Here is a 144,179-nt window from a genome sequence, read left to right on the forward strand (position 1 = left end):
GTGCTCCCCATTGACGGAAGACATCCATAACAGACTCTACATTGTATCTTAAAGGGTAAACAACCCATTTACGCGCCATAAGGTCTAACATTTCTCTCTCTTGAGAATTAGGCAGTTGACTACGCGACTGTTTACGCTCCGAATCTGGGGTCACACCAGACGACCCAAAGAGAGGAAATAAAAGGCTGGCAACAGTATCTGTCATTCTCTGTCGGACAGAAGGAGAAGTTGATGAAAGAACAGGAGGAAAAACAGAGGGAGGCAAGGCAGACGCAGAAGCAGACGCAGAGGCAGTATCAGGAAGAACACCAGGAGAGGCAGTCGATGTAGTACATAAAGTCGCAGGAGGTACAGATGGAGCAGGTAGCGAAGTCGGCGGCCCTTGAAGGGGCTGCGCCATAGTAGTAGGAGCCAACTGAAAAGGAGCTGGCGGCTGTGGAAGAACCTGAGGCACAGTAACCTGAGGTTGCACAGCTAAAGGTTGCGGAGGTGCTGTAGCATTCTGCGCATAAGGGGGTGGCGAACTCAACAAGTGTGACATTAAAGGATCTTTCTCAAGTTCTTTTGCTGCATCTTGCTGAAGAAGCGGAAAAACTGGATAACATTTATCGGTCACCAATTTACGTTGCCTGTGCAACTGCTCATTCATCTGTTCTTCTTCATCATCTTTAAACTGCATGGCAGCTTGCATTATCGAGATACCCTCTTCCCTCTTATTTCTCTTTGCTAATTTAATTTCCTTCTGTTTGGCTTCCTTACGCCATAGGCGGAAAGAGTCAAACATCGCCGGCCGGGCTTTCTTCTTAAAAAGTTTAACCTCCAGATTATCCAGAATCTCTGTGTCAAAACTACCATATAGGGGCCATTTAAAAACACCATCTTTCCTGGTGTATCGGATCCATACTTCATTATATGTGAGGGGGCCTATGCCATGTTTCACATATAGTTCATAGGTTGGAGTTCCAATCGGAGGAACCGGACACGAGTCCTCCAATCGGGAATCCATATTATAACCAAGACAAAACAAATTTCCATATCTGCTAAGACCAGGCATCTTCGCTCTCTAGTCTAGCCTCAAACTTCAAAGGATTATCGAATACGATAGTCTCGTGAATACACGAATCCCTCGGCTTTGGTACTTGCAAGTTCCAAATCAAAGATCCCAAGGGGATACCAAACTAAGAACCAAACTAAGGACTGGGAGACGCTCCACTTATACTTAACTGAGGTATCGATGACGTCACCAGAAGACTTGTTTATCGTTTCGCTCTACCAAATCATCAAGGGTCCAAAACAGGGCGATAGTCAGGGCAGCAGTCCTTCGTAGCCGTCGGAAAGCGGGGAACCTCGCAGCAAAGACTTTCGTACCACGTCGACATACAGGGGTCGATGAAGTGGCAGCCTTCCTCCAGAATTTTCACACGAAGCTCCTCACGAACCTCTGGCTTGGACTGGTACCGCTGAAATCGCCCCACGTTGGGCGCCAACTGAAGTACTGGGTTTTTCAGAACCCAGTGGTGCCAGGGAACACACCCTAAGACTTCGAGTCCTTCCTGTTTCAGACTACAGAAACCCAGAGGGCCATATTTATACTTTTTTACGCAAAACTGCGCTAACGCAGTTTTGCGCCCAAAAAATTAGCGTCGGCTAACGCCATTCTGAAGCGCCATGCGGGCGCCGTATTTATTGAATGGCGTTAGCCGACCGGCGCTGCCAGGTGTGCGTGAAAAAAAACAACGTACACCAGGCAGCGCCGGCGTAGGAAAAAATGGCGTTTGGGCGTCCCAAAATGGGGCAAGTCAGGCTGAAGCAAAAAAATCAACTTAACTAGATTTGCGCCATTTTCTTTGGGCGCCCAGACGCCATTAACATGACTCCTGTCTTAGCAAAGACAGGAGTCATGCCCCCTTGCCCAATGGCCATACCTAGGTGACTTATGTCCCCTGGGCATGGTCATTGGGCATAGTGGCATGTAGGGGGGCACAAATCAAGCCCCCCTATGCCACAAAAAAATATTTAAAAAAATACTTACCACAACTTACCTTTTCTTCCCTGGGATGGGTCCCTCCATCCTTGGGTGTCCTCCTGGGGTGGGCAAGGGTGGCAGGGGGTGTCCCTGGGGGCAGGGGAGGGCACCTCTGGGCTCATTCTGAGCCCACAGGTCCCTTAACGCCTGCCCTGACCCAGGCGTTAAAAAGAGGCACAAATGCGGGGTTTTTTGCCCCGCCACATGCCTGGGAGTATAAATACCACGCACATGCCTGGGAGTCATTTTTTAAGACGGGAACACCTACCTTGCATCTCATTAACGCAAGGAATGTGTTCACGCAAAAAAATGACGCTAACTCCATGAACTTTGGCGCTAGACGCGTCTAACGCCAAAGTATAAATATGGAGTTAGTTTTGCGTCGAATTTGCGTCGAAAAAAACTACGCAAATTCGGCGCAAACGGAGTATAAATATGCCCCAGAGTCTTCTTGGTGAAGTCAAAGATCTTGTTTATTGGCTGCAGCCAGTAACAGGTATCCTAGAAGTACAACACGGTGTATATTCTCAGGAGACTGCTGCCTTTGCAAAGCTAACCTTCTCTTTTATACAAAATATTATGCTTTAGGCAAACATTCCTTATTTTACAGTTGACCATTCACATATTTTCACTACAAAGAAATAGCAGGTTTTTGATGACAAGCCCATATTTCAGTTTGTCCAGCCCTCAATCAATTACCCGGCAAGGCTTAGTACTTTCATCAGATATCGACGGACCCCCAATATAAACGGGCACCTCCTCCTTGTAAAGCAAGTCATAAAGAAAGAAACAGGGACAGGTGTGTGAAAGATTAGGCATGGTTTGTGTGTGATGAAAGGTTTATGATGTGTTGTGCCTTGATACTAATCTCATTCGGCCACTGGGAAAGAAACTGGCCGAACAGGTTTGGCTTCAGGCAGTGGAGTCAGCTTGCCCAGGTCACAGAGGAGTCAGCAAAGGTGTACGTGTCCTTCAGACTAATTTTCAGCATTAGACATTGGCCTATGTGAGGGCAATCACAAAATGGCTGTCGTTTAAATGGAACACGAGGGTTCAGGACGGAAACTCTGATATTCGGGTGATTTCGTCACCCGAATATGAATACAATGCTTGTGCATACTATTCTAATCATTCCCGGTCTGCTGATACCAAAATCGTTGTGATACGACGATGTTTATAACACGGGTCCAGAATTTTCAGTACCACATGCCCTAAGTACACCATAGGGCAGGGTACTCTGTAGGCAAAAGGTAGGACTTGTACCTACATAGTTTACATGTCCTGGTAGTGTAAAACTCCTAAATTTGTTTTTACACTGCTGTGAGGCCTGCTCCCTTCAAAGGCTAACATTGGGACTGAGCTCATACATTGTCTGAGTGGTACCTGCTGATCTGAAAGGAGTAGGAAGGTTACATTTAGTAAGGCCAGAACGGTGATCTAAAATCCTGATGACTGGTGAAGCTGGATTTAATATTACTATTTTAGAAATGGCACTTTTAGAAAGTGAGCATTTCTCTGCACTTAAATCTTTCTGTGCCTTACAATCCAAGTCTGGCTGGGTTTAGTTGACAGCTCCCTTTTGCATTCACTCAGACACACCCCATACACAGGATACTCAGCCTCACTTGCATGCATCTGCATTTTGAACGGGTCTTCCAGGGCTGGGTAGAAGGTAGAAAATTGCAGTGCCATGCAAGGTGGTCTTATGTAGCTTGGTAAATCACATTTTGGGTTTTGTGTCACCCTGTGTCCCCTTGTATGGTGCAGGGCGATGCAATCTCTTTCACAAATCTGGCCCTTAGTCTTACTTGATGTACAAGTCTCAAATAAGCTTCCTTGGTACACATGAACTTTCACCTGCCCAGAAGCTTTTCAAGGGAGCCCTCTCTTTTCCATGTTAGATGCAAAGGTTGACCTTGTTCATAGTTTACGTTCCATTTTTTAATGTCTTTTAAGCTAAGACAGGTGAATATATAATTTGTATTTGATTAATACCTCACACAACCATTTTTCTGCCTTTCCACTGTCCCTCAAGACCATCAGGATTACTACTATTGCTTTGTTCAATATTCAATCCTTCCACTCTTCAAAACTCATTTTCCTCTGCAGCTGTTGCATTATTGATTACCACACAGTTAGTCAAATCTGTTACTGGAGGTGAGTGTTTGAAAAGTTTCGGCACTCCGTCCATCATCATTTTGTATTGTAAAATTTGCCCTAAGTGGGAAGTGAATGCCCAGATATGGGTCCCGTGCTCACTGTGCCACTGGATTTAAGCTAGTCTAGCTGATGAAGGGTGATACACAGTAACCAGTCCCAGGATGCTTGTTTCTGGTCTCCATCAATCATTCTTTTGTGTTGCTAAATGTTGGACCAAGACCACTGGGCTGGCCCAGGGACTATTAGAAAACTCAATTACCCCTAGGGTTAACATCTTTGATACCTCATCTTTGATGCCTAGCCTTGACCTTGTCAGTCACCCTGTAAACCTTTCTGTTTAACAAGTTGACTGTCCCCTGTGTCCACATCATGTGTACACAAGAGTATTACTCCTGGGATCAAGCAGAACAGGGAGGCAAACTGACCCAATACCTGGCAACAGTCCCTTTGTTGTTCTGATGTCAGGGAGGGGGAGAGGTTCACACCCTCCACTGACCCATCCTTCTTCTTAGAAGAGAGGAGGTCAGGAAGAGGTTCACTCTCTTCCTTCACCCCATCATCTGTTGTTACGCGCATTGTCAATTCAGTTTTCTCAAAGTGCGACTTGAGGCGGTTCACATGCAGGACCCTTAAGGGGTTCCTGGGAATCTGCAAGTTCACCAGGTAGGTGACTTCGCTCTTGCGCTCCACCACCTCAAATGGCCCAGTCCACCTGTCCTGTAGCACCCTAGGCTCCACTAGTGCCATCACCCACATTTTCTGGCCAGGCTGAAACTCGACCAGAGTGGTGTTCTGGTCATACCTGCATTTCATGTCTTCCTGGCTGGTTTCTAGGTTCTATTGAGCGAGAGCCCTGAAGTGGGCAGTCTGATTCCTAAAAGCCAGCATGTAACTGAATACATCCTGGGGGGGTTTACAGGGGGCTTTCTTGAAGCCCTCCTTTACCAGACTCAAAGGTCCCCTGACAGGGTGGCCATACAATAGCTCAAAAGGACTAAGGGGATCATTCTTGATCGCCAGGGCCGCGAATGACGGAAGCACCGCCAACAGGCTGGCGGTGCTTCCCTGCCCATTCTGACCGCGGCGGTAAAGCCGCGGTCAGAAAACCGGGACCGGCGGTTTCCCGCCGGATTTCCCCCGGCTGGGCGAATCCGCCATGGCGGCGCTGCTTGGGATTCTGACCCCCTTACCGCCAGCCTGTTTCTGGCGGTTTACACCGCCAGGAAGAGGCTGGCGGTAACAGGTGTCTAGGGGCCCCTGGGGGCCCCTGCACTGCCCATGCCACAGGCATGGGCAGTGCAGGGGCCCCCTAACAGGGCCCCAGCCTGCTTTTCACTGTCTGCCTAGCAGACAGTGAAAAGCGCGACGGGTGCAACTGCACCGTCGCACACCTGCCACACCGCCGGCTCCATTCGGAGCCGGCTTCAGTGTTGCAGGCCCCCTTCCCGCTGGGCCGGCGGGCGCTAACAATGTTAGCGCCCGCCGGCCCAGCAGGAAGGCTGGAATGGCTGCAGCGGTCTTTTGACCGCGGAGCGGCCAAATGGCGGTTCCCGCCAGGCGGGCGGCGACCGCCACCCGCCGGGGTCAGAATGACCCCCTAAATCCAAGCCCTTTTTGAGGCACCTCCCTCTAGACGAACAGAAGGCATGGCAAGAGGACTTCCCACGTACGCCACAAGGGCTCTGACAGGCCCATAATCATGCCTTTCAAGGTGTGGTTGAACCTTTCAACCAGAATACTGCTTTGGGGGTGGTAAGGAGTGGTGAACCTGTATGTTACCCTGCACTCCCTCCATAGAGACTTCATATAAGTAGATATGAAGTCGGTACCCCTATCAGATACCACTTCCTTGGGGAACCCAATGTGGGTAAAAAAAAAACATCAAAGCACGTCCCACCACAGGGGAGGTGATGGACCTCAGAGTAATGGCTTCTGGGTACTGGGTGGCATGGTCCACAAAGACCATGATAAACCTGTTGCCCATGGCTGTCTTGGGATCCAGAGGCCCCACAATGTCAATACTCACCTTTTCAAAGAAGGTACTAACCACTGGAAAAGGTTGGTGGGAGAGCCTTGCATTTCCCCCTACTCTTGCCACTTGCCTGATAAGTTTGGCAAGGCCTACAGTGAGCATCTGAGGCCCTGCGCATTTGGGGCCAGTAAAAGTGAGTGACAGGTGGAGCCTGTCAAAGGTCCAGTGGCTTCTGACCAACCTAGCGGGCTGCCATTGACTGGGAAGACACACACATCCACCCAGGCAGACGCTGCATCTCCAAGTGTGACCTGTGTTCCACCTCTTTACAAGGGGAATCCTCTAGGTCATTGCCAAGCAAACAATCTACAGGCATGGTTGGACTCATAGCTTCTTTCAAGGAACCTGAGACCCCTCCCCATTCAAAGGGAACCTGCACCATTCTGCACAAGAAATAACCTTTTCTCTTCAATGGCAGTCTCCTCTCTTCTATCTCTCTTTGCATCCTAAACTTCTCCAACTCTCTGCATGTCTGTCCTACAACTCTCCAGGAATCAGACCCTTGGATGACACACTGCTACCTGCCCTGGAAAACCTCTCCCCCAGGTATAACAAGTACATCCACAACATCTATTGCGAATACTCTGTACCTCCCTATCCTCGTCTTCTTGCTCTGTGTATCCCCAGCCTCCACGGCTGTCACCCAGGCCCTCAGTGCCTTTTGCAGCTCCTCCTTCCTGGTGGAGCTCTTAATGAGAAAGGCAAGATCCTTACAGAACTGTTTCAATTGAGCAACTGTGTAACTTTCCAGTTTCCTTAATTCAAAAACAGCTCCAGCTGTTGCATATCAACGTTGAGACATGATGGCATATCAAAACTGCAAAGTTCCAAGGTAGAGAAAGTGTTCCCAATGAGAAGTTCAAGAGTCAATACAAATATTACCAAAAATATGGAAACAGAAAATAAGTCCAAAAAGAGCAAAAGCAAAAAGAAGTAGTATGTGATCACGTAATAGTCTGCACTGAAAACAGTAGTGCACCCCTAATCACTGTATGTCAAGTACAAATATAAGTCTAATCCACACCGCTGATCACCAATGTTAGAAATGGGGTCTTTGGTTGGCAGTCAGGTTACCCCCTGTCCAGGCAAGGACCCTCACTCTAGTCAGGAGAAAGGCGAAACACACCTTGTTAACTCCCACTCACCTGCTTGGTAGCTTGGCATGAGCATCCAGGCTTAACTCAGAAGCAATGTGTAAAGTAATTGTAACACACACAGTGAAAACACTACACAATGGACACCACACCAGTTTAGAAAAAAAGGCAATATTTATCTAAAACAAACAAGACCAAACCGACAAAAATCCAACATACACAAGTCAAGATTGGAATTTTCACAATGTCAATACCCACCTTTTCAAAGAAGGTACTAACCACTTGAAAAGGTTGGTGGGGGAGCCTTGCATTTCCCCCTACTCTTGCCACTTGCCTGATAAGTTTGGCAAGGCCTACAGTGTGCATCTGAGGCCCTGCGCATTTGGGGCCAGTAAAAGTGGGTGACAGGTGGAGCCGGTCAAAGGTCTTGCCTTGCCCCAAAGGTCCAGCTAAAGGCACATCTTGAGCCAGACCCAGTAGGAAGGCTTTGAAGCACTGAGGAACCACCAGCACACAGGATGACCCAGGCTCAGCAACCTTAGGGTCACTATATAGGAGGCCGTCCTCCCAATCGATCAGGTATGATCCTGGCTCCTTGCCAGCTGCCCGGTCTGCAGTCTGCAGCCTGCAGCTGCAAACCCTCCAAAATAAGGTATACTTTTTGTGCCTCACAGAATGCCTCCCTGGTGGGGCCCCCTTCCTGCTGGCACTGCGGCAGCTCAGGGACCTCCCCCAGTTCAGCCACCTGTTCCCCTGTAGGCTCTGGTGTGTCACCCTCAGGTTCAGCCTCCTCCCAGTCCTTTGGAACTTCTGGGGCCCATTTCCCATGCCCTTTGCAGTTCCTCCTACTGGCGGACGCCTGGGCCACTGTATGAGGCTCCAGGGGCTTCTGACCAACCTAGCGGGCTGCCATTGACTGGGAAGACACACACATCCACCCAAGCAGATGCTGCATCTCCAAGTGTGACCTGTGTTCCACCTCTTTACAAGGGGAATCCTCTAGGTCATTGCCAAGCAAACAATCTACAGGCATGGTTGGACTCACAGCTACTTTCAAGGAACCTGAGACCCCTCCCCATTCAAAGGGAACCTGCGCCATTCTGCACAAGCGCTCTGAGTTGTCCACTGCAACTACTTGGTGAAGTACACAGGGAATCTATCTGCTCTTTAGGCACCAAGTGACTCCTCACTGTAGTCACACTGACTCCTGTGTCTCTCAAAGCCTCCACCCTCTGCCCATTGATGGTCACCCACTGCCTGTACTTCTGTGTGTTTTCAGGCACATGGGTTCTCTGGACCATCTCACTGTACCCTAGTGAAACAAGGGTCATTTCACCTGGAACCAACTCCTCCCCAAGCGCTACACTGGCCAAACCCTGTGACTGAGCACAAGTGGGTGCCGGTGTACCCTTGGGACCCTTGGGACCTTTGGGATCCCCTCTCACATGACCCACCTGGTCACATGCATAATATTTGTGGGGACCCCCCTCCGCAGGTTTCTCTTTGGAGAACCATGGTTTCTTCTAAATGGGGGACTGGGAAGCCTTGTCCTGGGAACCTAGTTGGGTCCCTTTAGAGACCACCACTTGTTTACCCTTACCCCTCCTTTCTTTTGAGAGAGACTCTGCCCACCCTTGGCGTGGTCTCCCCCATACTTCTTGTGGACCCTGGTGTTCTCCCAACAGTAAGCTTCCTGCACAAGCTTCTTGGGGTTAGTCAGCTTGCTGTCATTCCGGTGATGGTGCAGCTCTGGAAAACAAAGACTATACAAGTGCTCCCAAGCAATTAAATTGTAAAGCCCCTCGTATGTTGTTACCTTAATGCCTTTCACCCAACCACCCAGTGACCTGCAGAAGGAATCTACACACTCCAACCAAGTTTGGGACTCTTTCTTTTAGAAGGACCTAAACTTGCCCTTAGCCTGCTCAGGGGTCAGACCGTATCTTGTGAGTATAGCGTCCTTCATTATGGTGTAGGTGAGCCCCTGAGGATCCCCTAAGGATGTTAGAGGGTCCCTCCCCTCTACCTTAAAGTACTTCCACAGACCCACCCCCCCAATGTTCCTCAGAGACCAGGTTCATATGGAGAGCAGGCTCATAACCCTTGAACTACAAGTATATGTCATTCTCCCTGTTATAGTCCTTCACTAAGTCTTTAGGAATGTGTACCCTCGTCTCCGGCTACACTGAGTAATTGCTGCCACCATCCTACTGGACTAGCTCCTCTAATCCAGCTCCTTCAAGCTGAGCTCATGAGCCATCAATAGCCTTTTCTCTTCAATGGCAGTCTCCTCTCTTCTATCTCTCTTTGCATCCTAAACTTCTCCAACTATCTGCATGTCTGTCCTACAACTCTCCAGGAATCAGACCCTTGGATGACACACTTCTACCTGCCCTGGAAAACTTCTCCCCCAGGCATAACAAGTACATCCACAACACTATTGCGAATACTCTGCACCTCCCTATCCTCATCTTCTTGCTCTGTGTATCCCCAGCCTCCACAGCTGTCACCCAGGCCCTCAGTGCCTTTTGCAGCTCCTCCTTCCTGGTGGAGCTCTTAATGAGAAAGGCAAGATCCTTACAGAACTGTTTCAATTGAGCAACTGTGTAACTTTCCAGTTTCCTTCATTCAAAAACAGCTCCAGCTGTTGCATATCAACGTTGAGACATGATGGCATATCAAAACTGCAAAGTTCCAAGGCAGAGAAAGTGATCCCAATGAGAAGTTCAAGAGTCAATAAAAATATTACCAAAAATATGGAAACAGAAAAAAAGTCCAAAAATAGCAAAAGCAAAAACAAGTAGTATGTGGTCACGTAATAGTCTGCACTGAAAACAGTAGTGTACCCCTAATCACTGTATGTCAAGTACAAATATAAGTCCAATCCACACCGCTGATGACCAATGTTAGAAATGGGGTCTTTGGTTGGCAGTCAGGTTACCCCCTGTCCAGGCAAGGACCCTCACTCTAGTCAGGAGAAAGGCAAAACACACCTTGTTAACTCCCACTCACCTGCTTGGTAGCTTGGCATGAGCATCCAGGCTTAACTCAGAAGCAATGTGTAAAGTATTTGTAACACACACAGTGAAAACACTACACAATGGACACCACACCAGTTTAGAAAAATAGGCTATATTTTCTAAAACAAACAAGACCAAACCGACAAAAATCCAACATACACAAGTCAAGATTGGAATTTTCACAAGAATAATAGTCTTACTCCATTAAAAACAATGGAAACATTGATTTTGCCCAGAGTACTTGGTTTGCGTTGTTAGACCTCACAGCCTTAGGGTGATCACCCTTAACCTTTTGCCTGCCTCCCTCCACTTTTCAGATACTGTTCTTGCTGGGTTTAAGTCTCTGCACACTTTACCACTGCTAACCAGTGTTAAAGTGCATATGCTCTCTCCCTTTAAACATGGTAACTTTGGATCATACCCAATTGGACTATTTAATATACTTATAAGTCCCTAGTAATGTGCACTCTATGTACCTAGGGCCTGTAGATTAAATGCTACTAGTGGGCCTGCAGCACTGCTTGTGCTACCCACTTCAGTAGCCCCTTAACCTTGTCTCAGCCATTGCAAGGCCTGTATGTGTAGTTATACTGCCAATTCGACTAGGCATTTAAAAGTACTTGCCAATCCTAAACCTCCCCTTTTCCTACATGTAAGACACCTCTAAGGTATGCCCTAGGTACACCATAGGGCAGGGTACTCTGTAGGCAAAAGGTAGGACATGTACCTATGTAGTTTACATGTCCTGGTAGTGTAAAACACCTAAATTTGTTTTTACACTGCTGTGAGGCCTGCTCCCTTCAAAGGCTAACATTGGGGCTGCGCTCATACATTGTTTGAGTGGTACCTGCTGATCTGAAAGGAGTAGGAAGGTTACATTTAGTAAGGCCAGAACGGTGATATAAAATCCTGATGACTGGTGAAGCTGGATTTAATATTACTATTTTAGAAATGCCACTTTTAGATTAGAAAGTGAGCATTTCTCTGCACTTAAATCTTTCTGTGCCTTACAATCCAAGTCTGGCTGGATTTAGTTGACAGTTCCCTTGTGCATTCACTCAGACAAACCCCATACACAGGATACTCAGCCTCACTTGCATGCATCTTCATTTTGAATGGGTCTTCCAGGGCTGGGTAGAAGGTAGAAAATTGCAGGGCCATGCAAGGTGGTCTTATGTAGCTTGGTAAATCACATTTTGGGTTTTGTGTCACCCTGTGTCCCCTTGTATGGTGCAGGGCGATGCAATCTCTTTCACAAATCTGGCCCTTAGTCTTACTTGATGTACAAGTCTCAAATAAGCTTCCTTGGTACACATGAACTTTCACCTGCCCAGAAGCTTTTCAAGGGAGCCCTCTCTTTTCCATGTTAGATGCAAAGGTTGACCTTGTTCATTGTTTACGTTCCATTTTTTAATGTCTTTTAAGCTAAGACAGGTGAATATATAATTTGTATTTGATTAATACCTCACACAACCATTTTTCTGCCTTTCCACTGTCCTTCAAGACCATCAGGATTACTACTATTGCTTTGTTCAATATTCAATCCTTCCACTCTTCAAAACTTATTTTCCTCTGCAGCTGTTGCATTATTGATTACCACACAGTTAGTCAAATCTGTTACTGGAGGTGAGTGTTTGAAAAGTTTCAGCACTCCGTCCATCATCATTTTGTATTGTAAAATTTGATTTGCCCTAAGTGGGAAGTGAATGCCCAGATATGGGTCCCGTGCTCACTTTGCCACTGGATTTAAGCTAGTCTAGCTGATGAAGGGTGATACACAGTAACCAGTCCCAGGATGCTTGTTTCTGGTCTCCATCAATCATTCTTTTGTGTTGCTAAATGTTGGACCAAGACCACTGGGCTGGCCCAAGGACTATTAGAAAACTCAATTACCCCTAGGGTTAACATCTTTGATACCTCATCTTTGATGCCTAGCCTTGACCTTGTCAGTCACCCTGTAAACCTTTCTGTTTAACAAGTTGACTGTCCCCTGTGTCCACATCATGTGTACACAAGAGTATTACTCCTGGGATCAAGCAGAACAGGGAGGCAAACTGACCCAACACCTGGCAACAGTCCCTTTGTTGTTCTGATGTCAGGGAGGGGGAGAGGTTCACACCCTCCACTGACCCATCCTTCTTCTTAGCAGAGAGGAGGTCAGGAAGAGGTTCACTCTCTTCCTTCACCCCATCATCTGTTGTTACGCGCATTGTCAATTCAGTTTGCTCAAAGTGCGACTTGAGGCGGTCCACATGCAGGACCCTCAAGGGGTTCCTGGGAATCTGCAAGTTCACCAGGTAGGTGACTTCGCTCTTGCGCTCCACCACCTCAAATGGCCCAGTCCACCTGTCCTGGAGCACCCTAGGCTCCACTAGTGCCATCACCCACATTTTCTGGCCAGGCTGAAACTCGACCAGAGTGGTGTTCTGGTCATACCTGTATTTCATGTCTTCCTGGCTGGTTTCTAGGTTCTATTGAGCGAGAGCCCTGAAGTGGGCAGTCTGGTTCCTAAAAGCCAGCATGTAACTGAATACATCCTGGGGGGTTTTACAGGGGGCTTTCTTGAAGCCCTCCTTTACCAGACTCAAAGGTCCCCTGACAGGGTGGCCATACAGTAGCTCAAAAGGACTAAGGGGGTCATTCAGACCCTGGTGGCCGCGAATGACGGAAGCACCGCCAACAGGCTGGCGGTGCTTCCCTGCCCATTCTGACCGCGGCGGTAAAGCTGCGGTCAGAAAACCGGGTCCGGCGGTTTCCCGCCGCATTTCCCCCGGCTGGGCGAATCCGCCATGGCGGCGCTGCAAGGAGCGCTGCCATGGGGATTCTGACCCCCTTACCGTCAGCCTGTTTCTGGCGGTTTACACCGCCAGGAAGAGGCTGGCGGTAACGGGTGTCTAGGGGCCCCTGGGGGCCCCTGCACTGCCCGTGGCATGGGCATGGGCAGTGCAGGGGCCCCCTACCAGGGCCCCAGCCTGCTTTTCACTGTCTGCCTAGCAACTGCACCCGTCGCACACCTGCAACACCGCCGGCTCCATTCGGAGCCGGCTTCAGTGTTGCAGGCCCCCTTCCCGCTGGGCCGGCGGGCGCTAACAATGTTAGCGCCCGCCGGCCCAGCAGGAAGGTTGGAATGACTGCAGCGGTCTTTTGACCGCAGAGGAGCCAAATGGCGGTTCCCGCCAGGTGGGCGGCGACCGCCGCCCGCCGGGGTCAGAATGACCCCCTAAATCCAAGCCCTTTTTGAGGCACCTCCCTCTAGACGAACAGAAGGCATGGCAAGAGGACTTCCCACGTACGCCACAAGGGCTCTGACAGGCCCATAATCATGCCTTTCAAGGTGTGGTTGAACCTTTCAACCAGACTACTGCTTTGGGGGTGGTAAGGAGTGGTGAACCTGTACGTTACCCTGCACTCCCTCCATAGAGACTTCATATAAGTAGATATGAAGTCGGTACCCCTATCAGATACCACTTCCTTGGGGAACCCAATGTGGGTAAAAAAAAAACATCAAAGCACGTCCCACCACAGTGGAGGTGATGGACTTCAGAGTAATGGCTTCTGGGTACTGGGTGGCATGGTCCACAAAGACCATGATAAACCTGTTGCCCATGGCTGTCTTGGGATCCAGAGGCCCCACAATGTCAATACTCACCTTTTCAAAGAAGGTACTAACCACTGGAAAAGGTTGGTGGGAGAGCCTTGCATTTCCCCCTACTCTTGCCACTTGCCTGATAAGTTTGCAAGGCCTACAGTGTGCATCTGCAAAGTTCCAAGGCAGAGAAAATGTTCCCAATGAGAAGTTCAAGAGTCAATAAAAATATTACCAAAAATATGGAAACAGAAAATAAGTCCAAAAAGAGCAAAAGCAAAAACAAGTAGTATGTGATCATGCAATAGTCTGCACTGAAAACAGTAGTGTACCCCTAATCACTGTATGTCAAGTACAAATATAAGTCCAATCCACACCGCTGATCACCAATGTTAGAAATGGGGTCTTTGGTTGGCAGTCAGGTTACCCCCTGTCCAGGCAAGGACCCTCACTCTAGTCAGGAGAAAGGCGAAACACACCTTGTTAACTCCCACTCATCTGCTTGGTAGCTTGGCATGAGCATCCAGGCTTAACTCAGAAGCAATGTGTAAAGTATTTGTAACACACACAGTGAAAACACTACACAATGGACACCACACCAGTTTAGATAAATAGGCAATATTTATCTAAAACAAACAAGACCAAACCGAAAAAAATCCAACATACACAAGTCAAGATTGGAATTTTCACAATGTCAATACCCACTTTTTCAAAGAAGGTACTAACCACTTGAAAAGGTTGGTGGGGGAGCCTTGCATTTCCCCCTACTCTTGCCACTTGCGTGATAAGTTTGGCAAGGCCTACAGTGTGCATCTGAGGCCCTGCGCATTTGGGGCCAGTAAAAGTGGGTGACAGGTGGAGCCTGTCAAAGGTCTTGCCTTGCCCCAAAGGTCCAGCTAAAGGCACATCTTGAGCCAGACCCAGTAGGAAGGCTTTGAAGCACTGAGGAACCACCAGCACACAGGATGACCCAGGCTCAGCAACCTTAGGGTCACTATATTGGAGGCCGTCCTCCCAATCGATCAGGTATGATCCTGGCTCCTTGCTAGCTGCCCGGTCTGCAGTCTGCTGCTAAAAACCCTCCAAAATAAGGTATACTTTTTGTGCCTCACAGAATGCCTCCCTGGTAGGGCCCCCTTCCTGCTGACACTGTGGCAGCTCAGGGACCTCCCCCAGTTCAGCCACCTGTTCCCCTGTAGGCTCTGGTGCGTCACCCTCAGGTTCAGCCTCCTCCCAGTTCTTTGGAACTTCTGGGGCCCGTTTCCCATGCCCTTTGCAGTTCCTCCTACTGGCGGACGCCTGGGCCACTGTATGAGGCTCCAGGGGCTTCTGACCAACCTAGCGGGCTGCCATTGACTGGGAAGACACACACATCCACCCAGGCAGATGCTGCATCTCCAAGTGTGATCTGTGTTCCACCTCTTTACAATGGGAATCCTCTAGGTCATTGCCAAGCAAACAATCTACAGGCATGGTTGGACTCACAGCTACTTTCAAGGAACCTGAGACCCCTCCCCATTCAAAGGGAACCTGCGCCATTCTGCACAAGCGCTCTGAGTTGTCCACTGCAACTACTTGGTGAAGTACACAGGGAATCTATCTGCTCTTTAGGCACCAAGTGACTCCTCACTGTAGTCAAACTGACTCCTGTGTCTCTCAAAGCCTCCACCCTCTGCCCATTGATGGTCACCCACTGCCTGTACTTCTGTGTGTTTTCAGGCACATGGGTTCTCTGGACCATCTCACTGTACCCTAGTGAAACGAGGGTCATTTCACCTGGAACCAACTCCTCCCCAAGCGCTACACTGGCCAAACCCTGTGACTGAGCACAAGTGGGTGCCGGTGTACCCTTGGGACCTTTGGGATCCCCTCTCACATGACCCACCTGGTCACATGCATAATATTTGTGGGGACCCCCCTCCGCAGGTTTCTCTTTGGAGAACCATGGTTTCTTCTCAATGGGGGGCTGGGAAGCCTTGTCCTGGGAACTAGGTTGGGTCCCTTTAGAGACCATCACTTGTTTACCCTTACCCCTCCTTTCTTTTGAGAGAGACTCTGTCCTCCCTTGGCGTGGTCTCCCCCATACTTCTTGTGGACCCTGGTGCTCTCCCAACAGTAAGCTTCCTGCACAAGCTTCTTGGGGTTAGTCAGCTTGCTGTCAATCCGGTGCTGGTGCAGCTCTGGAAAACAAAGACTATACAATTGCTCCCAAGCAATTAAATTGTAAAGCCCCTCGTATGTTGTTACCTTAATGCCCTTCACCCAACTGCCCAGTGACCTGCAGAAGGAATCTACACACTCCAAGTTTGGGACTCTTTCTTTTTGAAGGACCTAAACTTGCCCTTACCCTGCTCAGGGGTCAGACCGTATCTTGTGAGTATAGCGTCCTTCATTATGGTGTAGGTGAACCCCTGAGGATCTCCTAAGGATGTTAGAGGGTCCCTCCCCTCTACCTTAAAGTACTTCCACAGACCCACCCCCCCAATGATCCTCAGAGACCAGGTTCATATGGAGAGCAGGCTCATAACCCTTGAACTACAAGTATATGTCATTCTCCCTGTTATAGTCCTTCACTAAGTCTTTAGGAATGTGTACCCTCGTCTCCGGCTACACTGAGTAATCGCTGCCACCATCCTACTGGACTAGCTCCTCTGATCCAGCTCCTTCAAGCAGAGCTCATGAGCCATCAATAACCTTTTCTCTTCAATGGCAGTCTCCTCTCTTCTATCTCTCTTTGCATCCTAAACTTCTCCAACTATCTGCATGTCTGTCCTACAACTCTCCAGGAATCAGACCCTTGGATGACACACTTCTACCTGCCCTGGAAAACTTCTCCCCCAGGCATAACAAGTACATCCACAACACGATTGCGAATACTCTGCACCTCCCTATCCTCGTCTTCTTGCTCTGTGTATCCCCAGCCTCCACGGCTGTCACCCAGGCCCTCAGTGCCTTTTGCAGCTCCTCCTTCCCGGTGGAGCTCTTAATGAGAAAGGCAAGATCCTTACAGAACTGTTTCAATTGAGCAACTGTGTAACTTTCCAGTTTCCTTAATTCAAAAACAGCTCCAGCTGTTGCATATCAACGTTGAGACATGATGGCATATAAAAACTGCAAAGTTCCAAGGCAGAGAAAGTGATCCCAATGAGAAATTCAAGAGTCAATAAAAATATTACCAAAAATATGGAAACAGAAAATAAGTCCAAAAAGAGCAAAAGCAAAAACAAGTAGTATGTGATCACGTAATAGTCTGCACTGAAAACAGTAGTGTACCCCTAATCACTGTATGTCAAGTACAAATATAAGTCCAACCCATACCGCTGATCACCAATGTTAGAAATGGGGTCTTTGGTTGGCAGTCAGGTTACCCCCTGTCCAGGCAAGGACCCTCACTCTAGTCAGGAGAAAGGCGAAACACACCTTGTTAACTCCCACTCACCTGCTTGATAGCTTGGCATGAGCAGCCAGGCTTAACTCAGAAGCAATGTGTAAAGTATTTGTAACACACACAGTGAAAACACTACACAATGGACACCACACCTGTTTAGAAAAATAGGCAATATTTATCTAAAACAAACAAGACCAAACCGACAAAAATCCAACATACACAAGTCAAGATTGGAATTTTCACAAGAATAATAGTCTTACTCCATTAAAAACAATGGAAACATTGATTTTGCACAGAGTACTTGGTTTGCGTTGTTAGACCTCACAGCCTTAGGGTGATCACCCTTAACCTTTTGCCTGCCTCCCTCCACTTTTTAGATACTGTTTTTGCTGGGTTTAAGTCTCTGCACACTTTACCACTGCTAACCAGTGTTAAAGTGCATATGCTCTCTCCCTTTAAACATGGGAACTTTGGATCATACCCAATTGGACTATTTAATATACTTATAAGTCCCTAGTAATGTGCACTCTATGTGCCTAGGGCCTGTAGATTAAATGCTACTAGTGGGCCTGCAGCACTGCTTGCGCTACCCACTTCAGTAGCCCCTTAACCATGTCTCAGCCATTGCAAGGCCTGTATGTGCAGTTATACTGCCAATTCGACTAGGCATTTAAAAGTACTTGCCAGTCCTAAAACTCCCCTTTTTCTACATGTAAGACACCTCTAAGGTATGCCCTAGGTACACCATAGGGCAGGGTACTCTGTAGGTAAAAGGTAGGACATGTACCTATGTAGTTTACATGTCCTGGTAGTGTAAAACTCCTAAATTTGTTTTTACACTGCTGTGAGGCCTGCTCCCTTCAAAGGCTAACATTGGGGCTGCGCTCATACATTGTTTGAGTGGTACCTGCTGATCTGAAAGGAGTAGGAAGGTTACATTTAGTAAGGCCAGAACGGTGATATAAAATCCTGATGACTGGTGAAGCTGGATTTAATATTACTATTTTAGAAATGCCACTTTTAGAAAGTGAGCATTTCTCTGCACTTAAATCTTTCTGTGCCTTACAATCCAAGTCTGGCTGGGTTTAGTTGACAGCTCCCTTGTGCATTCACTCAGACACACCCCATACACAGGATACTCAGCCTCACTTGCATGCATCTGCATTTTGAATGGGTCTTCCAGGGCTGGGATGGTGGAGGGCCTGCCCTCACACAAAGGACTGCCACACCCCTACTGAGACCCTGGCAGACAGGATTGAACTGAAAGGGAACCTGGTGCACTTCTAAGCCACTTTTTGAAGTCTCCCCCACTTCAAAGGCACATTTGGATATATAAACAGGGCCTCTGCCCCTACCAACTCAGACACTTCCTGGAGAAGAAGCTTGCTACCAGAACCTGCATTCTGCCAAGAAGAACTGCCTGGCTGCCGAAAGGACTCACCTGACAGCTTTTTGTGAAGGACTGCTGCCTTCCTGTTGCCCTGTTGCCTTGCGGCTCTCTGGCTAAGGTGAAGAAGTGCTCTCCGAGGGCTTGGATAGAGCTTGCCTCCTGTTCCCTGAAGTCTGAGGACCAAAAAGACTTCATCTCTTCAAGAAGGACTCCTCGTGCAGCAAAATTCGATCCACAGCCTGCCAGAAATGACGCACAGCCTGCACCGTGCTGAAAATGTAATCACATGCCTAACCAGAACGACGCAGCCCAGCTTCGCAATGAGAAGATCGACGCAGTGCCAGCGTAGCGACTGGAAATTCAGCCCATGGCCCACCGAATGAACGCACAGCCGAGCCGGAACGGCGCAGCCAGACTTCCAGACAGGAATCGACGCAATGCCTGCCGTGTGGTAGAAAATTAGATGCAACACCCACCGGATCGATGCAGCTCCTGTGACTTCGTCCTGCCAGCGCAGGAAATCCATGCACCATCCCCGGGGAGTCTGAAAACCCCACAACCCGAAGAGGATCCACGACCGAGCACTGGAAATCAACACACAGCCATCCCTGCATGAAAACTAAATGACGCATCGCCGTGTGAGGCCAGAGAAATCAAAGCACACCCCTTTGTTTCCACGCTCCTCCTCCTCTGCGGTTCATTGCGTAGATTTTTCACGCAAACCAGTTACTTTGTGCTTGAAAGAGACTTTGGGGGTCATTCTGACCTTGGCGGTAAAAGTTGCATACCGCCGGCCAGAAGACCGCCATAACACCGCCGCGGCCGCGGTAAACTGCCACGGTCATTCTGACCCGCAACTGGCAAACCGCCAAAAACTCGACATCCACAAAAGTCCGCCACACCAAAGGTCAGCGGGAAACTGGCGATGACCAAACCTCCACCGTCACGCCAACAGAAATACGCCCATACCATTCCGACCCACAAATCCCTGCAGCGGTCTTTCAACCGCTGTATTCCATTGGCGGTACACACCGCCGCGGTCAAAATACACACACCTTTACAAAACACTACCACATTGGATAATTCAAAATACACACACCTGAGACACATACACACACCACTCCCACACACCCAATTAAATATAAAACACACACCCACATCACCCACAAACCCCTACAACCACAATTGCGACTGAAGGACAGAGAGAGAGGGCACAGCATAGAGTACACCATCACACAGAGGCAAATCACAACATCACCCACACAATTTCCACGCACAAAACACCATACACCACCACACTCACCACACTCTACAACACATACACCACCCCTCACCTCATCCACACCACCCCATGGCACCCCAAAGACACCCCAGGTTCTCTGACGCAGAACTCAGGGTCATGGTGGAGGAAATAGTTTGTGTAGAGCCCCAGCTCTTCGGGGCACGGGTGCAGCACACCACCATTGCCAGGAAGATGGAGCTATGGCAAAGAATAGTGGACAGGGTCAACGCTGTCTGACAGCATCCACGCAATCGGGACGACATCAGGAAGCGGTGGAACGACCTACGGGGGAAGGTGCGTTCCATGGTATCAAGGCACAACATCGCGGTGCAGAAGACTGGCGGCGGACCCCCACCTACTCCCCCAGAATTCACAGCATGGGAGGAGGAAGTCTTCCACATCCTGCATCCTGAGGGCCTCGCAGGAGTAGGCGGAGGAATGGACTCTGGTAAGTCAAATCTTCACTACTTCATTCCCCCCACCCCACCTGCATGCCAAATCATACCCCCACCCTCACCCCCACCCCCATCACACCAACTCCTTGCAAATGGCTCACCATCACATCCCACCCATCCCAAAACCTAGCCCTGCGTGCGTCCCCAAAGCATGGACACCCATCCCCAAAGCATGCCCAATGCACACACCCATCACCCCCACAAGCCACCGTCATAAAAGCCCCCACAAGGGAATGCCAGCACTGGGGGACACGGCCACCCACCCATTACACAAAATGCCACACACAGAAGCAATAACCATACTCTTATACCCCTGCAGGACCCGAACGCCACCACACCGCCACGGAGGGTCCAGAGATGTCCATCCCACCCCCAGAAGAGGCCCCCAGTGATGACAGCAGCTCTGTCTCCCTGCACCCTGATGACCAGCCCGGCCCATCAGGGACCTCGGGACAGTCGGTTCCCCACAGACAGCCACAGGCTACACCAGACCTAACCCCCTCTGGGAACACCAGCACAGCTCCCACCCAGCGGGCCCATGCCTCTGTCCCCAGGACACGTCAATCAGCGGTGTGTCCACCACTACAGGGCACCCAGGTTGACCCACCACCCCAACAACAACAGGGACCTGGGGCAGTGGTAGTAGGCACACCGTCCAGGGGACAGAGGCCCAGGGAAACAGGGCAACTGGGAGGGCTGCTGTGCGACAGGGGGGGGACAGGCCAAGGGAACCGACTCTCCAAGAGGCCCTCTCCTCCATCATGGGAGCATACCACCACTCCCAGGAGACGATGGCTACGGTACTGGCCAGGTTCCAGGAGATCCAGGTCATGCAGGAGCAACAGTACATGGGGTTCAGAGAGGAACTGAGGAAAATTAGTTCCGCAATGGGGACCATCGTCGTGGCCCTAACCCAGATAGTTACCACATTGCGGGACCATGTGGCACCACAAAGGGCCCCTGTCACTAGCCTGGACCAGGAACAGCCTACCACCTCCGCCGGCACTAGTGGACAGGAGGCCCCCACACAATGACGGGCCACCAGAACCCCACCTCCTGCAGAAGAAGAACCACCCCGCAAGCGGAACCTGAGATCTCACAAGAAGACAGAGTAGGATTGCAAGACCCCCACCAGCAAACGATACCCCCTGATGTCATCCCACTGTCCCACATTGTCACCCTGTCCAACCTTTAACTGCCCCTGCTCCATCCTTCCACAGGCATATGGACAATGCACCTGTGCGACTGAGAACTGGACTCTGCCATGGACATTACTCCACCATCACCCATCCCCGCTTTTCAATCATGTTCCTTAAATTTAGCACTTGAATTAAATCACTTCTTGCACAAAAAAAATCTGGAGTCTGCTTGTATTTTGAACAAATGTATTAGACATAACGGTGCCAAAATGTTCAGTTACATTGTGATGACAACATACCACTGTCACACAGCTGTAGTCCATGGGCAAACAAAGCAGAGGTCACGCAGTGGGGCCCACAGCACTGAAAACGGAAGGGAAAGTCTCAACTCAGTTAACAGGAACTGGGGGGGAACTCAGACAGTAGAGAGGCAGGAGACTTTAAGTAAATGTAAAATGGCGTGGTTGATTCGTACCTGTGTGCTACTGAAAATACTGTTGCATCACTGTGTCAATGTTGTCTGTGTCGTCCCCGTCGTCCTCCTCCTCTTCACTCTCCACAGGCTCCACAGCTGCTACAACACCACCATCTGGACCATCCTCCTGCAGGAAAGGCACCTGGCGTCGCAAAGCCAGGTTGTGACGCATACAGCAGGCCACGATGATATGGCACACCTTCTTTGGTGAGTACATTAGGGATCCCCCTGTCATATGCAGGCACCTAAACCTGGCCTTCAGGAGGCCGAAGGTTCTTTCTATAATCCTCCTAGTTCGCCCATGGGCTTCATTGTAGCGTTCCTCTGCCCTTGTCCTGGGATTCCTCACTGGGGTAAGTAGCCACGACAGGTTGGGGTAACCAGAGTCACCTATTAGCCACACACGGTGTCTCTGTAGCTGTTCCATCACATAAGGGATGCTACTATTTCGCATGATGTACGCGTCATGCACTGACCCAGGAAACTTGGCATTTACATGGGAGATGTACTGGTCAGCCAAACAGAACACTTGGACATTCATAGAATGATAACTTTTTATGTTCCTGTACACCTGCTCACTTCCACTGGGGGGAACCAAGGCCACATGGGTCCCATCAATGGCACCAATGATTTTGGGGATATGTCCAAGGGCATAGAAATCACCCTTCACTGTAGGCAAATCGGCCACCTCAGGGAAAACAATGTAGCTCCGCATGTATTTCATCAGGGCAGACAACACTCTGGACAAAACCTTAGAAAACATAGGCTGAGACATCCCTGATGATATGGCCACTGTTGTTTGGAATGATCCACTTGCCAAAAAATGGAGTACTGACAGAACCTGCACCAGAGGGGGAATCCCTGTGGGTTGGCGAATGGGGGACATCAGGTCTGGCTCCAGCTGGGCACACAGTTCCTGTATAGTGGCTCGGTCAAGTCTGTACGTCAGTATGACATGTCGTTCTTCCATTGTCGACAGGTCCACCAGCGGTCTGTACACGGGAGGATTCCTCCATCTCCTCGCAAGTCCCAGCGGACGGTGCCTAGGAAGGACAACATGGAGCACAGAGTCAAGCAACCCACAGGTACGTAACCACAGCTTGCACAGTACACGATTCGCTATGCATTGAATGGCTTGTATGAGTGGCAATGCAAGGCCTAGGCCTGTGTGACGCAGTACAAATTAAGCCATGTGGGCCCTTGAAATGGCGGCTGCCTGACCTGTGAAGTGTGACAATGGGATGTGAGGTCAATGCGCTGGCGTGGCACACCGTGGTGGTAGGCGGTCGAAGACCGCGGCGCAAAGCAGCATTGGTTAACATTGAACCCTATGGGTCTCAGGAGCCAATGACGATGTGCGCCGGCGGTCGCGGTACGCACCGCTGCGGTACGCACCGCCGCGGGCGTGACCGCCATTTTCTACTTGCTTAATCACTCGAGACCTGATCATCCACAGGAGAGGACCTATACTGCAAGTGCTGCTGTGAACTCGGTCTGGAAGAGACAATGGCTGCTGCGAGTGGGGAAAGGGCCCCTGCCTTCACATCTGAGGAATTGGATAAACTTGTTGATGGGGTCCTCCCCCATTATGCGCTGCTCTACGGTCCTCCAGACCAACAGGTAAGTACACTGGGAGCACGTAGTATGGGCTATGACTGTGTTGAGTCGGGTGGATGTAAGATGGTGGGGAGGGGAGCGAATGAGGAGTGCAACGCACGACAGATGAGAGCATGTGCCACATGGCAAGGTTGGGGAGGGAGGGCCGCGCACATCGACCATGCAGAAAAGTGATGATATTTCTTTTTCAACCCTGTACATGTCAAATAGGTCAGCGCCCATCAGAAGATCGACATTTGGCGTGCCATCACCAAGGACGTCCGGGCCCTGGGGCTCCAAAACAGACGGGGCACCCACTGCCGCAAGAGGTGGGAGGACATCCGCCGCGGGAGCAGGAAGACCGCGGAGGCTCTGCTGGTGATGGCCTCCCAACGTAGGAGGGGTGCCAGTCGTCAATTGACCCCCTGATGTCCCGGATCCTGGCGGTGGCCTACCCCGATTTGGATGGGCGCGTGAGGACATCACAGCAGACACAAGGGGGTGAGTCTCAGCACATTCCGCTATATTAGCGCACAGTGGAGGCGTCTGGGTGGGGGAGGAGGGCTGTGGCTATCTCTAGGCCAGGGCGGTTTCTGTAGGCTAGGCCCCTCCGTTAGACATGGCCCTGTGCCCCCGCCCCCCACCTCTGTAGGGTGCTAAGTACAGCTATCCATGGCCCGGGCTCACCTATGTGTGCATTTGTCGTCCATAGACTTGTAGGCCAAGTCACTATAATTGAGTAGTGTACCCCGAGTGCGCGGCGTAGTGCAGGGGGCTTCTGTGTCTGTCCTCTCCGCCAACTATGCCGCCAATGCATGCACTCAACATGTCTTTCTTTCTTCTCCCCCCCCTTTTTCTTTTGGTTTTCCTGTTCATGTGTGCATTAGCATCATCAGGCGGAGGAGAAGTGGCATCGGCGCACGAGGGAGCTGCATCTCACATGGCCCCGGAGGGCCCTGCAACCGACTCAGAGTTAACCAGTAAGACGGAGGGCGAGGGGGGCTCCACAACGGGGACCCGTGGAGACATCAGCCACACCGACACGTCCTCGGAAGGGAGCTCCCTTGTGGTGGCGGCAACATCCGTGCCCACCGCAACAACAGGTACAGCCGCCACCCAGCGCACCAGCTCCGCCCTCCCAGCAGCCCCTCAGCTTCCGCCCCGTGCCCGCTCGGGCAGGAAGCCGGCCATCTCCTTCGCCCCTGGCACCTCAGGTCCTGCCCCAGTTACCCCTGCTGCCCTCAGTGCGGAGATCATTGACCTCCTCCAGACGCTCATTGTTGGGCAGTCTACCCTTTTGAATGCCATCCAGGGGGTAGAAAGGGAGGTGCATCGGAGCAATGCATACCTGGAGGGCATTCATTCGGGTCAGGCTGCCCATCAGCGATCGTTCAACGCTCTGGCCTCAGCACTGACGACAGCAATTGTCCCTGTTTCTAGCCTCCCCCCTCCAACTTCCTCAACCCAGTCCCACTCCCCTGTTCCTCTGCCTATCCCAGACACACCTACAGACCAGCCTGCACACACCTCAACACCCAAGGGCAGCTCATCCATACATAAGCACCACAGATCACACAAGCATTCCCCAAGCAACATCCACATGCAGACATGCCAACAGCCACTGCCTCCTCTGTGTCCCCCTCCTCCTCGTCTCCCTCCTCCCTCCCTGTGACGTCTCCACTCACACCTGCATGCACACCACCATCAGCCACTACGTCCATCACCACCACACCCACCAGAACAGTCCACACACATGCAGTCACCACCCCCACTGCCATTTACACGTCCCCTGTGTCCTCTCCCAGTGTGTCTGTCACTCCCTCTTCCAAGCCACACAAACGCCGGCAGCCACCCACCCAACAGCCATCCACCTCACCACAGCCTCCAGCACAAGCACCTGCACCCAAAGACAGCACACTTGACTCTCCTACAACCACATCCTCTCCCTCCACTCCCATACCCACTGCACCTACCCTTCCCATTGCTCCTAAAAAGTTGTTCCTCTCCAAAATTAACCTCTTTGCATCACCTGACCCACCCCCTCCATCTCGTAAGAGTCCAAACAGCACCTCAGCCACCACAAGCCCTGCACCTACTAGGACCATCGTTCAGGGCTATTGGAGTCCACCAGTTCCTAGGGCAGGAACATCGGCCAGCAGCAAGGGGACAGCCAGCCCACCCCCTGGGAAAAGAACCAAAAAAGGGAAGGGCCGGCGCGACAGGCCTGAGACGGCTGCCGCCAAGGACACCACCCTTGCACCGTCACCTGGCCCATCCACAAAGGGAGGCAAGGGCCCCAGAGATTCCGCCAAGGGGGGCAAGGGCAGCAGGGCGGACAAGTCCGGCAGCAGGCGAGCTGCCCAGGAGGGCCCCCCAGCCCCATTTGGGGTGTGACGGAGGACACCCACGGGCTCAGGAGTCCTGCACAGGAGGGCCCCGCAAGCGATAGGTCGGATGGCGACTGAGCGGGAATGATTGCCCAGATCTGGTTCCCTAGGAACACAAGACAAGCACCGCTGAACAGGGCCCTGCCGTGAGAAGCACCGCTGAACAGGGCCCCGCCAAGAGAAGCACCGCTGAACAGGGCCCTGCCGTGAGAAGCACCGCTGAACAGGGCCCCGCCGTGAGAAGCACCGCTGAACAGGGCCCCGCCGTGCAAAGCACCGCTGAACAGGGCCCCGCCGTGAGAAGCACCGCTGAACAGGGCCCCGCCGTGAGAAGCACCGCTGAACAGGGCCCCACCGTCTCTGCACCGCTCCGCTGGGCCCTTCATCTCAAGCACCGCTCCGCTGGGCCCCGCCGTCTCTGCACCGCTCCGCTGGGCCCTTCCTGTCAAGCACCGCTCCGCTGGGCCCTTCCTGTCAGGCACCGCTCCGCTGGGCCCTTCATCTCAAGCACCGCTCCGCTGGGCCCCGCCGTCTCTGCACCGCTTCGCTGGGCCCTTCATCTCAAGCACCGCTCCGCTGGGCCCTTCCTGTCAAGCACCGCTCCGCTGGGCCCTTCCTGTCAGGCACCGCTCCGCTGGGCCCTTCATCTCAAGCACCGCTCCGCTGGGCCCTTCCTGTCAGGCACCGCTCCGCTGGGCCCTTCATCTCAAGCACCGCTCCGCTGGGCCCCGCCGTCTCTGCACCGCTCCACTGGGCCCTTCCTGTCAAGCACCGCTCCACTGGGCCCTTCATCTCAAGCACCGCTCTGCTGGGCCCTTCCTGTCAGGCACCGCTCCGCTGGGCCCTTCATCTCAAGCACCGCTCTGCTGGGCCCCGCCGCCTCTGCACCGCTGCGCTGGGCCCTTCCTGTCAAGCACCGCTCCGCTGGGCCCTTCATCTCAAGCACCGCTCCGCTGGGCCCCGCCGTCTCTGCACCGCTCCGCTGGGCCCTTCATCTCAAGCACCGCTCCGCTGGGCCCTTCATCTCAAGCACCGCTCCGCTGGGCCCTTCATCTCAAGCACCGCTGGCCCATTGGCAGGGCCGGATCTGTGTCGGGCACGGCTTCACGAAGCACTCTGGACACCATGCCTCCTTCATAACCAGTGGAGTCTGTAATCCACCAGATGGACTGTGGCTTTGCACTCCCCAGGATGGTACAGTGGGCCGCCCACCCACTGTAGAGACTTAGAGACTGTGGCTTTGCACTCCCCAGGATGTTACAGTGGGCAACCCACCCACTGTAGAGACTTGAGAGACTGTGGCTTTGCACTCCCCAGGATGGTACAGTGGGCATGGAGGCCCCTCGTGGATCTGGCGTCGTGGATGCACATTGGCCCACGAACAATGGCATGTAGCCAATATGTGCCGGACTTTTGGACTATGTATACATTGTTCATGTTGTGATTTATTTATTTTAAAAATCTCATATTTCACTTCAGTTCAAATATGCTTTAATATACTTCTATTTTAATGATCATTTTATTTTGTCTTTGAATTATTCCGGGGGGTTTGGGGGTGTAAATCTAACTTGTTGCTCTTCTTTGGTGTGTGGGGATTTTGGGGCGGGGGGGTGCCGCATATGTGTGTGCCCGTAATCTTTTCTCCTCCCCCCTCCCCTGTGTTGTAGGTGCAGTACTCACCGTTGTCTCCTGCGGCGGCGTTCGTGCTCCTGGTAGAGGAGCAGGTAGACAGTCGCTGGTAGGATGTTTAATTCGGGTTCCATGCTGTCCAGATTCCTCGTGGAGTGTATAAAGGTGAGCGTTTTCCCGTTTTCCCGTTCGTGGTCTGTTTCCGCCGTGTTTTTATCGGCGGGGCTCCCGCCCCGGAAAAGGTGGCGGATTGGTGGGTCGTGATAGGGTGGCCGGTACATTGTCTCCCGCCTGTCTGTTGGCGGTGACCGCCGCACTGTTTGTTTGCCCCGCCGTGGCGGTCGGAGTGTTAAAGTGGCGGCCTGAGTTGGCGGTTCCCGCCAGGGTCAGAATTCCATTTTTTTTACCGCCTGCCTGTTGGCGGGTTGGCCGCCGCTTTAACACCGACCGCCAGGGTTGGAATGACCCCCTTTGTTTGCTTTTAAAAGACTTAAGACACTTTGGTGGTCATTACAACCCTGGCAGACGGTGCTAAAAGCGGCGGTAAGACCGCAAACAGGCCGGCGGTAAAAAATTTGGAATTACGACCGTGGTGGAAACCGCCAACAAAGACAGCCACTTTAACACACCGACCGCCACGGCAGGACAGACAAACAGCGCGGCGGTCACCGCCAACAGACAGGCGGGAGACAATGTACCGCCCACCCTATTATGACAGGCCAATCCACCACCTTTTCCGGGGCGGATTCACCGCAGATAAAAACATGGCGGAAACAGGAATTTCGAAGGGAAAACGCTCACCTCATCACCCTCCACGAGGAAGGAGGGCACCATGGAGCCAGTACTCCATATTCTTCCTGCGATAGTCTTCCTGCTCCTGTACCAGGAGCACCAACGCCGGCGGCCAAGACCACGGTGAGTACTGCACTTACGACATACGGGAGGGGGAGGCAAAAAACAGGGACACACACACGCAACACCCCCACCCTCACCCACTACAACATACACACTAATACAGCATGTCCAAACATTACAGTAACACCCCCCAACCCCGCCGGAAAAATGCAAAGACAAAAGGAAATTAGTGTAACCATGGTATAATATCTAAATAGAGTAAGCAAAAATATACATATATACACTATTAACAAAATATACACCACGAATAGTAGTCCAGATAATACATCATTCATAGTCCGTGGACCACTGGGCCCAAAATGCATGGGCGAGGCCCACACAAGATACCCGAACATGATGGAGAGAACACTGCAGGGGCATCAGATAGAAAAACAACAGGCACCTCAGGGGGAAGGGAAGGGGGGGAACCTCAGCAGATGAGTGCATGACGCCAGATCCACGAGGGGGCTCCATGCACATTAATGTATCCTGGGGAGTGAAAGCCACAGTCTCTCAAGTCTCTCTAGTGGGTGGTTTGCCCACTGCTTTATCCTGGGGAGTGCAAAGCCACAGTCTCTCAAGTCTCTCCAGTGGGTGGTTTGCCCACTGTACCATGCTGGGGAGTGCAAAGCCACAGTCTCTCAAGTCTCTCCAGTGGGTGGTTCGCCCACTGCTTTATCCTGGGGAGTGAAAAGCCACAGTCTCTCAAGTCTCTCCAGAGGGTGGTTTGCCCACTGCTTTATCCTGGGGAGTGCAAAGCCACAGTCTCTCAAGTCTCTCCAGTGGGTGGTTTGCCCACTGTACCATCCTGGGGAGTGCAAAGCCACAGTCTTTCAAGTCTCTACAGTGGGTGGTTTGCCCACTGCTTTATCCTGGGGAGTGCAAAGCCACAGTCTCTCAAGTCGATAACAGTCTCCACTGGTTCTGGAGGGGGCTTTGTGCCCAAAGTGCTTCATCCTGTGCAGGACAGACGGAGTGGATGCATGTCTCCACTGGTTCTGGAGGGGACTTTGTGCCCAGAGTGCTTCATCCTGCCAAGGACTAAGGTAGTGGATGGGATACTCCACTGGTTCTGGAGGGGGCTTTGTGCCCAGAGTGCTTCATCCTGTGCAGGACAGACGGAGTGGATGCATGTCTCCACTGGTTCTGGAGGGGGACTGGTGCCCAGAGTGCTTCATCCTGCCAAGGACTAAGGTAGTGGGTGGGATACTCCAATGGTTCTGGAGGGGGCTTTGTGCCCAGAGTGCTTCATCCTGTGCATGACAGACGGAGTGGATGCATGTCTCCACTGGTTCTGGAGGGGGACTGGTGCCCAGAGTGCTTCATCCTGTGCAGGACAGATGGAGTGGATGCATGTCTCCACTGGTTCTCGAGGGGGACTGGTGCCCAGAGTGCATCACTCACCCCGTGACGGTCCCAGTTGCGTCACTGCCCCGCTGCTCATGGGCTAGCGGTGCTTGAGTTGGCGGTGCTTGCCCTGTTCAGCGGTGCTTGACTTGGCGGTCCTTGCCTTGTTCAGCGGTCCTTACCCTGTTCAGCAGTGCTTGATTTGGCAGTGCTTGCCCTGTTCAGCGGTCCTTTCCCTGTTCAGCGGTGCTTGAGTTGGCAGTGCTTGCCCTGTTCAGCGGTCCTTGCCCTGTTCAGCGGTGCTTGACTTGGCGGTCCTTGGCTGGTTCAGCGGTGCTTGCCCTGTTCAGCAGTGCTTGACTTGGCAGTCCTTGCCCTGTTCAGCGGTGCTTGCCCTGTTCAGCGGTGCTTGACTTGGCGGTGCGTGCCCTGTTCAGCGGTGCTTGCCCTGTTCAGCGGTGCTTGACTTGGTGGTCCTTGCCCTGTTCAGCGGTCCGTGCCCTGTTCAACGGTGGTTGAGTTCGCAGTGCTTGCCCTGTTCAGCGGTCCTTGCCCTGTTCAGCAGTGCTTGAGTTGGCAGTGCTTGCCCTGTTCAGCGGTCCTTGCCCTGTTCAGCAGTGCTTGACTTGGCGGTCCTTGCCCTGTTCAGCGGTGCTTGAGTTGGCAGTGCTTGCCCTGTTCAGCGGTTCTTGCCCTGTTCAGCGGTGCTTGAGTTGGCAGTGCTTGCCCTGTTCAGCGGTCCTTGCCCTGTTCAGCGGTGCTTGACTTGGCGGTCCTTGCCCTGTTCAGCGGTGCTTGCCCTGTTCAGCGGTGCTTGACTTGGCGGTCCTTGCCCATTTTCCGAGGTGCTTGCCCTGTTCAGCAGTGCTTGCCCTGTTCAGTGGTGCTTGACTTGGCGGTCCTTGCCCTGTTCAGCGGTGCTTGAGTTGGCAGTGCTTGCACTGTTCAGCGGTTCTTTGCCTGTTCAGCAGTGCTTGACTTGGCGGTCATTCATTGCCCAGCTGGGCTGGGGCTGGCGGTCCTTCATTGCCCAGCTGGGCTGTGGCAGGCGGGGTCCTCCTGAGCAGCTGGGCTGTGGCTGGCGGGGCCCTCCTGGGCAGCTGGGCTGTGACTGGCGGGGCCCTCCTGGGCAGCTGGGCTGTGACTGGCGGGGTCCTCCTGGGCAGCTGGGCTGTGGCTGGCGGGGCCCTCCTGGGCAGCTGGGCTGTGGCTGGCGGGGCCCTACTGGGCAGCGGGGATGATGGCGGTCTTCTCCGCCGTGCTGATCCTCCCAGACTTCTTCTGCCCCTTCCCCACCATGGGAGGAGTCACAGCAGAGTCCACACTCCCCCCGAGACCCCTGTGAGCGGTTTGGGTGGCTGGAGTCTTCCCCCTTTCCCGCCGGGCACTGGCCAACTTCTGGTGCTTCACAGGGGGGTACTGGCTGTGCTCTGGCTCCGTGATACACTGGCTGGCCTGGTGGCCGGTGCACTCCACATATCTGTCACAACAGGCACCACTGGTCCCAGTGATTTTGTGGCTGAGGTGCTAGTACGGGACCTATGAGTTGGACGGGGGGTGGTGGTGGGAAAAAGGTTAAGGGTGGACATGAAAAGTTGTTTGGAGACACTGGGACAGGTAGCTGGAGGGGGTTTGGGAGTGGAGGAAGAGGTGGTGGTTGTAGGAGGTGTACGTTTTGTGGACTTGGGTGCAGGTGCATGGGCTGGAGGATGTCGTGAGGTGGATGGCTGTTGGGTGGGTGTGTGGCTGCATTTGTGTATCTTCGGAGGGGGCATCACAGACACACTGGGAGAGGACACAGGGGATGTGTGCATGGTAGTGGGGGTGGTGAGTGCACGTGAGCGGGGTGTGGTGGTGGGTGTGCTGGTGCGGGACATAGTGGCTGTAGTGGTAGTGCATGAAGGTGTGAGTGTAGACGAGACTGGGAGGGAGGAAGGAGACGACGAGGAGGGGGACAGAGCGGAGGCAGTGGATGTTGGTGTGTCTGTATGTGTGTGATGCTTGCGTGAGTGCCTGTGGGATGTGTGGTGCTTATGTTTGCCTGAGCTTCCCTTGTGTGGTGAGGTGTGTGCAGGCTTGTCTGATGGTGTGCTTGGGATAGGCAGAGGTACATGGGATTGGGTCTGGGTGGATGAAGTTGGAGGGGGGAGGCTAGACACAGGGACAATGGTTGCCATCAGTGCTGAGGCCAGAGTTTGAACAGTTCGATGAAGGGCAGTCTGAATGCCCTCCAGGAATGCATGTGTGTGTTGCAACTCCCTTTCTACACCCTGGATGGCATTCAAAATGGTAGGCTGCCCAACAGTGAGGGACCTGAGGAGGTCAATGGCCTCCTCACTAAGGGAAGCAGAGGTGACAGGGGCAGGGGCTGAGGTGCCTGGGGCAAAGGAGATGCCCACCCTCCGGGGTGAGCGGGCATGGGGTGAAGGCTGAGGGGCTGCTGGGAGGGCGGTGCTGGTAGGGGGGGTGGCGGCTGTTCCTGTTGAAGTGGGGGGCACAGATGTTGCCACCACCACAAGGGAGCTCCCATCGGAGTACGAGTCTGTGTCGCTGGTTGCAGATCCTGTGACCGCCGAGGTGCTCCCCTCGCCCTCAGTCCCACTTGTGTATTCCGAGTCCGTAGTGTGGGCCTCCATGCCCATGTGGGATGCAGCTCCCTTGTGCTCCGGTGCCACTGCTCCTCCGCCTGATGATGCTAATGCACACAAGAACAGGGAGACCGCAAAAAAAGGGGGGGGGAAACAGAAGAAAGACAGGTTGAGTGCATGGCTTACCGCTACTGTTGCCGGACAGGACAGACACCGCAGCCCCCTGCACTACGTCGCGCTGTTGGGCTCTACAGTGCAATTCCTGGGAAATGGCCTACAAGGCTATGGACGACATCTGCACACATAGATGACACAGGGGCATGAATAGCTGTACTTGGCACTCTACAGAGGTGGGGTGGGGGCCACAGGGCCATGCCTTACGAAGGGGCCTAGCCTACGGAACTCGCCCTGGCCTAGGGAAACCCACAGCCCTCCTACCCCACCCAGATCCCTTCACTGCGCGCAAAGTCAGCTGAATGAGAGTGTACTCACCCCCTTGTGTCTGCTGTGATGCCATCAAGCGCCTATCCAACTCAGGGTAGGCCACCGGAAGGATCCGGAACATCAGGGGGGTCATGGTTCGACAGGCACCCCTCCCACGTTGGGAGGCCATCCCCAGCTGAGCCTCCGCCGTCTTCTTGCTCCAGCTGCGAATGTCCTCCCATCTCTTCCAGCAGTGGGTGCTCCGTCTGTGGTGGACCCCCAGGGTCCGGACGTCCTTGGCGATGGCACTCCAAATATCCATCTTCTTGTGGGCGCTGACCTACATGAAATTTACAGTGGAAAAAGAGAAGTCACTACCAACTGCACCATCAAAGTGATTGGCCCCCATCCCTACCCTTGCCATGTGGCACATGCACCCATCGTCTTTCATGCACGCAGGACTCTGCCCCCTTCCTTCTTACAACCAGCCCTCTCCACACAGGCATAGCCCATACAACATACTCCCTGTGTACTTACCTGTTGGTCTGGAGGACCGTAGAGTAGTGTGTACTGGGGGAGGACCCTGTCGACTAGCATCTCCAACTCCTCCAATGTAAAAGCAGGGGCTCTTTCCCCAAACGCACAAGCCATTGTCTCTTCCAGACCGAGGTCACAGCAGCACTTGCAGTGTAGGTCCTCTCCTGTCGAAGATCAGGTATCGAGTGAATAAACAGATAGAAAATGGCGGTCATGACCGCGGCGGTTACGTCCACGGCGGTGCGTTCCATCACCGCCGGCGTACATCGTCATTGGCTCCTGGTACCCATAGGGTCCAATGTTAACCAATGCAGCATTGCGCTGCAGTCTTCGACCGCCTACCGCGATGGTGTACAACGCCAGCGCAGTTACCTCACATCCCATTGTCCCACTTTAGAGGTCAGGCAGCCGCCATTTCAGGGGCCCACATGGCCTAATTACCAACTGCGTTACACAGACCTAGGCCTACTCTCATCACACATACAGGCCAGATTTTGTGTATGAATGGTGTTCTGTGTAGACTGTGGGTACATACCTTTGAGTTGTTTGACTCTGTGGTCGCTGTTGTCCTTCATAGGCACCGTCCGCTGGGACATGTGAGGAGATGGCGGAATCCTCCGGTGTACCGACCGCTGGTGGACCTGTCGACAATGGAGGAAAGAAATTTGATCATCACCTACAGGTTTGACCGTGCCACAATCCAGGAACTGTGTACCCAGTTGGAGCCAGACCTGATGTCAGCAATCCGCCATCCCACAGGAATCCCCCCTCAAGTGCAGGTGCTGTCAGTGCTCCATTTCCTTGCAAGTGGGTCTTTTCAAACAACTGTGGCCATGGCATCAGGGATGTCCCAGCCTATGTTTTCCAACGTATTGTCCAGAGTGTTGTCTGCCCTGCTGAAACACATGTGCAGCTACATCGTGTTCCCTCAGGTGGAGGACTTGCCTACAGTGAAAAGGTGATTTCTATGCCCTTGGACATATCCCCAACATCAAAGGTGCCATTGATGGGACCCATGTGGCTTTGGTCCCCCCCCCCCACAGGAGTGAACAGGTGTACAGGAACCGGAAGAGTTATCATTCCATGAATGTACAGATGGTATGTTTAGCCGACCAGTACATCTCCCATATGAATGGCATGTTCCCTGGCTCAGTGCATGACACCTGCATCATGCGGAATAGCAGCATCCCTTATGTGATGGGTCAACTACAGAGGCACCGGGTGTAGTTATTAGGTGACTCTGGTTACCCCAACCTGTCATGGCTACTGACCCCAGTGAGGAATCCCAGGACCAGGGCAGAGGGACGCTACAATGAGGCCCATGGACAGACTAGGAGGGTGATCGAACGCACCTTCGGCCTCCTGAAGGCCAAGTTTAGGTGCCTCCATATGACAGGTGGATCCCTATTCTACTCACCAAAGAAGGTGTGCCAGATCATCGTGGCCTGCTGTATGCTTCATAACTTGCCTTTGCGACGACAGGTGCCTTTTCTGCAGGAGGATGGTCCAGATGGTGGTGTTGTGGCAGCTGTGGAGCCTGTGGACAGTGATGAGGTGGAAGCAGAGGAAGAAGACATTGACAACAGGGACTCAGTCATCCAGCAATATTTCCAGTGAAACACAGGTGAGAATACATTCCTGCCTACCACATGTACTTTTACACTTCTACCTCTATCCTGTCTGTCGATTTCACCCAGTGTATGGTCACTGAGTTGTCACTTTCCCTTACGGTTTCACAGGTGTGGGTCCCAACGTGTGTCCTCTGCTTAGATTCCTCATGGACTAGAGTTGTGTGACATAGGTATGTTGACATTACAAATTCCTAGAAATTTGTCACTGTCATTGCAAATACACTATTTCAAAATCACAGACAGACTCCAGATCTTTTGGTGCTTTAGGTGTGTTTATTTACATACAAAATATTGAAGGGTGAAGTTAAATGGTGAGGGGTGATGGCGGAGGAGTGTCCATGGCAGAGTCCAGTCTATTTGTCTCATAGGTGCATTGCCCATATGGGCATAGGAAGTGGAGCTGTGGCAGTTCCAATATGGACAGGGTGACAAAGTGGGACAGTGGGTTGACAATCAGGGTGGTCTAATTTCTTGGCGGGGGTCTTGGCATTGTGCTCTGTCTTTGTCCTGGATCTCAGGGACCGTTGGTGGGGTGGTTCTCCCTCTGCAGGGGGTTGGGTGCTGGTGTGGTGGTCCTGTGGCGGGGCGTCCTGTCCACTAGCGCCGGCGGAGGTGGTGGGCAGTTCATCGTCCATGCTAGTGTCAGGGGCCCCTTGTAGTGCCACAGTGTCCCTCCTGGAGTTGAGTACTTCCTTCAGCACCCCTACGATGGTGCCCAGGGTGGAGCTGATGGTTCTGAGTTCCTCCCTGAAACCCATATACTGTTCCTCCTGCAGGCGCTGGGTCTCCTGAAACTTGGCCAGTACCGTTGCCATCGTTTCCTGGGAGTGGTGGTAGGCTCCCATGATGGAGGAGAGGGCCTCGTGGAGAGTGGGTTCCCTTGGCCTGTCCGCCCCCTGTCGCACAGCAGCCCTCCCAGTTCCCCTGTGTTCCTGGGCCTCCGTCCCCTGGACGTGTGCCCACTACCACTGCCCCTAGGTCCCTGTTGTTGTTGGGGTGGTGGGTTATCCTGGGTTCCCTGTAGTGGTGGACACACTGCTGATTGACATGTCCTGGGGATGGAGGTATGGGCCCGCTGGGTGGGTGCTGTGCTGGTGTTTCCAGAGGGGGGAAGGTCTGTGGTGGCCTGTGACTGGGTGAGGGGAACCGACTGTCCTGAGGTCCCCGATGGGCCGGGCTGGTCATCTAGATCCAGCTGGACAGAGCTGCTGTCATCACTGTGGGCCTCTTCTGTTGGTGGTGTGGACATGTGTGGACCCTCCTGTCCGGTGACGTTGGGTAGGGGTCCTGGTGGGGTATAAAAGGATGGTTTTTACAGCTGTGTGTGTCATGGTGTGCAATGGGTGGGTGACCGTGTACCCCAGTGCTTGCATTCCTGTGTGGGACCTTGTGTGATGATGGTTTAGGGGGTTGTATGGGTATGTGCAGTGGCCATGCTTTAGGGATGGGTGTCCATGCTTTGTTGTTGCATGCAGGGCTTGGTGTTGGGATGGGTGGTTTTGATGTTGGGACATATGTGAGGAGTTGGGGTGCTGGGTGTGAGGGTGGGGGTATGTGATATCATGCAGGTAGGGTGGGGGATGGAATAATTAAGATTTGTCTTACCAGAGTCCATTCCTCCACCTACTCCTGCGAGGCCCTCAGGATGCAGTATCGCCAAGACCTGCTCCTCCCATGTTGTTAGTTGTGGGGGAGGAGGTGGGGGTCCGCTGCCAGTCCGCTGAACCGCCAGGTGGTGTCTTGAGACCACGGAACGCACCTTCCCCCATAGGTCGTTCCACCTCTTCCTGATGTCCTCCCGACAGGGTGACAAAGTGGGACAGTGGGTTGACAATCAGGGTGGTCTCATTTCTTGGCGGGGGTCTTGGCATCGTGCTCTGTCTTGTTCCTGGATCTCAGGGACCACTTGCGGGGTGGTTCTCCATCTGCAGGGGGTGGGGTGCTGGTGTGGTGGTCCTGTGGCGGTGCCTCCTGTCCACTAGTGCCGGCAGAGGTGGTGGGCAGTTCATCGTCCATGCTAGTGTCAGGGGCCCCTTGTAGTGCCACAGTGTCCCTCCTGGTGTTGAGTATTTCCTTCATCACCCCTACGATGGTGCCCAGGGTGGAGCTGATGGTTCTGAGTTCCTCCCTGAACCCCAAATACTGTTCCTCCTGCATGCGCTGGGTCTCCTGAAACTTGGCCAGGACCGTTGCCATCGTTCCCTGGGAGTGGTGGTATGCTCCCATGATGGAGGAGAGGGCCTCGTGGAGAGTGGGTTCCCTTGGCCTGTCCGCCCCTTGTTGCACAGCAGCCCTCCCAGTTCCCCTGTGTTCCTGGGCCTCCGTCCACTGCACCGTGTGCCCACTACCACTGCCCCCAGGTCCCTGTTGTTGTTGGGGTGGTGGGTTATCCTGGGTTTCCTGTAGTGGTGGACACACAGCTGACTGACGTGTCCTGGGGACGGAGGTATGGGCCTGCTGGGTGGGTGCTGTGCTGGTGTTTCCAGAGGGGGGTAGGTCTGTGGTGGCCTGTGCCTGTGTGAGGGGAACCGACTGTCCAGAGGCCCACGATTGTCCGGGCTGGTCATCTAGATCCTGCTGGACAGAGCTGCTGTCATCACTGCGAGCCTCTTCTGTGGGTGGGGTGGAGATGTCTAGACCCTCCTGTCTGGTGACTTTGGGTAGTGGTCCTTCAGGGGTGGAAAAGCATGATTATTGCACCTGTGTGTGTCATGGTGTGCAATGGGTGGGTGACCGTGTACCCCAGTGCTTGCATTCCTGTGTGGGGGCTTGTGTGATGATGGTTTAGGGGGGTGTTTGGGTATGTGCAGTGGGCATGCTTTAGTGATGGGTGTCCATGCGTTGTTGTTGCATGCAGGGCTTGGTGTTGGGATGTGTGGTTTGTGATATTGGTACATTTGTTATGAGTTGGAGTGATAGCGGTGGGGGCGAGGGTGGGGGTATGTGATAGCATGCAGGTAGGGTGGGGGGATATGGTAGTTAAAGGTTTGACTTACCGGAGCCCATTCCTCCACCGACTCCTGCAAGGCCCTCAGGATGCAGAAGCGCCAAGACCTGCTCCTCCCATGTTGTTAGTTGTGGGAGAGGAGGTGGGGGTCCGCCGCCAGTCCGCTGAACCGCCTGGTGGTGTCTTGAGACCACGGAACGTACCTTCCCCCGTAGGTCGTTCCACCTCTTCCTGATGTCGTTCCGATTTCTTGGGTGTTGTCCCACTGCGTTGACCCTGTCGACTATTCTTCTCCATAGCTCCATCTTCCTTGCAATTGAGGTGTGCTGCACCTGTGCTCCAAATAGCTGTGGCTCTACCCGTACGATTTCCTCCACCATGACCCTGAGCTCCTCCTCCGAGAACCTGGGGTGTCTTTGCCCTGCCATGGGGTGGTGTAGGTGATGTGTGGGGTGGTGTGTGTGGTGATAAGTGTGGTGATATGTAGTGGTGTGTGGTGTTTTGTGTGTGGAAGTTGTGTGGGTGATGGTGTTGAGTGCCTGTGGCTGCTAGTTTGTGGATGGTGGTGTCTCTCTCTTGCCTTCTCTCTGTAATAGTGGTCGTAGGGGTTTGTGGGTGATGTGGGTGTGTGTTTTATATTGTATTGGGTGTGTGGGAGTGGTGTGTGTATGTGTATCAGGTGTGTGTATTTCGAATTGTCCAATGTGGCGGTGTTTTGTAGAAGTGTGTGTATTTTGAGCGGTGTGTACCGCCAATGGAATACCGTGGTTGAAAGACCGCCGCGTGGATTCGTGGGTCGTGATAGCTTGGGTGTATTTCTGTTGGCGTGTGGGTGGAGGATTTGTTTTCGCCAGTTTATCACTGATCTTTGGTGTGGCGGACTTGTGTGGGTGTCTGAATTTTGTCGGATTTCGAGATGTGGGTCATAATAGCTGTGGCGGAAATCCGCGGCTGCGGCGGTGTGTTGGCGGTCTTCTGCACAGCGGTAAGCGGCTTTTACCGCCAATGTTGTAATGACTGCCTTTTTATGTCACTTTTCAGTGATATCTCAACATTTACATAATGCATTTTTAATCGTTTTGACCTGCATTTATCCAGATAAGTATTCTATATTTTTCTAAAAACTGTGTTATGTATTTTTGTGGTGCTATATTGTGTTATTGTATGATTTATTGCACAAATACTTTACACATTGCCTTCTAAGTTAAGCCTGACTGCTCAGTGCCAAGCTACAAGAGGGTGGGCACAGGATAATTTGGACTGTGTGTGACTTACCCTCACTAGAGTGAGGGTTCTTGCTTGGACAGGGGGTAACCTGACTGCCAACCAAAGACCCCATTTCTAACATAAGTAAAAAATAAAGCTGCACGGGTGAGCGTGCATTGGAAGAGTCAGCGATGCATCGATTCCTTCCTCTCAAGGGAGGCCGTGCATCTTTTCTTCTCTGGTCCGGTTGGTGATGCGTTGTTTTTCTCCCTCACAAGAGAGCGATGTGTTGATTTCCAGACGGGGCACCTCGGATCTGTGCAGAGTCAGGATGACTTGGACGCCCAGGGACGATGCGTGAAAAATCCGGTTCCACGGTGTTAGAAAACAACGATGCGTTGGGTTGCATCATTATCAGCAGCCGCAAGCGGGTGTTGGCACCATTTCTTGAGCCGCTATGCATCAATCTCTCAGCCACAATGCAGGTGGAGCATCCATTTCAGCCACCAAGCTGACGGTGTGTTGTTTATCAGCTGCATTGCAGATGGTGCGTCGAATATTTCCCTGCATGGCATTGTGTGCATGGATTTTCAGCTCTTGTTCTGCCAACTTCACCTTTCAAGGACCCAGGGGCTGGAGAGGAGACCACTTGGCAGGGCAGGAATCTCAGCAGAGAGTCCAGATGCTGGCCGAGGAAGTCTTTGATGACCCCGAGACTTCAAAACAGGAGGCAAGCTCAGTTGAAGCCCTTGGAGATTCTTCTCAGACAGGATTGCACAACAAAGTCCAGTCTTTGTCCACTTTCACAGGCAGAAGCAGCAACTGCAGAATAGCCCGACAAAGCACAGTCACAGGCAGGGGCAGCACTTCTCCTCAGCTCTTCAGCTCTTCTCCTTGGCAGAGGTTCCTCTTGACTCCTGAAGTGATCTAATTTTCAGGGGGTTTTGGTCCACAACTTGTACCCTTTTCTGGCTTAGAAGTTGGCAAACTTCAAAGGGAAGTCTCTCTTGTTTGCAATATCCTGCCTTGCCCAGGCCAGGCCCTAGACATACATCAGGGGGTTGGAGACTGCATTGTGAAAGGGGAGGCACAGTACATTCAGGCACAGACGGGGAATCCACAAACAGGCAGAGTCACAGAATAGTTTAAGCAAGAACATGCCTACTTTCTAAAGTGGCATTTTCAAACTAACAATCTAAAAACCAACTTCACTAACATGTATTTTTTAATTTTGAGTTTAGAGAACCCAAATTCCATATTTCTATTTTTTCTTGAAGGGAATCTGCACTTTAAAAATATTTAAAGGCAGTCCCCATGTTAACCTATGGGAGAGAAAGGCCTTGCAACAGTGAAAATCGAATTTAGCAGAATTTCCTTGTTAGGACATATAAAATACATCAGCATATGTCCCACCTTTAACATACACTGCACCCTGCCCACAGGGCTGCTTAGGGCCTACCTTAGGGGTGCCTTACATGTATAAAAAGGGAATGTTTGGGCAGACAAATAAGTACACTTGCCAGGTCGAATTGGCAGTGCAGGACTGCACACACAGATACTGCAGTGGCAGGTCTGAGACAGGTTTACAGGGCTATTTAGATGGGTAATGCAACCAGTGCTGTAACATTTGATTTACAGGCTCAGGGCACCTTTAGTGCACTGTACTAGGGACTTACTAGTAAATCAAATATGCCAATCATGAAAACGCTAATTACACATACATTTTATACAGGAGCAATGGCACTTTAGCACTGGTTAGCAGTAGTAAAGTGCTCAGAGTATCAAAAACAGCAAAAAACTGTCCACCAACAACATGGGAAGCAGAAGAAAAAAGTTAGGGGAGATCATGCCAAGGATGCCAAGTCTAACACTAAAATTGCCCTAAGTGGGAAGGGTATGCCCAGACGTTGGTCCCGTGCTCACCGCATTTCTAGATTCAAGATAGCCTGGCTGATGAAGGGTCATACCCTGAAACCAGTCCCAGGATGCTTGTTTCTGGTCAAGATAGGACCTGGCTTGGCTGTATGGGCTCAACTGTTCCCATGGGGAACAGGGTCAAGACTGATTTGCACTTGGCTGGGCCCATACTGGGGTAGCATGATGAGAAAAAGAAAGATGGATGAAACCCAGATCTGTGACTATGGTTGAGTGTTTGCAAAGTTTCTGCACTCTGTCCATCATCCTTCTATGTTGCTAAAGTTGCCCTAAGTGGGAAGGCTGTGCCCAGACATGGGACCCGTGCTCACTATGCCACTGGATTCAAGCTAGCCTGTTTGATGAATGGTGATACACTGAAACCTGTCCCAGGATGCTTGTTTCCAGTCCAGAGAGAACCTGGCCTGAAGTTTGGGCTGGACTGTTCCCGTAGGGAATAGGGTCAAGACTGATTTGCATACGGTTGGGCCCAAACTAGGGTGGCATGGTGAGCAAAAGAACAATGTATTAAACTGAGATCTGTGGTTGGTGTTTGAAAAGTTTCAGCACTCTGTCCATCACCTTTCTGAGTTGCCTCAAATTATCATTTTCCTCTCGAAGACATCCTACGCCATTTTGTTTGCATCAAATTATTTATGAAAACCTTCTTTGAAAAAAAGGCCCAGTGGTAAAGTTCTTGCCTACCCTTAGAGTAACACTATCTCCAAAACAAAACTCCCTACCTCTATTACCATTCTAGAAAATAAAATCATTAATTCACAATCATCATCACAGTTCTCATTCGCAATTCTCATATTGTTTCCCACTTCTCTTTGAGACACCAACAGGCCATTTCAGCTAACCTTTGCCATACCTGTGGTGCGAATTACTTGTCAATAATGGCATCTAACCGTTCTTTTATCTGTAATCCATATGCATTACTACAGTACAAACATACAAAGTGCCTGATTTGGGGTTTGGTGGACAGATTACTCCATCACAAATTTAACAGGTATCCTGTCCCCCTTATTACAAGTTCTTTATGTCCTATGGCACTAGTATTAAGATGAACATTTGTGACAGAGCAACCCTTTTGTCACTCTTTAAATCTGTCACTAAGGCCCTCATACCGACCCTGGTGATAAAGTAGTAAGTACCGCCAAATTATGACCATGACAGTGATAACTCCCATAGACAGCCAATGTACCACACCAGCCGCCACGGCGGAAACAACAGCCATCACGGCGGTAGCCTCCAACAGCCAGAGAGGAGACAAAGTACCGCCCACTATATCTTGGCCCTTCAATCCGCCACCTTTTCCGCGGCTGTACCAATGCCAACAAAATCCTGGTGGAAACAGAGCTCAGACGTGAAAGGACTCACCATTGGAGACACAGGGAAGAACCACGCCACCATGGAACCCAAACTGCAAGTTTTCCCGATGATCTTCTATGTTATGCTCCACTCCAATGCCCAGTCCAAAGTCATGAGGGCACACAAGGTCACAGGGCAAATTTCAAGGCCCAATTTGTTCCCTGACACAGCCGGAGAGAACACTGCAGGGGCATCATTTTGCAAGTGGGACGGCACCTCAGGGGAAGTGGGGGTGCACCTTTGCCGAATACAGGAAGGTTCACACTGGTTCTGGAGGGGGAAACATGCCCATAGCTTTGTCCTGGGGAGTGCAAGGCCACAGTCTCTCATGTGGGTGACTTGCCCTCTTCTTCTGGAGGGGGCAAAATGCCCATTGCTTTGTCCTGGGGAGTGCAACCCCACAGTCTCTCATATTGGTGACTTGCCCACTGGTTCTGGAGGGGTCAACATGCCCATTGCTTTGTAAGGCCACAGTCTCTGGAGTGGGTAACTTGACCACTGGTTCTGGAGGGGGCAGCCCGCACAGTAGCCACTGGAGAGTGGATTACATGGCGTCCGCCAGCGGGGATGGCTGCACTGTGGTGGTGGTTGGAGGGGGCTCCTGGGCAGCCCCTGCACTCCCTGATAGCTGCATTGTGGTGGTTGTTGGAGGAGGCTCTTCGGCAGCCCCTGCACTCCCTGATGGCTGCATTGTGGTGGTTGTTGGAGGAGGCTCCTGGCCAGCCCCTGCACTCACTGATGGCTGCACATCCACAGCTGGCGGTGGGGGCCCGGGACAGCTGGTGGTGGCAGTGTTAGAGTGACGGCTTCCGCTGGTGTAGAGTGCCTTGTCTCCTCCTCTTCATGGATCGGGGATCCCTTACCCTTCATGGCAGGGGTGGATGGGCTCTTCCCTCTCTCTGCCTGGTGGTGCAGGCTCCTTCCCCTTCTTCACAGCTGGTGCAGGCCCCTTCCCCTTCTTCATAGCTGGCAAAGGACTCTTCCATTTCATCCCTGGTGGTGCTGGCTCCTTCCCCTTCAGTGTTGTAGATCTGGTATTCTTACCACCATGAGTAGGTGGTGCTACAACTGTCACCGTGGACTGTTTGGCTGACGTGCTGAGCTGTGTCCTCGGTACTCTGCCCATGAGTCCAGGACAGGAGAAGAAGTAGGGAAAAGGTCAATTTGGGAAAGGAAAAGCTTTTTAGGGACGTTGGGACGGGAGGAGGGAGGAGTAATGGGAGTGGAGGATGAGGGAGTAGTTGTTGGAGGTGTATGTCTGCTAGATTTGGGTGCAGGTGCATGGGCTGTATCCTGATGTGAGGTGGATGGCTTTTGGCTGTCTGAGTGCTTGCGTTTGTGTTATATTGGAGGGGGGACAGACACGGTGGGACAGGACACAGGGGATGTGTGCATGACTGTTGTGGAGGTGTCTGCCAGTGAGGTGTGTGTTCTGCTTGGTGTGGTGATGCTGATAGAGGATGCAGATGTAGTGCATGCAGGTGTGAGTGTGGACGTTACTGGGAGGGAGGTGGATGAGGAGGAGGAGGGGGAGACAGTGGAGGCAGTGGATGTTGTCGTGTCTGCAATGGTATGGTGTTTGTGTGAGTGCCTGTGGGATGAAGTGTAGTGCTTGTGTTTGCCTGTTCCACTCTTGTGTGTTGCCTTGTGCGCATGCTCATCTGTCTGTGTGCTTGGGATGGGTTGGGGTTGAGGAGAATGGGACTGGAAAGTGGAAGATGGAGGGGGATGGTAGAAACAGGGACAATGGCTGCCATCAGAGAGGAAGACAGAGCCTGAATCGATCTCTGTTGGGTCGCCAAAACGCCATCAATGCCCTCCAGGAATGCATTGCATTGCTGCATCTGGGATGCCAGCCCCTAGATGGCATTCACAATGGTTGACTGCCCTACAGAGTTGGCTCTCAGGAGGTCAATAGCCTCCTCACTCAGGGCAGCAGGGCTCACTGTGGCAGGGCCTGAGGAGCCTGGGGCGAAGGAGATGCCCACTCTCCTGGGTGAACGGGTACGGGCAACTCACTGAGGGGCTTCTGGGAGGGCTGTGCTGGTATGGGGGTGGCAGCTGTACCTGCAGCTTGGGTGATCACAGAGGTGTCCGCCACCACCAGGAAGCTCACATCGGAGAAGGTATCAGAGTATGTGTTGTCCCCTCGAGTATCCTCCGTGGTGCTCAGCTCGCCCTCCGTCCCACTGGTTCCCTCTGCGTCAGTGGACTCCAGGGTCCTGTGAGATACAGCTCCCTCTGTTGCCAGTGTCCCTGCTGCTCTGCCAGATGATGCTAATGCACACAAGGACAGGTTGACCAAGCAAGAAAGGGGGGGAGAGAGACAAAGGGTACACTGGGTCAATGACTGCAACACCACCACCGTTGGTGTACACAGCACCCTCACACAGGGAACATGCCTACGCACTATGCATTGCGCTACCAGTGAAATGGCTAGTCACCAAGGTATGAGGAGGAGCACACACCGCCAACTGCATCACACCTGGGACCCAAACAGCCCTGCCTAGAAGTGACTACTAACAAGCTAGGTTACCTGCATTTGCCATGCAACCATTACGCTTCAGAGGACCCACTCTGCTATGTCTGGCCTGACCTTAGGGGCACCCACTAACACACAACCACCACCCGGATACCACCCCACCAGCCATAAGTTGTGATGATACCCACTGTCGGAAACGGTGGGAGGACCTGAGACGCTGGGCATGGAAGACCGTGGAGGCCCTGCTGGGATGGCCTCCCAATGAGGAAGGGGTGCCCATCGGACCCTGACCCCCGTGATGGCCCGCATACTGGCAGTGGTGTACCCTGAGCTGGATGGGCGCTTGAGGGAATCACACTAGCGGCAGCAGAACTGGAGGGCTGTTCAGTTGACTGGCTAGTGTTGATGTGCTGTTGCCTCCCTCATGATGTTGGCCATGTCTGCCAGCACCCCTGCTATCAGGGTGGTATTGATGGCCTGCAAGTCCTCCCTGATCCCCTGGTACTGTCCCTCCTGCAGCCGCCTGTTCTCCTGCACGTGGTCGAGGATCTGGCCCATCGTGTCCTGGGAATGTTGGTAGGGTCCCAGGATCTCTGAGAGTGTCTCCTGGAGAGTCGGTTCCATGATCCTGTCCCCCCGGTGCACAGCAGTCCTCTCAGTGTCCCAGTTGCCCTGTGCCCCTGTCCCCTGAACGGTGTGCCCAGTGCTACTGACCCCAGGTCCCTGATTCTCTTGGGTAGGAGGTGTGGACTGGGGTCCCTGTACAGGTGGGCACACTGCTGATTGATGTATCCTGGGGACAGAGTAGTGGGTATGCTGGGTGTCCGCTGTGGTGTTGGTTCCTGCTGGGGGAGGCTCTGTGGTGGTCTGTAAGTGGGCTTGGGTGACCGGCTGTCCAGTGGTCCCTGATGGGTCAGGTAGGTACTCCAGATCCAGATGTCCAGAGTTACTGTCATCACTGGGGGTCTCTTCTGTTGAGGGACTGGATAGTGGTGGCACCTCCTCTCCACTGACATTGGCTAGGGTCCCTGTGGGAATGTAAATTATGTATTATGCTTCAAGTGTATGACATAGCTTCCCCTCTATGGTTGGTGATGCCCTGCCAGCTTTTTCTTGTGTATGGTGATGTATTGTGGGATTATTAGTTTCCCTATGCTGTGCACTCTTTAATGATGGGTGTCCATGCAGGGCTGGGAGGGGTGTCCATACATTGGTATGGCATGCAGTGCTTGGGATTGGGATTCTGGAGATGTGTAGGTGAAGTATGTGGGACGTGGTGGAGTGATGGGAGTGAGGGTGAGGGTGTGAGATGGCATGCAGGTATTGGGCGGGTGATAGGTAGTAAATATTGACTTACCAGTGTCCAGTTCTCCCGCAACTCCAGCAAGTCCCTCAGGGTGCAGTATTGCCAGTACCTGCTCCTCCCATGCTGTGAGCTGTAGGGATGGAGGTGAGGGTCCACTGCCAGTCCTCTGTATGGCGAGCTGATGTCTTGCCTGTAGGTCATTCAATCTCTTCATGATGTTGTCCCTTGTTCTTGGGTGCTGTCCCACAGCGTTGACCCCGTCCACGATTCTCCGCCACAGCTCCATCTTCCTTGCTATAGATATCTGCTGTAGCTGTGCTCCAAAGAGCTGTGGCTCCACCCTGGCAATTTCCTCCACCATTACCCTTAACTCCTCCTCAATGAAACGGGGGTGCCTTTGTGGTGCCATGGGTGCTGTGTGGTGTGTGTTGGTGATGGTGTATTGGGTGATGTGGTGGGGTGAATGATGCGGAGTGCGTGAGGGGTGTACAGGTGTAAGTGGTGTGTGTGCCTAGTTGCCCCTGTGCTCTTCTTCTCAGGCTCCTGGCGGCAGTTGTAGTTTGTAAAGGGTTGTGGGTACTGTTGGTGTGTGTTTTATAGTGGTGTAGGTGTGTGGTGTGTGTATGTGTTTCAGGTGTGTGTTTTTGGTATTGGCCAATATGGTGTTGTTTTGTATGTAGGTGTCCATTCTGAACGTGGCGGTATGTACCGCCAATGTTTTACCGCCATTGAATGTCCGGCGGGGTGATTCGTGGGTCGTAATGTGGGGGGCGTTGTTTTATTGACGTAACGGTATGGGTTTTGGGACCGCCACTTTATCACTGACCTTTGGTCTGGCGGATTTCTGTATGTGGCTGTATTCTGTTGGATTGATGTGTGTGTGTGTCATAATATGGTGAACCGTTATCCGCCACCGCGGCAGTCTGTTGGCGGCCATCAGCTGGCAGTAAGTGGGATTTACCGCCAGTGTCATAATGAGGGCCAACGTATTTCAAACTCTCCTTCCCTGGCTATCCACCCCCATGATTGTGCATTACTACCTTCAAATCCTTATCATTATCCATTTTTCATTAACACTCTGCTTTTGTATACCTCTCTTCATGCATCATGACCTTTCTGTAAGGCTAAAATGGCAAAACGATCTCATGCCCTTGTATTAAAACTCAATGGAAATTAATTAAAGGACAACTGTGAAGAAATACTATTGTAGCAATTAAGAACAGGAGAACACTCAACACTAGTGCCTGAGGTTGGGTCCACTACACAGGAATTAGTATGCAGAGACATCCTGAACACAGAATATACCATTGTTGCCCCCATGCGTCCAGGCCCCATTCTTGATTTTTGCAACCTTAATCTTGAATCTTGGACACAACCTCTGGACCAAGCACGTTATTCAGAAGCTACCACATCAACTCTTAACTACTGAGCCATTGTTTCTTCTGTCGTGACAACGTCCCAGGCCTACCTTCCAACAGCGGGTGAAACATGCATTGGCTGTACATTTTTTGAACACGGATTTAAGAAAATCACAAAGGACAGATATGTTTAGTCTTCTCTGCGTTGTGCCGTTTATCTCGATCTCTATCAAACTCTTATTTATTTTATTGTGAATGTAATCATGTATACCCTTGCATTCCAAACAATCCTAATACCATAAAAACAAGACAGCTGTTCCTGTAGTTTAGAATACGTCACCGGTAACACCAGAAGATGTGGGGTATTCTTCAGATATACTCATTACCAATACCCAGGGAGAAGCCTTGTTTTAAGAAAATAAAAAACTATGTAGTTCACTGTTTTGTTTACCACAATGACCTCTATTAAAAAATAAATAAATATCAAAATAGAGTAGTATGCGTAGGGCATGATAAAGAGTGTCTGGGTCGAAATTACAAGTTTGAAGGTATTTAATGCATGCGATACATTTTGGGTGCATTAAATGATGAAACTTGGTTACATTTCGGCAGGTCAAACCTGCCAAAATTTAACAGGGGAAAACATCCAGTAGTTAACGTATTATGACGATTTTGATGGTTAAACACCAAAACCTGGATGGACTCCCCATGGATTCGTAATGGGTGTTATTTATTGCTCTTGACAAATAAGTACCCAGTGGTTCCGTTATTTATCGGCAATGATAATGTCCGAACTCATAATCAAGGACTAATTGTTCAAGGCATTAAAATTAATAATGGCGAAGTTAATGTGGAATAGGGATAAACACACATAAATATACAAATAAATAAACATTCAAGGCAACCACGGACTTGGAAGAAGGCCCCTTCGTTCGATGCTGGCACTTCCCGAAAGAGCTTGATGAACATGTTGCACCCCAACCTTGAATTTCCATTAACAGCTATCAACCTTGAAGAGTGAGAGAATTAAACTGCTTGTGTTGGATAAGTGAGTCACACTACAGGAAAGGAAACAGGTACTTTGAAATGCCCTTTTTGGTAAGTGGCGAAATGATAAATGTGTCATGATGAACTCATTGGGATATGACTCAGATGTGCAAATGGATTTTCATTACTTAAATGATCAGAGTACATGCTGAGTGTATGAGAGTGGTAGATAACCCATACAACGTGTGCGGCTCTGTTTTAATTCTACTCTTTCTTTATATTGTATATGACCCCCCACACACACACAAACTCCCTCCCATTTATGTTGCTGCTCTAATCTCATTCTTATCTAACTGTCTTTTGGGAAAAATAATACAAGTCAACGTTTCATCTGCTCTGTGGAGCAGTCCTCCTTTCAAGTCCCATCTGATGGTCAATGAGATAATGCATCACCTTGGAAACAGCAGTACGAGAGGAGCGTTGGAAAACTAATCCCACTAAATAATTACTTCACTTATTAAATTGAGAATTTGAGATGTGTCCTCCATAATTTGCATTCTTTGCACTTGACACACCTTGTACATGAAGTGTGGGACCTCTGGGGTTTGTTGACTGAGCATGTGTGTCATCATTCTTGCTCATTTCCTAAATCAATTCTCGAAGCTGTGCCCGTTCTTAAGTACATACCCCAGGACATTCGTGATCCTCACGCACTGCCTGAATTGATCTCAGTTTTTGTGTCAGTGCTCTATGACTCCTCTGCACCAGATATAATACCAGGGCCCACAAATCTGTCCTCAAGTCAATGGGTGGAAATATTCTTTGAGTACTGTGGCTGTTATCATTTCATTCATTAGATCTTGCACATCATGGTATGTGATACACATGGAGTAAAAGCTGCAATTTATTGGAAGTACAGATACTATGGGCCATATTTATACTCTGTTTGCGCCGAATGTGCGTCAAAATTTTTGACGCACATTCGGCGCAAACACTGCCCCATATTTATACTTTGACGTCCGACGCAGCGGGCGTCAAAGTTCCACCATGTGCGCCATTTTTTAGAAGGGGGAACCTGCCTTGCGTTAATTATATGCAAGGTAGGCGTTCCCTTCTAAAAAATGACTTCATTTTGACACACAGGAGGGGGCAGGCCTTAAAAAAACGGCGCCCAGCCTGATGGGCGCCGTTTTTTAATGCCTGGGTCAGGGCAGGCGTTAAGGGACCTGTGGGCTCAGAAGGAGCCCAGAGGTGCCCTCCCATGCCCTCAGGGGCACCCCCTGCCACCCTTGCCCACCCCAGGAGGACAGCCATGGATGGAGGGAGCCATCCCAGGGAAAGAAAGGTAAGTGCAGGTAGGTATTTTTTTACGTATTTTTTTTGTGGTATAGGGGGGCCTGATTTGTGCCCCCCTACATGCCACTATGCCCAATGACCATGCCCAGGGGACATAAGTCCCCTGGGCATGGCCATTGGGCAAGGGGGCATGACTCCTGTCTTTGCTAAGACAGGAGTCATTTCAATGGGGATTGGGCGTCAAAAAAAAATTGCGCAAATCGGGTTGAGGCCAAAATTTTGCCTCAGCCTGACTTGCCCCCTTTTTTGACGGCCAAGCTCCATTTTCCCCTACGCTGGCGCTGCCTGGTGTGAGTCATTTTTTTTGACGCACACCAGTCCGCAGCGCCGGCTAACCTCATTCAATAAATACGGCGCCCTCATGGCGCTTTGGAATGGCGTTAGCCGGCGTTAAAATTTTTGACGCACAACTGCGTTGGCGCAGTTGTGCGTCAAAAAGTATAAATATGGCCCTATGTTTGTCAGTAGCCCTGACACTTTTCTATCTACTGATTACATATCTGCAAGCCTTGCTGTGGGCCAGGCCGACTTGGTAAATTTAAGTCAATGTGTAAAGTGGTTATGAAGGATCAAAACAGTAATAAAGTCAAAACACCAGCAATAAAAATCACACTACCATATAGAAAAATAGAGCAAAATCTAATGAACAAAATTGGCAAAAAACAATAAAAGAAACAGGAAGACATGGTTTTTTAAAATTTTAAGTGAAAACAGCACCAGTGATAGCCTGTGGTTGCAGTACACCAGGACCCAGATGCACTTTGAGGCTTACCATGGTGAATCTAATGTTGGTCACACCAAGTGGGATACTCGTTCATAGATTTTACCTCTAGACTTAGACTTCCAGAGACATGAGTTAGCGAGCTGTATTCGGGAAAGTGGTTGTGAAGTTGATTAGTTGTTGGACCTGGTCCTACTGTAGCCATTGGTTTAGGCAGGAAAAGAGCTCAGAGAGGAAGAAATTAGAAATTCCCGTATGCTGAGGTTTAGCCACAGCCTGGGTACTTTCTGTGCCTTCAGACAATGAAGATTTTTTCCTGATTATCTAGGCCCATGTCTATACATTTGACGCAAACCAGCGGCGGCACTGGTTTGCGCCAAAAATTTTACTGCCAGCTAATGCCATTCCTATGCGCCATGCAGGTGCCTTATTAAGGAATGACGTTAGCTCTATGACTCCTCTGCGCCAAATATAATACCAGGGTCCTACAAATCTGTCCTCAAGTCAATGGATGGAAATTTTCTTTGAGTACTGTGGCGTAGGGGAAAATGGGGGTTGTGCGACAAAAAATGGTGCAAGTCAGGTTTGAGGTAAAAATCATGGCTCAAACCGGACTTGCGCCATTTTTTGACGCACAACCCCCATTGAAATGACTCCTGTTTTAGCAAAGACATGAGTCATGCCCCCTTGCCCAATGGCTTCTGTCCTCTGGACATGGCCATTGGGCATAGTGGCATGTAGGGGGGCCCAAATTAGGGCCCCCTATGCCACTTAATAAAAAATAAAAAAAATACTTACCTCAACTTACCTGTACTTAGCTGGGATGGGTCCCCCATCCATGGGTGTCCTCCAAGGTCAGCTACCATGGAAGTGAGCCCACAGATCCCTTAGTGCCGGCCCTGACCCAGGCGTTAAAAAACGGCACACATCAGGTTGAGCGCTGTTTCTTAAGGCCCACCCTCTCCTGTGCATCAAAATGACGTGGGAGTATAAATAAGGCGCACAGGCCTTGAAGTCATTTTTTGGGTGGGAACGCATACCTTGCATGTCATTAACGCAAGGCATTTTCCCGCATCCAAGAAATGACTCACACAGAGGAATTTTGACATCCGCGAGCTCGGGCGTCAAAGTTTAAATACCGGGCAAGATTTGTGCCGAATGTGCGTCAAAATGTTTGACACACATTCGGCGCAAACAGAGTATAAATATGCCCCTTGGTGTCTGAAATGGAAGTCCATTTCTTATAGCTGGGCAAGGCAGCAGCTGTATCCAATGAGGGCTCTGTGTGGTCAGATACCTTCTCACTGAAGTCCACTGATATAAAGGAGATACTGAGGAGAAGCTCCAAGCCATACAAAACTGTTTCTCCAAACCATTAAAGTTGTATCTTCTCTGCATCAGCTCTGGTCATTGGGCCTGGTGCTCATATTTTTTCAAAATCGCAAAACCTTGCAGAAGTAAATCCTTTTTTCTTCAGCTCTTTGTCTAAAGCTTCCAGACTTCAAGGGAAGCACTTAGGATTTTAGGGACTCATCCAGGTAAGGCCATGAGCAGGGTCCCATGCAGATCCATTTGGGAAAGACAACTGGGATTCCAGGAAAAGTGTCTCTTAGCTTGTTTTGTCCCTGGATCCATGCATGAGGTCAACCTACTGACTCTTAGAGCCCTTCAGAACTCTTTTCAGCTTACAGTAAGCAGAGTCACCCAGGTCCTTCCCTAAGCAATGGAGTAAAGGTTACCAGGGCAAAAGTACCTATCTTTATTGCAGTTCTTGTTTGCCCTGTGGCAAAGAATGCCAAAGTGCACTTTACTTCTAAAATTCAGGATGGGGAATCCAACCTCCATTGTGCACCTAGAGGTGTGGTCAGGGAAATGAGGAAGTCCATCTCCTTTGTCTACTTCAAACTGGCTCTGGGGATAGCTTTCCTCTATCTGGGTTCAGAGTCAGCCAGGCTAGTTTGGACTAGGGTAACAAAGGCTTTTACCTTCCTTAGGTCTTCCCTTACACTCAACTATTAAAAGGCATGCTTCACCTCTGTCCCTTTCAAGATAATGATGGTCTTGGGCCCAACTAGCAGTCCTTCCTGAGCTGATGGGGATAGGGGAGGTTGGGACAGGGGCAGAGAGGTGATGTGGCACCTCAGAATAGACCAGAGGTGCAGCCCTGCTGAACACTCCTGCACCCACTGAAAATGTCCTTCATAGGGGAGAGAGCACTCTCTTGGGTGTGCTTTTCTGTGGACACCTAAACTGGAGACAGCCACCATGGACAGTTGGAAGCTGGTACCCTGACACCTCCTGAGGATCAGTCAGGGGAAAGACTGGACTTCCGTGCCAGGAGAAGGGGAGGCCCAGAGGAAAACAAAGCAAAAGGCTGGTGTGGAGAGCCAGTGAAAACAACCTGCATCAAAGTTTGTCAGCCTTGAGGCCAGGAGGTCTGATGAATGTGCTCCAGGAGGCTAGGGCTCGCCACAGAAGCAAAATAAGATCAAGATAATCAAAATCGGCCCGAGGGACATGCCCACACTCAGCCCATCTTGTCACCTGGCCTAAGCCATTGCCCCAGTGCTTAATTTGTTCTGGTGTTTACCGGTGCTTGGCACTAACACCTATTTATACACATCTGTGCCTAATTATGGCCTTCCACCTCATGGTGGCGCTGTCTATCTTTTTATAAGACCATAAGACCAGCAAGGCGTTTCACATCTCCATATACTCTAAAAGTGTAATAGCCTAGCACGTCTAGTCCATTCTTTGAGCTCAAGGTGGATTGGAACAGTCTAAAATGGAATATTTGTATCAGTTTGAGTGGTATTAGGTAGTGTTGGAACTGGCATTTGGCAAACTTAACAGCAGCAGTTGGTGCCCCAGTTGCCTCGTGACCAATAAGTTGGACCATAGCAATCACTTTTTTTTTTTTTTTCACAAATCAACCACTGCATAGACATGCTCTGGAGGCAGTTTTCACACTTCATTAAGACAAGCCCTTCTTGGACAGCAGCTGGAGGCTCAAGCAAATCAGCCTCCAGGAACTTCAGGCAGTGAAAAAGTACTTTTCTAAAAATTACTTTTCCTAAATATGTATTATGAATCTAAATTCACCAATGCACTTGCTTTCTAATAACTGGAATGACAAACTAGAATTACTATTCTAGTTGTTTCCAATCAAAAGTTACAGACTAAAGTTTAGAATCTATATTTTGACATTTTCCAGGATCCAGCTACAACCCTGCAACTGCTGCAGGCAAGATACACATGGTAGGCATCACGCCATGTTTTAAAGGCCAGCACATGAATGGCACAATAGGTGGTGAAGTCTACAGGCAGCATTTATTTACAGGCCATGTGTGCATGTTCTACACCATATACTAGGAACGTATAAGGAAACTAAATATGTCAATCAGGACTAAACCAGTTTACCAGGTTTAAAGGGGGAGCACAGGCATTTACTCTTATTTGGGAGTGGTTAAGTGCACAGAGTTCTAGCACACCGAGTGCTAATGCCAGCGAATATAGGTTCTATAAAAAGGAGAAAAACCTGATGTGACTATGCAAAAAAGGCAGATTTGCTACGTGTCCGAAAATGGGTCATACGTTGTGGGGCCTGCACAAGTAATAGGTCCAGATATATCGTCCACTGGGAGCTAAACACCCCATTGTAGCAATTCATTCTGAAAGGGTAGCAAAGAAGAGCAGTCTAATACCTACTCAAGGGAGGTGGTTTGGGCTAGCAATTCCCGTTCAAAGATACACAATAATAACACACAATAAATTATTTCACAGTCTGTGCTTTTTGTTTTGACAAAGGAAAAGTACATTTATTACTCACAAACTACTCAATACTATGCAGCAACCTACAAATATACATAAGCAAATGGAAATACTTCTTTGTAACATTGCGTAATCACTCAAAGGGAGGTCGAGATTAACAAATCTCATTTCAAAATATTTATTTGTATGAAAATGCAATAAAATTGAATATAACTCGTAATGAATGCTCTTAATATGGTCACTAAAGCACTTATACTTTTGAACATGAATGGCTGATTGCATCATTATTTTGTTAAAGCATTCACCAGTGATAATATTGATGCATGTCTGGATGATCTGTGTACTCAGCATAACTTTTGGCATGAATAAAGCAAATGAAACACAGCCCCTAAAGGGCACCACCTTTAAAATTACAGCACTGCAAATATAGACTCTCGTCCCTAGAGTGTGTTGCATTAGGTGTAGCCACCACAGGGCATCATACTTAAAATCACATACTTATAATCACACCAAGTGCAATTATATCTCTTCATCCCTAGGGGTGGTGTTTGCAACATGTACCTTAAGAGCCTTTAGCATTATATAAGGCACTTTAACATAGCCTCCAAAGGGCATCACAATTATAATCAACAAACGTGCAACTATTACCTTTCACCCCTTGAGGGTGTTTACACAATATGAAAACTTACATTGAACACATTCAGGCCATATGAACTACAGCCATAGGCCCTCATTATGAACACGGCAGTCGAAACCGCTGTGTTCATGCTGGCGGTCAAACCACTGACCGCCATCGTCCCCGGATCCCCGCCGGCCGTATAATGTACATTCCTGTGGGCCAATGGGTGGAAACATTGTTTCCGCCTGCCGGCCTACAGGAATGCCTGGATGGGACATTGATTGCGGGTCCACATTGGAGCCGCCGCCAACGCCTCGGTGCGGCGGTTGCAGCTGCACCCATTGCGCAGATCACTGCTCGAAAATCAGGCAGTGTCCTGCGCTATGGGGCACTGCACAGGGACCCCTGCACTGCCCATGGCAAGTGCATGGGCAGTGCAGGGGCCTCAGAGGTGCCCCGGTGCACCCCTTCCGCCAGCCTTTCCCTGGCGGGGAAACCCACCAGGGCAAGGCTGGAGGATGAGGAATCATTATCCGAGGGGCAGCACCGCTGCCCTGTCGGATAATGATTCCGACTGCCGCCATGCTGCCTGACAGAGGCAGCCTGGCGGTGAGTGAGGGCCGCCAATGGCGGCCCTCATGTTGTTCATTATGTGGCGGTGTGGCCCGCCATGCCGGCTGGCGGGTTTTCCCACCACCGCCGGAATGGCGGACCACACCAACATGTTCGTAATGACCACCATAGTCTTTCCTCTTTGAGGGTGGAGCACTCCAGGCTGTAGAGCACACATGCACCAGCCTAGGGATTGCTTGGAAATCTATTAAAACCCTTGAGGGGTTAGTATTTGAGCCAAAACCATCTTAAGGTGGGGTCCCCGGGTAATTCCTTTGGGAGGTGGTTGCGCTGCCCACACAGCTCCCTCTGCACTTAAGTTATCCATTGGTGGTGGTGCTGTCTTCCTTGGGCCACCACAGAGTCTAACCAAGTGTTTTTCTGTTGAAAAATATGGCCAGGCTCTAGAGAACATTATGGGGCGCTCCTAGGCGAGTGCTTGCATATCTGAACAGTGGAGCTCCTGCTGAGCTGGGAAGAGCTGCAATTTCTTTTGGCTTGGTTTTCTTTTATTCTGTTTAAGCAGCCTCACACAGCGTTCTTCTCCCTAGCAGCATCAGGTCCCACCCGGACACCTAGGCCCATATTTATACTTTTTTTAGTGCTGCATTTGCGCCACTTTTTGAAGCAAAAGCGGCGCAAAGTTACAAAATACAATTTTATTTTATAAGTTTGCGCCGCTTTTGCGTCAAAAAGTGGGGCAAACGCAACACTAAAAAAGTATAAATATGGGCCCTAGTGTGCAGCTCAGGGTGGATAACAGCTCAGTAAGCCCATCCACAGTTGCTTTTGTCGACTAATCATACAGGCAGAACACTGGCATGCTGCAGTGGGAGCCGACAACTTTACTTTGATCTGCCTGTGGGCAGACATGCACTGTATGGCCAGCCTTCCTGCTCCCCCAGACAAGAACATGGGGGCAGGAGAAGACATGGGGGCAGGAGTGGTGGTGCGGGGGTACTCCTCCCACATTCGGGGACTATGGAAGGGATCTGGGCCACTCCCTTGATCTGCGAGTGGGTGGGATAGTGCTCTTTGGCCAACAGATGCTGCATGGGGCCAAGGGATGGGGTCCTGGCCCCCCTCCCACCTTTGTGGAGGACTGCAACAGTGCCTCCTCTGATATTATTCTTGGTGGGGTCCAGAATGCGGGCTTGGGCCCCTCTCGTGATTTACAAGGGGCATAATGGCTTTCCCTTGCTACGATAACTTCTCAGGGCAGTCCTCGTGCCCTTGCTCACCCTGGGAGTGCTTTGGCACCATGCAGAAAAAGGTAAAAGGTTTCCCAGCTTCGAATGGCAAACTCTCGGGCACCATTGGGCCGAATTTGATGATCTTGTTCTCTGTTTGCTCCTGGAGACAAGCCCTAGCCATCTGGACTGCTATTTATTGAGTGGTATTAACGTGTGCCAGCAAATGGTGATTACTAGCCCACACCACCTCCCTTGAGTAGGCCTTGGGCTGCTCTGCTCCTCTACCCTGAAAAAGTTAAGCATTACAATTGAGTGTTTGGTCCCTAATGGAGGGCAAATGTGCACGCCACACAACTAATAGCCATTTTCCTTGCAGGAGGGCAAGCTTACCACTTGCAAGGCATTTGTGAAAACAAGGTTAGTACTTGATTTAGTTTCATTCAGATTATTGTGGCAGAAGAACAAGCTCAAGTGTATCTCTAGCCTCAGCGATGAATGCCCAGATGGCTCTTTTGGCAGAACTAGCCGAAATGCTATCAGCTCTTCAGGAGGACAATAGAGACAAATCCTTTAAATCAGGCTGCCTCAGAGTACGAGTCAGTGTTTGTTCGTTGGTGCCTTCTGATGATTCTTGGAGGCTACTACATGCCCCTAGTGACAGACCATATTTTAAGAGAGCAGTGTTTAATCCCTCACCAGAGGAGTTCAACCAATTTCCGGACATAATTAGTTTTGTCATGGGGAAATGCAGCACTTCCGAGCACCAGTGAGAAACTTGACCTATGTGCCTACAGTGAAAGTTATGACATTGGTGCCAGCAATTGTAGCTGTCCCTAACCTATTTTGTGAGCCCAAGCAAATTCTCATTTTTTATGAATCTGTGCTAGTTATACTGTGTGTGCTATACTGCAGCCTTTCCAAAAGAGCAAGCAAAAATTACTTTCATTTTGTCCTATCTGGGTGTTAATGCCACCACTTGGTCAATTCCCTTGGTTGATCAGGATGATTTAGTGCTATGTAAACTTGCTCTATTTAGAGATGTTGTTAAAAAACAATGTTTTAAGTACATATTTGTGCTGCCAATGAACACTGAGCTTCTCGACCTTAACCCCTTAGCTGGTGGACCTTCCCCACCCCCCCATGTGCTGAGCCCTTTTTAAAAACAAATTTGCAGAAGAAAGCAAGTGTTTTTTTTTCTTGAAAATGGCATCAACAAAGGGTTTGTGGTGCTCAAATCACCATCTTCCCAGCTTTTAGGAACAGGCAGACTTGAATCAGAAAACCAAATGTTTCAACACCATTTTTACTGGGACTTGCTCCATTTTTACTCTTTTTTGTGCTTTCAGCCTCCTTCCAGTTAGTGACAGAAATGGGTGTGAAACCAGTGCTGGATCCCTAACAGCTAAACATTTCTGAAAAGTAGATAATATTCTGAATTCAGCAAGATCCTTCAAGGTTTTGCTACAGAAAGTAACAGCTAAAATAAAAATATACTGAAATTGAGGTGAAAAAAGATCCATTTCCGTCCACGTTTTCTTCTATAACCTTTTCCAGCTATGGCAGATTTTTAAAAGCAATATACTGTTTCACCTTCTGGACTCTTCTGGAATATATTGGGCTTGTAGGTTCATCAAGAAACCTTGGTACCCAGAGCCAATAAATGGCTGCACCTTGCAATGCATTTTCATTGTATAACCGGGTATACAGCAATTCATTTGATGAAATATAAAGAGTGAAAAATCAATATCAAAGAAACCTTTGTATTTCCAAAATGGGCACAAGATAGGGTGTTGAGAAGCAGTAGTTATGTGCACACCTCTGAATTCCGGTTTCACCATAAGAGCATGTGAATTACAGGGCATTTCTCAAATAGACTTCTATTTTACACAGTGTCTTACATTTGCAAGAAAAACATGTAGAGAAAACCAAGGGGCAATAACACTTGTTCTTCTATTCTGTGTTACCCCAGGTCTCCTGATAAAAAATGGTGCCTCACTTGTGTGGGTAGGCCTAGTGCCTGCGACAGGAAACGCAACAAGGACAAATCACATTTTTACATTACAATCTGACGTGTTTTTTGGAAAGTGCCTACCTGTGGATTTTGGCCTCTAACTCAGCTGGCACCTAAGGAAGCCTACCAAACCTGTGCATTTTTTAAAACTAGACACCTAGGAGAATCCAGGATGGGGAGATTTGTGGGCCTATCATCAGGTTCTGTTATCCAGAATCCTTTGCAAACCTCAAAATTTGGCTAAAAAATACTTTTTCCTCTCATTTTGGTGACAGAAAGTTCTGGAATCTGAGAGGAGCCATACATTTCCTTCCCCCCAGCATTCCCCCAACTCTCCCAATAAAAATGGTACCTCACTTGTGTGGGTAGGCCTAGTGCCCGGGACAGGAAATGCCCCAAAACACAACGTGGACACGTCACATTTTCCCAAAGAAAACAGAGCTGTTTTTTTGGCAAAATGCCTTGCTGTGGATTATGGCCTCTAGCTCAGCCGGCACCTAAGGAAAACTACCAAACCTGTGCATTTCTTAAAACTAGACACCTAGGGAAATCCAGGATGGGGTGGCCTATGGGGCTCTCACCAGGTTCTGTAATCCAGAAACCTTTGCAAACCTCCAAATTTGGCAAAAAAAAACTTTTTCTTCACATTTCGGTGATGGAAAGTTCTGGAATCTGAGAGGAGTCACGAATTTCCTTCAATCCAGCATTCCCCCAAGTCTCCGATAAAAATGGTACCTCACTTGTGTTGGTAGGCCTAGTGCTAGCAACAGGAAACGCCCCAAAACACAACATGGACACATTAAATATTTACATTGAAAACTGACGTGTTTTTTGGAAAGTGCCTAGCTGTGGATCTTGGACTCTAGCTCAGCCGGTACCTGGGAAAACCTACCATACATGTGCCTTTTTTTAAACTAGTCACCTAGAGGAACCTAGGATGGGGTAACTTGTGGTGCTCTCACCAGGTTTTGTTACCCAGAATCCTTTGCAAACCTCAAAATTTGGCAAAAAAAAACACTTTTTCCTCATATTTCGATGATAGAAAGTTCTGGAATTTGAGAGGAGCCACACATTTCCTTCCACCCAGAGTTCCCCCAAGTCTCCCGATAAAAATGGTACCTCACTTGTGCAGGTAGGCGTGGTGCCCGTGACAGCAAATGCCCAAAAACACAACATGGACACATCACATTTTCCCAAATAAAACTGATCTGTTTTTTGCAAAGTGCCTAGCTGTGGAGTTTGGCCTCTAGCTCATCTAGCAGCTAGTAAAATCTAACAAACCTGGACATTTGTGCAAACTAGACATCTAGGGGAACCGAGGATGGGGTAACTTGTAGCGCTCTCACCAGGTTCTGTTGCCCAGAATCCTTTGCAAACCTCAAAATTTGGCAACAAAACAACACCTTCTCCTCACATTTCGGTGATAGAAAGTTCTGGAATCTGAGGGGAGCCACAAATGTCCTTCCACTTAGCATTCCCCCAAGTCTCCCGATAAAAATGGTACCTCACTTGTGTGGGTAGGCCTGCTGCCCGTGTTAGGAATGGATCACACAATGGTCAATGTTAGTCCTTACATGAGAACAACTGTTGACGGTGGGGTGATCCATTCCTGACGCAGGCACTAGGTACAGACACTCAAGTGTGGTAGCATTTATATCAGGACAGTTGGGGAAACACTGGCTGGTAGGAATTTTGTGGATCCCAGTATATTCCTGTAGTTTGTGTGACAGAAATGCAAGAAAAAATAGAGTTTATATTCAACATTTCACCTTTGTAGGGTATTCTGCATATGAAAACAAATATTTAAATTAAGGCAATTCACATGTAGAAATAAAATGTGTAGGCCTCAGAAGAAAGGCTGCATTTAAAAGCAAGTGAGAGCAGTACACTCTAATAACTATCAGCTATAGAATACATACTTCTTTTATTTTACCCTGACCGGGGTCGGGAATGTGAGATGATAATCTTTCAATAGTGTAACTTCTTTTATTTTACCCTGACCGGGGTCGGGAATGTGAGATGATAATCTTTCAATAGTGCAAATGTGCTGCGAAGAGAGTGATATAAAGGAAAATTTCTATACCTTAACCTTTTCCATAGGCATAGTTTTATAACATATAATAATGTATTAAAACGTTTAGTTCGATTTCTGTAGAATGTTTCAGTTGAACAATACACATTCAGTTAGAATGGGCGAAAAAGGGCACGATCTCATGCTGTAATGTAGAGGCATAACCATGAACTTTTTTTTCTTGTAGTAAGTGAAGGATGGTAATCATACCTCAACTAGCTGAATATATACATAAATCTTCTTGTTAGAAGTTTAATGTTGTGAGTCATTGTCTTTAGACAGCTCTGACGACAGATGTTTTCCTGTTCCCATGATGACCTTGCTGCCTGATTGGATGAGCTGCTGTGGACTGCAACAAACTGTTGAAAACATTTGATATAAGAAACCATAAAATGCTTGTTCCTAGAGCAGGCTGTTCAGATACTACATAGTCCTGCTTAGTCCCTTCCCAGACTTCTCTGTAGAAACCTTTTCAGGTACTTCGCAGGTTGATTCTGAAAGACCCCTTATTTCTCTGGATTTAATTAATTCTGCTCTGAGATTCTAAGGAGTTTCTTGAACCTCTCTTTAAGGGAGGATCTACTTTATGATTTGAGATTTTAAAGGCTTCATACTTTTACCTCTCAAATTTAGAGCTCTGTATTGGTTCTACCTGATGCTTTTCTTTCATTCTCCATAACTTAGAATAGGGACTTTTTTCTTTTAAGAAACAATTTGTATACATTTCCTCTGATTAATGATTTTAATAGCTTAATTGACTAATATTCCATGATGATAAAAAATAAAGAATTACTATCAAAAAGGTCTTAAATAAAGTTTTGAATCTCACAATAACTTTCATCACTAACTCCCAAACAGTGTAATTGCAATTAATGAATTGATTTTGATCTACAATTCCTGACTAATTCTTACTCATGGCCAGGGGTTTTCTGCCTTACACCCAGTAAGAGCAGAGACTTTTGTTTGGATGAGTTGATAAGATTTAAACATAAACCAAATATTTATTTAAAGTCCCTGCTCCTTCAAAAGGTGGTAGCAGAGGATGGTTTATGTAATGAGAAAGAAAAGCTGCAGTTATAAAAAATTGTCCCAAGATAGATAAATGTCCATGTCCCATTACCCAAAGCCCAAGCTTGAAGATGGAAGGAGTGCAGTTTTCTGAGGTGGTTGCAGATTTGGAAGTGTGAATATCAATAGGGTTATGCATCGTAATTGAATCTCAAAGCACTATAGAATGCAGCACATCTTACCCATACAATTTCTTTAAACAGTTTAAAATCACAAAACATATACTAATAATTAGAAATACAAAGGTATACAACTTACTGATGATGCTTCCAATATGCAGCATTATGGATGTATAGATGTTCAGACATATGTGGAATCAATCACAGAATGTAATTGCTCATCCACACTGGAGATCTTCTTGTTCTTTTCTCAAGTACACCTCTGACACTCTTTTATCAATATGTCATTCATTTCACATTTACTATTTTTACTCTTATTATTGCCACCTGGAAACCGACCATTTCACATTGCATTTGTTATTATTATCTAGTATCACTGTGCCCTGAAGTACTCTATGAACTTTCTTAGGATCAGAAATTTTTTATTCACTTTTCCTCACCATGACTGTTGAAGCTACAACGACTCTGGCATTGAGTGAAGGAGGAAAAGGAAGGGAAGATGATCAGGGTGGGAGGACCACCCAGAGAGGTCATAGAACACTACTCAAATGGCTTACACTATTGGTGCTTTAGTGGATTGTGAGTGGAGCATTGGCAGACTTAGCAGTACCTTCTTAACAGGGTCTGCATATTCAATCAGCACTGCAGTCTTCACGTGCCCTTTATGAACTACCTGTCTTGTTAGCTCCATTTAGTATTTGGGTGTCCTCAGAGGTTTTAGGAGGTATTGAGACTGATTTACAGGGAAAGCAGAGTTGCTCTGATGTTGTTAGCCCTGAGATGCTCAGTGCACCAAGCACTATCCCGCTTGAGGTGGAAAAGTAGGATACAGGGGTGGATGAAAAAAAAGGACACAAACTCATACAGTTAATCAGGAGTTAAAATGAAAGAGGGGTAGGCAAGATTGATGCACCAGGAGCTGCTGGCCATGGGTATGGTCAAGCTAGATTTATTCCTACCCCAGCTGCCCACTGTACCCGGTGCTGAAGCCAAGGAAAAACATGACATTAGAAGACGTGAGTGGTTACACTCTTTGTGTTTGAAAAGTTTAAGACCACCAGCGAAGAATGTCAATGGTAATATAGTAGTCAGTTAGCTGCTTCCCCCACAGTTGGATGGTAATGCTGTTATGGACTGGTGGACAGGCTACCAACTGTCAACTTTAATCCAATTTGTTAGGGTTAAGCTAGGGAGGGCATGATGACGGGACTGAGCCTATTGAGGGTGCAATAGAGTTCATCAAACCCCCATTCTTGAGTACCCGTTTCAACTACTCTGTCTAATATGACTCAGGTGACTGAGCGGCCGTTGCTCAAATATATTTTTCAACTGATCCAGGAGCTCAAGCATGAATCCCCAAACCAGTATGCTGAGATCAGAAGTAATAATCTTAAAATGAAACAGTCTGTATATCAAAATTCCCAGGATATTGGACAAATCTCAGACTAAATTAAAGAGCTGAAGCAGAGGACATTAGACACTAAGGAAACAGTGACTCATGTACTGGAGTGTGTGGATGCACGTGATGTTGACTTGCGAGCTGTGCAAAAACAATTGAGGACTTAGAAAATACAGTGTCGCAAACAGATTTTGGGGGTTGAATAGAATTTTGAAAGAGGAGATATGAGCCGATTTATAGTTGAATTATACTATAAAGCCTTTCCAGAGCCCTCAGATTAGGATTCGGACTCTCAAATCCAGCTGGCTTAAAGAATTCCATTGGCCAGAGCAATTCAACCTTTCCCAAGGCTAAATATCCACAACCAATCTTGATCTATATCAGTAATTTTATCTTTTGGCAGGTGGTCTATTCTAGAGTCAAGGCCTCTACTCCTGTTACTGTCTTCACAGTTAACTTTTTTGTGCAGGCTGACTTCTACCATACCACTGTTGAACAAGGATGAAATTTAGGAAGCTAATTACAGCAACCAGGGAACTGGAGATGCAGGTTTTTCTTCAGGGGCCATCCCAACTCAAAGTGATTCAATATGGAAAAACATATGTGTGTAAAGAGGAGGTATAGACGAAGAAGTTGTTAACATGGTGGTCAAGGAAATCAAAATCTGTTGGAGAATTTTGTCCCCCTGGAACCCAGGACAAGCAGCCACTGTGGTGGAAGAGACTCTCTGACCTACAGATTGTGCTTATAAATCCCAGTGAATGCGATTGGGGCATGACTAAAAGTAAAGGCCTCTGGATGGGTCCCCTTAAGCTTTACATGTGGAAGTATCTGTGGCAGTGCAGGGTGGGGGGATGTGAGATGCAGGACAAGAGGGATTGTACGTGGCAAAGTAGGCTTTCTGGCTTGGCTCTAAGCATTAGACGATTTCACTAGTCAGGGATTTTTTGTAATATTAGTTGGGGCTTTTATTTTCTGGAGTAAGAAGGGTGCACTATCGATTGGTTCTTTAATTGGTGTCCATGGTGGTTGTCTTTTCTTGGGTCGGTGAGGAGTATGGCATGGCCATCCTTCCACAATATCATGTGGCTGGTATTTTCCCCTGGAGTGGGTGCTGCTGAGGTGGGTCAAGAGGGGCAGGATTGGTGTGACAAATTGGGTTGTTGGTTGACAGTGGTGTGAGCCCTGGTCCAGCAGCAATTACAATCTTCATCAGGGTAAGGCAAAAGCCAACCCTTAATTAACCTGTGGTCCATCCTCTGGTAGCTTGGCACAGAGCAGTTAGGGTTAACTTAGAGGCAATATATAAAAAATGTGTGCAACACTTCAAACAGAGAAAACGTGAAAGGCATTACACAAAAAGGATGCCGCACCAAGTTAGAAAAATAGAATAATTTTTAATAAATAAAATACGACCAAAACAACAAATATCCTGAACCAGAAATGTGCAAGTTTCAAGATTTCAGTGAAAATAGCGCCAAAAAGCACTAAACACAACTGCGGATATTTGGTTGTATCAGACCGTGATGCAGTCACAGGTTCAGGTTGACTACATTGGAGCATGGGACAGCTACAGGAATCCAGCTAGGCCCGCTGAAAAGACTACCATAAACACTGGTTTGTGGAGCATCGCATGGGTCCGCTTCAAAGATGCATAGCACAACCAAAGCAATGCATTGGTTCCAAGATGCGGCAAGGCTGCAGTGTGAGGTTCTGCATTGTCTCGAGGATCACGTTGATGGGGCTTGTGATGCAATGTCCTGTGTCGAGGATGAGGCTCTCAGTTGGTGCGATGCATCACTTCTGAGGAGATATAGAATCCGGCATTGTCTGCACCAAGGATGCGATGTGGTGGTTCTAAAGAGGCTGTCAGACATACTTTTAATTTCTTACAAAATAAATTTACTTTGGTACTATTTAAGTCTGGCTTCTTCATTCCCAAGACCATATACGAAGTGCAAACTTTTCATAGATTTCTATAGAAGATTCACAGAACAGTTAGACATGAAGCACCAAACTGCTAGGCTAAGCTGTTTGCTTTCAATGGTCTATGATTCTCAAAAGACAATCAAACTGTATTTTCTTGGCACCAACCCTTTAAACACCCATACCCACTTTGGCCATCCTTGGTTAAAGCTGAATCACTACGAGAGGCCTTGTCTCAAAAGGTTGATGACACAAGACAATTGCATCCTGTGGCTTACTTGTCTCATAAGTTGTTTCCTGCTGATCACAACTAACCAAAACAGATCAAGAATTGTTACTCATAAAAGTGATTTTTGAAGAATTAGGGCATTACCTTCACAGACCTTGACATACAATAACCAATTTAACTGATTACTGGAATTTATGATTCCATCAATCATCACAAGTATTTCCATTCAATAACTCCACTGGACACCGTTTTTAGTGGCTATCACTTAGTGTACAGTAAGAACCAGAATTCAAGCTAGGTAAAGCAGATAATTTATTATGTTGAGGTTATTTGGAGTCCACTACTATTTCAAGTCCTGAACCTCCATTAATCAGTTTAGCTGAGCTATTTGAGGGAGGAAAAAATGAATGCTAGAAACTCAACTTGATTTGCAGGCAACACACTCATCTCAATTGTAAGGAGTAGGAAGATAAATGTAATTCTGAATGATGGTTTACTATGCATCCATGTAACTTAGTACCTACCTACTTTCAAACTTTAACAGGAAGGTCTTTGAGATGTTATAAAGTAACTCTGATAGAGTATCTTTAAGGGCAAAAAACAGGTCAAATGTTCCAACAATACAATTGGTGGTCAACCATGTTTCTGAATGAGAAAGATTTCATAGCAAATTGTGCAAAATGTACTCTGGTGAAAAGTTATGGTCCCCACTGCATTGTTGAAACCAATACTCATAGTCTTAGATCCACTGCACAGACCTTCCTTAGATTTTAGCACAGACCTACTTCCCAGTAATGAGTTTCAGCAGTTCGTCATGGGCCACTTGACAAAGAAGGCACATTTTGTTCTGTTAGAATGAGTATCTACTTCTTCTAGATCAGCCATCGGGTTTCTATAGAATGTACTAAGTTTACATGGTGTTCCATCTGTATTGATCATGGATAGAGGACCTCAGTTCCTGTCTAGCTTTTGTCAAGCATTGAGTTGTCCATCACTTATCATCCACAAATTAGTGGACAAGTGGAGTGGATCAATCAGACTCTGGAGCAATGAATACTATGCCAATTATTACAAAATGCCTCGTTTTAGATTTTCGCTGTTTGTATGGCAGGGTGCACCTACAATAATGTTGCTCTGAAGGTGTTTCAACTGTCACTTCCACTTGAGTTCTTGCTTCTACACCTTCTATACCATGAGCTTCAATACCATCCTGTGAGATATTTGTGAATTGGATTTTGTCACTTGTCTGCTGTTTTTCATCCCTTCCATTTTGCTGTTGTGTTCTTTGCACTTGTGTGACTTGTAGAGCATGGGGTCTTACAGTCACCAGTGTTCTCGGTTCAGACTCATAACACACTATTTCTTCATGCGGATCTCTGAGTATGTGGGGTGTGCACCCAGTTTGGCCTTTTGGCACATACAACAACAGTGTTCATGAATAATATCACCTGGTAGGGGTCTTTCTACCTTGGCTGCAGCCAGCACTTTCACACATATTTCTTAGTGAGTACCCAGTCCCTTGGGCACAAATCGTGGCACTGCTCTTGATGCGGATTCACAGTGACAGCTTCAACCTGTCAAGAGACAGAATGCACCACATCAGTCAATCCCTTGCAGTAGTCAAGTACCATGTCATCTGGTATGTTCACAAGTGCATTTTCAGGTGCAGCAGGCAGCCTTATGGCTCTTTCCATAAGGATCTAATGAGGAGATACACCTGTCTTTATGTCAGGTGCACTCTCAAGGCTCATCAACACCAAAGGAAAAGCATCAGGCCACTTCATTGAATTTGTTGCAAAAACCTTTGACAATAGAGAATTGTTCCATTGAGTTGCTCCACTATACCCGAAACCTCTGGTTGATAACTACAATGCAACTTCTGCTCCACTTTTAGTGCTGCACACAACATCTTAAGGATCTCATTATTAAAGTTCCTCAATCTGACTTTAGTGAAACGGCGTTCCATACCTTAGTACCAGTTTCCTTAGTAACAATTTAGCTACAGTGAGAATGTTATTTCTCCTGTTGTGTAGGCTTCTACTCATCAAGAGAAAATGCACACTATAAGCAGGATGTATCTTATCCCTTTAAAAACAGGCATTTTGAGGAAGTCCAACTGCATGCGGTTGAAGGGACGCCCTGATCTCCCTGTATGACCTAGTGCAACTGATGTTCATTTTCCTACATTCATCAGTTAGAATGTTATACAATGTTGACACAATTCTGCATTCATCCTGAATCTGGGGTTAAACAAATTCTGTCTAAATGACCTGACCATTGCATCCCCACCTTAGTGTGTGTGGCCATGGAAATGTCATGTCTTAGGAGGTAACAGACTGCCTAGCAACACTGATCTCCCAGCCACTGGAATCCAAATGCCATTTGCATCCTTTCCACATCCTGCTCTGATTCAACCCTGCTGTTCTGCTTCTGAAACATATTCCTGTAAATCTTTGAGTTATTCCAATCCATGTGTCAGCTATAGATATCAACATTGAAAAGACAGCGTCTTCTTGAAATGCATCTATGAATGTTCCATTAAAGGTACCTGCTAGAATTGCACAATAACGTGCCACTCAGTCTGTATCTCTGTTGCTGACTGTGACATAACTATTGCCACCCCTGTTAGTTGCATACATAACAACAGCAATTTCAGGTGATAGCTGAAAAGCTCCTAACAATTTTCTCACATGCTCACCGTTGCGAATAGGTGAACCAGAAGATGTCATGAAAACTCTTTGTGACAATAACTGACCAAAGTCATGAACCACACCATAGCCATACTTACTGTGTGTAAATATAGTTACTCTTACTTGGGCTGTCAAGCTGCAAACTCTGGTTAGGGCAATTAATTCTGTAACTTGTGCTGAGATAACACCTTGAAGCCAGGAACCCTCCACAGCCTCTCCTAATGTGCAGTAAGCATAAGCTGCTCTCAAGGAACCAGTGACTGTTCTTAAGCATGATCCATCAAAAAGAGAACTCAATAGGGTCTAATTAAAGGCTCATCTTTTATGTTGGGTGTTGGCTTGGTGCATAAATCCGTGGCATCTAGGCAATCATGTTATCAGATGCGTCACTTCGGGGCAGAGGTAAAGCATTCTAGGGTTCAAAACTTGGTGGCACTTCAGAGTCATATTGTCAGAAGCTAGGATTTGCTGCACATATTTTGTTAACTTGGAATTTGTCTTGTACTCAGTTTTGGTTCTGGTAAGAAAAACCTCAAGCAAGTGAGGGACCCTAATGATTAAAGGATGTTTCTTCACTATGCTTTCACACCTCTTGAGACTGACACTCACAACTGCTACTTACTTCAGGCAACAAAGCAATCAAGTGGGGACTGGGTCAAGGGTAACTGACAAACTGGCAACTGCCCTTCTTGCCTCACTATGTTATTGAGTAAGCACTGAGAGAGAGCACAGCGCTCTCTGTTGTGCAAAACAAGATAAAGTGCTACATATAATCTGGCATTCCTAGTGCGAGGATACAGCAGAAGCTTTCTCTTGGGTCTAAGAAAGCGTTCATATATTCGGTGTCCCATGGAAGCAGATGAGGAACCTCTCTGTGTGTCAGCCTCAGTAAAGACTTGTGGCCAGATTTAAGTGAAAATGATGGTGTGCGTCCCTGAGCCAAATTTGGCAGCGTCGTGCACCATAATTTAAAAAAATGCAGGGATGCACCATATTTACAATAATACTGCACACCCCTGTGCCTGCGCTAAATTTGCTGCCACACACCAATGCAACCACCCTCGCACCACAGTGCAAGGATGCCTGCGTTGAGGATGAGATTGTTTTTGTGCATGAAGGGTCAACTTCCTCCATTAAAACAATCTTCAATGGCGATTTGGTCCTTTTATGTGTCCTCAAAATGCAGCACAAATAGAAAGAACAAAAAAGGAGGAGAAATGAAAGCATTTCTCCTCATTGTGCCACTCTAGCGACATTTCTGGGGTGGCATTAGATTTTGCCCTGCCTCAGGTTTGCAGAAACCTGTAAATCTGGGGCAGCGTCAAAATGCAATGGGTGTTGCTAAGGCACCCATTGCACGCCACTTCCACGCATAGTGCTGCGCGTGAATGGGTTGTATTCACAAGGTGGTGTCAAGCCACCAAAAGTGTAAACACAGTGCAGTGCATAGTGCCACTGGAGTGTCACTATAAGTGAAGCTACAATGGCGCTAAGGACTCTTAAATATGCCCCTTGGTCACTAGGTAAAGTTAGGTATTGACTGTATACAGTAGCAAACTGTTCTAAATTATCTTAATGTTTTCAGAGGACCCATTCGTAGAATAGCCTCCACTCTCTCTTGTGACAGATTTCTCATTACCTTTTTAATGATATGTCCCAAATATTGCACTTCTTTTTTACAGTACTGCAGTTTAGTTGGGGACACTTTATGCCCATTCTCAGCTAGATGATTTAGGAGAGTAACGGTATCCTGTTTGCAAATTTTTTTTGTGCTTGATGCCACTAGCAGATCATCAATGTACTACACAAGGACTGAATTACAAGGCATCTGCAATGATTCAAGCTTTTTCTTTGGAATCTGATTAATGATTGAGGGACTGTCAGTATACCCTTATGGTAATTGACACCATGCAAGCTTCGACTTTCTCTAGAAACACAAATGTAAATAGGAATTTACTATCCTCATGCAATGGAATCTGAAAGAAAGTCTGACAAAGGTCTACAACAGTGAAACATTCTGCTGTGCACTGAATTTGATAAAGAATGGTGGCTGGATTCTGTACCACGGAACAACACGAGATTACTATCTCATAAACTTTTCTCAAAGTTGGACTATTCCAAATTTGACATTTGGCTTCTGTAATACCATAAGGAGTGAGTTACATGAACTCCCCATTAGTTCTCTCAAAATCTCTTTTTGTAACTGTTAGAAATTGGATCTCTAGTTGCCAGAGGTATGCATCCTGTTCAAGTAGAGACCACAATCCTAGTCAGAGTACATCAGTTACAAATCAAAAATTGTAGGGTGCTCACTCGCTGGTAGCTTAGCTCAGAGCAGACAGGCTTCATTTAGGAGGCAATGTGTAACGTATTTGTGCAACTTTTAAAACAGTAACTTGGTGAAAACACAACCCAAACATTTAGCACACCTGGTTATTAAAATAAATATTAATTTAATTAACAAAATCTGACCAAAACAACACAAATTCAATAAGTAGAAGCTGAGTTATTATTTTCAAAGAATAAATGAAACTTTAGTGCTTAGAGGCTTAAAGCACCAACCCAGGATATCTGGTTGCACTAGACCGGGTGAAATCAGAAAAGTCAAACTGACCACAATGGAGCGGGGGTTGGATACTGGGACCAACCTTGTCCTGCTGCAAAAGTACCTTTGGATGGAGGATGTGTCAAGATCGAAGACCTGATGCGAGGATCAGAGGAAATGATGAGTCTTCTTGACCCCTTTGGGTGCAAGTGATGCATCAGTTCCATTTCACACAGTCAGAGATGTGTTGTCGGCAAGTCCTTCATAATTAATTGACATTGAGCCACGCAGCAATTTATGTAAAGTCCTTGAGCAGCAATGCAGCATTGTTACAGGAGATGCATTGGTTCTGAAAGGTGCAAGGGGTTTTGCTGTGTCAGCACAGGAAAACCCACTTTAAAGGGCTAGGACTGGTTTGGCACCACTTGGCAGGGAATGACTCACAGATGGCAGAAGACAGGTGCTGTGTAGGGTTGCTGGAAGTCTTTGATGTCCCTGAGACTTCGGAACAGGAGGCAAGCAGACAAGCCCTTGTAGTCAATCTGGGTTCAAGAGTTGTTTCAATTTAAAAAGCAAAAAGACCCTTCATGTAGTTTTAAACACACACTAACGCTGTTAGCGTGAAAATGTACAATGGGTATGTCAAAAATAACCCCGCACGGGTGAGTGTGCTTCAAAAAGGAGTTGCAATGCATCGATTTTACTCATGAGCGAGACCTTGCATCATTTCTCCTTTTGTCGGGTCAGAGCATAATTTCTTCTCTCTGCAGGAGAGCAATGCGTCGATCCAGTCAGCGCTCTCGGGTCTGGGCAGGCCTTGCGTTGTTTTTACACGCTCAGCGGTGTTTGCATCAGAAATCCAGCCGCACGGTGATCCGAAACCCACGCAGCGCGGGTTGCGATCTCACCAGCCTCCATCAGCAATGCTGAGCGTCGTTTCTCCAGCTCTGTGCGCCAATTCCTCGGTCATGTTACAGGTGAGCATCGATTTTCAGCCGTGAAGCAGGCGGCAAGTCAATTTCCTAGCTGTGGATCAGAATTGTGTCGATCTTTTCCCCGCACAGCATTATGTGTTTGGATTTCTTCCTCTTAGGCTGCCAGCTTCTCCTTTCAGGGTCCCAGGAACTGGATGGGCACCACTTGGCAGAGTAGGAGTCTCTCCAGAAACTCCAGGTGCTGGCAGAGAGAAGTCTTTGCTGTCCCTGAGACTTCAAACAACAGGAGGCAAGCTCTAAATCAAGCCCTTGGAGATCTTCACAATATGGAAGGCACACAAAGTCCAGCCTTTGCCCTCTTACACTGGCAGAAGCAGCAACTGTTGGATAGCTCCACAAAGCACAGTCACAGGCAGGGCAGTTCTTCTTCTTCAGTTCTACAGCTCTTCTTCAGGCAGAGGTTCCTCTTGTTTTCCCGAAATGTTCTAAAGTCTGTGGTTTCGGGTGCCCTTCTTATACCCATTTTCTCTGGTAAAATAGGCCTATTTCAAAGCAAAGACTCTCTTTCGAAACCCTGCCTTGCCCAGGCCAGGCCCCAGACACTCACCAGGAAGTTGGAGACTGCATTGTGTGAGGGCAGGCACAGCCCTTTCAGGTGTGAGTAACCACTCCTCCCCTCCCTCCTAGTACAGATGGCTCATCAGGAGATGCAGACGACACCCAAGCTCCCTTTGTGTCACTGTCTAGTGAGAGGTGCAACCAGCCCAACTGTAAAACTGACCCCGACAGGGAATCCACAAACAGGCAGAGTAACAGATATGGTATAATCAAGAAAATGCTCACTTTCTAAGAGTGGCATTTTCAAACACACAATCTTAAAATCAACTTTACTAAAAGATGTATTTTTAAATTGTGAGCTCAGAGACCCCAAACTCCACATGTCCATCCGCATCCAAAGGGAATCTACGCTTTAATCAGATTTAAAGGTAGCCCCCATGTTAACATATGATAGGGACAGGCCTTGCAACAGTGGAAAAACAAATTTAGCAATATTTTACTGTCAGGACATATAAAACACCTTACTATATGTACTACCTTAACCATACACTGAACCCTGCCCTTGGGGCTACCTAGAGCCTAAATTAGGGTTGTCTGACATGTAAGAAAAGGGAGGGTTAAGGCCTGGCAAGTGGGTACACTTGCCAAGTCGAATTTACAGTTAAAACTGCACGCACAGACACTGCAATGGCAGGTCTGAGACATGATTAAGAGCTACTTATGTGGGTGGCACAACCAGTGTTGGCGGCCGACTAGTAGCATATGATTTACAGGCCCTGGTCACCTTTAGTGTACTGTACTAGGGACTTACCAATAAATCCAATATGCCAATCATGGATAAACCTATTACATACACATTGTGTAAAGGAGCACTTGCACTTTAGCACTGGTTAGCAGTGGTAAAGTGCCCAGAGCAACAAAAACAGCAAAATCAGAGTCCAACACACATCAAGAACCTGGGAAACAGAGGCAAAAAGTTAAGGGAGAGCACAACAAGGAAGAAAAGTCTAACAAGCCCTTTGTGTGGGACAAGGACACTGCCTTTTCAGGTGCAAGTGTCAGCTCCTTCCCTCCATCCTGCCTAGGATGACCCATCAACATGCAGATGGCCACTCAGTCGCACCTCTCCTTCCTTTGTGTGAGGCTATCTAGAGGGAATGCAGGAAACCAGCTGTCACCCCAGCCCAGAAGTGAATTGGAGACAAACTGCAGGTACACAGGGCTAAGAGCAAGAAAATGCCAACTTTCTAAAAATGGCATTTTTAAAATTGTAATAATAAATCTGACTTTATCATGAAAGAGGATTTGTCATTATAATTCCATAGGTACTAAACATGACAGGTCTCCTTCTAAATCAGGAATGACACTTAATTAAATGTAATCCACAATCCACAACGTTAACGTATGAGAGTGGTAGACCTCACAGTAGTGAAAAATTATCTTTGGGGTTTTTCACTACCAGGACCTTAAAATGGAAAAGTATATATCCTGCCTTTTAACTACATAGCACCAAGCACTGTGGGTTGCCTAGAGCCTACCTTAAGGGTGACTTATGTGTAAAAATAGAGGGGTTTAAGTCTTGGCATGAGGATTTAAATGTCAATTTGACATGGCCGTGAACCTGCACCCATAGGCTCTGCAATGGCAGGCCTGAGACATGTTGAAGGACTACACAAGCAGTGCTGCAATTCCACTAGTAGAATTTATTTTACAGGCCCTGAACACTTGTAGTACACTTTACTAGATACTTACAGGTAAATTAAAAATGCAAATTAGGTATTTAACAATCAAACCATGTTTCATGCAGATAGAATAAGAACTTTAGCACTTGTTAGAAGTGGTAACGTACACAGAGTCCTAAGGCCAGCAAAAGTCTGCAGAAAGGGCCATTGCCAACAGGACACCTCTCCAGCTTAAAGCCAGGAGAGGATAATCAATACCTTGCTGGACTTGCCTGCTTAGGAGATGGAACATGGACAATGGCCCGCTACTGCAGAGGCACTTTCCAGTTCGATATCTCTCTGAACTCAGTTGAGTCCCTCTGCCTACGGTCTCCTGAGTCATTGAACTGACCCATGGGGAACCCATCCCCTCACCTGTAGACCCCATCTGTGCAGCACATAACCTTAATTTGTTCACAGGTGCATCCCAGTATGCACACAGAATCACCATGGCCAATAAAGTGATGGGGCCCAGTCTACCCCTTGGATCAGACTTCTGTCCTCAACACCAGGAAAATTCTGTCTACAAGGACAACAGCCAACAGAGGCCACTAACAACCAGAAGTGTCAGGAGCCACGTGAGTGGCATGACACACAGACTCTTTCACTTCCTGTTGAATCCTGTTCACCGTGATATAATACAAATCCTTTGGATGAACTCTGCCTCTCAAGAAAGTAATCACTTCATTGTCTTTATCCATCACAGTAGGCAACAGTGCATTAGTGTTAGAACATTTCTCGGTGGTTCTGAAGTTGGCAATGTACAGCAATTTCACATTCACACCACAAATGTTTCAGAACAACAATGTCAAAGAAAGTATTCAAATAGTTCACAACATTTTTAAAATCGTCACTGATTTTTCACCCTGCCTGTACCACTGGATAGGGTTTTCTGTCAACTTGGGGAAATTGTTTGTAAAGGATGCAAGATCTCCAATACTCCAAAGCACATGAACATACCCTCGACCTATATTTCTCCTAATGGATAATCTGAAGCTTCTCAATCATCTGGGGACCTGAAGGTGGCATTATCTTTCTATAAGCCATCTCTTTCTGTTTATTTTTATTTTCATGCTTCTTTGCTCACTTGCTTTCTAATTTCTCAAACTCATTCCATTTGGGAACGCATTTCACTACTTCAGTAATCTGCAATTGCATTCCTGAAGAACACATTGGTGGTCATTACGACCCTGGCGGATTACTTCCGCCAGGGCCGCGGGACGCGGTGGCACCGCCGACAGGCCGGCGGTGCCCCGCGGGGCATTCTGACTGCGGCGGCTTAGCCGCGGTGAGAGAAGGGAAACCGGCGGTCTCCCGCCGGTTTCCCGCTGTCCCCAAGGAATCCTCCAAGCCGGCGCAGCTTGCTGCGCCGGCTTGGGGATTCCGACTCCCCCTCCCGCCATCCAGTTCCTGGCGGTTCTCCCGCCGGGAACCGGATGGCGGGAGGGGGAGTCGTGGGCCCCTGGGGGCCCCTGCAGTGCCCATGCCAACGGCATGGGCACTGCAGGGGCCCCCGTAAGAGGGCCCCAAAATGTATTTCACTGTCTGCATAGCAGACAGTGAAAAACGCGACGGGTGCAGTAGCACCCGTCGCACCTTCCCACTCCGCCGGCTCGATTACGAGCCGGCTTCATGGTGGGAAGGTCGTTTTCCCCTGGGCTGGCGGGCGGCCTTTCGGCGGCCGCCCGCCAGCCCAGGGGAAAACTTGGAATACCCTCCGCGGTCTCTGGACCGCGGAGCGGTATTCCTGACGCGCAATATTGACGGGCGGCCTCCGCCGCCCGTCAATGTTGGAATGAGGGCCATTGTCTCAAATGATTCATCATCCAAATGTACCATGAAACTTTTCTGAAATTGGATACTTTTTGGGAGATTGACTTCATATTTATTTGGTAGTTCAGTCAACTTGTCATGTAATGTTGCAGCTCTCCTAGTGATTTCTTTACGCAGCTAGATCAGTTCTGTTTCTTGGTATTGACTCACATAAGCCAAGTCCAACCACCCTATAATTATACCTTCCAATTCTACCTTTAATCTAGGGATATTTAGAGGTCTCTCTCTGTCTTTCTCTGCACTCTAACTAGTATTCTGGCTTTCTGCACTCTCTGTAGTTCCACTCTTCCTGGCAGCTTCCTCAAACCATGGGGGAATAATCCTGTCATCAAACAAATTTGTCTCACCTTGTGTTGTCTGTGCCGTAAAGACATGTCTCCCTTGTCTCAATGAGTGAATAGTCTGTGGTGGTGTCCATAAACAGTCTGTGAATTCCGTGAAGCCGGGATAACCACTCTTACAGGTACGCCTTCAACAGCTCCTTGACCTACTGCATTTGGAACAATATAATTTGAAGCATTTGGCATGCACATTCTACTTGTTGTGCTGTGATAACCCTAACAACGGATGCTAGTACAGTCACAATAGCAGTAACACCTATAGGTATAACTCCCTGCATAGTCTCAACTTGAGCAGGCACATTATTTGGTATGACGGGTTTCACAACAGGCTGTGTAATAAGAGACTGTGTCATCAGGGGCTGCGCCACAATGGGTTGTGCTACAACAAGTTAGGTCATTGGTAAAGGTCTTTCAATTTGATACATTTGAATCAACAGGGGCATTCGCTACTGTCACATTATTAGTTGTCATGCTCATCCCATATTGCATCTGTGTAATTTCCTATTGCTCTTTTTGTTTGTCGTTTGTATCTCTCTCTATCCCTATTGGGAGCCATTTTCTCCCAAGCCCTCAGTGCTTCAAATTGTGTTGGTCTAGCAGGAGGATTCATGTCACAAAGTCATTCTTGTATTTTGTCTATAATTCTCAAATTAAATGTACCCCCTAGGAAAACTCAACGGACCCTCTTTCTCAGTGATCCCATACATGTTTTTAAGACTTCCTCATTCATCATGTGGTAAACTGGCATACCCTAAGTAAGTACCTCTTCACCCTCCTGTACTGCAATAGTCACATCACCTCTCATTAAACTTGCAATAGCTTTAAAAATGCTCATGATTTTGAACAACAAAATATAAACCTTCAATATTTTTATTCTGTTCTGTGTGCGTCCATTAAGCCTGTCTCCAAATCTCAGCGCGGCTCGGTAAACCAACCAAACAGTTACTGCATTGCTCTTTGCACAGCTCAACCAATCTTAGTGCAGTGTTGCACCCCAACTGAACACTACCTGCAAGGTACAATATGATACATTAACCTGCTACTTGTAGCAGCTCACCCTCCTTTACAATTTCTTTGGATCACACATAGCATCAATTCTACTATTCTCTGCAGCATAAAATAACAGTCTGTGTCTGCCTCTTCCTAAGAAAACAAAATGAACCATTCAAGAACCAGATTATTCAATTTTTCACATCTTCTGACTTTTCTCAATCAAAATGAGTTTGATGCACATCAATTAAATTTCATCCAGTGGGAAATCACATAGTCAATGCAGTGTCACCTTTGTGCATCAGGTTTCACTAACATTGACCAATATTAGAACAACACAACAAATTGTTACTGTCCCTGTCTCAAATGTGCAGTTGACGAGGTCTCACGACCTGCACCACAAATCCTTAGCAGACAAGAAACCCATCAATCAATTCCTCACTTATCTATCCCAGGATCTTGGACTACGTCGTTGTCTGATAACCGCTTTCTCTTCTTTGATGGCGGATAAGCACCAGCAAATCATTAGCATACTTCATAAACTTAAATAATCCATGCATACACCAATACCAATTGGAGGAAAGTACCATCTTTCTTGGCATGTTACCCCCAATTTCTGCCTGTTTGTCAGTGTGTTTTGCCTTGTCTCACTGGGATCCTTCTAGCCAGGACTACAGTGCTCATAGTTTGTGGCCTATATATGTTGTCAGTATGCCTGAATGTGTCACTGAAGTTCTGCTAACCAGAACGCCAGTGCTTATGCTCTCTCTACTAGCCAAATTTGTCACTACACTTTAGTGACTCCAGATTCCAATTCTAATTGGCACACAGGACCCCCCTTATAGTTCCCTAGTGTATGGTACCTAGGGACCAAGGGTATTGGGGTTCCAGGAGATCCTTAGGGGCTTCAGCATTTATTTTGCCACCCATAAGGAGCTCATACAAACCTTTCATCAGGACTGCCACTGCAGCCCGAGTGAAATAGTGCACACACTATTTCACAGCCATTTTCACTGCACCAAGTAATTTATAAGTCACCTATTTGTCTAACTTTAATTTACTGAAGGCTGGGTGCAAAGTTACTCTGTGTGAGGGCACCCTTGCACTAGCAAAGGTACCCCCACATTGTCCAGGACCAAATCTCTGGACTTCTTGAGTGCTGGGATACCATTATAAGCGTGCACTACATATATGTCAATACATATATGTAGCTTCACAATGGTAACTCCAATATGGCAATGTGAGGTGTCTAAGAACATGGAATTGACCCCCTCAATCCAAATATGGTATTGGGGGGCCAATCCCATGCACCGTGGGGGCTCCACCATGGACCCCCAGTACTGCCAATCCAGCTCTGAGGTTTCCACTGCAGCTTCAGCTGCTGCCACCTCACAGACAGGTTTCTGGCCTCCTGGGGATTGAGCAGCTCAATCCCAGGAAGGCAGCTAATGCATTTCCTTTAGGAGAGGGGTGTTACACACTCTCCCATTGGAAATAGGTGTTACAGACATGGGAGGGGCATCCTCCGAGAGCATCTGGAAATGCTTTGAAGGGCACAAACGGTGACCTTCTTGCATAATCCAGTCTACACCAGTTCAGGGACCCCCCAGTCCCTGCTCTGGCACGAAACTGGACAAAGAAAAGGGGAGTGACCACTCCCCTTTCCATCACCACCCCAGAGCTCCTCCAGAGTGTCCCTGGCATTAGCCATTTGGATTCCAAAGTGTAGGGACCCTCTGGAGACCTCTGAGTGGCCAGTGCCAGCAGGTGACATCAAAAACCCCTCCTGATAGGTGCATACCAGGGTAGGAAACCAGTCCCCTTCTCAGGGCTATTTAGGGACTCTCCTCTGGGTGTTTCCTCAGATTTGGTTTGCAAGATTCCTCCAGAACTCCTCTGCTTCAGCTTCTGTCAAATCAACCGCAGACTGCTCCAGGAACCACTGTAACTGCAGCAAAGTATCCAGGACGACTCCTGTGACCTGCAACTTCAGCTCCAGACAGCATTTGGATAGTTTCCAAGTTGTGCACACTCTGAGGACTCCCTGTCTTCACCCTGCACCAGAAGAACCAAAGGAATCTCCCGTGGAGTGACGGAGTCATTTCCTTGCTTCAGCAGGCACCATTCTGCGATCACAACTGGTACTCTGGGACTCCTCTCGTGACGATGAGTGTGCTCGCTGGAACACAGGTGGTGGATTGAAGTGACCCAGACTGTCCAAAGGTCCAGCTGTCCAAATTTGGTGTTGTTAACAGCTTGCCTCCCAGTGCTGCGACAGTACCCCCTGTGCACCACATCTTCTGCAGCTCCTTGGGTTTCGGTGCACGTCTTCCAAAGGTTATTCATGCACACTGTTGCCCAGGTCCCCAGCACTCCATCCTGCTACACACATCTCTCTGAGTTGTTCTCCAGTGGCGTGGGACCCTCCAGTGTAGTGCTTCGATGACTGCACTTTGCATCTTCTTTGTCTCCATTTTCTGGGACTCCCGTGGGTGCTGCCTGGTCTTCTGAGGGCTCTCCGAAGTGCTGAGAGCCCCCTCTGTCTCCTCAGTCTGACTTGAGACCCCCAGGTCCCTCTTGGATCCTGGCAGCTCCTTTTTGATGCAAACTGCTTACTTGCCTGAACCAAGGCTTGTTGGCGGAATCCAGCGACGCAAACAGCCTGTATCCAACAACTCGACGTGGGACATCTCCTGCACCAAAGGAACCCGCAGCCATCTTCATTGGTGCACTTCTGTACTTTTCTTCTGACCTGAGAATACACTTTTGCACCTTCCTCTATGTTGGCAGGGGCTCCTGTCCCTCCTGGACTCTTCTTCGACTTCTGGACTTGGTCCCCTCTCTTCACAGGTCTTCAGGTCCAGGAATCCATTGTTTGTTGCTTGCAGTCTTGCTTGGTTCTTGCATAATCTTTCATCACGACTTGTATTGTGTCCTGAGGAAATTTTCTGTACTCCAGTCCTGCTTTCTTGGGCTCTGGTACTTTAAAGGTACTTTACTTACCTTTGGTGTTTTCTTACAATCACAGCGCCCCTCTACACACTACACTTGCCTAGGCGGGAATTCGGCACTCACATTCAACTATTTTAGTATATTGTTTTTGTTGCTCCTAGGCCCATTGGAATCTATTGTATTTTCTATTGTTTGCAGTATCCTATGACTGTTTACTTATCTGATTTTGGTAACTAGTGTATATATTGTGTATAATACTTACCTCCAGAAGGAGTATTGCCTCTTAGATATGTTTGGCCTTGTGTCACTAAAATAAAGTACCTTTATTTTTAGTAACACTGAGTATTGTATTTTATTGTGTATGAGTACTGTGTAACTATGGTGGTATTGCAGGAGCTCTGCATGTTTCCTAGTTTAGTCTAAGCTTCTCTGCTACAGCTACCTCTAGACAGCCTAAGCTGCTAGAACACCACCTACATTTCACTAATAAGGGATCAATGGACCTTGTACAAGGTGCAAGTACCTTAGGTACCCACTACAATCCAGGCCAGCCTCCTACACCAATGTACAGCCACAATAATCGATATTCAACATTTAACTTTTTGGTGCATAACTCTATTGATACTCACACCTCCAATTCAGCAACAACTTTAGAAAAATGCACTCTGTCAATGTTCAAGGTCAGGCTTTGCCCCATAGGACATGGGCATTTATCTATCTTGGGATATTTTTTTACAAATTGCTACAGCTTCTCTTTGTCATTACTTAAACCGTCCTCTCACTACCAATTTTGGTTGGGCAGGACTTTAAATAAATATTTAAATATTTGGACTACAGCATAAAACCTACCAACGCATACAAACAAAAGTACCCACTCTTAGTGGGCCCAATGTTCACAGACCTTTTCCATAGGTAAAAATTATTTGGTAACTGTAAATCGAAATCAGATTTTCAATTGCAATGTTTGGGAGTCAATGATGAGAGATGGTGTGAGTTTCAAAGCTTTATTTAAAATCTTAAATGAAGTAAATCTTTATTTTTTATGAACAAAGTATCAATCAAATGTGAATCAGTATAGATCAACAATATCACAGCAAGTGTGTAAGGCTTGTTCCAGAAAGGAAAAGTCCCTATTCCAAGGCATGGAGAATGAAAGGAAATCATCAGTCAGAACCCATACAGAGCTCTAAATTCCAGATGTGAAAGCAGGAAGCTTTTAGCATTAAATCTCAAATATTGATCAAAATAGAATATACGATAAAGAGCGGTTCAATAAACTCAGTGGCATCTCAGAGCAGCATAGATTCGGTCACTGAAAATAAAAGGGGTCTTAGAATGAATCTGAGAAGCACCTGCAAAGGGCTATGCAGAAAGTTTGTAGTCAGCAAAGTGAGTCTGAGTCTTATAAGGTTTTTTATCAACTTTTAGACCTGGCATCCTGGCAGTGGTCTCTCCTGCCTTTTTTGCCTCTGCCTCCCATGTTTTGACTGTGTACGGGACTCCGTTTTTGCCGTTTTGGTTCTGTTGGCACTTTACCACTGCTGACCAGTGCTAAAGTGCAAGTGTTCCTTGTGTAAATTGTATTTGCAATTGGCTTTTTATGATTGTCAAATTTGGTTTACTAGCAAGTTCCTAGGAAACTGCACTACAAGTGTCCACGGCCTGTAAATCAAGTGCTACAATTGGGCCTGTAGCACTGGTTGTGCCACCCACTTGAGTAGCCCTGTAAACAAGGCTGAAACCTGCCATTGCAGTGTCTGTGTGTGAAGTTTTAACCTGCCAATTCGACGTGGCAGGTGTACCCACTTTCCAGAACCAAACCTTTTCTTTTTGTACGTGTAAGGCACCCCTAAGGTAGGCCCTAGGTAGCCACATGGGCAGGGTGCAGTGTCTGTTAAAGGTTGGATACGTATTGATGTGTTTTACATGTCCTAACAGTGAAATGCTGCCAAATTTGGTTTTAACTGTTGCACGGCCTATCTTCATCATAGGTTGACATGGAGGCTGCCTTTAAATAACTTTTAGGTACCGTTTTACTTTGGGACCAGATAGACATATGGAGTTTGAGGCCTCTGAACTCACAATTTAAAAATACATATTTTGGTAAAGTTGTTTTTTTCGTTAAATATTTTTTTTATTGCTTTTCACAGGCGGTTATAGCATGTGATAATACAATTTACTAAATAGACCCAACCATAAGAACTTACCCCCTCGCCCCCCGTGCACTCAGTCCATTTTCAACTACTCTTATTACAACAATTCTCTACTATACAGGGCTATGTCAGTATTCCAAAGTGTTTTTGCGCTGCGATTGTGACGATCTACTCAGATTCTGGTTCATTGTCAGTGTTATTATCCTCTGATGTGGGCGCATCCACAGACTTTAAATTTTCCAGCAGGGATTCCAACTGTTTAGCATCATCTCTAGGCCTTTGCCCCTGTAGGGCTTCTTTAAACAGCACTGATCCTTCAGTTCCAGCTCATTTCTCCAGCGCAATTTGCCACCTTGTCGTTTGGGGGCTTCCCGGGTCTTTCCAGTGTGATGTTATTTCTCTCCTTGCTAGTATTAGTGCAAGGTCTGTGAATTTGTTGGTTATTTTTTGAGCTGACGGGCGTGGAAAGTCCCCCAGTATTGCCACCACTGGGGTAAACGGTAGAGATTTATCTGTGCTGAAGGATATTTTCCTGAACACTTCTGACCAGTATGAGTTTATTCTCGAGCAGTTCCATAGCATATATACCAGGTCTGCTTTAGGTTCGTCACAACGGGGGCAACTAGAGTTATTCGTGTTGTAGAATTTGGATATCAATTGTGGGGTAAGGTATGTCCGGTGATAGATATATAAGTTTATCAGTTTGAACCTTGCATTCCTAGATACTGAGTAGATGTGAGAGGTGATTCTAGTCCATTGGGTGCCCTCTAGTATAATGTCTAGATCCATCTGCCATTTGGTTTTAAGTTTGTTCATTGGTGCACAGGTACTGCCCTGCAGGGATCTGTATATTCCAGTGACTGTCCCCTTCTGGTCTCCCATTGTACAGAGGAACTGACATCCTTCATGTTTGTTTGGTTCATTAGATTTTGTTCCCCATAGTTTTTGGATGGTGTTAACTAAGGTATTGTGAGTAAGGAAAAGGCCGGAGGGGAGATTAAACTGCTCCTGGAGCTCTGCGTAGGAGCAGAGCTTACAATTACTGTACAGATCCCCCACTTTCATAATGTTGTGCGCTATCAGTTTATTAGTGTGTGTTGCGACGTGTCCCTTCAGGGTGGGATTTAAGGCTACCATGGGGAGCTCAGGAGAGTATGGGGATTTTGTACGGGAACGTCTCAGAAATTGTTCCCAGCAGTGTCTTGATGTTTCCCATTCCCATGGGAGCGGTTGTTTAGATTTTTGGGGGTTCAGTATTATATGTACACTTTTTTTGAGAGGACAGTTTAGTGGGATTCGTAAATCCTTTGTGCCTGGAGGTTCCCTGACTAATTTAGCCAGCCATTGTAGTTGCCCTGCCCAGTAGTAGATTTCCAGATCCGGCAGGGCCAATCCACCCTCCGCGGTGGGCCTTCTGAGGGTGTTGAGGGCAATTCTGTGCCGATTCGGGCCCCATATGAAATTCACAATTAGGGAGTCTATGTTTTTGAACACTCTTTTCGGGATTATTAACGGGATAGTGGAGAAGTAGTACAGCAACCTGGGTAGTACTATCATTTTGAGCAGGGCAACTCTCCCGAATACAGTCAATGGTAATGTGCTCAGAAGAGCATATTGGCTTTGATTCCTCCAATTGCCCTCTGTACATTTCCTTCCAATAGGTCTTCTGCTGTGTGATATATGTTGATCCCTAGGTATTTAAAAGTGTTTGGGGACCAGGGTAAGCCCTTGGTATCTGCAGGTTCTGTAGTGTCCCTAGTTAATGGGAAGATGGAGGACTTCCTCCAGTTGATTCGGAGACCGGAGGCCATACCGAAATTTTCAAGCATGTTTATTGCACCGGCTAAGTCTATATCCGGGTTTTTGAGGAATAATAGCATATCATCTGCATATAAAGCTATGTGGTGTGTCCAGTTATTGATTAGGATACCCTCAAAGTACTTCTTGGATCTTGCTGTTTGTGCAAGGGGCTCTACTGCTAAAGCAAATAGGAGGGGAGAAAGTGGACAGTCCTGTCTGGTTCCTCTACCTACAGGGAAGGAGTCGGAGATGGTACTGCCTGTACGTACTCTCGCAGAGGGGTTGGTATATAGTAATTTTGTCCAGTGTATAAATCCCTCTCCTAGTCCAAGTTTTAGCATGACCTGTTCTAAGTAGTCCCATCTTAAGCTATTGAAGGCTTTTCCTATATCTACGGAAATTATCGCTGCTTGAGGCATTGTTGAGGGTAAGTCATGCAGTACTGAGACTAGGCGCCTAATGTTTTGTGCTGTGCTGCGCTGCAGGATAAATCCTGATTGGTCTTGATGTATCAGTGATGTCATGTGGGGTAAAAGTCTGTTTGCTAGTATCCGACTTAGTATTTTATAATATAGATTCAACATAGATAATGGGCGATAAGAACGAACGTATGAGGGGGGTTTATTGGGTTTAAGTAGGGGAATCATTATAGCCTCATTGGTTGATTGGGTCAGTTTATTGTTGCGCCATGCTTCAGTGTATATTGTGCAAAGTCTCGGTGCTCATAAATCCTGGAATACTAAATAGAACTCCATTGGGAGTCCATCAGTTCCTGGGACTTCCCCCCTTGCCATGACCTGTATCGCTGTTTTAATTTCCGCTATTGTTATTGGAGCAGCTAGAGACAGGCATTCCTCCGCTCCTAGCTTAGGAAGGATGAGAGCCTTTAGTTTCTGGACCTGAATATTACTAATAGTGTCCTTAGGTGTGGCATAAAGAGTTGAGTAGTACTCCAGGAATCTTGTGCTAATCTCTCTTTGACCATATACTCTGTCGCCCTCTTGTGTCTCAATCTCAACTATAGTGGTTTGCTGTTTGGGGGGTTTAGCTAGTCATGCTAAGAGAGCGCCTGCTTTGTCCCCTTCTGCATGTTGTTGGTTTATATACTGCTTATAATCAAAGCGAGACAGTCTAGTGTTTGCCTAGATAATTTTAGTTGTGGTTTCAGTCATGAGGGGGGTCAATTCAGGGTGAGTGGGGATCTTACGCTCTACTTCTCTAAGGGAGTCTTCCAGTTTTTTTAGTTCGTTCTCAATTGAGTTTCGGACTCCTATACTCTCGCCAATACATTTGCCCCTGGTAACTATTTTGAAGGTTTCCCATTCAAAGGCTCTGAAAGAGGCTGTGTCTGTATTTATAGTGAATAATTCCTCTATGGTTTTATGTAGGGTGTGTTTGAATGCTTCATCTTCAAGCGTTTCTGTCCTCAAACGCCAAGTGGGGATCAATGGTTTTTCCCCCCTCCGTGCCAGCGATACCATCAGGGGGTTTGATCTGATATCATACCGCTTAAATATTCAGCTGCTATTACTACCTGTTGCAGTTCGTGGGACATTAGGAAGGTATCTAGCCTAACGTATAGGTCATGTGTTATCGAATTATAGGAATAGTCCCTACAGAGCGGGTTAAGCTGTCTCCAGCAGTCTCTTAATTGCCAGTGTTGTTGCCATTTTGTAAACTAATTGGCAGTTTTTATAGTTTGTGAATGCGGTAAAGGCGGATGTGACCTATCTAGGTGTATGTTGGCTATACAGTTATAGCCCCCGCTGAGGATTTTTGGGCCTGTGAGGCTCGGACCTAACTCTTGCGATAGTCTATCAAAGAATTTCTTTTGCTCTAGGTTCGGTGCGTACAGGCCGCCAATTGTCACCACCTTCCCGTCTAATCTGCCCTTGACCACTACGTATCTACCTTCTTTGTCTGTGGTTGTTTGTAGTGCCTGGAAGGGGACCCCCGGTCGGATCCATATTAACACTCCCCTGGCAAATGCTGAGTAAGTAGTAGCAAAAAGTTGGCCTCTTCATCTCTTTTTTAGTGCAGTGACTTCCTGTTCTAAAAGATGTGTTTCCTGTAATAGGGCTATACTGTATGTGTTCCTCTACGCTTGAGGTAGTTGTATACTTTATACCGTTTGGACATATTATTGAAGCCTCTGACGTTCCATGTTATCATTTTGTAGATTGCTGCTATGATCTGTGAGTTTTGGTTTTGTGCGTATGGGTGAGTGGACCTATAGGTAGGTTTTCAGGTAGGAATACTGATTGAGGATCTAAGACGAGAATTGTTTGATTCGTTGGTGGTTAGTGCTTTTTGGACCCCTCTAACTATGTGAACATATTTAATCCCCAACTCCCACTACCCAGGACCGGTGATCAGAACATTTCCCGTCCAAACCATAAACATTCTTAAATTAGTGTCCTATAGGTGGGAGATGTGTCGGCGGTCGAGAGCCCCCGCGTGGATCTGCTCCCGGGGCCCGGCTGAGCAATGTGTTGCTTCCATTAGCGTGCACCCAAGAGGCCTAAACTATCAGTCGGTTTGAGGGGACATTTGCTTGTTATCCTGGATGTGCTATTTAAGACCCTATTGGTAATCACATAAAACTTTGAGCCTCATAGCCAGCGATTAGATAATCTCCTCCCTGGTACCTGGTGTTATTTTGGGCAGGCTTGTGATAGTGTCCCGTGAAGATGTCGATGAGCCCCCACAGTCAGAATCTGGATCATAGACTTGATCCGGGGTCCGAGGACGAGGGCTGGTTCCCCCACTTAGGGCTGCTGCTGTTTCTACAGCATTCCTCATCTCCCGAAGTGATTGGCGTCTTGGTGGGGCTGCTTCCAGGGTTCGGTTAACAGATCTGCTGCGTTTCTTGCCGGGATTGCGTGGGGTTCTAGGAGGAGGGGGTGGGTTGTTTATGCCTAAACTTTCCATCCATTCCCATACTAGCTGCGGTGATAGAAAGAAGTGCGTTTTGCCATCGTGTTCTACACGGAGCTTAGCTGGGAAGAGCATGGCATATTTAATGCCGCATTCACGTAGTGCTCTCTTAGAGTCATTGAAAGATGCCCTTTGTGTTTGTGTTTCTCTAGAAAAGTCCGGGAAGATCATAATTCTTTGGTTATTGCATTTTATCTCACAAACAGTTAGGAGCGCACCTGCCTGACATCCCAGCAATTAATCTGCCCCATTGCATCATGGTAGATGTAGTATCTTCAAAAAACGAACTCCATTAATTTTTAAATATTTCACCTTTAAGTAGGTACAGCCTTTACTGTGCATCTCTGGACACATGTGTTTCTGGGTTAGTCCCTTCTTCAGCAGAGAACATATTTGCGGGGTGCTGGGAATGCTGCCATAAATCCCCCGGTTTCAGTACCTCTTCCCTGGCATGCTGGTGCCTGCTCCAGAGCTCGTCAGCCCAGTAGCTCAAGGGAGCCTTTAAAGTCACAAACAGTTAGGAGCGCAGCTGCCTGACATCCCAGCAATTAATCTGCCCCATTGCATCATGGTAGATGTAGTATCTTCAAAAAACGAACTCCATTAATTTTTAAATATTTCACCTTTAAGTAGGTACAGCCTTTACTGTGCATCTCTGGACACATGTGTTTCTGGGTTAGTCCCTTCTTCAGCAGAGAACATATTTGCGGGGTGCTGGGAATGCTGCCATAAATCCCCCGGTTTCAGTACCTCTTCCCTGGCATGCTGGTGCCTGCTCCAGAGCTCGTCAGCCCAGTAGCTCAAGGGAGCCTTTAAAGTCACAAACAGTTAGGAGCGCACCTGCCTGACATCCCAGCAATTAATCTGCCCCATTGCATCATGGTAGATGTAGTATCTTCAAAAAACGAACTCCATTAATTTTTAAATATTTCACCTTTAAGTAGGTACAGCCTTTACTGTGCATCTCTGGACACATGTGTTTCTGGGTTAGTCCCTTCTTCAGCAGAGAACATATTTGCGGGGTGCTGGGAATGCTGCCATAAATCCCCCGGTTTCAGTACCTCTTCCCTGGCATGCTGGTGCCTGCTCCAGAGCTCGTCAGCCCAGTAGCTCAAGGGAGCCTTTAAAGTCACAAACAGTTAGGAGCGCACCTGCCTGACATCCCAGCAATTAATCTGCCCCATTGCATCATGGTAGATGTAGTATCTTCAAAAAACGAACTCCATTAATTTTTAAATATTTCACCTTTAAGTAGGTACAGCCTTTACTGTGCATCTCTGGACACATGTGTTTCTGGGTTAGTCCCTTCTTCAGCAGAGAACATATTTGCGGGGTGCTGGGAATGCTGCCATAAATCCCCCGGTTTCAGTACCTCTTCCCTGGCATGCTGGTGCCTGCTCCAGAGCTCGTCAGCCCAGTAGCTCAAGGGAGCCTTTAAAGTCACAAACAGTTAGGAGCGCACCTGCCTGACATCCCAGCAATTAATCTGCCCCATTGCATCATGGTAGATGTAGTATCTTCAAAAAACGAACTCCATTAATTTTTAAATATTTCACCTTTAAGTAGGTACAGCCTTTACTGTGCATCTCTGGACACATGTGTTTCTGGGTTAGTCCCTTCTTCAGCAGAGAACATATTTGCGGGGTGCTGGGAATGCTGCCATAAATCCCCCGGTTTCAGTACCTCTTCCCTGGCATGCTGGTGCCTGCTCCAGAGCTCGTCAGCCCAGTAGCTCAAGGGAGCCTTTAAAGTCACAAACAGTTAGGAGCGCACCTGCCTGACATCCCAGCAATTAATCTGCCCCATTGCATCATGGTAGATGTAGTATCTTCAAAAAACGAACTCCATTAATTTTTAAATATTTCACCTTTAAGTAGGTACAGCCTTTACTGTGCATCTCTGGACACATGTGTTTCTGGGTTAGTCCCTTCTTCAGCAGAGAACATATTTGCGGGGTGCTGGGAATGCTGCCATAAATCCCCCGGTTTCAGTACCTCTTCCCTGGCATGCTGGTGCCTGCTCCAGAGCTCGTCAGCCCAGTAGCTCAAGGGAGCCTTTAAAGTCACAAACAGTTAGGAGCGCACCTGCCTGACATCCCAGCAATTAATCTGCCCCATTGCATCATGGTAGATGTAGTATCTTCAAAAAACGAACTCCATTAATTTTTAAATATTTCACCTTTAAGTAGGTACAGCCTTTACTGTGCATCTCTGGACACATGTGTTTCTGGGTTAGTCCCTTCTTCAGCAGAGAACATATTTGCGGGGTGCTGGGAATGCTGCCATAAATCCCCCGGTTTCAGTACCTCTTCCCTGGCATGCTGGTGCCTGCTCCAGAGCTCGTCAGCCCAGTAGCTCAAGGGAGCCTTTAAAGTCACAAGCAGTTAGGAGCGCACCTGCCTGACATCCCAGCAATTAATCTGCCCCATTGCATCATGGTAGATGTAGTATCTTCAAAAAACGAACTCCATTAATTTTTAAATATTTCACCTTTAAGTAGGTACAGCCTTTACTGTGCATCTCTGGACACATGTGTTTCTGGGTTAGTCCCTTCTTCAGCAGAGAACACATTTGCGGGGTGCTGGGAATGCTGCCATAAATCCCCCGGTTTCAGTACCTCTTCCCTGGCATGCTGGTGCCTGCTCCAGAGCTCGTCAGCCCAGTAGCTCAAGGGAGCCTTTAAAGTCACAAACAGGAGCGCACCTGCCTGACATCCCAGCAATTAATCTGCCCCATTGCATCATGGTAGATGTAGTATCTTCAAAAAACGAACTCCATTAATTTTTAAATATTTCACCTTTAAGTAGGTACAGCCTTTACTGTGCATCTCTGGACACATGTGTTTCTGGGTTAGTCCCTTCTTCAGCAGAGAACATATTTGCGGGGTGCTGGGAATGCTGCCATAAATCCCCCGGTTTCAGTACCTCTTCCCTGGCATGCTGGTGCCTGCTCCAGAGCTCGTCAGCCCAGTAGCTCAAGGGAGCCTTTAAAGTCACAAACAGTTAGGAGCGCACCTGCCTGACATCCCAGCAATTAATCTGCCCCATTGCATCATGGTAGATGTAGTATCTTCAAAAAACGAACTCCATTAATTTTTAAATATTTCACCTTTAAGTAGGTACAGCCTTTACTGTGCATCTCTGGACACATGTGTTTCTGGGTTAGTCCCTTCTTCAGCAGAGAACATATTTGCGGGGTGCTGGGAATGCTGCCATAAATCCCCCGGTTTCAGTACCTCTTCCCTGGCATGCTGGTGCCTGCTCCAGAGCTCGTCAGCCCAGTAGCTCAAGGGAGCCTTTAAAGTCACAAACAGTTAGGAGCGCACCTGCCTGACATCCCAGCAATTAATCTGCCCCATTGCATCATGGTAGATGTAGTATCTTCAAAAAACGAACTCCATTAATTTTTAAATATTTCACCTTTAAGTAGGTACAGCCTTTACTGTGCATCTCTGGACACATGTGTTTCTGGGTTAGTCCCTTCTTCAGCAGAGAACATATTTGCGGGGTGCTGGGAATGCTGCCATAAATCCCCCGGTTTCAGTACCTCTTCCCTGGCATGCTGGTGCCTGCTCCAGAGCTCGTCAGCCCAGTAGCTCAAGGGAGCCTTTAAAGTCACAAACAGTTAGGAGCGCACCTGCCTGACATCCCAGCAATTAATCTGCCCCATTGCATCATGGTAGATGTAGTATCTTCAAAAAACGAACTCCATTAATTTTTAAATATTTCACCTTTAAGTAGGTACAGCCTTTACTGTGCATCTCTGGACACATGTGTTTCTGGGTTAGTCCCTTCTTCAGCAGAGAACACATTTGCGGGGTGCTGGGAATGCTGCCATAAATCCCCCGGTTTCAGTACCTCTTCCCTGGCATGCTGGTGCCTGCTCCAGAGCTCGTCAGCCCAGTAGCTCAAGGGAGCCTTTAAAGTCACAAACAGTTAGGAGCGCACCTGCCTGACATCCCAGCAATTAATCTGCCCCATTGCATCATGGTAGATGTAGTATCTTCAAAAAACGAACTCCATTAATTTTTAAATATTTCACCTTTAAGTAGGTACAGCCTTTACTGTGCATCTCTGGACACATGTGTTTCTGGGTTAGTCCCTTCTTCAGCAGAGAACATATTTGCGGGGTGCTGGGAATGCTGCCATAAATCCCCCGGTTTCAGTACCTCTTCCCTGGCATGCTGGTGCCTGCTCCAGAGCTCGTCAGCCCAGTAGCTCAAGGGAGCCTTTAAAGTCACAAACAGTTAGGAGCGCACCTGCCTGACATCCCAGCAATTAATCTGCCCCATTGCATCATGGTAGATGTAGTATCTTCAAAAAACGAACTCCATTAATTTTTAAATATTTCACCTTTAAGTAGGTACAGCCTTTACTGTGCATCTCTGGACACATGTGTTTCTGGGTTAGTCCCTTCTTCAGCAGAGAACATATTTGCGGGGTGCTGGGAATGCTGCCATAAATCCCCCGGTTTCAGTACCTCTTCCCTGGCATGCTGGTGCCTGCTCCAGAGCTCGTCAGCCCAGTAGCTCAAGGGAGCCTTTAAAGTCACAAACAGTTAGGAGCGCACCTGCCTGACATCCCAGCAATTAATCTGCCCCATTGCATCATGGTAGATGTAGTATCTTCAAAAAACGAACTCCATTAATTTTTAAATATTTCACCTTTAAGTAGGTACAGCCTTTACTGTGCATCTCTGGACACATGTGTTTCTGGGTTAGTCCCTTCTTCAGCAGAGAACATATTTGCGGGGTGCTGGGAATGCTGCCATAAATCCCCCGGTTTCAGTACCTCTTCCCTGGCATGCTGGTGCCTGCTCCAGAGCTCGTCAGCCCAGTAGCTCAAGGGAGCCTTTAAAGTCACAAACAGTTAGGAGCGCACCTGCCTGACATCCCAGCAATTAATCTGCCCCATTGCATCATGGTAGATGTAGTATCTTCAAAAAACGAACTCCATTAATTTTTAAATATTTCACCTTTAAGTAGGTACAGCCTTTACTGTGCATCTCTGGACACATGTGTTTCTGGGTTAGTCCCTTCTTCAGCAGAGAACATATTTGCGGGGTGCTGGGAATGCTGCCATAAATCCCCCGGTTTCAGTACCTCTTCCCTGGCATGCTGGTGCCTGCTTGCATTTTATCTCACCTAGTTAGTGTGCTTGCGATAGGATGTAGTCTCTGCCTCTGTAGTGCAACAACTTTGCGACAATTGGTCGAGGTCTGGCTCCAGGTGGAGGCATTCTGTTGGGGACCCTATGGGCTCTTTCTATTGCGAAGAACACTGAGAGACCCTCCTCAGGTATTGTTGTGTTAATCCAGCTTTCCAGAAAGGCCTCCATGGTATCTGCTGATGACTCTGTTCTCTCTGGGATCCCAACCAAGCGCAAGTTACTCCTACATGTGCGGTTCTCATCATCTTACGCTCTGGTTTCCAGGGATTTAACACGTAAGGAGAGATCCAAGAGCTCTGTGGTAGTTGTGTTCTGTGTTAGGGTTGTTGCTGCAAGAGTTTTTTCGTTTGCCCCCACCCTTTCCTTTACCTTGCGGTGATCCTCTCGCAATAGTGTATGGTTCACTGCTAGGTTGTCTATTTTCTTCTCTAATGCTTCCCGGGAGTCTCTGATGGCCAGGAGGACCGTATCCAGGGTTGTTTCTTGTTGCGCCTTGTCATCTGGAGAGGTTAATTTTGTGGAGTGACTAGTGGTTTTAGTGGTTGTGGCCTCATCGTGGCTCTGCTCTTCGCGCTTCTTGGTCTTCCCCATTGTTAGAATTGTTGATTAATTAGGTGAGAAGAAGTATCTACTGCGCCAATGGGCGGTCCCTTATTTTGCGTTGCACTTTCGTTGCACAGTGTTGTTAAGACCCACTATTTTCCTTCAGGGGGTGGGTGGAATGGGTGGTAATCAGCTGACTGTTTATTTTATGCAAGGGGGGAGTCCGTGGGTCCCACTCTCCGCTCGACCTCAGGGATTTCTAGTCCAAGTGATACTGTTTGACAGGGATTGCCCAGGCTGAGTTTCTCTGATGTTTCCCGTTCCCGTCCTAGACCTGTGTTGTTACAAGGGGTCCTTCAGGTTATTCTGCGTTGGGGCCTGTGGTCACTTTTGTACTCAGCAACTCGGCTCGAGACAGACGGGGGAACTTCAGCGCAGGGCGATCCCGCTTTGCGTCGCAATTCGAGTCGCTACTGTTGGGGGGAGACCTTTAGCACCTGGTCTTCTCATATATTTCTGGTAACCCCGAGTTGCAAGCCTTCGACCCCTAACACCTAGTTCCCCACTCTCTGGGCATCAAATTCGAGGGGTGGGGTTTCATTTCTCATGTCTGACGGCGGGGGGCCATGCGACCAGGCAGCCCTGTGTTGTTGGTTTTGTTCAGTGGCCCCGGCCCAAGGGAGGTTCGACTTTTCCACGCGCCCGCAGCAGAGAACGGCCGGGGCTCTCCTGTGTCAGTTTATAGCAGGGGGAGCACCCCTGTGTTAGTAGTGGCAGGGATCTCCGTGCTCCTCCTCGAGTTTTTGTTTTTCCACCCCCTCCCTTATTTGGGGGAATTCAAGGGACCCTGGTCTGGCGGGCTTTCTAAAGATCTGGTTTTAACCTTTTAAAATCCAGTCAAATTCTTTTTGTAAGAAATGTATCTTGGATTGCATCTGCCCCCTCTAGACATATGATGGAAATACCATTGCAATTGAATTTTAAAGGTCAATGTGTACTAGGAGCCTACATTCATGTTCTAGTAAATCCACTGTTTTGACAGTCTGGGACAGTTTGGGTCTGAGCTTTTTCCACTTGGCTTCTTTCATCGATCTACTGCTCCATTCAATTTCCCTCCCCTTAACAGTGCGCAGATTGCATCTCAAATCATCTCGAGCAATTGATTTTTACCCCTCTTGAATAAGTGGATCTAACCAGGTGCTACCCCCCATAATAACTTTTCTGGCCTCAATTACATTATTAGCTAGAATATTGCGGGTCTCCCCTTTACAGTTAGATCTGAGGAATGGCTGTCATTTATTGATATATTTGACACCCTTTTATTGCAGGAGACCTGGGAAGAGTCTGATATCTTTCACAACAGCTATAGCTTTAAATCCATTCCTGCGCTATGGTCTAATGCTGGAAGAGCTAAAGAGGGCCTTTCTGTGTGACTTAGAATATCACCATTGATTTATGCAGCCATGTGATTCAGTTATTAGACATAATTTGTGGCAATAGTTTTAATTGCTGTCTGCTTCATTTTTATAACAATGAATTTTCATATGCTAATAACAATAATTTTATGAGGCTGTTTGATGATGTGAATAACTTACCTACTGTGTATAAGCAATTGCTAATGGCCCTAACATTATTATCTTTGGGAATGTTAATGGTGATTTACATGTGAATACATGTGTTAGGCCATATGAATGTTATCACTCTACCCAAGAACAATTAGTGCTCCAAACCTAAAGGTAAGGAATTGTGATATTTTATTTTAGAGTGGGATCTTCTTAATATCCACAGACAGGATGTTTCAGAGACAATATTTTTACTAATGGAGCCTGGGGCCCTATCTCTATTTCGGGGGTCTGATGAATCTCTTGATTCTCAGTTCTGATGGGTGAACAGTAACAGTTTTTATATTTATTGAACGATTTCTGTTTAACCCAAATGTCACAATAACATTCCGAATCAATTCATAGGGTCAGAAGACCTTTATTACATTCTTAAACTCAATGTTACATGATTGAGTCTCAAAACCATAGTGTACATAAATATAATGACCTAAGGAGAATTAAAGCATTGTACAATGTTAAACCTAGTTAACATATACAAGGCTAAAACCTCAATTGCTACCAAACTGAAAATTAGAAAAAGCATGTGGTTCCTAGTCACTGAAATCCAGTTCTCCTGCCTAATCACTTAAGCAAAAACCTGTCTATTCTAATTCTGAAGAGTATTTGAGAAAGGTTTGCAAACAGAAATTCAGTAGAATACTTTGTTAAGAGAGGATTGATGGCATAAAGCCACGTAGTAAATACCTGTACCTTAGAAGGGTCAGTTCGGCTCAAAGGGTGTAAAGAATCTGAATCTCTCACTAACTAAGCCTTCCTTAAATAACAATTTACCAAGACAATTACATCATAGTCGAAGCTTCTCGAATGAAACCCCAATTATATTAAATTGGAAGTTGCATTTTTCAAACCCCTGGTACATCTAATCTTGATACTCTTCAGTCTCAATAATTTCAAAAGAGTTACGACTGCCAAGCTTCCAGAACACTCTTCTCTTCATCCTTGCGTAGTTCATCTCAGGCTTTCCTCTCTCTCACACACAACAAGCTTCTTTGTGACTCCAGCTCTGCTCCTAGCACCTGCATCTTAAAAGAAACTTTTAAGAAAAACAACTCCACATTGAAAGTTAACCGTGAAAAGAAATATTATATGCTTAGGCCTTCGCTCCAGCCAGTTAATAAAACACAAATATACTTTCAGATTAAATGAATTGTAAACACTACATGTAAAAAATATGAAATAATCATGCAAAATAATACTTTAAAAAGTGTTTGTTTCAAATAGATATTCATAAAATGTGGATTGAATGTGATATCCAAAGGCGCACTCTACTCATGTGCTTTGCAGTACATTGATTATATAAAGTTATATTAAACGTTATACAAAATGTGACCACCACATTGCGACCACCAAGCTATGCTACATCAACCCTCGCACTCTGATGACTTTTAGAGTCATCACAAATCCCCTTATATTCTTGAGTGAGACTCTCTAAAATCTAGTTGTTTTGAAAAACTTTCACCTAGATTCTACCAAACGCTTCATAGTGCCAAATTATCTGCACTTACTATCTTCCAGTTCAACCTGTGTTCTTTTTCTGCCTTGTTGAACTTTGGTTTGCCGAAACATTCAGTATCCCACAAACAAAACTATAACTACAATCAAACGAATCACAAATGGTTTCAACACAAATCCTGATATTCCACTTCCCAGGTTACCAAACCATCTGCCTGAAGCAGAAAATCTACTCCCAATTGCCTCACATGCACCTGTTGCTTCCAATTTCATTAAAGCTTTGGTTAACACTGAAATATTCTAAATATGCTTCTGCAAATCTTCACTTTCATCCGGGATAAAAGAGCAACATTATTGAACTTTAAGCATCCAAAACACTCTGCATTCTTTTGCGAGCAACATATCTAACACAAGTCTATTTTGCAAAACCATTGATCTAATGGCTATCATTTCAGTACTGACAACCAATAGTGCTTCAGTAATACTAGTGGCAAGCATGTCCACTATAGTAGACAGCTTTCTGAATTTTGAGTCATTCAAAATCACCCCCACCAATGGAATAAAAGCATCAAAATGTCTCCTACTACTTCTGCTGCACTCACACCTCACTTCGGTCTAGACCCTTTGGTTCAAACAGGATTATCAAAGTGCTCCACATGATAGATTTCAGGGAAAACAATTCCCAAATGACATGTACCATACCATCCTTTCGGTAGTCTAAAATAAGCTTTTTTGCCACAAATAAAATAAACACCAGGAATCACTGCATCTTCCCCATACAAATACAACTTAAAATTTCCCAAACTTTAAACGTGTGTGCCCACATTCACTTTTTTACCACTAATACATTGTCAGTGGGATCTTTCCATCCAGATACACAGTCTCCACTTATGTTCCTAATTTTAAGCTAACAAGGCTAGGTTTCCAGCTAACTGATGTTCTATTACTCCCTTTGTCCATCTATTCTGATCTTGGAATACCGTCTCCTGTCTGTGATTCAGCTTCCAAATTCTTCCTCCTGTCTTCAACTAAATTCAAGAACTTCTTTTCTACATCTGATAAAAGACAAGGTAAATTGTGTCTATGTGCACATACAGTATCTAAGCTGGAAACGTGTTTGAAAAATCTTGCAATGATTTTTATTTCCAAAGGGGCTGGGCATCTACTCAAATGTTCAACTATAGGAATTTCTTAAATAACCATATCATAGTTGGAAAAATAATACTGTTATTTCCCATCCCATTAGACAAACTCAACAACAGACAACATGAAATCCCATACGTGACAGGGATGTGATTATAAGTAAAAACTGCTGAAGCAGATGCAGGAAACTGAGTACATACATAGCAGTTTCTTGCCATCATAGTTTCTACATATTCATATTTCAAGTGGAAATACACATTTGCAGAATAATCACCTCTAGATGTCTCTACATTAAATGCTTTCTCACCTAACCGATTGCCTTTCCTAGGACTAATATCTCGGGAAAGAATATCAGAAGACACCTCTCCCTCTACAGGATTAGTAGGGGAAAACAATCCTACTAACAATGTTATTAATATGATGAGCAAAGCAAACAGTAAAGCAACCACTATGCATCCATGTCTATTTCATTGATTTGTCTTTATTACATCTTTAGTATCAGCTCTATTATCAAGCAAAGTATGGTGGCAATAAACGTCTTTCTGTTGATTATACCAATGCAATCAGGTAAATAATGCTCAAAGGTTCAAAGTTCATTCAGCAATAACGCATATAAATCTTTGTGAGACTTCCTTACCATAGTCCATGTTTTTCTAAATGACAACCCTCTCTCTTCTACTTCAGCCTAGGTTTTTTTTACCAATCTTCGGTCTAGATCATTATAAATGTTTGTAATATGTGCACAAACTACATTTCTAGATGATGATGAAAGTTCGAAACACAGCTCAATCATAATGTCCAATTCACGAAAGCTCAGCTGAACATGTATGCTGATGCCAACATCCAGGATTCTTGTTCTGCATCATTGACAAAGCAGGTCCATTAAGGTGAAGAGTAGCTTCGACTTGGTACCCTTGTTCTTTTTGACTTTCTACATTTCACACCTTCATCTTCACTTTCACTCAGATTAGAATTCTCTTTTTCCTCAACTATCATTGAAGGCACAAGCTCTTTAGGAAGGTTGACTCTTTCATGCTGCTGTTGTCTGAGCCATGGGTCCCAGCTTCCACTTGCCTTCTGGTAGCATTTGTTCCTTCACTGGGATCTGATTCTGAGTCTGACTCCTGCACCTCAGGACAAAATTTGATCAGCTCTGCTTCAGAGTCAAACGTGATTTGCTCTAGACCCTCTTCTCCTTGATTGAGTGCTGTTTCAGACTCCATTTGGTCCCCAACAGTTTGAGTGACCTGGTCCAGCTGTCTTTCTCACAGTACTGGCTCTTCCACGACAGGCGCTGTCTCATCGAGGGGACACTTCACTGTGCAAGAGTGAGAAGCATGGTTCTAGTTGGGGAAACCTCCACATTTGACAGCTGCCGATGTTACCAGGATCACCTGATGAGGTCCACACCAACAAGGTTCCAGGCACGTCTTCCTGGAGTGTTTCTGTACCAAGAGCCAGTCGATGGGACTGAGGTCATGGCACTTTTCTTATTGTGGGAAGGCAGTGACTGTTCCAACCTGATGAGACACAGAATGCACCACACCACTGAGTCTCTTGCAATAATCTAGGACAATGTCATCAGTTGTATTCACAAGTGCATTTGCAGAAATTGCTGGCAGTCTCTTCACCCTCACCATCAGGATTTCATGGGGGGACAATCCAGTCTTTTGATCAGGTACACTCCGAAGACTCATCAACACACAAGGCAAAACATCAGGCCATTTCAAAGATGTTAAAGTGCACTCCTTTGCCAATCTCGATTTCAATGTGCCATTAGCTTGTTCAACAAGACTCAAATCCTCAGGTCTATAACTGCAGGGCTGTCTCTGATCCATCTGCAATGCTGCGCACAATAACTTTAAGACCTCATTGTTGAAATGAGTTCCTCGATCTGATTCCATAGAGATTGAGAAGTCAAATCAAGGGAAAAGTTCTCTCAATATCAATTTTGCTACAGTGAGACCACCATTTCGTCTAGTTGGGTACGCTTCATCCCAACAGGAAAAGATGCATACAATGACCAAAACATACCTCAATCCATTGCACACAGGCATCTCAATGCAATTCATCTGAATTCTGTTAAAAAGTTCTCCTGATCTCCCTATTTGGTCAATGTAACTGCAGTCCTGTTCCCAAAGTTGTTCTGTTGACACACAACACACTTGTGACACAGTGCTTCAGCAATCACTCTGAATTTAGGATTGAACCAAGTTTGTACGAACAACCTTACCATAGAATCCCTACCAATGTGAGCAGGGCCATGAAAATATGTGTGTATGACACTTGACACCACAACCTGCTTAGGCAATTGTTGTTAGTCGAGGAGATTTTTCACCTGTTCACCATTCCAGATTGGTGATCCAGAGGACATCATAAATCCTCGCTGAGACCACAGTTGCCAGAAGACATGAATGACTTCAAAGACATAGGGGGTCATTCTGACCGCCGGGGCCAGGGTCGGCGGGAGCACTGCCGACAGACCGGCGGTGCCCCGCAGGGCATTCTGACCGCGGCGGTTCGGCCGCGGTCAGATGCGGGAAACCGGCGGTCTCCCACCGGTTTCCCGCCGGTTTCCCGCCGGTTTCCCGCTGCCCTGCAGAATCCTCCATGGCGGCGGAGCGCGCTCCGCCGTCATGAGGATTCTGACACCCCCTACCGCCATCCTGTTCCTGGCGGGTCTCCCGCCAGGAAGAGGATGGCGGTAGGGGGTGCCGCGGGGCCCCTGGGGGCCCCTGCAGTGCCCATGCCAATGGCCCCCGTAACTATGTGAACATATTTAATCCCCAACTCCCACTACCCAGGACCGGTGATCTGAACATTTCCCGTCCAAACCATAAACATTCTTAAATTAGTGTCCTATAGGTGGGAGATGTGTCGGCGGTCGAGAGCCCCCGCGTGGATCTGCTCCCGGGGCCCGGCTGAGCAATGTGTTGCTTCCATTAGCGTGCACCCAAGAGGCCTAAACTATCAGTCGGTTTGAGGGGACATTTGCTTGTTATCCTGGATGTGCTATTTAAGACCCTATTGGTAATCACATAAAACTTTGATCCTCATAGCCAGCGATTAGATAATCTCCTCCCTGGTACCTGGTGTTATTTTGGGCAGGCTTGTGATAGTGTCCCGTGAAGATGTCGATGAGCCCCCACAGTCAGAATCTGGATCATAGACTTGATCCGGGGTCCGAGGACGAGGGCTGGTTCCCCCACTTAGGGCTGCTGCTGTTTCTACAGCATTCCTCATCTCCCGAAGTGATTGGCGTCTTGGTGGGGCTGCTTCCAGGGTTCGGTTAACAGATCTGCTGCGTTTCTTGCCGGGATTGCGTGGGGTTCTAGGAGGAGGGGGTGGGTTGTTTATGCCTAAACGTTCCATCCATTCCCATACTAGCTGCGGTGATAGAAAGAAGTGCGTTTTGCCATCGTGTTCTACACGGAGCTTAGCTGGGAAGAGCATGGCATATTTAATGCCGCATTCACGTAGTGCTCTCTTAGAGTCATTGAAAGATGCCCTTTGTGTTTGTGTTTCTCTAGAAAAGTCCGGGAAGATCATAATTCTTTGGTTATTGCATTTTATCTCACCTAGTTAGTGTGCTTGCGATAGGATGTAGTCTCTGCCTCTGTAGTGCAACAACTTTGCGACAATTGGTCGAGGTCTGGCTCCAGGTGGAGGCATTCTGTTGGGGACCCTATGGGCTCTTTCTATTGCGAAGAACACTGAGAGACCCTCCTCAGGTATTGTTGTGTTAATCCAGCTTTCCAGAAAGGCCTCCATGGTATCTGCTGATGACTCTGTTCTCTCTGGGATCCCAACCAAGCGCAAGTTACTCCTACATGTGCGGTTCTCATCATCTTACGCTCTGGTTTCCAGGGATTTAACACGTAAGGAGAGATCCAAGAGCTCTGTGGTAGTTGTGTTCTGTGTTAGGGTTGTTGCTGCAAGAGTTTTTTCGTTTGCCCCCACCCTTTCCTTTACCTTGCGGTGATCCTCTCGCAATAGTGTATGGTTCACTGCTAGGTTGTCTATTTTCTTCTCTAATGCTTCCCGGGAGTCTCTGATGGCCAGGAGGACCGTATCCAGGGTTGTTTCTTGTTGCGCCTTGTCATCTGGAGAGGTTAATTTTGTGGAGTGACTAGTGGTTTTAGTGGTTGTGGCCTCATCGTGGCTCTGCTCTTCGCGCTTCTTGGTCTTCCCCATTGTTAGAATTGTTGATTAATTAGGTGAGAAGAAGTATCTACTGCGCCAATGGGCGGTCCCTTATTTTGCGTTGCACTTTCGTTGCACAGTGTTGTTAAGACCCACTATTTTCCTTCAGGGGGTGGGTGGAATGGGTGGTAATCAGCTGACTGTTTATTTTATGCAAGGGGGGAGTCCGTGGGTCCCACTCTCCGCTCGACCTCAGGGATTTCTAGTCCAAGTGATACTGTTTGACAGGGATTGCCCAGGCTGAGTTTCTCTGATGTTTCCCGTTCCCGTCCTAGACCTGTGTTGTTACAAGGGGTCCTTCAGGTTATTCTGCGTTGGGGCCTGTGGTCACTTTTGTACTCAGCAACTCGGCTCGAGACAGACGGGGGAACTTCAGCGCAGGGCGATCCCGCTTTGCGTCGCAATTCGAGTCGCTACTGTTGGGGGGAGACCTTTAGCACCTGGTCTTCTCATATATTTCTGGTAACCCCGAGTTGCAAGCCTTCGACCCCTAACACCTAGTTCCCCACTCTCTGGGCATCAAATTCGAGGGGTGGGGTTTCATTTCTCATGTCTGACGGCGGGGGGCCATGCGACCAGGCAGCCCTGTGTTGTTGGTTTTGTTCAGTGGCCCCGGCCCAAGGGAGGTTCGACTTTTCCACGCGCCCGCAGCAGAGAACGGCCGGGGCTCTCCTGTGTCAGTTTATAGCAGGGGGAGCACCCCTGTGTTAGTAGTGGCAGGGATCTCCGTGCTCCTCCTCGAGTTTTTGTTTTTCCACCCCCTCCCTTATTTGGGGGAATTCAAGGGACCCTGGTCTGGCGGGCTTTCTAAAGATCTGGTTTTAACCTTTTAAAATCCAGTCAAATTCTTTTTGTAAGAAATGTATCTTGGATTGCATCTGCCCCCTCTAGACATATGATGGAAATACCATTGCAATTGAATTTTAAAGGTCAATGTGTACTAGGAGCCTACATTCATGTTCTAGTAAATCCACTGTTTTGGCAGTCTGGGACAGTTTGGGTCTGAGCTTTTTCCACTTGGCTTCTTTCATCGATCTACTGCTCCATTCAATTTCCCTCCCCTTAACAGTGCGCAGATTGCATCTCAAATCATCTCGAGCAATTGATTTTTACCCCTCTTGAATAAGTGGATCTAACCAGGTGCTACCCCCCATAATAACTTTTCTGGCCTCAATTACATTATTAGCTAGAATATTGCGGGTCTCCCCTTTACAGTTAGATCTGAGGAATGGCTGTCATTTATTGATATATTTGACACCCTTTTATTGCAGGAGACCTGGGAAGAGTCTGATATCTTTCACAACAGCTATAGCTTTAAATCCATTCCTGCGCTATGGTCTAATGCTGGAAGAGCTAAAGAGGGCCTTTCTGTGTGACTTAGAATATCACCATTGATTTATGCAGCCATGTGATTCAGTTATTAGACATAATTTGTGGCAATAGTTTTAATTGCTGTCTGCTTCATTTTTATAACAATGAATTTTCATATGCTAATAACAATAATTTTATGAGGCTGTTTGATGATGTGAATAACTTACCTACTGTGTATAAGCAATTGCTAATGGCCCTAACATTATTATCTTTGGGAATGTTAATGGTGATTTACATGTGAATACATGTGTTAGGCCATATGAATGTTATCACTCTACCCAAGAACAATTAGTGCTCCAAACCTAAAGGTAAGGAATTGTGATATTTTATTTTAGAGTGGGATCTTCTTAATATCCACAGACAGGATGTTTCAGAGACAATATTTTTACTAATGGAGCCTGGGGCCCTATCTCTATTTCGGGGGTCTGATGAATCTCTTGATTCTCAGTTCTGATGGGTGAACAGTAACAGTTTTTATATTTATTGAACGATTTCTGTTTAACCCAAATGTCACAATAACATTCCGAATCAATTCATAGGGTCAGAAGACCTTTATTACATTCTTAAACTCAATGTTACATGATTGAGTCTCAAAACCATAGTGTACATAAATATAATGACCTAAGGAGAATTAAAGCATTGTACAATGTTAAACCTAGTTAACATATACAAGGCTAAAACCTCAATTGCTACCAAACTGAAAATTAGAAAAAGCATGTGGTTCCTAGTCACTGAAATCCAGTTCTCCTGCCTAATCACTTAAGCAAAAACCTGTCTATTCTAATTCTGAAGAGTATTTGAGAAAGGTTTGCAAACAGAAATTCAGTAGAATACTTTGTTAAGAGAGGATTGATGGCATAAAGCCACGTAGTAAATACCTGTACCTTAGAAGGGTCAGTTCGGCTCAAAGGGTGTAAAGAATCTGAATCTCTCACTAACTAAGCCTTCCTTAAATAACAATTTACCAAGACAATTACATCATAGTCGAAGCTTCTCGAATGAAACCCCAATTATATTAAATTGGAAGTTGCATTTTTCAAACCCCTGGTACATCTAATCTTGATACTCTTCAGTCTCAATAATTTCAAAAGAGTTACGACTGCCAAGCTTCCAGAACACTCTTCTCTTCATCCTTGCGTAGTTCATCTCAGGCTTTCCTCTCTCTCACACACAACAAGCTTCTTTGTGACTCCAGCTCTGCTCCTAGCACCTGCATCTTAAAAGAAACTTTTAAGAAAAACAACTCCACATTGAAAGTTAACCGTGAAAAGAAATATTATATGCTTAGGCCTTCGCTCCAGCCAGTTAATAAAACACAAATATACTTTCAGATTAAATGAATTGTAAACACTACATGTAAAAAATATGAAATAATCATGCAAAATAATACTTTAAAAAGTGTTTGTTTCAAATAGATATTCATAAAATGTGGATTGAATGTGATATCCAAAGGCGCACTCTACTCATGTGCTTTGCAGTACATTGATTATATAAAGTTATATTAAACGTTATACAAAATGTGACCACCACATTGCGACCAACAAGCTATGCTACATCAACCCTCGCACTCTGATGACTTTTAGAGTCATCACAAATCCCCTTATATTCTTGAGTGAGACTCTCTAAAATCTAGTTGTTTTGAAAAACTTTCACCTAGATTCTACCAAACGCTTCATAGTGCCAAATTATCTGCACTTACTATCTTCCAGTTCAACCTGTGTTCTTTTTCTGCCTTGTTGAACTTTGGTTTGCCGAAACATTCAGTATCCCACAAACAAAACTATAACTACAATCAAACGAATCACAAATGGTTTCAACACAAATTCTGATATTCCACTTCCCAGGTTACCAAACCATCTGCCTGAAGCAGAAAATCTACTCCCAATTGCCTCACATGCACCTGTTGCTTCCAATTTCATTAAAGCTTTGGTTAACACTGAAATATTCTAAATATGCTTCTGCAAATCTTCACTTTCATCCGGGATAAAAGAGCAACATTATTGAACTTTAAGCATCCAACACACTCTGCCTTCTTTTGTGAGCAACATATCTAACACAAGTCGATTTTGCAAAACCATTGATCTAATGGCTATCATTTCAGTACTGACAACCAATAGTGCTTCAGTAATACTAGTGGCAAGCATGTCCACTATAGTAGACAGCTTTCTGAATTTTGAGTCATTCAAAATCACCCCCACCAATGGAATAAAAGCATCAAAATGTCTCCTACTACTTCTGCTGCACTCACACCTCACTTCGGTCTAGACCCTTTGGTTCAAACAGGATTATCAAAGTGCTCCACATGATAGATTTCAGGGAAAACAATTCCCAAATGACATGTACCATACCATCCTTTCGGTAGTCTAAAATAAGCTTTTTTGCCACAAATAAAATAAACACCAGGAATCACTGCATCTTCCCCATACAAATACAACTTAAAATTTCCCAAACTTTAAACGTGTGTGCCCACATTCACTTTTTTACCACTAATACATTGTCAGTGGGATCTTTCCATCCAGATACACAGTCTCCACTTATGTTCCTAATTTTAAGCTAACAAGGCTAGGTTTCCAGCTAACTGATGTTCTATTACTCCCTTTGTCCATCTATTCTGATCTTGGAATACCGTCTCCTGTCTGTGATTCAGCTTCCAAATTCTTCCTCCTGTCTTCAACTAAATTCAAGAACTTCTTTTCTACATCTGATAAAAGACAAGGTAAATTGTGTCTATGTGCACATACAGTATCTAAGCTGGAAACGTGTTTGAAAAATCTTGCAATGATTTTTATTTCCAAAGGGGCTGGGCATCTACTCAAATGTTCAACTATAGGAATTTCTTAAATAACCATATCATAGTTGGAAAAATAATACTGTTATTTCCCATCCCATTAGACAAACTCAACAACAGACAACATGAAATCCCATACGTGACAGGGATGTGATTATAAGTAAAAACTGCTGAAGCAGATGCAGGAAACTGAGTACATACATAGCAGTTTCTTGCCATCATAGTTTCTACATATTCATATTTCAAGTGGAAATGCACATTTGCAGAATAATCACCTCTAGATGTCTCTACATTTAATGCTTTCTCACCTAACCGATTGCCTTTCCTAGGACTAATATCTCGGGAAAGAATATCAGAAGACACCTCTCCCTCTACAGGATTAGTAGGGGAAAACAATCCTACTAACAATGTTATTAATATGATGAGCAAAGCAAACAGTAAAGCAACCACTATGCATCCATGTCTATTTCATTGATTTGTCTTTATTACATCTTTAGTATCAGCTCTATTATCAAGCAAAGTATGGTGGCAATAAACGTCTTTCTGTTGATTATACCAATGCAATCAGGTAAATAATGCTCAAAGGTTCAAAGTTCATTCAGCAATAACGCATATAAATCTTTGTGAGACTTCCTTACCATAGTCCATGTTTTTCTAAATGACAACCCTCTCTCTTCTACTTCAGCCTAGGTTTTTTTTACCAATCTTCGGTCTAGATCATTATAAATGTTTGTAATATGTGCACAAACTACATTTCTAGATGATGATGAAAGTTCGAAACACAGCTCAATCATAATGTCCAATTCACGAAAGCTCAGCTGAACATGTATGCTGATGCCAACATCCAGGATTCTTGTTCTGCATCATTGACAAAGCAGGTCCATTAAGGTGAAGAGTAGCTTCGACTTGGTACCCTTGTTCTTTTTGACTTTCTACATTTCACACCTTCATCTTCACTTTCACTCAGATTAGAATTCTCTTTTTCCTCAACTATCATTGAAGGCACAAGCTCTTTAGGAAGGTTGACTCTTTCATGCTGCTGTTGTCTGAGCCATGGGTCCCAGCTTCCACTTGCCTTCTGGTAGCATTTGTTCCTTCACTGGGATCTGATTCTGAGTCTGACTCCTGCACCTCAGGACAAAATTTGATCAGCTCTGCTTCAGAGTCAAACGTGATTTGCTCTAGACCCTCTTCTCCTTGATTGAGTGCTGTTTCAGACTCCATTTGGTCCCCAACAGTTTGAGTGACCTGGTCCAGCTGTCTTTCTCACAGTACTGGCTCTTCCACGACAGGCGCTGTCTCATCGAGGGGACACTTCACTGTGCAAGAGTGAGAAGCATGGTTCTAGTTGGGGAAACCTCCACATTTGACAGCTGCCGATGTTACCAGGATCACCTGATGAGGTCCACACCAACAAGGTTCCAGGCACGTCTTCCTGGAGTGTTTCTGTACCAAGAGCCAGTCGATGGGACTGAGGTCATGGCACTTTTCTTATTGTGGGAAGGCAGTGACTGTTCCAACCTGATGAGACACAGAATGCACCACACCACTGAGTCTCTTGCAATAATCTAGGACAATGTCATCAGTTGTATTCACAAGTGCATTTGCAGAAATTGCTGGCAGTCTCTTCACCCTCACCATCAGGATTTCATGGGGGGACAATCCAGTCTTTTGATCAGGTACACTCCGAAGACTCATCAACACACAAGGCAAAACATCAGGCCATTTCAAAGATGTTAAAGTGCACTCCTTTGCCAATCTCGATTTCAATGTGCCATTAGCTTGTTCAACAAGACTCAAATCCTCAGGTCTATAACTGCAGGGCTGTCTCTGATCCATCTGCAATGCTGCGCACAATAACTTTAAGACCTCATTGTTGAAATGAGTTCCTCGATCTGATTCCATAGAGATTGAGAAGTCAAATCAAGGGAAAAGTTCTCTCAATATCAATTTTGCTACAGTGAGACCACCATTTCGTCTAGTTGGGTACGCTTCATCCCAACAGGAAAAGATGCATACAATGACCAAAACATACCTCAATCCATTGCACACAGGCATCTCAATGCAATTCATCTGAATTCTGTTAAAAAGTTCTCCTGATCTCCCTATTTGGTCAATGTAACTGCAGTCCTGTTCCCAAAGTTGTTCTGTTGACACACAACACACTTGTGACACAGTGCTTCAGCAATCACTCTGAATTTAGGATTGAACCAAGTTTGTACGAACAACCTTACCATAGAATCCCTACCAATGTGAGCAGGGCCATGAAAATATGTGTGTATGACACTTGACACCACAACCTGCTTAGGCAATTGTTGTTAGTCGAGGAGATTTTTCACCTGTTCACCATTCCAGATTGGTGATCCAGAGGACATCATAAATCCTCGCTGAGACCACAGTTGCCAGAAGACATGAATGACTTCAAAGACATAGGGGGTCATTCTGACCGCCGGGGCCAGGGTCGGCGGGAGCACTGCCGACAGACCGGCGGTGCCCCGCAGGGCATTCTGACCGCGGCGGTTCGGCCGCGGTCAGATGCGGGAAACCGGCGGTCTCCCACCGGTTTCCCGCCGGTTTCCCGCCGGTTTCCCGCTGCCCTGCAGAATCCTCCATGGCGGCGGAGCGCGCTCCGCCGTCATGAGGATTCTGACACCCCCTACCGCCATCCTGTTCCTGGCGGGTCTCCCGCCAGGAAGAGGATGGCGGTAGGGGGTGCCGCGGGGCCCCTGGGGGCCCCTGCAGTGCCCATGCCAATGGCCCCCGTAACTATGTGAACATATTTAATCCCCAACTCCCACTACCCAGGACCGGTGATCTGAACATTTCCCGTCCAAACCATAAACATTCTTAAATTAGTGTCCTATAGGTGGGAGATGTGTCGGCGGTCGAGAGCCCCCGCGTGGATCTGCTCCCGGGGCCCGGCTGAGCAATGTGTTGCTTCCATTAGCGTGCACCCAAGAGGCCTAAACTATCAGTCGGTTTGAGGGGACATTTGCTTGTTATCCTGGATGTGCTATTTAAGACCCTATTGGTAATCACATAAAACTTTGATCCTCATAGCCAGCGATTAGATAATCTCCTCCCTGGTACCTGGTGTTATTTTGGGCAGGCTTGTGATAGTGTCCCGTGAAGATGTCGATGAGCCCCCACAGTCAGAATCTGGATCATAGACTTGATCCGGGGTCCGAGGACGAGGGCTGGTTCCCCCACTTAGGGCTGCTGCTGTTTCTACAGCATTCCTCATCTCCCGAAGTGATTGGCGTCTTGGTGGGGCTGCTTCCAGGGTTCGGTTAACAGATCTGCTGCGTTTCTTGCCGGGATTGCGTGGGGTTCTAGGAGGAGGGGGTGGGTTGTTTATGCCTAAACGTTCCATCCATTCCCATACTAGCTGCGGTGATAGAAAGAAGTGCGTTTTGCCATCGTGTTCTACACGGAGCTTAGCTGGGAAGAGCATGGCATATTTAATGCCGCATTCACGTAGTGCTCTCTTAGAGTCATTGAAAGATGCCCTTTGTGTTTGTGTTTCTCTAGAAAAGTCCGGGAAGATCATAATTCTTTGGTTATTGCATTTTATCTCACCTAGTTAGTGTGCTTGCGATAGGATGTAGTCTCTGCCTCTGTAGTGCAACAACTTTGCGACAATTGGTCGAGGTCTGGCTCCAGGTGGAGGCATTCTGTTGGGGACCCTATGGGCTCTTTCTATTGCGAAGAACACTGAGAGACCCTCCTCAGGTATTGTTGTGTTAATCCAGCTTTCCAGAAAGGCCTCCATGGTATCTGCTGATGACTCTGTTCTCTCTGGGATCCCAACCAAGCGCAAGTTACTCCTACATGTGCGGTTCTCATCATCTTACGCTCTGGTTTCCAGGGATTTAACACGTAAGGAGAGATCCAAGAGCTCTGTGGTAGTTGTGTTCTGTGTTAGGGTTGTTGCTGCAAGAGTTTTTTCGTTTGCCCCCACCCTTTCCTTTACCTTGCGGTGATCCTCTCGCAATAGTGTATGGTTCACTGCTAGGTTGTCTATTTTCTTCTCTAATGCTTCCCGGGAGTCTCTGATGGCCAGGAGGACCGTATCCAGGGTTGTTTCTTGTTGCGCCTTGTCATCTGGAGAGGTTAATTTTGTGGAGTGACTAGTGGTTTTAGTGGTTGTGGCCTCATCGTGGCTCTGCTCTTCGCGCTTCTTGGTCTTCCCCATTGTTAGAATTGTTGATTAATTAGGTGAGAAGAAGTATCTACTGCGCCAATGGGCGGTCCCTTATTTTGCGTTGCACTTTCGTTGCACAGTGTTGTTAAGACCCACTATTTTCCTTCAGGGGGTGGGTGGAATGGGTGGTAATCAGCTGACTGTTTATTTTATGCAAGGGGGGAGTCCGTGGGTCCCACTCTCCGCTCGACCTCAGGGATTTCTAGTCCAAGTGATACTGTTTGACAGGGATTGCCCAGGCTGAGTTTCTCTGATGTTTCCCGTTCCCGTCCTAGACCTGTGTTGTTACAAGGGGTCCTTCAGGTTATTCTGCGTTGGGGCCTGTGGTCACTTTTGTACTCAGCAACTCGGCTCGAGACAGACGGGGGAACTTCAGCGCAGGGCGATCCCGCTTTGCGTCGCAATTCGAGTCGCTACTGTTGGGGGGAGACCTTTAGCACCTGGTCTTCTCATATATTTCTGGTAACCCCGAGTTGCAAGCCTTCGACCCCTAACACCTAGTTCCCCACTCTCTGGGCATCAAATTCGAGGGGTGGGGTTTCATTTCTCATGTCTGACGGCGGGGGGCCATGCGACCAGGCAGCCCTGTGTTGTTGGTTTTGTTCAGTGGCCCCGGCCCAAGGGAGGTTCGACTTTTCCACGCGCCCGCAGCAGAGAACGGCCGGGGCTCTCCTGTGTCAGTTTATAGCAGGGGGAGCACCCCTGTGTTAGTAGTGGCAGGGATCTCCGTGCTCCTCCTCGAGTTTTTGTTTTTCCACCCCCTCCCTTATTTGGGGGAATTCAAGGGACCCTGGTCTGGCGGGCTTTCTAAAGATCTGGTTTTAACCTTTTAAAATCCAGTCAAATTCTTTTTGTAAGAAATGTATCTTGGATTGCATCTGCCCCCTCTAGACATATGATGGAAATACCATTGCAATTGAATTTTAAAGGTCAATGTGTACTAGGAGCCTACATTCATGTTCTAGTAAATCCACTGTTTTGGCAGTCTGGGACAGTTTGGGTCTGAGCTTTTTCCACTTGGCTTCTTTCATCGATCTACTGCTCCATTCAATTTCCCTCCCCTTAACAGTGCGCAGATTGCATCTCAAATCATCTCGAGCAATTGATTTTTACCCCTCTTGAATAAGTGGATCTAACCAGGTGCTACCCCCCATAATAACTTTTCTGGCCTCAATTACATTATTAGCTAGAATATTGCGGGTCTCCCCTTTACAGTTAGATCTGAGGAATGGCTGTCATTTATTGATATATTTGACACCCTTTTATTGCAGGAGACCTGGGAAGAGTCTGATATCTTTCACAACAGCTATAGCTTTAAATCCATTCCTGCGCTATGGTCTAATGCTGGAAGAGCTAAAGAGGGCCTTTCTGTGTGACTTAGAATATCACCATTGATTTATGCAGCCATGTGATTCAGTTATTAGACATAATTTGTGGCAATAGTTTTAATTGCTGTCTGCTTCATTTTTATAACAATGAATTTTCATATGCTAATAACAATAATTTTATGAGGCTGTTTGATGATGTGAATAACTTACCTACTGTGTATAAGCAATTGCTAATGGCCCTAACATTATTATCTTTGGGAATGTTAATGGTGATTTACATGTGAATACATGTGTTAGGCCATATGAATGTTATCACTCTACCCAAGAACAATTAGTGCTCCAAACCTAAAGGTAAGGAATTGTGATATTTTATTTTAGAGTGGGATCTTCTTAATATCCACAGACAGGATGTTTCAGAGACAATATTTTTACTAATGGAGCCTGGGGCCCTATCTCTATTTCGGGGGTCTGATGAATCTCTTGATTCTCAGTTCTGATGGGTGAACAGTAACAGTTTTTATATTTATTGAACGATTTCTGTTTAACCCAAATGTCACAATAACATTCCGAATCAATTCATAGGGTCAGAAGACCTTTATTACATTCTTAAACTCAATGTTACATGATTGAGTCTCAAAACCATAGTGTACATAAATATAATGACCTAAGGAGAATTAAAGCATTGTACAATGTTAAACCTAGTTAACATATACAAGGCTAAAACCTCAATTGCTACCAAACTGAAAATTAGAAAAAGCATGTGGTTCCTAGTCACTGAAATCCAGTTCTCCTGCCTAATCACTTAAGCAAAAACCTGTCTATTCTAATTCTGAAGAGTATTTGAGAAAGGTTTGCAAACAGAAATTCAGTAGAATACTTTGTTAAGAGAGGATTGATGGCATAAAGCCACGTAGTAAATACCTGTACCTTAGAAGGGTCAGTTCGGCTCAAAGGGTGTAAAGAATCTGAATCTCTCACTAACTAAGCCTTCCTTAAATAACAATTTACCAAGACAATTACATCATAGTCGAAGCTTCTCGAATGAAACCCCAATTATATTAAATTGGAAGTTGCATTTTTCAAACCCCTGGTACATCTAATCTTGATACTCTTCAGTCTCAATAATTTCAAAAGAGTTACGACTGCCAAGCTTCCAGAACACTCTTCTCTTCATCCTTGCGTAGTTCATCTCAGGCTTTCCTCTCTCTCACACACAACAAGCTTCTTTGTGACTCCAGCTCTGCTCCTAGCACCTGCATCTTAAAAGAAACTTTTAAGAAAAACAACTCCACATTGAAAGTTAACCGTGAAAAGAAATATTATATGCTTAGGCCTTCGCTCCAGCCAGTTAATAAAACACAAATATACTTTCAGATTAAATGAATTGTAAACACTACATGTAAAAAATATGAAATAATCATGCAAAATAATACTTTAAAAAGTGTTTGTTTCAAATAGATATTCATAAAATGTGGATTGAATGTGATATCCAAAGGCGCACTCTACTCATGTGCTTTGCAGTACATTGATTATATAAAGTTATATTAAACGTTATACAAAATGTGACCACCACATTGCGACCACCAAGCTATGCTACATCAACCCTCGCACTCTGATGACTTTTAGAGTCATCACAAATCCCCTTATATTCTTGAGTGAGACTCTCTAAAATCTAGTTGTTTTGAAAAACTTTCACCTAGATTCTACCAAACGCTTCATAGTGCCAAATTATCTGCACTTACTATCTTCCAGTTCAACCTGTGTTCTTTTTCTGCCTTGTTGAACTTTGGTTTGCCGAAACATTCAGTATCCCACAAACAAAACTATAACTACAATCAAACGAATCACAAATGGTTTCAACACAAATTCTGATATTCCACTTCCCAGGTTACCAAACCATCTGCCTGAAGCAGAAAATCTACTCCCAATTGCCTCACATGCACCTGTTGCTTCCAATTTCATTAAAGCTTTGGTTAACACTGAAATATTCTAAATATGCTTCTGCAAATCTTCACTTTCATCCGGGATAAAAGAGCAACATTATTGAACTTTAAGCATCCAACACACTCTGCCTTCTTTTGCGAGCAACATATCTAACACAAGTCGATTTTGCAAAACCATTGATCTAATGGCTATCATTTCAGTACTGACAACCAATAGTGCTTCAGTAATACTAGTGGCAAGCATGTCCACTATAGTAGACAGCTTTCTGAATTTTGAGTCATTCAAAATCACCCCCACCAATGGAATAAAAGCATCAAAATGTCTCCTACTACTTCTGCTGCACTCACACCTCACTTCGGTCTAGACCCTTTGGTTCAAACAGGATTATCAAAGTGCTCCACATGATAGATTTCAGGGAAAACAATTCCCAAATGACATGTACCATACCATCCTTTCGGTAGTCTAAAATAAGCTTTTTTGCCACAAATAAAATAAACACCAGGAATCACTGCATCTTCCCCATACAAATACAACTTAAAATTTCCCAAACTTTAAACGTGTGTGCCCACATTCACTTTTTTACCACTAATACATTGTCAGTGGGATCTTTCCATCCAGATACACAGTCTCCACTTATGTTCCTAATTTTAAGCTAACAAGGCTAGGTTTCCAGCTAACTGATGTTCTATTACTCCCTTTGTCCATCTATTCTGATCTTGGAATACCGTCTCCTGTCTGTGATTCAGCTTCCAAATTCTTCCTCCTGTCTTCAACTAAATTCAAGAACTTCTTTTCTACATCTGATAAAAGACAAGGTAAATTGTGTCTATGTGCACATACAGTATCTAAGCTGGAAACGTGTTTGAAAAATCTTGCAATGATTTTTATTTCCAAAGGGGCTGGGCATCTACTCAAATGTTCAACTATAGGAATTTCTTAAATAACCATATCATAGTTGGAAAAATAATACTGTTATTTCCCATCCCATTAGACAAACTCAACAACAGACAACATGAAATCCCATACGTGACAGGGATGTGATTATAAGTAAAAACTGCTGAAGCAGATGCAGGAAACTGAGTACATACATAGCAGTTTCTTGCCATCATAGTTTCTACATATTCATATTTCAAGTGGAAATGCACATTTGCAGAATAATCACCTCTAGATGTCTCTACATTTAATGCTTTCTCACCTAACCGATTGCCTTTCCTAGGACTAATATCTCGGGAAAGAATATCAGAAGACACCTCTCCCTCTACAGGATTAGTAGGGGAAAACAATCCTACTAACAATGTTATTAATATGATGAGCAAAGCAAACAGTAAAGCAACCACTATGCATCCATGTCTATTTCATTGATTTGTCTTTATTACATCTTTAGTATCAGCTCTATTATCAAGCAAAGTATGGTGGCAATAAACGTCTTTCTGTTGATTATACCAATGCAATCAGGTAAATAATGCTCAAAGGTTCAAAGTTCATTCAGCAATAACGCATATAAATCTTTGTGAGACTTCCTTACCATAGTCCATGTTTTTCTAAATGACAACCCTCTCTCTTCTACTTCAGCCTAGGTTTTTTTTACCAATCTTCGGTCTAGATCATTATAAATGTTTGTAATATGTGCACAAACTACATTTCTAGATGATGATGAAAGTTCGAAACACAGCTCAATCATAATGTCCAATTCACGAAAGCTCAGCTGAACATGTATGCTGATGCCAACATCCAGGATTCTTGTTCTGCATCATTGACAAAGCAGGTCCATTAAGGTGAAGAGTAGCTTCGACTTGGTACCCTTGTTCTTTTTGACTTTCTACATTTCACACCTTCATCTTCACTTTCACTCAGATTAGAATTCTCTTTTTCCTCAACTATCATTGAAGGCACAAGCTCTTTAGGAAGGTTGACTCTTTCATGCTGCTGTTGTCTGAGCCATGGGTCCCAGCTTCCACTTGCCTTCTGGTAGCATTTGTTCCTTCACTGGGATCTGATTCTGAGTCTGACTCCTGCACCTCAGGACAAAATTTGATCAGCTCTGCTTCAGAGTCAAACGTGATTTGCTCTAGACCCTCTTCTCCTTGATTGAGTGCTGTTTCAGACTCCATTTGGTCCCCAACAGTTTGAGTGACCTGGTCCAGCTGTCTTTCTCACAGTACTGGCTCTTCCATGACAGGCGCTGTCTCATCGAGGGGACACTTCACTGTGCAAGAGTGAGAAGCATGGTTCTAGTTGGGGAAACCTCCACATTTGACAGCTGCCGATGTTACCAGGATCACCTGATGAGGTCCACACCAACAAGGTTCCAGGCACGTCTTCCTGGAGTGTTTCTGTACCAAGAGCCAGTCGATGGTACTGAGGTCATGGCACTTTTCTTATTGTGGGAAGGCAGCGACTGTTCCAACCTGATGAGACACAGAATGCACCACACCACTGAGTCTCTTGCAATAATCTAGGACAATGTCATCAGTTGTATTCACAAGTGCATTTGCAGAAATTGCTGGCAGTCTCTTCACCCTCACCATCAGGATTTCATGGGGGGACAATCCAGTCTTTTGATCAGGTACACTCCGAAGACTCATCAACACACAAGGCAAAACATCAGGCCATTTCAAAGATGTTAAAGTGCACTCCTTTGCCAATCTCGATTTCAATGTGCCATTAGCTTGTTCAACAAGACTCAAATCCTCAGGTCTATAACTGCAGGGCTGTCTCTGATCCATCTGCAATGCTGCGCACAATAACTTTAAGACCTCATTGTTGAAATGAGTTCCTCGATCTGATTCCATAGAGATTGAGAAGTCAAATCAAGGGAAAAGTTCTCTCAATATCAATTTTGCTACAGTGAGACCACCATTTCGTCTAGTTGGGTACGCTTCATCCCAACAGGAAAAGATGCATACAATGACCAAAACATACCTCAATCCATTGCACATAGGCATCTCAATGCAATTCATCTGAATTCTGTTAAAAAGTTCTCCTGATCTCCCTATTTGGTCAATGTAACTGCAGTCCTGTTCCCAAAGTTGTTCTGTTGACACACAACACACTTGTGACACAGTGCTTCAGCAATCACTCTGAATTTAGGATTGAACCAAGTTTGTACGAACAACCTTACCATAGAATCCCTACCAATGTGAGCAGGGCCATGAAAATATGTGTGTATGACACTTGACACCACAACCTGCTTAGGCAATTGTTGTTAGTCGAGGAGATTTTTCACCTGTTCACCATTCCAGATTGGTGATCCAGAGGACATCATAAATCCTCGCTGAGACCACAGTTGCCAGAAGACATGAATGATTTCAAAGACATAGGGGGTCATTCTGACCCCGGCGGTCTCTGACCGCCGGGGCCAGGGTCGGCGGGAGCACCGCCGACAGACCGGCGGTGCCCCGCAGGGCATTCTGACCGCGGCGGTTCGGCCGCGGTCAGATGCGGGAAACCGGCGGTCTCCCGCCGGTTTCCCGCCGGTTTCCCGTCGGTTTCCCGCTGCCCTGCAGAATCCTCAATGGCGACGGAGCGCGCTCCGCCGCCATGAGGATTCTGACACCCCCTGAAGAGGATGGCGGTAGGGGGTGCCGCGGGGCCCCTGGGGGCCCCTGCAGTGCCCATGCCAATGGCATGGGCACTGCAGGGGCCCCCGTAAGAGGGCCCCACAAAGTATTTCAGTGTCTGCTATGCAGACACTGAAATACGCGACGGGTGCCACTGCACCCGTCGCACCCCTGCAACTCCGCCGGCTCCATTCGGAGCCAGCATCCTCGTTGCAGGGGCATTTCCGCTGGGCCGGCGGGTGCTCTTTTGGAGAGCGCCCGCTGGCCCAGCGGAAATGTATGAATGGCCGCCGCGGTCTTTTGACCGCGGTGCGGTCATTTGTCGGCGGGACCTTTGCAGGCGGCCTCGGCCGCCCGCCAAGGTCTGAATCAGGCCCATAATGACTATTGGTAAAGATTGTCACCTTCAATTGATCAGAGACACAACATGCTCTTGTAATAGCAATCAATTCAGCTATTTGAGCAGAAAATATTCCTTGAAGTCAAGAAGCTTTGACAACACCAGACAGAGTAGAAACAGCACAGGCTGCTCTGAGACTTCCTCCTCTGTCTCTCAAACACGAACCATCAACATAAAGGACATAATCAGATTAAGCCAATGATTCATTCTGTATGTCTGGTCTGGGTTTGGTACATAGTTCGGTGACAAGAAGGCAATCGTGGTCTCCTTTGCACTCTTCATCTGATTCTTGACCAGTTGTTGGCAATAAGGTTGAAGGATTCAAAATTCCACATCATTTACCAGTTACATTTTCTGCACACAAAATCAGCTGCTCATACTTTGTAAGAGCACTGCTGGTAAGGTATTGAGTGTGTGTCTTTGTCAATAAGAGCTCAACTGAATGAGGCACATATGTAATTAAAGGATAAGCCAAAACAATATTTTCGCACCTCCTAATTGCAGTACTAAACGCTTCAAGGCAGCCAGGCAAAGCAGATGCACAGCAGAAAAATATGCCACTGGCCTCTTGGCATTTCCATGTGTTTATGTCAATATGGAGAGAGCACAGCCCTCCCTCTCACTGCAGAAAGTACAAAAGCTTTGTTATAATCAGGCATTCCCAGGGCTCAAGGAATGCAACAATGCACTTGTTGTCCCATGGTACCAGATCAGGCACATCCTTGTGCGTCAGCCTCTGTAAAGGCTTGGCCACTAGTGAAAAGTTGGGTAGCCACTGTCTACAGTAGCCCACCATTTCCAAAAACATTGTGACCTTTTTCTGTGTAGCTGGTGGACCCATTTTCAGTATAGTTGAAATCCTCTCTTGTGACACCTTTCTCACTTCTTTCTCAGTTTGATGTCCAAGGTATAGAACCTGTTTATGATAATACTGCAATCTTCCAGGGGCAACTTTATGTCCATTCTTTGCCAGGTGGTTCAACAATGCAATAGTGTCCTGTTTGCATGCTTCTTGCGTATTTGAGGCCACTATAAAATCATTGATGTACTGAATCAAAATTGTATTGCAAGGCATAATCCAGATTTGTCTTTAGAATCTGATTAAAGATCAATGGATACTCAGTATACCCAGTAGGAACACAACACCACATTAAGGCCCTGTTTCGGCACCAGAATGCAAAAAGGAACTGGCTGTCCTCATGCAACGGTATTGAAAAGAAGGTCTGACACAGGTCAATGACAGTGAACCACTCAGCCTCAAACGGAATCTGAAACAATATCACAGCTGGATTAGGAACCACAGGGCAACAGGGAACAACAATATTGTTTAATTTTCTACGGTCTTGTACAATCCTGTACTTTACATTTGGTTTCAAAAGACCCATGATGAGACAGTTACAAGGACTTCCCATTATTTCCTTCAAAATTCCCTGCTGAATAATGACGTGATTACAGGAGCTATTCCAGAAATCGTTCCAGTGGTCAAATCATACTATGGGGTTTTTGACAACTCAACATTTGGTTTAACAATCGTTCCGACAGTTTCTACTTTTTTAGACTGATTTATTTTCCTGAAAAATCCCACACTTCATGCTTAGAAGTTTCTCTCAAATCCAGGGGCAAATCATCAACTGCCACAAAGTCAGAAGTGTGCAATACAAATAGACCCTCATTATGACATTGGTGGAAAATCCCACTTACCGTCAGGACGACTGCCGCCAACATACTGCCACCGTGGAGGATATCCTCTAACCATATTATGACACACACATACCAATCCGTCACTATACAGCCACACATACAAGTCCACCAGCCCAAAGGTCAGTGATAAACTGGCGGTATCAAAACCCACACCGTTACGCCAACAGAACAACGCCCACAACATTATGACCCATGAATCACCACGGCAGACATTCAATGGCGGTAAACCATTAGCAGTACATACTACTGTGCTCAAAATACACACACACATAGAAAACAACATCACATTGGTCTATTCAAACTACACACACCTGAGACCTATACACACACCACACACCCACACCACTATAAAACACCCACCCACATTACCCACATTACCCACAACCCTTTACCATTACAAACCATTGGAACAAGACAGACGCCATGACCACAGACAAGACCAGAGCCACACAAGACCTACACTTATACACCACCCATGCACCCCACATCACACACCCCAACACATCACCCTACACGCCCTCACCCACACCACTCACACCACACTCATGGCACCACAACGACACCCCAGGTTCTCTGAGGGGGAGCTAAGGGTCATGGTTGAGGAAATCATCCCGGTAGAGCCACAGCTATTTGGATCACAGGTGCAGCAGATATCCATTGCTAGGAAGATGGAGCTATGGTGGAGAATCGTGAACAGGGTCAATGCCGTGGGACAGCACCCCAGAACAAGGGATGACATCAGGAAGAGGTGGAATGACCTACGGGGGAAGGTGTGTTCCATAGCAGCAAGACACCAACTCGCTGTACAGAGGACTGTCAGTGGACCCCCACCTACTCCCCCACAACTAACAACATGTGAGGAGCAAGTCTTGGCAATCATGCATCCTGAGGGCCTGCCAAGAGTAGGAGGAGGACTGGACTCTGCTAAGTCAATTCTCTAATACCATCATCCCCCTACCTGCATGCCATCACATACCCCCACCCTCACTCTCACTCCCATCACTCCACCACCTCACACATACCCCACCATCACATCTCACTCATTCCAATGCCAAGCCCTGCATGCCATACCAATGCATGGACACCCCTCACAGACCTGCATGGACACCGATCACCACAGCATGCACACTAGTGAGAATAACCTAGCCCACCAAATAACAACTCACACAAGGCAAAGCTGCCAGGGCAATAACAGCCATAGAGGGCAAAACACCCATGCACAATATGTCATATGCAGAAACAATAACACTATATTTACATCCCCACAGGTAACCCAGTCAATGTCACTGGGGAAGAGGTGCCAGCAACATCCAGTCTCCCCCCAGAAGAGGCCCACAGTGATGACAGCAGCTCTGGTTGCCTGGATCTGGATGACCAACCAGGCCCATTAGGGACCTACGGACAGTCGGTTACCCAGTTACACACCACAGAGCCTCCCCCCTCAGGAAACACCACAGCACCCATCCAGCAGACCCATACGTCTGTCCCCAGGACACGTCAATGAGCAGTGTGTCGACCACTACAGGGACCCTAGGTCACCCCATAAACATAGGACAATCAGGGACCTGTGGTCAGTGGCAGTGAGCACATGGTTCAGGGGACAGAGGCACAGGACAACAGGGAAGCCGGGAGGACTGCTGTCTGACAGGGGAAGGACAGGCCCAGGGAACCGACCCTCCATTGTGATTGTAACATTATTATGGTAGGATATGTCCAAAATGTGAATTTGTGTAATGTGACGCAGTAAGGATCCATGGCATGCACCCCCCTGAAATGGCATCCACCTGTCCTGTATGGAGGGTCAGGTGGAAATTAGGTAATTCCGCTGACATTGTGTGCCATTGCGGTAGGCAGTCGAGAACCGCGTGCAACTCCTCATTGCTCATCATTGGGCCCAAAGGGGTACAGTGGCCAATGGTGTTGTATGCCGGTGGTGACGGTACTCACCGCCGCGGACGTGACTGCCATTTTCTATCTGTTCAATCACTTACTACCTGAGCTTCAACAGGAGAAGACCTACACTGCATGTGCTGCTGTGACCTGTGTCTGGCTCGTGTTACTGGGGAAAGGGCCCCTGCCTTCACCTCGGCGGAGTTAGAGCAACTGGTGGATGGGGTCCTACCCCAATACCGACTGCTGTATGGGCCTCCAGACCAACAGGTGAGTACACCGTGAGTATGATGCATGGGGCATAAATGCATGGAGTGCTGTGTGTGAAAGCCTCATGTGGGGGGGGTTGGTGGTTGGGCCCTGGGCAGCGTGCAGCGTGCAGCATGTATGGTGGGGCGTGTCTGTGCTAATGGTGATGGGAAGGGGCATGGTGGGCCATGAGTGTAACAGGTAGGACGGTTGAACTAATACCTTTCACTGTGTCCATTTCCCTGCAGGTCAGCGCCCATCAAAAGAAGGGTATATGGTGTGCCATCTCCAAGGACATGGGGACCCTGGGTGTCCAGGGCAGGCGGAGCACCCACTGTTGGAAACGGTGGGAGGACCTGAGACGCTCGACACAGAAGACGGTTAAGGCCCAGCTGGGGATGGCCTCCCAACGAGGAAGGGGGGCCCTACAAAACCTGACCCCCCCTGATGGCCTGCACACTGGCAGTGGCCTGTCTGGAGCTAGATGGGCACTTGGGGGCATCACAGCAGCAACAACGGGGTGAGTACAGTGCCCTACATTACAACTTACACCTGGTTGGGTGGGGGCCCTGTGGGTGCCCCTAGGCCAGGCCTGGAATTGCAGAGTAGGTCCAATGTTGGGCAGGGTCTGTGGGTCTCAGGTATGCTGTAATGTGCATTAGGTGTCCCTATCCATGGGCTGGTGACCAGCATTGTGACTGGTAGTGCATTGCCTAATGCGTAGGGCTGTTCCCTGTGTGTGAGTGTGTTGTGTACGTCAACGGTGGTGTTGGTGCCGCCATTGACCAAGTGTATCCTTTGTCTCTTCCCCCCATTTTTGTTTTGTCACCCTGTCCTTATGTGCTTTAGCATCATCTGGCGGAGGAGTAGAGGCACCGGCGACGGAGGGAGCTACATCCCACAGGACCCAGGAGGCCGAATCTACCGACGGTGAGGGCACCAGTGAGACGGAGGTTGAGGGGAGCACCACGTAGACTGGAGGGGAAAGTTCGGACACGGATACCTCCTCTGATGGAAGCTCCCTGGTGGTGGCGGACACCTCTGTGCCCACCCCAGCTACAGCCGCCATCCCCATACCAGCACCGCCCTCCCAGCAGCCCCTCAGCGAGTTTCCCGTGCCCGCCCAGGAGGGTGGGCATCTCCTTTGGCCCAGGCACCACAGGCCCTGCCCCAGTGAGCCTGATGCCCTGAGTGAGGAGGCTATTGACCGCCTGCGATCCATCTCTGTTGGGCAGTCAACCATTGTGAATGCCATCCAGGGGCTGGCAGCCCAAATACAAAAGTCCAATGCATTTCTGAAGGGCATTCACACTGGCTTGGCGGACCAACAGAGATCAATCCAGGCTCTGGCCTGCTTTCTGATAGCAGCCATTGTCCCTGTTTCCACCCTCCCCCATTCAACTTCCTCTTCCCAATCCCACTCCCCTCAACCCCAACCTATCCAAAGCACACAGTCAGATGAGCAGGCACCCGGGACAACACACAAGAGTGGAAATGGCAAACACAAGCACCACACTTCATCCCACAGGCACTCACACAAACACCAACCAGAAGCAGAAATAACAACATCAACTGCCTCCACTGTGGCCCCCTCCTCGTCCACCTCCCTCCCAGTAGCGTCTCTACTCACACCTGCATGCACTACATCCTCATACACTACTACCATCACCAGCGCACCTATCAGTTACACCCCTTTCTGGCAGTCACCACCCCCACATCCATGCATAAGTCCCCTGGGTCCTCTCCCACTGTGTCTGTGCCCCCTCATCCCAAAGTACACAAATTCAAGCACTCAGTCATCCAACATCCATCCACCTCACAACAGCATCCAGCTCATGTACCTGCACCCAAACACAGCATACTGACACTTCCTACCACCACTCCCTCTTCCTCCACCCCCAAATCATCTCCCTTTTCCCATCCCAATGTCCCTAAGAAGCTTTTCCTCGCCACCATTGACCTCTTCCCTAGCCCTTCCTTCCCCATCCCTCACGTCAGGCCAGGGTGGTGAAAAATGAGGCAAGCACGTCAGCCACCCAGTCCACGGGCACAGTATTGTCCCCAGCAACTCCAGGTGGAAAAGGATCCCGGCCACCAGCCAGCCACACGGAAAGGGTGCCAGCCACAAGTGCTTCAAGGAAGGACAAGGAGCCAGCCCCGCTGCAGGAGGGAAGGGTAAAGGGCCAGGCCAGCCCCAGCTGCAGGAAGGAAAGGTAAGGAGCCAGCCCCAGCTGCAAGAAGGAAGGGCAAGGAGCCAGCCCCAGCTGCAGGAGGGAAGGGCAAGGGGCCAGCCCCAGCCCCAGCTGCAGGAGGGAACGGCAAGTGGCCAGCCCCAGCTGCAGGAAGGAAGGGCAGGGAGCCAGCCCCAGCTGCAGAAACGAAGGGCAAAGGGCCTGCCACAGCAGGCAGTAGAGGCAAGGGGCCTGGTGCTGGGACTCAGTCAGAGCCCCTCACCACCAACCATGGTGGTGCAGCCATCCGAGGCTGCAGGGGATGGTCTGGAGCCTCCCCTCACCACTACCAGCTCCACCAGCAGCACCGTTACCAGCACCACCACCAGCACCACCACCTGCCCCAGTGGGCAGCTCTCTGAGGCTGCAGGGGGTGGGCTAGAGCCTCCCCCCACCACTACCAGGAGAAGCAGCAGCACCACCACTGCCACCACTCAGCTGCCGTCACCACCGGCGGACAGTGTGTAGTCCTGCGTCAATGGGCTGTTGTGCGGCCTGGCCCCTGCAAATCCTGTGGGTATGACACCCAGCTGAGAGTCTGTGACCTTGCACTCTCCAAGATCTGCATCACAGGGCATAATGCCCCCTCCAAAACCAGTGGAGAATACATCCACTAACCCATTCCTCCCCAGGATGAAGCTCACTGGGCACATTGCCCCCTCCAGAACCAGTGGAGAAGACATCCACTCACCCCATCCTCCCCAGGATGAAGCTCACTGGGCAAGATGCCCCCTCCAGAGCTAGTGGCAAGTCACCCACTTGAGAGACTGTGGCCTTGCTCTCCCCAGGACAGAGCACAGGGCATGGTGCATACTCCAGAGCATGTGGGCAAGTCACCCACTTGAGAGACTATGGCTTTGCACTCCCCAGGAAAGAGTACAGGGCATGTTGCCCCCTCCCCTTCAGAGCATGTGGGCAAGTCACACACTTGAGAGCCTGTGCCCTTGCACTCCCAAGGCCAGAGCACAGGGCGAGCTGCCCCCTCCAGAGCATGTGGGCAAGTCACCCAATTGAGAAACTGTGTCCTTGCACTCCCCAGGACAGAGCACAGGGCATGTTGCCCCCTCCAGGACCAGTGGTGTTGTACCATCTTCCAGCTGAGGTGCCACTCTGTTACCCATCCCCCTGAGGTGCCTGGCTATTTTTGACCTGATACCCCTGCAGTGTTCTCTCCGTGTTGTTGCAGGAGTGAGGTGGGGCCTTGGACTTTGTGATGTGGCTCTGTGACCCGAGGACTCGGCAGTGTCCCTTGATTTGTAAATATGTATATACGTTTTGATTTGGATGCACGTATTACTACTATATTTATCTTATTACACTCTTTTTACTCTATTGTAGTTGTCCTTGCATTATTCCTGAGGGGTACGGGATAAAAATGTTATGTTACTGTAGCTGCTTGTGTGTATGGTGTGGAGGGTGGGGTGGGGGTGTTGCATGTTGCGTAGGGGTGTCACTCTTTTTCCTCCCCCCTCCCCTGTGTGCTAGGAGGCTGTACTCACTGTCATCATCTTTGCCTTTGTTGATGTTCATGGTGGAGCAGCACGTAGAAGAGCATGGGGAAGACATGCAACTCGGGCTTCATGGTGGCGTGGTTGTTCCCTGAGTCTCCACAGGTGAGTCGTTTCCCTTCTGTGCAGTGTTTCCACCAGGCTTTTGATGTTGTTGGTACCGCCCCGGAAAAGGTGGTGGTTTCCTGTCTTATAATACAGTGGGCAGAACATTGTCTTCCGAGGCAGTTACCACCATGGTGCCTGTTGATTCCACCCTGGTGGTCGGTGTGTTAAAGTGTCTGTCTGTCTGAGCTGTTTCTGCCGTGGTCATAATTTCAAAGTTATTACCACCGTCCTGTTGGCAGTATTACCGCCACTTTATCACCGACCACCAGGTTTGTAATGAGGGCCTTAGTGTTTCATCAACGCAAAGGCAGCATCTTCATTTTGATTATGAACTTCTATTCCTGCTGGGGTACAGTATAATGACACTGTTAGACTTGGAAACCTTGGCGTGGTCTCCCCTAACTTTTTGCATGTGTTTCCCAGGTTATTGATGTGTGCTGGACTCATTTTTGCTGTTTTTGACACTCTGGGCATATTACCACTGCTATCCAGTGCTAAAGTGCAAGGGCTCCTATGTAAAGTATATGTGTAATTGGCTTTCCATGATTGGCATATTTGATTTACTAGTAAGTCCCTAGTACAGTGCACTCTAAAGTCTCCGTACCACTATACTGTTTCAATGCCTGTATCGACTCCTTTGGTTCTTGAGTTGTCTTGTCAATTTTGACACAATCAACATCTTGAGGGAGCACTTTCCCTTTCAGAAACGTTATGACCTCCTGATACTTCTTCATAACTAACGGTGGTGGACCATTGCTTACTAGATTCCTAGATGGTTCCATCTCCGACCAGTGTAGAGCTACCTTACATTTTGCCCATAAATCACTCAGAACGACAATGTCAAACAACTTGTTCAAACCAACCCACAACACCTTCAAAGTTTTCACAAACCTTTCAACCTGTTTGTACCATTCAAGTGGCTTCTCTCGTGTTTTAGAGAAATCATTGGTAAATGATGCAAGATCACTCTTGCTCCATCGCACAGGAACGTAAGCTCCACCAGGTACTTCTCACAAAGGGAATGCTTCAACACTTCTCTCTGCTCCAACTGGAGACGATTCACCTGACGGATACCTCACTTCTTTTTTTTTCACCTATTTGGTCTCACACTTATCCAATTCATTCCATTTCCTAACATTATGGATCAATTCGTTAATCTGGGTTTTTAATCCTGGTGTATTCATTTCAGTAATATCTTTGTCACTATAGCTTCTCTGCAAGTTTTTTGTTTTGTTTAGCTCTACTTCATATTTTTGTGCCCATTCTTCCGACTTGTGAACTTCGCCTGCTCGTTTGGTAATATCCCTACACAAGAAAGCAAACTCATCTTCCTGATAGGTAACTAGCCTCTCCAAACCAAGATTTCCAACAATCATTACATCCAACTCCGCCACTTTATCTAAAATTCCCTGCCTTGGGGGTGATGGAAGTGTTCCCTTGATCACCTCTGTGCTCGTACTCTGCTTAGATGGAGTATTTCAAGTGATGAATTGTACCAATGCATCTATTCCTTAGCACTAACAGATCGTGTAACCTCAGGAATTTTTAGGAGGGAATCGTTTCCTTCATTCAAAGGTGGTTCCCATATGGGAGTTTTATGAGTAGGCATCTTTTGATATGAACTTATGGAAGCACATCCTGTTCATTGTTGTATCTGCGCTCACCTCACATGCAGTACTAGTATAGGTTGGAAATAAAGGAACAAAGTCCCTGGCACTCGAAACATTTTGAACTCCACTCTATCTTTCAGCATTACCAGGTATTGTCTGATTGTACATATTTCTCCAAGGCCCTTCTGTCTTGTACATAGGAACTACTGGACCAATAGTAACTAGACCTGAAAGAGCATCCACAGTACTCACTGTAGGATCAATGGGAACACATTCTTCCTGTCCTCCTCTCTGAGATCCACAATGCACCCCAGTAGAAGAAGCTCTCACCGGAATAGGGGTTGATTTAGTTGGGGCAGTCACAATAGCAACTGGACCACTGCCATCACCATTTTGGTTCCACATTCATCTCTATTTTCATTATAAGGGTATGGATGTTGTGAAAGTAGCACATCCAAAAGGCTATCTCCAGAATCTCCATCACTATCAGCCTCATGCCATCAGGCTCCTTTGGTTTCTTCTCTTTCAGTTTTCATGTTGTTTTCCTTTCCTACTCTCCCTCACTCACATCAGTAGTCAAAGTTGGATACAGCTTCACTCCCTCTAACATGTCTGTTCTCCACCTCTTCTGATTAGCATTCCATCTAGCATCTGCATAAATCTGCACAGCTTTCTGTACACTACCTTAGTATTTCTCTTTTTCTTTTGCATGAGCAGCACATTCCCAAGCACTGAGCGCTTCACATTGAGGTGGCTTTATTTCGTATAGCACTCTCCTCAAATTTTCAATAGTTTGCAACTTAAATGTGCCATACTGTGGGAATCGCAATGGAGCATCTTTTTCAATGAGGTTGTAACAATGAGCAAGGCAAACACATCTATGGGGCCCTACATTTGTCACCATAAATTGACATGTGTACCCTTGGGAGGCGCAACTTCATCCTCCCTACTGGGGATATAAGCATCTCCTCTAAACATATCTCGCACAATGTTGAAACATTTAATTTTTCAATTTTCACAGTAGTCCAAATCAATTAAAATGTTGCTGTATCCACAATCCTTTGCTCCGCCAAATCACTAATCAAAGTGAGGGACCCGGTGACATTGCGCACGAATAGCAGCTCAATACCACACCAACTGACCTATACCAGTGAGGCACACTGTGAGGTACATCTCAATCCTTGCAGCAGTTACCCCTCCTTTACAATCTGTAAGCGTACTTGACACACATATAAAATATAATACAATAAACCTTTGTCTGCTTTACTAAAGAATGGACAGTTTGAATCACACAAGAATGTTTACAACCACTTCTGATGAAACCTCAACCTGCGGGATAAAATCTAAATCAGTACAGCATCTCTGCGCAATGAGATCGGCTAAACCAGTTCTCTTACATTTGCACAAAGTGAACCTCTAGTTAAACCTGGCCATTGATGACTTCTCACAATGACCACAAGTTTTCAGCAGATAAATTAATATGATGTCTTCTGCACCTTTTAAACTATTCTGGGATCTTAGGCCATGTTTAACCCGATAACCATTTCAACTTCTCTTTAATTGCCACACTCACAAAACATTCAAAACATCTCTGCAAAACACCATCCAACTTCACAATCACCCCCATCTAACCAAGAACTGCCGCACTTCATATCCCTGTTAATACTCAGTAGTCTGCTGTCAGACCAGCTCTCTTCTGCTCTTCTGCAACTCCACTGATTTTTCACCTCTGGGTATGGACACTAGGAATTGGGCTCTGGGCACTACCTACTCTAGAACATGGTTCCGGGTCTCTCCATTTTGGAAATAGAACCATCCGTTTCTGCTACCATCTGCAGGAGCCTGGGGCCCTATCTCTATTTCTGGGGTCCGAGGAATCTTTTGCTAGTCAGTTCCGAAGGGTGAAGAGTATAGTTTTCAAATTTATTGAATGATTTCTGTATAACCCAAATGTCACATAATAACATCGCTTGTCAATTCATAGGGTCAACAGAGCTTTGTCACAGACTCTAAGTCAATGTTACATAAATGAATTTTAAAACCATAGTATAAATATATAAAATCACCAAAGGAGAATTAAATTGTTGTACAATGTTAAACCTAGTTAACATATACAAGACTAATACCTCAATTGCTACCATGCAGAAAATCATAAAAAGCATGTGGTTCTTGGTCACCAAATCCAAGTTATCCTGCCTAATCTTCTAAGCTAAAACCTGCATCTCAAAAGAAACATTGAAGAAAAACAACTCCACATTGAATGTTAACACCGAAAAAAAATATATATATATGTGTAGGCCTTCACTCCAGCCAATTAATAAAACACTAATATACTTACAAATTTAATTAATTCAAAACACTACGGGCCACATTATGAGTTTGCAGTCTCAGGACCACCATGTTGGTGGTCATACTGCCAACAGTCTGATGGAGGAGACTGCCAAATTATGACCAAGGCAGTATTCCCAACAGAATACAGCCAAAAGCACTGCCTGCACCTCCACAGCGGTCTGCCCACCACAGACAACGGTAGACATCTGCAGGCCAGCAGAGACCATGTTTCAGATTATGAGGTTGCACACCGCCAAGGTTTCCACCGTGGTCGCACCACCTCGGAAACCCAGGCGGAAATCAACAACATAAAAGGAGACACTCACCTTCAGGAAACCATACTTGTCCGAAGCTGCCATGGAACCAGAACTAGACATCTTCCTGCTGCTCTTGCTTGCCCAAAGAGTTTGGAATCTGCGATGACGACAACAACAGCAACTGTAAGTACACACTCCTACTTGTTACTACACTCACACAACATACATTTGGGAAGGGTGTGCAAGGGCGACACTTACACGTAACAGCACACTAACACGCACACTCACATACAGCTACACAAACCCTTGCATATACACAGCAAACGGGCCACCACACACACACACACACATACACACGTCACAAATACACAGGCCAACACTCACATAGTACCACACAACAACATAAAACGTCACAACCACAACATAACTGCACCATCTCCAATTTCTTGGCAGGGCCCACGGGGATACTGCCCAGGTACACATCACACATACATCACAACATAACACCAATAGGCAAAAAACACATACAAATATACAATCATACTGCTTACGGATTGACTTTCAAAGTGCACTGTAACTAACATTTCATGCACATAACACACACACAGTCAAAGCACACAAAGCCATACAACACACCAACAAACACATCTCAAAATAAACAACACACAATACCAACACAACAAAAACTCTTGAACACACAAATGTCCATCACACAACACACCTGACCACGTTCAGACAAAAGCACTGCACACAACCTCACATACTGCCTAAACAAGACACGTAGTGCAAGCAGAACAGACAAACACACACATACAGACACACAACTAATGTCGGCCAGGAACAACTCCATACTAGGGAAAGAAATGCATGACAAGGATGTAACCAGGACACCAACTACATGTTGGTTGAAATTATTATTACTTTAAAATCGTTGTCAACAACAGAGGTCATAGACCATTCCATAAATGTAAAGTCTTTATGCACACAGTGCACAGATGTGTGCCCCGAACTTGACTCCTGACTGCCATGTAACCTCCAAAGGTAGGGACATCTACGGGGCAGGCAGGCACCTCAGGGATTATCTGTTTGGGGGTGGAGGGGGAGGTTTGGGTTTAGGTCTTTGAGGGGGGCCTTTGGGATCTCGCTTTAGGGGTTTTGGACTTGATCTTAGGTTTAGGGGAAGGTTGGCTTTTTGGTGGAGGGGTTGACTTCTTGGCAGAGGGGGCATGAGCACTTGCAGGGGGAGCAGGGGAGGTCTTGGAGGTGGAAGGACCAAACTAGGGAGGGACAGAGAACATTTAGCTATATCACAGGGAGGGAAAGGAGTAGGGAAAAGGGAAAACTCCAAAAGGAAAGCTTTTTTAGACACATGGGGATGGTCATAGCAAAAGGGTTTGGGTGTGCAGGGAAAGGGAGTGATTGTCTGATGTTTTGGTGTGGACGTGTTGTGTACATGTTTGTGGGAGGTATTTTTGAGGGTGGGGGGTGTCTGTTTGGTGGGTGGTGGGTGGGTGACTGTTGAGGTTGTGACTGCAGGTATGATTAATGTGCTGAATGTTGGCACGTCTGTGGTTGTGGTGTCTGCAGTGTGGTGACTGGAGTGGATGTCTGAAGGTCTGGTGTGGTGCTGTCTGTGAGTAGGATAGGTGTAGTGGCTGGATCTGTGAATGTTAGTGTGGTGTGTACAGGTGTGTTAGGTGTGCTGTCAGGAATGCTGCGGGTGGTAGGTGTGTCAGGGCAGGTTGTGACTGTTGCTGTGTGTATAGGTGTATGCTGCTTGTGTGCATGCCAGTGGTGTGTTTTGTGGCATTTATGTTTGACTGAGCTACCCTTGGATGGTGAGGGGGATGCATGCTTGCCTGTGTGCTTTGGCTGGGTCAGGGAAGAGGGGTTTGGGATTGGGAAGAGAAAGGTGGGGGGGGACAGCAGACACTGTCTGCCGTCAGTGTGGAGGCCAGTGCCTGAAAAGATCTCTCTAGGCCAGCCAATGCACTGTGAATGCCCTCTAGGAATGCATTACTCTGTTGTGTCTGAGTTGCAAGTCACTGGATGGTATTCACGATGGTCAACTGACCCACAAAAATGGACCTCAGGAGGTCAATATCCTCCTCACTGATGGTAGCAGGGCTGACAGGGGCTGGGGCAGAGGTACCTGCAGCAAAGGAGATGTCCATCCTCTTGTGTTAGCAGGCACGGCCAACTGGGTGGGAGCTACATAGAGGGCGGTGATAGAAAGGAGGGTGGCGGACAAAGATGGTGCTGGGGTGGTCCCAGATGGGTCCGCTACCACCAGGGAGTGTCCACTGGAGGAGGATTCCGGAGATGATGAACTGGATCCTTTCACCCTGTGGCAATCCCCTCACCATCCGGGCCACTGGGCCCTCCTGTCGATGGTATTAGCACTCCGGGTCATGTGGCCAGCAGCTTCCCCACTCGGCTGTGCCCCATCTCCTTCCCTTGTTGATGCTGATGCAGAGAAACAGATAGAGAGAGAGGATCATCACATTCTTAAAATACACATACATTACACCACTCACAACAGTAAAATCACATCTATGTATAAGACATCCCCAGGTAGAAACCATTTAGAGCCTACATCATCTCACAACTAAATACTTCCAACAATCCTATGTGACAACAATCTCACCAACAACATAAGCCAACCATTTGATCACTACATTGTCATCCCATCAATTCAACTGTAACACAAACTATTCATGCAGAAGATGATTTGACAACATCAAAAGCTTCTTCCTATACAGATCATCACTTTGTCTAAATCATCCTAGCAAATGCTGTTAATTTACATCACAATATCATGCCTATCCCTAATCCACACTTGCCCAGTCCTTCACCAGTAGTCATGTTTCATGAAAGTAAACTCATCTCACTTCAACTACAACACAGCATGTTGCTTTCACGTCTAATACCTCATATGAACTCACTACATATGGCATACCCAAATAGTGAGGCTCATAAAATTACATACCATGTCAGCAAAACATCTATCAAAACTCTTTAAAAAACCTTTAGATGGGGTTTCTGGACCCAGTTATCTTACTCATTGACACACAAACACCAAAGTTATTTCCAGCGATAGGGGCCTGCCTAGCTCACAGGATCAACCCACACGCAACCACAAGGAGCATGCCAACACCTTCAATACAATGGACACCAATAATATGCATAAAGGCCACATACTATTCCATTATTCATGTGAGTAGAAGCCCCTACATGACAACATAAAAAACCTACATCACTAATAACTGTCCAGACATTTGTAACCTACCCTCTTAGGACAAAAGTAACACTGACGTGAGCCACTTCTGATGTAACCATGTTTGATACATGCACCTAGAGTCCAGCAAACTGACTGATAACATTTCCGATTCGACCAACATGTGAATGTCAACAAGGACACCTGCTACACTATGAAGTTAGGTTACAATTAGCTTATCCATTACAAAATGTGTCACAACAGACTCAGATTAGCAAAGGTAGGTATGGCAAAGTAGAGCCCTTAACATAAAAAAGGCATGAAGTACAAACTGACACATGATGTGGGCAAAAAGCAGTGTATGTTGCACCTACATAGGTACGGTCCTGCACTATGTAGCATGCACAAAATACATGGACTAAGGGTACAGCAGGCTAGCCGCTTACCTTCTCAATATCATATACATGGTACAAATTGTCTGAACACACATGTCAATGACATGTCCTGTACTGTTAATGTATCATTACTATCATGCTTTCTATCATGCAGGATGTCAACCCTGATGAAACATCACATTTGCCAATGTATAGTTTAGACATAACAATGGAGACACCTCCTCACACTTCAGAGGGAGTGTAGTAAATATGCCATGTCAAATTCCTAGCTGGAATAACACCCTCACATGAAGTTTCCCTTTATTTCAAAACACAGGAATATTTGTCACTGTTACTGGGGCTAAGTCCAGAGGAATAAGAATGGCCAGGGACCAAAGGTCTAGATATCTTACCAATTGGGTATATGGACTGTGAATCAGTAGATGGGAAGGATGACACTGTAGGTGACACATATGTATAGGGGTGTAGAGGTATACATATGACACAGTCACATGTGCATCACCACATGCTGGCATACAATTTGTTCAGGATAGGTGAGTATTATGTTCTTCTACACAATACAATGTCTACATCGGTGTATCAATGTTGGCAACTGTAGTACTATGTCTTCCTAGGATAGCCTTTACCTGTAACACTTACCTCATTGTCACAACTGAGATACCTAGACATCATGCACTTAACTGCCAGAGGCATGTACATGTGTGTAGTCAGTACTTACCCCCTTGTGGCTGATGTGCTGCCTCAAATGCCCATCCACCTCAGGGTAGGCCACCAACAAAATGAGGGCCATCGGGGGGTGAAGGTCTAACGAGCACACCTCCCTCGTTGGGAAGACATCCCCAACAGGGCCTCTGCTGTGTTCTGGGTCCAGCGTCTCAGGTCCTCCCACTGCTTCCTACAGTGGGTACTCTACTGGCTGTGGACCCCCAGGGTCCGCACTTGCTTAGCGATGGCACACCAGATTTCCTTTTTGTGATGGGTGTTGACCTGCATGGATGCCACAGACCAAAGGAAAAAGTTATGTCCACATGCACCATGCCAACACAAATGGAGAGAACACTTCAGTTACAGCAAGCAGGCAAACATTCCTTTCCTCTCAGATCACACTCATGGACAATTTAGCATCTGTAAGCAGCAAAACCATCACTACTCATCATTTCAGGTACACCATTATACACCCACACCTATCACACATTGGTAAACCACTGGACTCACATGATCCTCTGGTGCACCATATAGCTGTTCATACAGGGGTAGGACCTCCTCCATGAGGTTGTCCAGCTCTTTTGGGCTGAAGGCTGGGGATCTATCACCTGCAAGATGTGACATGATAGCTCCAAGAGGCAGTATAAAGCAGCTCAGGTAGTGGAGGTCTTTCTGGCAGCAGTGTCAGGAGTCAAGTGACCATAACTTCAGAAGACGTTGGTCACATCCACCACGTACAGGACTGTCACTGCTGGTGGACATGGCCATTGGCCCAAGTCTGCCAAAGGCAGCAATACATTCCAATGGCAATTTCCACTGCAGTTGTGATCGCCTACCGCCATGACGACATCCACCTGTGATGTTAGGTCACTTCCACCTGTTCAATACAATAGGTCAGGCAACTGCCATTTTGAGCACATTTCATGTATGGAAATGTTTTAGAATCTGCATCATGTATGATTTTCTATATTGTGCTAAATATCAGTTAGTACGGCCTTCGTGTTTAGTAGTTTATTTGTGCGTGTGAGTAGGTAAAGCTGTGTAACAGAGGAATTTGTGGTGAAAGAAATGTACACATATTCTCAAAATCCTATGTGCATCGTTAATGTAGAATGGGTGCTACAAAATGTGTTTCACATGTAAACTCGGTTGGCCTATCAAACACTGTTAGTCACAGTTAACTATGCATGTAAACTACATTACGTAATTCGGGAATGTGCAGCAAGGGGAGTGTCATAGGATGCATAGCAATATGCTGTACTGTAGATGTCAGATGTTGTAACTGATCTCGACTGCAGATATGTGTGACTTGTATATTGACATATATTTTTATGTGTGAATTGTTCATGTCTTATGCAATATTTTCATGTTTCCACATGGTTACCGTGGCATGAGGAGAGGAAGACAATCTTCAGTATACCACCCACTAGTAGATCTGGACACAATGGAGGAGAGACATATTATGCAGACATATTGCCTGAATGGGGATACAATCATGGATCTTTGTGATCAGTTGGAGCAACATCTGATGCCTGCTGTAGGAGCGTACCATCTTGCCTGGCATGTTATCCCCATTTTTACTTGTATGTATGTTTGTTTTTGCCTGTGTCACTGAGATCCTTCTAGCCAGGACCCCAGTGCTCCTAAAGTATGCCCTGTATGTGTTCCCTGTGTGGTGCCTAACTGTCTCACTGAGGCTCTGCTAACCAGAACCTCAGTGTTTATTATCTCTCTGCTTTTAAAATTGTCACTGCGGGCTAGTGACTAATTTTACCAATTCTGATTGGCACACTGGAACACCCTTACAATTCCCTAGTATATGGTACCTAGGTACCCAGGGTATTGGGGTTACAGGAGATCCCTGTGGGCTTCAGCATTTCTTTTGCCACCCAAGGATAGCTCAGAAAATTCTTACACAGGACTGCCACTGCAGCCTGAGTGAAATAACGTCCATGTTATTTCACAGCCATTTTACACTGCACTTAAGTAACTTATAAGTCACCTATATGTCTAACCCTCACGTAGTGAAGGTTAGGTGCAAAGTTACTTACTGTGAGGGCACCCTGGCACTATCCAAGGTCCCCCCACATTGTTCAGGGCAATTTCCCCAGACTTTGTGAGTGGGGGGACACCATTACACGTGTGCACTACATATAGGTCAATACCTATATGTAGCGTCACAATGGTAACTCCGAACATGGCCATGTAACGTGTCTAGGATCATGGAACTGTCACCCCAATACCATTCTGGTATTGGGGTGACAATTCCATGCATTCCCTGGGCTCCAGCATAGAGCCCGGGTACTGCTAAACTTACTCTCTGGGGTTTTCTCTGCAGCTACCGCTGTTGCCAACCCTCAGACAGGTTTCTGCCCCCCTGGGGCCTGGGCAGCACAGACCCAGGAAGGCAGAACAAAGGATTTCCTCTGAGAGAGGGTGTTACACCCTCTCCCTTTGGAAATAGGTGTCAAGGGCCTGAGAGGAGTAGGCTCTCCAGGCCTTTGGAAATGCTTTGAAGAGCACAGATGGTGCCCTCCTTGCATAAGCCAGTCTACACCGGTTCAGTGATCCCCCCAGCCCTGCTCTGGGGCGAAACTGGACAAAGGAAAGAGGAGTGACCACTCCCCTGACCAGCACCTCCCAAGGAGAGGTGCCCAGAGCTCCTCCAGTGTGTCCCAAACCTCTGCAATCTTGAATGCAGAGGTGTGAGGGCACAATGGACATCTCTGAGTGGCCAGTGCCAGCAGGTGACGTCAGAGACCCCCCTGATAGGTGCTTACCTTTCTGTGTAGCCAATCCTCCTCTGAGGGCTATTTAGGGTCTCTACTGTGGGTTTCTCATCAGATAACGAATGCAAGAGCTCACCAGAGTTCCTCTGCACTTCCCTCTTCGACTTCTGCCAAGGATCGACCGCTGACTGCTCCAAGATGCCTGCAAAACCACAACAAAGTAGCAATAAGACTACCAGCAACATTGTAGCACCTCATCCTGCCGGCTTTCTCGACTGTTTCCTGGTGTTGCATGCTCTGAGGGCTGTCTGCCTTCACCCTGCACTGGAAGCCAAGAAGAAGTCTCCCGTGGGTTGACGGAATCTTCCCCCTGCCAAAACAGGCACCAAACTTCTGCATCACTGGTCCTCTGGGTCCCCTCTCATCTTGACGAGCGTGGTCCCTGGAACACAGGAGCTGGATCCAAGTGTCCCCGACAGTCCATTGGCCCTTCTGTCCAAATTTGGTGGAGGTAAGTCATTGCATCCCCACGCCAGACAGTAATCCTGTGTACTACGTGAACTGCAGCTGCTAGGGCTTCTGCGCACTTATGCAAGACTTCCTTCATGCGCAGCATAGGCCAGGTCCCCAGCGCTCTGTTCCGCATTGTCCAACTCGCTGAGTTGGACTCCGACTTCGTGGGACCCTCTTTTGTTGTGCTGAGATTACTGCTGTGCTCAGATCTTCTGAACGTGTGTTCAGGTGCTTCTGTGGGTGCTGCCTGCTTCTGGTGGGCTCTCTGTATTGCTGAGCGCATCTTCTGTCTTCTCTTCCAAGGGTTGACCTCCTGATCCTTACTGGGCCCTGGCACCACCCAAAATCCTCAACCACGACTCTTGCAGCTAGCAAGGCTTGTTTGCAGTCTTTCTGCGTGGAAACAACTCTGCGTCCTCCAGCACGCCGTGGGACATCTTCTGACCAAGGGAGAAGTTCCTGGAACCTTCCGTTGTTGCAGAGTCTTTGGTTTCTTCCACCCAGAGGCAGACCTTTTGCACCTTCATCCGAGGTTTAGTGGGCTCCTGCCCCCCCCCGGACACTTGCGTGACTCTCGGACTTGGTTCCCTTCCTTTACACGTCCTCAGGTCCAGGAATCCGTCTTCAGTGCTTTGCAGTCAGTTGTTGTCTTTGCAGAATCCCCTATCTCGACTTTACTGTCTTTCTGGGGCAGTAGGGTAACTTTACTCCCACTTTTCAGTGTGTTGGGGTGGGGTATCTTGGACACCCTTATTGTTTTCTTACACTCCCAGCAACCTTCTGTAGTGTGTACTACACTAGGTCTGGGGTCCATTTGTGGTTCGCATTCCACTTTTGGAGTATATGGTTTGTGTTGCCCCTATGCCTATTGTCTCCTAATGCATTCTATTGTGTTCTACAGTGTTTGCACTACTTTTCTAACTGTTTACTTACCTGATTTTGGTTTGTGTGTATATTTTGTGTATATTACTTACCTCCTAAGGGAGTGTATCCTCTGAGATACTTTTGGCATATTGTCACTAAAATAAAGTACCTTTATTTTTAGTAACTCTGAGTATTGTGTTTTCTTATGAGATAGTGCTAAGTGATATAAGTGGTATAGTAGGAGCTTTGCATGTCACCTAGTTCATCCTAAGCTGCTCTGCTATAGCTACCTCTATCAGCCTAAACTGCTAGAACACTACCAATCTACCAATAAGGGATAACTGGACCTGGCACAAGGTGTAAGTACCACTAGGTACCCACTATAAGCCAGGCCAGCCTCCTACACCTGCCATTTGCAATCCCTATAGCATACCTCCCATCGATCAAGTCATGTCAGTGCTACACGTCCATGCCACTGGGTTCTTCCAGAATACAGTGGCCATAGCTGCAGGGATGTCGCTGCCCATGTTCCGTCTGGTTTTGAAGTGATGTACTGTGCGCATTGTTGAAACACCTGGACAGCCACGTCAGGTTTCACCAATGTGCAGATTTAGCCTATGTGAAGGCAGAGTTGTATGCTATGGGACACATTCCACATGTGGTTGGAGCCATAGATGGCACCCATGTAGTCTTGGTTCCCCCCATTGCCAATGAAGAGGTATATAGGAACAACTACCACTCCATCAACGTTTATGTGGTGTGTTTGGCAGACCAGTACATTTCACAAGTCAGTGCAAAGTATCCATGATCAGTCCATGATTCCTTCATCATGCAGAACGGCAATATCCCACTGCCGATGATACAACTCTACACTGAGAGGGCCTGGCTGGTTGTTCAAGTCAGAGTTGACATGTCTGTTTGCAAAGTTTATCCCCTGCTATCACAATTGTGCATTACCTCGATATATGTCTGTGTTGTTCTACCTATGTCCTTACAGGGGACTCTGGCTATCCAAACTGTCCTTGGTTGTTGACACCAGTAATGTACCCAACCACACCAGGGGAAATCCGCTATAATGAAGCCCATGGAATGGCAAGGTGTGTTGTGGAGCAGACATTTGGGCTCCTGAAGGCAAAGTTTCACCCAACAAGGTATGTCAAATAATTTTTGCCTGCTGCATGCTTCACATCCTTGCTCTGAGATGTCAGATGTCATTCATACCTGATGGGGGGAGGCAGCAGAACCTGTGGGTGGAAATGCAGATTTGCCAAGTAATGATGAGCCAGATGAAGATGAAGCTGGAGACTCCAGAGCAGATCTCATCAATCAGTACTTCAACTGACTCAAGGTATGTGATGTCTTCCTAATGCTGAGATTTCAGTTTGTAACCTAGCGTTGATGGGTTACATGTCACCTCCTCTATTACCATCATCTATGAGGTCTTAAATCGCTCCAATGCCAATGAGTGAGGTGTGCATGCAGATTGTAATTTAATATAGTGTACAGAACAGAGTAGTCTGCAGTGTCATGATTTGTAAATGCACATGCAAAGTCACACTTGTAAACATGACATCTGAATTGATTTATGTTTTCTGCTCTGTCCTCACAGATTTGCTGAGTTCCAGTTTGACTCTTCATCCTTGGCAAGTTGCAGACAGTGTCAGAAGCAGATGGGGATTGCAGGCAGACATGAAAAGTGGACATGGTTGAAACCAGGTACTAATTGCCATGAGTCTGTGGAATGTAACTAACATGACCAGACAGTCAGGACATTAGGGTGGAAATGTGTTTTCAGATCAAGATGACCTGCAGGTTTCTGGAGGTAGTCAAATGGTGTCATTTGTGTGTCCATATGTGTGTGACACTTGTGAAAATGTAGGCCAGTAGCCTCTACCATCACAATATTTCTGTTGGATGTAATCTACCTTGCACATTGATGTCAGTGTGTTCCTACTTTGCAGACCAATGTGCATGTCTCTCTGGACTGACATAGGTAAGTGAATGATCCCAGGACTGGGGACATCAGTACTCATCGCTGTCTGTACCATGGGATATGATCATTAGGAACCTAAGGTATGGGTGTGTAATAAGTCTTTACTAGATGATAGAAATTACCAATTTGTATGCCTCCTGGTTTGTAGGAAGACTGACATGTCCCTAACTTCTGTATCCTGTGGTTTAGTACTGTATGTGACCTTAGCAAACATCCTCCTGAACTTACTCTCAGTTATATTCTATGTGCTGCTTGCATATCTACCAATAAATGTGTGTGTAAATGTAGTATACACTTGTTTTTGAATCTTTCCATGTTGGACCTGACAGCCTTAGAGTGGTCACCCCTAACTTTTTGCCTGCCTCCCTCCACTTTTTGGACACTGTATTTGCTGGTTTTTAGACTCTGCGCACTTTACCACTGCTAACCAGTGCTAAAGTGCATATGCTCTCTCCCTTTAAACATGGTAACCTTGGATCACACCAAATTGGACTAATTGATTTACTTATAAGGCCCTAGCAGAGTGCACTATGGGGGTGATTCTGACCCCGGCGGTCCTTGACCGCCGGGGCCAGGGTCGGCGGGAGCACAGCCAACAGGCTGGCGGTGCCCCGCAGGGCATTCTGACCGCGGCGGTTTGGCCGCGGTCAGATGCGGAAAACCGGCGGTCTCCCGCCGGTTTTCCGCTGCCCTGGGAATCCCAAGCTGCGCCGCCATGGGGGATTCTGACAGCCCATACCGCCATCCTGTTCCTGGTGGTTCTCCCGCCAGGAACAGGATGGCGGTATGGGTTGTCGTGGGGCCCCTGGGTTGCAGGGGCCCCCGTAAGAGGGCCCCACTTTGTATTTCAGTGTCTGCATTGCAGACACTGAAATACGCGACGGGTGCAACTGCACCCGTCGCACCTTCCCACTCCGCCGGCTCAATTCTGAGCCGGCGTCCTTGTGGTAAGGGTTTTTGCACTGGGCTGGCGGGCGGCCTTTTGGCGGTCGCCGGCAGCCCAGTGCAAAAGGCAAAATACCCTCAGCGGTCTTGCGACCGCGGAGCGGTATTTTGGAGGGGGGAAGTCTGGCGGGCGGCGGAGAATGACCCCCTATATGTGCCCAGGGCCTGTTGATTAAATGCTACTAGTGGGCCTGCAACACTGGTTGTGCCACCCACTTTAGTAGCCCCTTTACCTTGTCTCAGGCCTGCCATTGCAAGGCCTGTGTGTGCAGTTTTACTGTCACTTCGACTTGGCATTTAAAAGTACTTGCCAAGCCTAAAACTCCCCTTTTTCTACATATAAGTCACCCCTAATGTGTGCCCTAGGTAACCCCTAGAGCAGGGTGCTGTGTTGGTAAAAGGCAGGACATGTACCTGGGTAGTTTACATGTCCTGGTAGTGTAAAACTCCTAAATTCGCTTTTACACTACTGTGAGGCCTACTCCCTTCATAGGCTAACATTGGGGCTGCCCTCATACATTGTTGAAGTGGTAGCTGCTGATCTGAAAGGAGTAGGAAGGTCATATCTAGTATGGCCAGAATGGTAATAAAAAATCCTGCTGACTGGTGAAGTTGGATTTAAAATTACTATTTTAGAAATGCCACTTTTAGAAAGTGAGCATTTCTCTGCACTTAAATCTTTCTCTGCCTTACAATCCACGTCTGGCTGGGTTTAGTTGACAGCTGCTTGTGCATTCACTCAGACACACCCCAAACACAGGGTACTCAGCCTCACTTGCACACATCTGCATTTTGAATGGGTCTTCCTGGGCTGGGAAGGTAGAGGGTTTGCTCTCACACAAAGGACTGCCACACCCCCTACTGGGACCCTGGCAGGCAGGATTGAACTGAAAGGGGACCTGGTGCACTTCTTAGCCACTCTTTGAAGTCTCCCCCACTTCAAAGGCACATTTGGGTATAAAACAGGGCCTCTTCCCTACCACCTCAGACACTTCCTGGAGAAGAAACCTGAACCAGAACCTGCACCCTGACAAGAGGAACTGCCTGGCTGCCTAAAGGACTCACCTGACTGCTTTCTACAGTGGACTGCTGCCTTGCTGTTGCCCTGCTGTCTTGTTGCTCTCTTGCTTTGCTGCAGAAGTGCTCTCCAAGGGCTTGGATAGAGCTTGCCTCCTGTTCCCTGAAGTCTCAGGACCAAAAAGACTTCTCTCTTGCAAATGGACTCCTTGTGAGGCGAAAAATTTGACGCACAGCTTGTTCCGCGGTGAAAAATTCCCCGCTCGCCGAACCGGGACAACGACGCTCGACTTCGCAAGGAAAAGATCGACGTGGCGCCTGTGGTACGACTGGAACTTTGACGCACAGCCCACCTGGGACAAAGGTGCCCGACTTCCAGATGGGAAATCGACGCAGCGCCTGCCGTGAGGGAGAAATTTCCCTGCATCGCCCACCATAACAACGCATAGCTGGTCAACAAGCCCAGGATTCCATGCACAGACCCTGGGGCATCTGAAAACCCCGCAACCCGAAGAGGAGACCTGTCCGCGTGCTGGAAATCAACGCAACGTCTTCCCCGCGTGGAAAATAACGACGCAAGTCCGTGTGTGAAGGGGCAAAACCAACGCACACACCATTTTCCACGCATCTCCTCCTCTGCAGCCCTTTGTGGAGATTTTTCACTCAATCCAGGTACTTTGTGCTTGAAAGAGACTTAGGGGGCCATTACGACCCTGGCGGTCATTGGAGAAGCAGAGGTAAAAATTGTGGAATTTTGACCATGGCGGTTACCGCCATGGTCATCCGCCACTTCTCCATTCCGACCGCCAGGGCGGAGAGGACCGCTGGGCTGGAGACTTGGATCACCAGCACGGCGGCCGTCACAAGACCGCCGGTGGTATCACGAACAAGCTGACCGCCATGGATTTCATGGGGTTTGAAACCGCCATGAAATCCATGGCGGTAAGTACTATCAGTGCCAGGGAATTCTTTCCCTGGCACTGATAGGGGTCTCCCCCACCCAAGTCCTTCCCCTATACCCCCCACCACCCCTGCCACCCCCAAAGGTGGCAGGACCCCCCTCCCCACCCGACCCCCAACATTACCTTACACATACACATCTGACACGCATGCAGGCACCATCAACACACATACCTGCACACACATCAACATACATGCCAACAGCCACACACACAGTCATACGCACACACCCACATTCAGACATACACGCACACATCCATACAGACATCCATACAGACATACATGCACTCATTTCCAAACACACAACACCCCCGCATGCATACACGCACTCACACACACCCTCTACATACACACATGCACACCCCCATACATGCATACAACACACAAAACCCCCCCAGCCCCCTCCCTTAATGGACAATCAACTTACCTGGTCCGTTGATCCTCTGGGATGGGACGGGATCCATGGGGGCTGCTCCGCCGCCACCACACCGTCAACAGAACACCGCCACGCCGAATCACAGGACGTGATTCGGTGGCCGGTGTTCTGTTGACGTGGTGGTGGAGGTGGAGCAACCTCCACTTCCCCGCTGCCCGCCAGTATGGCTGCTGGCGGCTCTCTGTCTGAAAAAGGATGGAGGGCTGCCAGCAGTCATAATACGCAAAGCGGAAAACCGCCACCACTGGCGGTCTTCAGCACGGCGGTCCCTCGGCGGTCTTGGCAAAAGACCGCCGAGGACAAAATGACCCCCTTTGTTTGCTTTCAAAAGACTTAAGACACTTTGGTGGTCATTACAACCCTGGCGGACGGTGTTAAAGCAGCGGTAAGACCACCAACAGGCAGACGGTAACATTTTTGGAATTACGACCATGGCAGAAACCTCCAACAAAGACAGCCACTTTAACACTCACACCGCCACGTCGGTACAAACAAACAGCGCGGCGGTCACCGTCAACAGACAGAAGGAGGACAATGTACCGCCCACAGTATCACAACCTACCAATCCGCCACCTTTTCCGGGGCGGATTCAAGGCGGATAAAAACACGGCAGAAACAGGATTTTCAAAGGGAAAAGACTCACCTCTACACACTCCACGAGGAAGGAGGACACCATGGACCCGGAACTCCAAATCCTACCTGCGATAGTCTTCCTGCTCCTGTACCAGGAACACCAACGCCGGCGGCGAAGTCCACGGTGAGTACCGCACCTACGACACAGGGGAGGGGGGAGGCAAAAAACAGGGACACACACACGCAACACCCCCACCCCCACCCTCACCCACTACAACACACACACTAATACATATCTATACATTATAGTTACACCCCCCAACCCCCCTGGAAGAATGCAAAGACAAAAGGAAATGAGTGTAATCATTGTAATATATGAAAATGCAGTATGGAAAAATATACATATATACACCATTAACAAAATATACACCAAGAATAGTAGTCCAGGTATTGCACCATTCATAGTCCGTGGACCACTGGGCCCAAAATGCATGGGCGAGGCCCACACTCGATACCAGATCAAAACAGGGAGAACACTGCAGGGGCATCAGATAGAAATACAACAGGCACCTCAGGGGGAAAGGAAGGGGGGGCACCTCAGCCGAAAGAGTGCATGACGCCAGATCAATGAGGGGGCTCCTGGGGAGTACAAAGCCACAGTCTCTCAAGTCTCTACAGTGGGTGGTTTGCCCACTGCTGCATCCTGGGGAGTGCAAAGCCACAGTCTCTCAAGTGGATAACAGTCTCCATTGGTTCTGGAGGGGGACTGGTGCCCAGAGTGCTTCATCCTGTTAAGGACAGAGGTAGTGGATGCATGTCTCCACTGGTTCTGGAGGGGGACTGGTGCACAGAGTGCTTCATCCTGTTAAGGACAGATGGAATGGATGCATGTCTCCACTGGTTCTGGAGGGGGACTGGTGCCCAGAGTGCATCACTCACCCCGTGACGGTCCCAGTTGCATCAGTGCCCCAGCCGCTTATGAGCTAGCGGTGCTTGAGTTGGCGGTGCCTTGTCCAGCG

Source organism: Pleurodeles waltl, chromosome 6, assembly GCF_031143425.1.
Source record: "Pleurodeles waltl isolate 20211129_DDA chromosome 6, aPleWal1.hap1.20221129, whole genome shotgun sequence".
NCBI classification, from domain to species: domain Eukaryota; kingdom Metazoa; phylum Chordata; class Amphibia; order Caudata; family Salamandridae; genus Pleurodeles; species Pleurodeles waltl.